The following is a 144,179-nucleotide window of genomic DNA, read 5'->3' on the forward strand; positions in this document are numbered from 1 at the left end:
CAGATCCCAAAATGCTTTGCTCCATCCTGACCAACCATAAACAACATCTTAAAAATGAGGCAGATGCAATATGATCCATTCTGCGCAACTTGCGGGGCCCTCATGATCCTGGCAAACTGCCAGTGTGGCCCTCAGTTGACTAGCCTCATGGGAATATTATCCTTTCACTTAGGGGTAAGCTAGTATGTATTGAAGTGCTTGTCTGCTCATATCTACTCACCATCACATAATACAAGCAAAATTGGTTTCAGTTATATTTGATCTACATTGAGGCTAACTTTCCAGCTATTCTCTGTATTATAAAAATATGATAGTGCATGGAAGCTATTTATCTCCTTATTTTAGGGAAAAGATATTATGAACATCAATATGGACAAGTTCCTGAAGATCAGACTCCAATTTGTCAGTCTGCTCACACATTTCACAGTCCATCTGTTTTCTTTCGATGATAGCTATGCAAAGCACCAGAGAAATTTACTTCAGAGACACGATGGTTGCTGATGTTTATTTTGATACTTCTGGTGAGTTTCAATATTTTCCATCTTTCACTGTATCCCAACATTGCCTTTAATTGCTTCTTGTCAGCAGATTTTCAAGTTATCCCTCCTGGCTGTTTTCTCCCAGCTCCTTCATTATTTGACAACATTCCAGTCATGATATACTGCAGAAAGGAGGTATCAAAATGGGAAAGCAGTTGATGAAATTCAAAATAAAAGTCAGGTAGGGCTGTTATAGTACATGGCCAATGGCTAACTGAACAGTTTAATGACACGTTTCAGAGTAGCAGCCGTGTTAGTCTGTATCCGCAAAAAGAAGAACAGGAGTACTTGTGGCACCTTAGAGACTAACAGAAGTGGGCTGTAGTCCACGAAAGCTTATGCTCTAATAAATTTGTTAGTCTCTAAGGTGCCACAAGTACTCCTGTTCTTCTTTTTGCGGATACAGACTAACACGGCTGCTACTCTGAAACCTGTCATTATGCAAGGCAGTGCATTTAGCCGTATGGAATGGAAATCCATCAACCTCAGCTATATGCATCCGAAGAAGTGGGCTGTAGTCCACAAAAGCTTATGCTCTAATAAATTTGTTAGTCTCTAAGGTGCCACAAGTACTCCCGTTCTTCTTTTTGTGAATAGTTTAAAAATCATTGCAGAAAGAGGGTAAGAATATATCTCAAGAATGAATCTCTTTTCTCTGCTAAGACATCTCATTTTATATACATCCCCAACAAAAGGACTCAACAATTTCACAAAGCTTATCAAGTTTCAGTCCAAATCTTTGAACTGTTCAAATTCTATTATATGCCATTACTCCCAGGGAGTAAAAGTTGAAAGAGAACTACAAAAGGTCAAAAAACAACAACAAAAATATGTTCTCACAAGAACTGTCCCCACAGTACTGACACTCACCAAGCCTGGGGGAGAAAGAAGTTTCCTTAGATTATTGAAGATGCTCCAAGATACCAAACAACACAGGCCCTGAGTGACTCAGCAAGTAGGTAACCATGTGTCTTACTAAGGATGCGAATAACACCCCCATTGACTTGTATTGTACTATCCACATGGTGAAAGTTAGGCACATGCCTTGCTGAATTAGGATGACAGGTTGCTGCCTCCTTCATCTCTGTTAACGGGGCACAGTCCAGAAAATAGCATTATTCCATCTTAACCAGAATGAGCTTTGTTATTGCCTGGTAGAAGCCTAAGGATTCAGCTGAAACCATGTGATACACATGGGGAGGGGTTATGCTCACCTCCCTTGGACACACGTGAAGCCTTCAGGCTCCTGAGAGCTTGCCAACATAAACCCAGCTCTGGAGCACACTAGCTGGAGTGGGAAATAGTACAGTCCAGATGCAGATCAGTAAAACAAACTTTTTTTTTTTAAATTGTTTATTTAGCTTACGGAGATTGTTGAAAGGAAATGCCTTTCCAGAAATTCTAACCTAGAAATGCTAGGAAAGCCAGTGTAGCCAGAACAATGAGGAATATTTGTGGCACCTTAGAGACTAACAAATTTATTTGGGCAGAAGTTGTCGTGGGCTAAAACCCACTTAATCAGATGCATGGAGTGGAAAATACAGTAGGAAGACATATATACATAGTCCATGAAAAGATGGGGGTTGCCTTACCAATTCTAACGAGGCAATTCAATTAAAGTGGGCTATTATCAGCAGGAGGAAAAATCACTTTTGTAGTGGTAATCAGGGTGGCCCATTTCAAACAGTTGACAAGAAGGTGTGAGTAACACTAGTGGGAAAAATTAGTTTTTAGCTTGTGTAATGAGCAGGGCCGGCTCCAGGCACCAGCCCAGCAAGCAGGTGCTTGGTGCAGCCAAGGGGAAGGGGCGGCACGTCGGGCTGTTTGGTGGTGGGTCCCTCTCGGAGGGAAGCACCTGCCGCTGAATTCCCACCGAAGAAGAAAGCGGCGCGATAGAGCTGCTGACAGAGTGCCGCCGATCGCAATTGCGATCGCGGGTTTTTTGTTTGTTTTTCCTGCCGCTTGGGGCAGCAAAAACCCTGGAGCTGGTCCTGGTAATGACCCATCCACTCCCAGTCTTTATTCAGGCCTAATTTGACGGTGTCCAGTTTGCAAATTAATTCCAGTTCTGCAGTTTCTCGGAGTCTGTTTTTGAAGTTTTTTTGTTGAAAAATTGCCACTTTTAAGTCTGTTACTGAATGTCCAGGGAGGTTGAAGTGTTCTCTGACTGGTTTTTGAATGTTATAATTCTTGACGTCTGATATGTCCATTTATTCTTTTGCGTAGAGACTGTCCGGTTTGGCCAATGTACTATGCACCTGTGAATCATCATCTCCTTTGCTTTCAGCTTCTGTGATGAAAGCCTAATTACAGTATTGGTCTTCCTCAAAAGAAGAGCTAGGCCGTGATTGTGGCTGAAGAACTTTTTCCCCCAGACACCACAACCCAACCACTAACTGTTCAATGAGCTAAAACAGCACAGTGCTCATCTAGAAGGGATCCAGCCAATAACGGATAAGCAGCTAGCAGAGACAGCTTTTTAGTTAGCTAACTATGGCCCCTATCACAATAGCATGCAAGCAGCTCCTGATCATTGGTTAATTTAACCTGACATTACCCCGGTGAAATAGGAGAATATTACAATCCCCATTTTTCAGAAAGGGAATTAAGGTACTGAAGGATTTGCCCAAGGTTACACAAAGAAACTGACAGAACCAGGATCTGAACCCCATGTCTCCTGAATTCCAGCCCACTACCTGCACTGAGAAGAATTTGGACTCAAGGGAGGGGCAAAGGGAAGAGAGGTCTAATTATCAACATCAGCAGAACCCTTTCCTTTCCACTGGGGAAGGGATAGGTCCAATGAAGGGAAGGAGATAAATATTGGGATGGAGGAATAGGGAGGAAGCTGGGGGGAAAGCTAAAGGTCACAGTGCAGAGATACAGGGGAAGGGAAAGTGGGGTATAGGGACAGGGTTAAGTTAGAGGAGGAGAATGCAGAATTAAAATGAACACAGGAAGGGATTAAAACCCAGGAGTAAATAGACTGGTATTGGTGAAACAAAAACAAAATACATCAACATTAATCCTTGTGTGTTTTACTTAAAAACACATCTGATAAGTCTGGGTACAGCTTTACATAAATAAAGGCAAATGATAAACATTTTAAAATGAGAGATTAAAAACATCTCATGCAACTGCCTTTCTTTCACCCACTGCTATGTGCATGCATGTTGTCTATTTAGAGTATAAACTCTTAAGGGCAATGTCCAGCACATTCTAGGGACAATGGACATTTTGGTTACACTATTTATAAATTCCAACCCCTCTCCTCTCCCTTCCTTGCCATGATGAAGGAAAAAGAAACCCAGAGTGTCTCAGTAGCACATTTCACATCTCTGTTGCCCCAATTGCTGTGAAAAACAGAAGGATGTCATGGGTACTGACAAGACCAAACACTGTTGGAAGCAGCATGTCACCTGCTTATAGAGTGCTGGGCTCATCTTTGGATAGAACTGATTTTCCATAAACAGGAAAATCATATTTACAAATAAACTAATTAAGAAAGCTATACAAACCAAGAAAAACAGAATTAGGATGTCAATGAGGTCAGTTCTCCCACAAGGCATCAATGCACAGCAATGGGAATCTGTTTGCTAGGGACCTCCACTCCATCTACAGTGTAGTCACAGCCTGCTTGTTTTCCAACTAGGCCCTTTATAGCTGGTGCAGAGCTACCACGTTCTTGTATTTAGATAACCCTGCCCCTAGTGAGACATCCAGACAGCTTCCTAATCACAGTTTGGCAGCCCTCTTATTTCGGGGCCAACCCCATCTTTCTCTCAGCTCCGGGATTCTATAAATCTTATGTTCCCCTGGGGAAAAGGCACACTGAAGGAAATGAAAAATGGGAGAATTCCCTCTTTCCTGGAGGTTTGTGTGGTGGAGGGGGAGGGAGGGGAGTTGAGAATGACGAGAAAGAAGGTGCTGGGGGAGGAAAAGAGACAGACAGCTGAGGTTAGGGTATCCGTTTCTTCCAAAAGGACATTCATTCCATTTTTTGCCGACATGACTGCATAAGCATTTCTCCTTCACCTTCCTTTCCCTTTCTCACTTCCAAGAATGCCAAAGATTCAGTTGTGGTCAAGGAAACCCATTAGGAGAGCATAAAAGGGAGAAAATACCTGGCCAGCCATAAAGAAAATACCCCCATACCTTCACATGAAGCCAGATAATTCTAGCAATTGTGAAAGAAATCTAAGTTTGCACGTAAGTACAGTGAGCAGAGACCCAGAAGAGACTAGTGTACACAGTGCTTCTAACTTCTCTCCAACATCTCTGCTGTACTCTAGGATTTGTCTGCCACATTTACAAGGTGGGAGGACAGAGGGGTTCTCAACTCCGCATGGATCTCCTACAAACAGGAGGGACACAAGTGGACCTAGAATTGTAGTAGATACTTAAATTCTAAGCATCATTCTGATTAGTCTAAGAACTAGCTCCTCATTTCTACTGAGAATTTCTTGCAATAAGACCTTCAAAGGGTCTTTCCTGTGGCACTAAGGTATTTAAATCCCTATCATACAGAGGTTGCCAAAATCTAGATTACTCTCCCCAAATACAAGTACTATCACTACCACGGTTACAGGCACCTTCGAAAATACTGGTATGACCAGACTGGGGACCATGCCCTAAACTACATCCCTCCTAGTTTAAAGCTTGCAACACACTACATAATTTGATTGCCTTATTCCCTAAGAGGTGCCCCTTACACAGAATGTAGCCAACCTGTGATATTCACTGCTAGACTCAAATACTGTGGCAGGATTTTGATGTTTTTAAATGAAGTCTACATTTTATTACCAACAATTAAAGCTATGCATGTTAATTGAGGGCGTGCCAAACCCCACGATTCAGGTACTAGAGTGATCACCAGAGTCAGGCAGAAATTCACCCCACTCTCAAAAGCATCTGCTACCAGGCACAGCAATCCCAATAGGCCCATGCGTTGGAAATCCTAGTTTTCCTATATAGTATTAAGGGTTGTCATTCAGCAGGAAATGATTGGTGAAGTTACAAGATTTACTAAAGCATCTTCTTCCAGAGTTATAGTCCCTAAGAATGACACGATACTATAGCAGCTTATGGGAGTGGACAGAACGTTATTTATAACGGAAATATCCTCAGTTAAAGAATATCCTTTTACTGGAAGAAATCCAATCAATATACTTTGATAGTGTCCAGCATCTGGCAACGATACTTTCATCCTGGAAATAAAATGCAACAAGTCTTCATGTACAATAAGCACCTTTATTGAGCATCTCACCATTCAATATAGATTCCATTTGACATCTTAAATTGCTGAATTATAATCCACTTTAATCTTTCATTAAGAAAGAAAGAGAAAGACTTCAATTTTGCTTGCATAAAAAAATTATTAAATCTGTGTGGTGTATAATTATGTTACTATTAAAAAAAAATGGCCAGGGCTGTAGTCAAATAATCGCGACCTGTAAGGCTGATGTCACACACATTTCAAAGCCAAAAACATTATCTTTTCTATGGACTTATCCATGTAAAAGGAACAACAAAAGTCAGTTTGTTCTGAAGGCTGAAGGGCTAGAAAAAGTATTTTCTATTTCCTAGTTTTACATAAGCTGAACATTCACAAAAGCTATTAAGCAGCAAAATATTTTACATTTCAATCATGGAAAAAAACTGAAAATTTAGCTTGTTTAGGTTTAAAATTTCAGAGTATTGTTTGCATACAATCTAAATACAGTAGCCTCAATACAGCAAAAGAGTTTCTTCTAGACATTCTGTATGTACACACAAAGTCGTAGGCCATGATCCTGCACTGAGTACCATGCAGGGAGACCTGTGTGCCCAGGCAGAGCCCCAATGATTTCAGTCAGACTCAGCCTGTGCAGTTCCCAGTGCAAGAACAGGGCCTTAGAGCCTACATCTTGGCTGCCCTCGATTACTTAGTGCAGTTTTGGTTCAATGCTCAAGAACAGTTTTATAGGTACAATGTATTACAAACCAATGGCCAGATCTATTTTTTTTAAAAGAAGGCTGCTTATTGTCAAATCTATGCTCAGACAGATAAAAATTCTGAATAATCGGAATACCCCTAACCTCATTTAAAGAAATAAATCTTCCTACAAGGGAGCCTGTCTTACTTTATAAAGATGCCTGCATAGAAGTTTTTGCAACCTTATTTTGATAGAACACTAACTGCCACTCAAGCCAATAAACGGTGCCTAGTCTACAGTATTACCAGTAAAAAGAACAAGGAGTACTTGCGGCACCTTAGAGACTAACTATGTATTTGGGCATAAGCTTTCATGGGCTAAAACCCACTTCATCAGATACATGCAGTGGGAAATACAGTAGGAAGATATATATACGCACACACAGAGAACATGAAAAAAAATGGGTGTTGCCATACCAGCTATAACGAGACTAATCAATTAAGGTGGGCTATTATCAGCAGGAGAAAAAAACGTTTGTAGTGATAATCAGGATGGCCCATTTCCAACAGTTGACAAGAAGGTGTAAGTAATAGTAGAGGAAAAAATAGTTTTACTTTGTGTAATAACCCCTCCACTCCCAGTCTTTATTCAAGCCTAATTTAATGATGTCCAGTTTGCAAATTAATTCCAATTCAGCAGTTTCTCGTTGGAGTCTGTTTTTGAAGTTCTGCTGTAAAGAAAGGCTAACAGGCACACTTAAGCAGAATAGTTGGTTGAACTGGCACTCACGGATAAGCTTGCAGAATCATTTTTAAAAAGCTTAGGCCAACATGAAAGGGTAAGTTTCTCAATGGTATCTGACAGAAAGATGAAATGGTATTTTAGACAGGATCTAAAAGACTAGTTACAGAAATTAACCCTTCAGCAGCATGGGAAGGCAGAAATTTCTAGGAAAGAAAAAAAGTCAGTTTTTCAGTTATTTCCTCTTTTTGTAAAATAGTTTTTAGTCAGCAAGAGTTTCATCACTGTATTACAAAACACAGCATTGCTCTCTCACATTGTTAACGTTTATGTTCTTTAGCGGCAGACAGTGTAAAGTATTTTCTATGAAAGCTAGGACAGGAGTTCAGGTTGCAGTCGATTTTAGTTTATGCTTAAACACAACTCTCATCCACACAAAAGAGCCCTAATGTGGAAAGCAACCCTTTAAAAAACGGGACCCTAGATGTAAGTAGAGCAGGAAGCCTGTAAACAATGAGGAAATAGCAGATGTCACCAACTGGCAACGGTGAATGGGGTAAAGAGATGAGAAATTAGGCCTTTGTAGAACTCCCACGTACTTCTGAGTTCTGGTTTGAAATGTGTAATGATCAAAATGTTCTAAAAGCCAAAGTAGATTCCTTATAGCAAAGGTCTCCCCCAAGGACACAAGCAGCTTTTAGTAAGGCTGATAAAACTACATTATTAAAAAAAAGTCCTGTTTTAAGAAGAAATAGAATTTATTTCACAAAATAAATTATGTCAGAAAGCATCCAAGTTAAACTAACAGATCTATTGCCATCACTGTTCATATCCAAGCCCCATCTTCCTCTCATTTTTCAATATACATGAACACATAGCTGGATCTTCTAGCTACATTTCTTCTCCATTAGCTACAACTCAATGGAGAAAACTATTCAGCCTGCACGCTGATTACCAAGGTCTTGCTTTAGGAAAAAGTCTAGTTGCGGGGTAAGCATATACACGTGAAGGCAGATTTCAAATACGTTAACAGTGTTACTAACTGGTAGTGGAATTTTCCACAAATTTTTAAACTCGGGATAGAATACATATACACACAGCTTGGGCGCATAAAAGAAAGATGCCTCTGTCAATCAGCACTGTGTTCTGGAAGTTCTATAGTAAGAAGACAAAAACCTCCCTCTCTCCTCCCCACATTTTTTTCTGATGAGTACTTAAATAAGCCATCAAAGGTAGGCAGGACAAACATTTGAATCTTCCTGCCTCTCTCATGCTTTCAGCTTTTTACAAGTTAATGATATCTGTTACTTCCTAAATAAATGCCTTAACATTAAGAAGAGACAGCTAATCACTCATGAATATCCTGGCAATAGGGGAAAAGCACTAGTAATGGTATGTATACACAAGGGCAGAAGACGTGTAGGTAGTAACAGGCTTTTTCAAAACTTCCAAATGGGAGATAAAAATAAAATTAAAGGTAATGAAAGATATATGGCAGAATATTCTTATAATTGGCACCTGTATGTTTCCAGCTGGTGGCAGCCACTTTCTTTGCAAAGTGATATTTGTGACACCAGCAGGGCAGGGTGCAGCATAAACTAGTTTTCAAATGGTTTCACATCAGAGAAATGTAATTACCAGGAGAACTAGAGGAGTTCTTTTCCAGTAACATTGCCCCCAATAGCAAGGAAGTTCAGATGGTTTAATGATTTACTTTCCTCCACAGACTGTATAGAACAAGAGGGTTGAAAATTCTCTAAGTCCTTTATGCGCTAGAGGGAGTATGTTCACACCAAGGCAGAAGATGGGATTTTTAAGTGTTTGAACAAGTCTTTTTTTAAAAGGGAAAAATGTGTGAATTTAGTGATTATGAAAGGTACTGAATCAACAGACCTGGAAAACTTTGGTTTTCCATTTATCAACACAACATGAAGCACAGGCAACTATATACAAAGCAAGTTTCTTCACAGGGTCAATCGATATGCCATGACAACCTGGAGGGACCAGGTGCAGCGAACGGGGTTTTAATTTGCTGGCCTCTCTGCTGGGACTGCCAACCAGGTTCTTACTGTCAAATGTGGTGGTGAATTTTGCGATATGGACACTTGTCCAGTAAGATCTGAATCGATATTATCTGCTCATTTTAGAGACGTCACCAATCAGGCAGATAGATGATGATCATTTGGTTGTTACCTTCCCACGGCTGTAGAATTAAAATGATTTTTGTTTAACAGTGTTATTTACAAAGGCATAAGGGGAAAAAAAACCCAGCAGGTGGATTCCAATTTGGATTTGGAAAACTGGAAGTAATTAAAACATTGGTCATCTGTAGGAACTAAAAACTGCAAAGCCAGAGAGCTGGAGAGCATGTAGGTATATGTGCAAGTTTAATTTCTCAACAATGGTGATGGGGGTGGAAGAAATAGTCATCACATAAGACTATGGCATGAGCTCCCCCACTCCACCTTTCCTATTTCAAAACATTAAAAATTTTAAAAATTGAATTACTAGTCCAAATTTCCATTTTTAAGAGAGATGCTGCTGTTCAAATAGCCACTTACTCAGTAGGCTGGTGAAAAGCAGCACATAAAGGACAACCACCACCATCAGTGGAGAATTTTTGAGAGCGCAGAATCACTTCCCCCTAGGCACAGTGTTGGCACAGTGTTAGTACCAGCATCACTGCATGTCACATTTGACAACTATTCCAGTTGTTTGGAGACCTCTGAGATTCCTCAGGAACAAACACAGAAATGCTAGGGGACATCATTCAGAATTATTTTTACAGCTGGTAATATGTATGTTTACATATAGCTATTTTTAAATTCTTAAACAATTCCTTGCAAAACAGGTGCAAAATTTAGTTATTTTCTTTGCCACAGTTCTAAGTGTAAGGGCATTGAAACATGTAGACTGAAAATTCCTATATGCACATGGCACATCATAATACAAATGAGCAGGTATCCAGAGTGAAGGATTGCAACCAGATGCAGAAAGATGTGCTGTCCAATGTACACATATGTATATATTAAGAAGTGTTTTAAGATCTTATGTTGCACTCAAAATTCTGCAATTTTAATGATAGCTAAGCCACTGAAAGTAAGAAATGGATATTGCCCAAGATTTAAAACAAAAAAACAAAGAAAACCCCCAGCAAGATAAACATCCAAGAAGATCTTACACTGTAGGAAAGAATTTCTGAGAAGTCTTTAAAGTTGTCGGATTTTTCTTTCAGTGCTTGTAATACTGACATCCAGTTTGTCTACTTTTCCAGTTAGCCGATCAAGAATGTCATCCTGCTCATCAATTTCTGTCTGCAGACCCAAAGCCAGGTTTTTCAGACGGCCCAGCCCAGAGGACATGTCATCTGCCAATGGAGAGAGGGAGTATGAAGGTTCAAACAGCAGGAATTACAAGATATAGGGCGCCATTTAAATGGGTGCTGTCAAAATTCCCCCCCATTTCCCCCAAAACCTTTAATTAAACCAAGTGTCAGTGAAAGCTGCTTAACTATTCCCCTACAATATTTGCAACACAAATGTTACAACAATGGTAGTGCATTGGTACCTGAAAAGGGACTCATCTATTTTCATTGCTCAAAGTGAGTACATTGTAAACTAAAAGACACAATAAATGGTGAAAACTAAATTTGATCTTTATAAACCAAGGTATTTGTCGTGTCTAAAATACATTTAAACATGTTAACTTTCTCCCTTTACTTTAAGGATGGATATATTTTTTCCTTGCCTCTGTACATTTGACACCCTAACATGAGCAGTCTCTCAACACAGTCAGTTCTTTAAACTGATATTTACTGTCAAGAAAGATCAAAATATACAGGTGTAAAAATGGTTAATTCTATAAATCCCCAATCCTTGCAGTACACCCACTTTCTGTACACGGATTTTTAGAGCATTTCCTTCCATAAGGTACACGTTTGTTTAATGTGGAGGAGCAGGTTTACTTGTTCCCATATCCTAGAATGCGTTCTTTGAAGTACTTAGCTGCAGAAAAGCCGTTTATTGCACAACTGGCTGGCAGAAATGTTTTGGAAACTAACAAATTCAGAATGAGGTGGGAGTAGAACAGTTGTTATATCTATCCTAACATTTCTGGCTCAGCTTCCTGATTCTTCATGTATTTGTTTTCTTCCACATCACTCTTTCCAGGTCAGACAGAGCAGACAACTACAGAGGCATTTTATACAGAATAAAACAGATTACGATTGTACTTTCTTCAGAGATATATGCAGAAAGATAATAAAATCCACACATTAAGGATTTCATTCCTTCCAATTTGTTCCATTTTCTCCAGAATTTTAAGCTCATTAAAATAAAGTTTTAAGTATTTGCTTATGAAGGCTTCAGAATCCAAATTGATGCACTACTGACATTCATATAAATTCAATCATTCTATGCAAAATAAACGGTACAGTCTACATTACAGGAGACTATGGTATTCATATTTTTGGTATTTAAATGCTAACATGGGTATTTCCTCACTGGTATTCTTATCAGTAATACCCAGCTAATGTGCTTTTTCAGCATAGCCGGATGAACCTGCTTGGCCCTGTTCCATTCATTTGAAGAGATGTTGCATAGGAATATCTGCACAGCAATTGGTTAAACATACAGCAGATATTAATTTGATGTAGTCAAAGGCAAGATATTTAAATTACGCAAAGTAGCAACTGGTATCAGGTTAAAGTTTTGGGATGACTGTGGTGCGGCTTTCTTTAAAAAATAAATTGTTCAGCAGTTCAGTAACCAAACATCTTTGAATAATTGTTTTTGTCTTAGTGAAGTCCAATACTGAAAGAAAAGCCATAAGAGCACAGGGAACAGAAAATGCTGAGACCCCAGCAGGGATACCCCATTGCAGATGTTAGTTTCCATACAGATTTATATTATTGAAACTGGCTAGGATTATTGCAATCTATAGCTGGTTTTACATTAAAAGCATTTTTAACTCAGATCTATTACTAACCTGTGTCATCTGTCCTACAACAGTCTGCCATCTGGTCAAAATCCATTTTGGACAAGAAGTGGACCACTAAAATTCATAGTATGTGGACTTAATCCTGAAGACTGGCCTAAAGCATGTAGCAGATCTACCAGGCAGAAGCTTTTGAAATAGAAACTGCATACACAGAGAATCTTTTATGATCAAAGGTCTGTGTGTGAACTACAAGTTAAGGACAGAGCTAGCCGGGAATAGACTGCTCTGAATTCTCTCAGGCTTTAAACAGCAAGATATGGAAATCATGTGAAGTCACAGAACTTCCATTTCTAACTCACCTAAGTTGGTGTCAATTTTCTGGTGGTAAGCTCGGAGATGTTGATTCTTTGGATAAACATCGGGTTGGACAGAAGATTCTGAATTGGTTCCACTGAAATCATCGTCTGTTAACAACATAAGACATTTCTAGTCCACATAAATAAACAAAGGAATGGTTCAGAACTATTAAGAATTGCTCTAGCTGACTGACAGCTGGCTTTCTGTCATCTGACTCTGTCAGTGAGACCTAATAGATTCAATCCAACATCACTATCAGTAGGTCTAGCTTTATGATATGCAGAGATACAAGTTTGCAAGTGGATTTCCTGGTTGTAAATTAAAGCAGTAACTAAAGTCTGTGTGTTGCTTTCTGTAGTTCTGTTACTTAGCTGGGAAAAAAACTGGACCACAAAAGCCAAACAGTGCCCCTTAAGGGCAAGTCGCTAGGAAGCTCTTGTACCCTCTAGTGGTCAGCTTTCATATGTTGGAGATCTATTTAGATGTTTTAAACGCAAGAAATCCCAAATGTTGTGTTTGCTTTTTAACTGAAAGGCTTCTAGCCTTCTGTTGTAAATTAATGCTTTGCTATCTTCAGAGTGAAGCTCTCTAATCTGTTGGCAGACAAACAAGAGCGAGCCAGAAGTGTCATTTCTGCACCCCATATAACAAGGTAAATGCTAAGTGGTGAAATTAACCATTTAAGTGCCAAACACCAAGTTCACACAATTATACTCAATTGTTATGTTTTCAGCGTGCATTAGATCAGTAAGGTACAGCGTGTTGCTTTATTTATAGATCTAGTTCAAAGACTTCAGTATTTTCTAACCCTCACAAATATAAATGAAAACTAGTTATAAAATGGGCCCTTATTTAAAGCAGGCTATGGCCATTCAGCACCAGACAACATTAGCTGAAGTTTGCTTAGTATAAGAGCAAGGGACAGAACAAAAGCCTACATGCTATTTTGTATGAATAAGATGCGTCTCCTGGACCAGGGTCAGCTACGTCTGTACTGATAAGGGAATCAGCCACATTTGAAAGCTGTGGTAAGACAGGGTTCAAATATGCTCCTTCTGAACCATTTTTAGTCATTTGACAGAGACAGGATATGGCTATACTTGAACACACTAGGTAGGTTCTTGTACACTGCTTAGGCTGCATCTGCAGGAGGAAGGAACGGTGCTGAATTTTGCAAGCTTCTAACCCTCTTTATTGTTAGCATCTAATGTGATGATATTCTTTCCAGGAAGGCTAAATAGACACAGCTCTAAGCTATGTAAAGTATACCCAAAGTGACGGGCAACATCAAATAAATTAACAAACCAGAATTACGCAGCTTCCTTAAATTTGGATGACTCTCCTGGTACTTTGACTCTTGTTCTTTACTAAAGACCATGGCTTCTTTTAATCTGGTGAGAGAAAAAAATAAAGAAGAAATATTCTTGGTGCCCACTGGTTGAATTCTGTACCGACTGAACAGAATTAGGCCCCATATTCCTTTAAGAATAGCTAACTGCTTCTTTCTTAGAACCAGTTCCCCTTCTCTTGACATTCGTTTTTAACCTTACATGGCTCAATCATGCCCCCTCTGAAGTCAACAGCAAAATTCCTATAAACTTCTGTGGGAACAGAATCAAGCCCTCAGTCTTTACCAGTAGAGGCACTCGCCAAGACATATAGCCAAATACCATACACTAACCTGTCCTCTCTCCCCCCGAAACAACAATACACGTACAATGTTGCTGTGTTATTCACACATTGCTGCTTCTTTGAAAGTGAATGTCACATGGTTCTGCTCTAAGAAGTCAGTTAGCTTAACTTTTGTTTGTTTTTATTCAGAGTTGTTAGTAAATTGGGAAGAGAAATAGTTCAAGACCACATGATATTTAAGAGGGAGTTTTTCAGAATGCTTGATTAAGGCAGGGGTCCAGCTCTGGATTCCCCCCCCCCCGCCTTTTTTTTTTTTAATAAAAAAAGCTGGTACGCAAATTTACAAGGCTGTACAGCTACAAACCTCTACACAGTTCCCATTAAAGGAACTTTCTAGATAATATGAAATTATTCTTACCACAAGTACCAAAAAAAAAAAAAAAAAAAAAACCCACAGAACTTTTTAGCAAAAGCATCAGAAAAGAAAATATAGTCACCATCTTGCTAATTTACAACGTACAACTGAAAAAACCTGCTTTCCCATTACAAGTCATTGGAGAACTGGAACATTTCAGAACTACTGTAAGGCAAATTCTATAACAACTAAAATTAAAATGATTCAGTTTTAGATCAGCCAAATTTAATATAGTTTCTTACCATCCTGTGATGATACTGATTCTCTAGAGATCATGAAAAACACTTAGCACACATACAGCACTTTTGTCTTCAAATGCTTTAAATATTCAATTTTCTTATTACCCCATGAAATATATCTGCATGTACCAGTACAAACTCGCAGCAATACGATTTCCACGACTAAGGCTTAAAAACATTTTCATTCTTCCAAATTTTAAAATCAAGTTAGAAAATTAAAGATTTAGCTGCCTTTTACATATAATGAACAAGTTATTTTGCAAATATTTTTTGCAATATTTGACTGATTGTCCATTTAAGTATTGAAGACTTTTCATGTTTAGTGGGCAGAAACGCATGCTCGTTTGATCAAAATTCCAGAGGCTTATATTTATTAGTATAGAGTACTGAAGTATGTGCTAGGAGATCACAATACAGATGAAATACTTGGTCATTGACCTGAAGAGCTTACAAACTAAAGCCTCAACACTGCAGTCTGGTCCCTATGCAGACTCCAGCGCAGAATTGGGGTTCAATATCCGACACAGCACAACAGAGTAGAAGTCAGTAAGATGACCATTACTCAGGCTAGTACACAGCATGGAATAAAGGAGAATGGAGGTTATGTTATTTAAACTAAAATGTGTTGGCTTCTTCTAAATTGTGCAAGAAGTAGGTTTTAAGAAGGAATCGGAATAGAGAAGGGGATAGTGGCCTTGCAGATCATCTCAAGAAAGCTATTGCTGCCATAGGGGTGGCATGATGGAGTAGTATTCTATTTGTCTACACCTTGCAGTGCACGGAATCAGTTTGCAAGACTTCTCTGCTAAGAGGCAGGTCTTCCTGCCAACCATAGATGACTCATGCCTCCCCATACTGGGAGGTGGAAGGGGCACAATCTAAAGAGGAGGACACATGACCATCCCACGTGTTTCTTCTGCCCAGTGACACCCCCCTCCGCCCCGCAACCAGCCTGGGTGCTCTCCCCGTCCCATGTCACATGTGGGGGCTGCTTGGGACTGGGGCCAAGCATGCTAGGGGGCAGGTGCAGTGGCAGAACAGAGCCCTTCTCCCTCTTCCACAGGCCAATCTAGGGCAATGGCAATTGTGAAAAAGGATGAATAAAACCCCACATGCCCCACCTATGCCCCGCCTCTGCTGCCAACTCCAGCTGACCACTACTACTCTTAAAATTCTCATCGTACTCACCGGCTGTTTCCTTGGTACTCAGGGGCTCCATTCTGCTCAGGCTTGGTCTCTGGAGGTTTCGATTTGAAGTAGTTTACAAAACCACCGAAGACACTCTTAATGTTGTTTATGTGTCTCTGACTAATCTTTAAATCCTGGTCCATTTTATCCACCATTCGTTCAGTGCGCTTTAATGCCTCACCCTGACGTACAAGTTCCTAAAGGGAAATTAACAGAAAAACGGAAGTCAGTCAAGTCAAGGGATTGTGATGTCAATGGTTTTAACATTTAGGAATAAGATTTCAAAAGCTGCATTTCCCCTTTTCAGTCTGTAGTGGGCTGTGTTTTATGGATAATTATATAGAATTGCTATACGTCTCCTTAGCATATAAGAGATCCTCTTTGTTTATCACACATGCATTTAAAGTGTCACAGCTTTAAGATACTGCTCTTACTCAGGAGAGCCAGTTAGATGGAAACAGGAAGCCAGAATAATGAATCCTTCCTGAAGTTTGAGTTAAGCCCTCCTTGCTTACATATGTCTAGACTACTGAACAAGTTATATTCACCCCCCTCCATGACATGCTACTTCCAACATTTTGTAACTTTTTTTCCTCTAATTTATATTATATATGTGGAAATTTTATATAAAATTTCAATTTCCTGGCCCATCAACTACTATTACGATATACCACAGCTTTGTGAAATACATGTAAATTTAAGAAGCTATTTTATTCTCATTCTACCTGCAGAATTTTCATTAATGTTAATGGGAGATTTTCACAAGAATCAAGGATAAATATAGTGTAAATTTTCTTACATTTTAAACCCATTGTTCTCCAGGCTCTAACTTTCCTTTATGCAATTGTTATTTATATTATGCTGGTGCCTAGAGGCCTCAACTGACCTTTGGGCCCACTGCACAAGGCACTGTTTGAAGTCCCTGAAGCGTTTATAGTCTAAAGAGACAGACAAACGGTGGATGGGAAAGAGAGGCACAAAAAGAAGGGACTTGGGCAAGATCACACAGCAGGTCACTGGCAGAGTCAAGAACAGAACATGGCTCTCCTAGGTCCCAGCCTAGTGCTATATCCACTAGACCATGCTGCCTCATACCATATTTAATTATGTATGCAGCAATTCCTAATGTGGATGATGAAAGTGACAAATAGAAACGGTCCAGATTTGAACCACTCTACCTGCTAGTACAAATGTTGCAGTTGTAAGCAGGCTATGATCAGGAATCAAACCAGCATCTCTCTAAGCTCTCTGGCCCGCCACCCAAAGGGACTGCTTCTTACTGCTCCATGAAAATGGAGAAGCAGAATTAGTTTCACTTTCCTATTCCTTAGTACAAGCTCAGTAGAAAAGTGGAAACAACAGGATTCCTTATTAATTTAATGTTGTCTTCAGCATTAGATGCATGCAAACAAAAGTGACAAGAACTTGACGATTACATTTCAGGGTGGTGGCAATTGTGAAAAAGGATGACTAAAAGCTTCCAGGAAGAGGAGGAGAACCAAAAAAAGAGAAAGCAAAAAATGCAAAGAGACAGAGGAAAACAGACATGCTTGAACAAAAAAGTGCCTCTTTCTCCCTGAAGTATTTCTAAGGCCTCCAGCCCTGTGGCACTAAAATCAAGAACTGCCAACTCCAGCTCAAGGCAACTGTAGCCTTCATTAGCTCCACAATTCTTATTAAGACATGCCAACTTCCTGCCACCTACTGTGAACAACATCTAGAAACTTGTTATAGTCACAATTTTTATCAGGTCCTAACACCTTTATCTGCCCTTGCTAAGGTATGTTACATTGTACCATGGAAGTACAGAGCTGAAAAGAGATTACCAATGTAGAATCTACGCTAGTGAGGCAAGTAATGCTGTTAGAATTATTTCAATTCCTGGTTGACATTTTCACTAACAAAGGGTATCATTTTCACACTAAGAGTCTGCACTAGGTCATTCAGAAAGGATCCATTGATAGAAAAATGTTAGTGTTATTTTCTTATAAGAGTCTTTTCTGCATTAACTGATTCCTACAGCCTATGGTTTTAAAATTCTAAAGCACACAGGTATGCAGTTTGATATTTCAATGGCTTAAAGATACGCAGCCAGAATTCATCTGCTTGCAGTTGCATTAATGAAAAACAGAACTGCTGTCCATATTCTCTCCTAGATTTACGGAATTTTAGATGAGTAGTCTTGCAGTGTCTTTTTATTTTACGTTTCCCCACTCAAGCAACCAGTTCTGTGACATTCAGACTCTACCATTAACACTAAATCAGGCTTACATTGCAAATTTCTTTCAGATTTTCGGTAACAGACCAAATTGTTTGGTGATAAGGGTTGGATTTTTCCTTTCACTACTAGAGGATTTTTATTATCTCTCAAAGTGTGTATATTGAAGAGTTCACCATCTAAATCAAGTTACTCACGCAATTTATTATAGACAATTATATGACTTGTGTATATGCATTCCCTCAGAATAGTATATGTAAACAAATTACTATCATTTGAGCAAACATCCTCCCTCAACAGATGATGCAGCCCAGAAGACCAAATTAATGACTCTAAATACTTGGAACAAGTATCATCACCACTTATTCTGAAACATCTCCATCAGACTAAGGGAAATGATTAACAGGGATGAGTCTAAGCACATTGCATCAAGTGCTGTATTAGTTTCAGGCCACAACTTACCAGGAAAAAGAAGGTCTATCAGACTTTACACAGGTAGAACAATCATTTTCATTAAACAATTGTGGTAACAGAATACCTGCATAGGTTTTGCTAATTTTTAACTGGCATTTTTATCAAAATACATATCAGACTAATGTTATCAGAGTCTTAATCAGACTCTATAAAGGAAAGCTTTATTGTGAGAACTCAGGTATGCTCTCCTCAAGACTTTAAAGAAGCCAAGGAAGCTGCAACTTGGATTTAAAAAAACAAAAACAAAAAAACTAATTAACAGCTTCTTTGTCATTATCACCTCCCAGCCCCGGCAACAATGAACAGTTTCTACAGACTACCAAGAGAAACTAATAGAAGTGTTTGATAAAAGACCTATAATGTTTTCACTTTAAACCCCCTTAAATACAGTTTATAAAGCAGTTCACCATGACAGCAGGGAAAATATTGGCAGGCACTTTTATTTAAGGCTTTTTAAGGTATTGAACTAGATTTTTTCCTGGTTTCAGGTGTTTTTGAAGTTTGTGTAGACTACTCAGACATTTAATAAGACCAGTAGGCCACTATGGACCCTTTTGATAGGGTTAGTTAAAAACAGAAGCCACTCAGCATGAAAATATTGTCACAATCAAACTTGTCTCCTGAGCCTGCACTCATTTAGACCCATGTTACTCTACTGAGAAAAGTTACACACATGCTTAAATGTTTACAAGATCTGGTCCTTACCGATCTCTATGTTTAGTGTTAATATTGGTGAGTCAGTCTAATAGGTGACTAAATAAACCAAAAGGACACTTATGTAAAGTTTTGATTATATCTGGTATAAAAATCAATATTACTGTTATTAAGAACTTACCTCTGATGTGGCTACTCCAATTTGCTCAGATTCATAAATGAGGGAAAGAGATCTATTAGTGCTGGCCTCTGTGGCCTGAGCCCGCCTCAGAACTTCCTGCTGTAGATACCTCTGTTTATCTGTAGCCTCCCTATGTTGCCTTTCAGTAGGGTCATCAAAGATGTCATTTCCATTGTTCCACTTTACTGGCTTCAAACCTTCATCATCATCATCATCATCATCAAAGGGATTATAGTTTTTCGTGTAAGATGACATAATGCCAATTCCTGTTTTCTCCCTTTGCTATAGTGCGAGTGAAACTAGAGATAAGTGAGGTTGGAGTCACACTGGTATTCCCAGGGCCTACAGCAATTGCTTAGTTTCAGAGGAATTGAACCTCAACAGGATGAAAGATTTTTACCTGTAAAGGAAACAGTTTTTACTTATCTTTAGAACACTGAGTTAAGAAAAACTTCAGAGTGGTAGCTGTATTATTATATATCAGCAAAAAGAACGAGGAGTACTTGTGGCACCTTAGAGATTAACAAATTTATTTGGGCATAAACTTTTGTGGGCTAAAACCCACTTCATCGGCTGCATGCAGTGGAAAATACAGTGGGAAGATATATATACACACACAGAGAACATACCATATGTACCAACTCTAACGAGACTAATCAATTAAGGTGGGCTATTATCAGGAGGAAAAAAAAAAACTTTTGTAGTAATAATCAGGATGGCGCATTTAATAATAAATAAATTTGTTCGTCTCTAAGGTGCCACAAGTACTCCTCGTTCTTTTTAAGAAAAACTGTTCACTAAGGTATACAAATATAAGCTGTGATATGAGCCACAGAAGATACATAAGGGAGAGAGGAGCACATACATTATATATCTGGGTGGGAAATGGCATCTTGGTATTTCAGTCACATACACGGATCCTCTGCACATAATCCTGCAGGGCCCTTCCTCCCACCAGTAGAACAAACGCCTCTTCTGGGACACAATGGATCTCTCCATTGTAAGGTAAAACATCTGTGCAGGCAACTGGAAATTCTCAGGGGCTGGTTCAAGACTGTGGAACAGACTCCCACAGGATCTGCACACCATCATAGATCGCACCACCTTCTGTTTCACGCACAACAGGTACTTATTTAACATTACTTTTGCTAACACTTACAGCACAGTGTACACAGAATTTATAACACAAAACATTACACTGCACATTCAATTTTCCCCTGCGGAAGAGGATGAGAGAAAGAATGAGGCACACGTGACAGATATTAGTCACGTTGCTTAATACACTACTAGAAGGGGCTCAGATACTACGGTGAGGAGGCTGTTCTCTACAGGTTCTTATCCTGACGAAACAAATCACAGTAGATGTCTCTCCCCTTTGCTATTTAAAACGGGGAGGGGGAGCGGCGGGGAAAGGAGTCGGCATTACCCTTTGACAAGCAAAGTAATTCCAGACACAAAGCTACTGCAGTTGCCCTGGCATTCAGCTTGTTTTAATAGACACCACGAGACAGCTAAAGCCTCTCTCTCCTGGAGCCTCCCGCTAGCGAGCTCTCGCCTTCTCCTCGCGGACCTGTCCCGCGGCAGACGGGAGAGCCTTCTCCTCGGCAGCTCCGCCGGGGACGGGGCTCTTCCCGGTCTCGGCCCCGATCCCCAGCTCGGCCCCGCTGTGGGCCGCTCCCCGGGAAGCGCTCGGGAATCACTCCGCCAGCACCACCCCGGGGTACGTGTGTATCCTCGGCCCACACAGCTGGTCCGGGGGTGGGGGGGTCTGAACCCCGGACAGACGCGGCGCGGTCCCCTCTCCCCAGCCCCCACCTTATACCGCCCCCCCGCCGCCCATCGGGGGCCCCCCACGCCCCTTCCGTCTCCGAGACGCCCCCACTCCCGGCGCTCCGGGCCCCAACCCCTCGGAGCCGGGACCGCCCCCCGCAGGGGCCAGGGAGCCGCTTCCCCCGAGGGGCCCTGCGACCGAGATCACCTCTGGCCTCGCTCCCGCGGTGAGGGGCCGAGCCGGTCCGGGCCGCCGGTCCTCACTCACCCGCTGCCACCTCCAACGACCCCGACTCCCGCCCGAGCGGTGCCAGCACCCGCCGGGCTCCTCCACCCCGTGACTACTGGCTTAAACCATCGCTGCCCCTGCGCAGGGGAAGCGGCTGGAATAAACTATCACTACCCGCGGGCGGGGGTGTGCGTGCAACCATTCTAGGCTGGGGAAACGGGAACCTTCAGGCTGGGGCTCGGATAATCCATTGCTAGTACTGGAGTGGGGGGTGTGGTTTGAGAGTTGGGATAATCCATTGCCCGTGAGTGGATGGGTTTCGAGTCCGGAAGTGAAGTCAACGTAGGCGCCGCCATATGTGTTATCTGATTGGAGCCCGGAGCTCCCGCGGGGAGTGGGGGATGCTCGCGAGAGGATGGTGAGGGGGCTAGGGAGAGGATAACAGCGTAGGGTGCGCTGCGCCCTGCGGCTGGCCCGCAATATGTCGGCCTTGGCGGTGGCGGCTGCTGCCGGGTTTGCGTGGAGGGGAAGCGGCTCCGGATCTGGCTCCGGTTCCGGCTCCTCACGGGGCTTTTACTTCAACACGGTGCTGTCGCTGTCCCGCTCGCTGGCCGTGCAGAGACCCGCTCCCCTGGAGAAGGTAACAGGGGTGGGGCTCCTCCCATTGCTCCTCCCACCCCTCTTGGGGCGGCAGGTGTCATGTATGTGGGGCGTCAGGGCGTGTCACGTATGTGAGTTGTACGTCATGTATGTGGAGCAGCGTGTGTCCCGGGGGGGACGTGTCCTGCATGGAGGGCGGTGCGCGCTCTGTGGTAGGTGTCATACATGGAGGGAACAGGGTTTCATGCCTGGGGGTGCTCCGTGCGTCATACATGTTGGGAGGGTGGGGGGACGTGTCATGTGAGGCAGCGTGTGTGTCTCCTGTGACAAGCTGGGTGTTACGCCTGGGGATGGAGTCAGTGTGTGGTGAAGGCGGTGTGTCAGAGTTTATATGTCTCTATGTGGATGCTGGATCTATGCATGATGTTTGTGTGGCTCACCTATAGGGCAACCAAGCTAAGAAGAGCTTGACAGAAATTGGTTTCAGGTTACGAACGTTGATGAAAGTTCAGGAAGGTTTTCAAAATATCCCGGTGGTTTTGTTTTTGAAGAGCACTTGTCCTAACAGCCTGCTGAGAGAAAGTTTTCCCCAGATACCTAAGGAACCTAGTTTTTTAAGGGGAATTAGCACAGGAGTTCTCAAACTGGGGGTTGGGACCCCTCAGGCGTCATGAGGTTCTTACATGGGGGGTCACAAGCTGTCAGCCTCCAGTCCAAACCACGCTTTGCTTCCAGCATTTATAATGGTGTTAAATTTATAAAAAAGTGTTTTTAATTTATAACGGGGGGTTGCACTCAGAGGCTTGCTATGTGAAAGGGATCACCAGTACAAAAGTTTGAGAACCACTGAATTAGCATAACAATAATTAGATCTGTTTTTATGGTATGTATAAGAAATCAAGTTATTTTTTCCTGTGTCATGTCAAGTTAAAGCAACATTCTTTAATGCCTCAAAGCAACATTCTTTAATGCCTCGTATTGGTATGTAGTGGAGCTAGGAATGTATAAGGCTAGGTTGATGGCAAGTGTGCTGTTGTAACAGGTTTTTTTAGCATAGTTAGACTAGGCATAGGAAGTCTCCCAAGGGTGCTGAGTAGGACATGGTACCTGCGGAGCATCAGTTTGGTCTAGGACTTTAGACCTATGGGTATGTCTTTGTTATGCTTCTTACCTTGAGTTAATTGGCAATCAGTTTAAAAACATCTAGTGAAAGCAAGCCTACGAGAGCAAAGCCTAAATATGTGAACATTAGGCCTGGAATAAGTCCTTAACGTAGGTGTTTAATGCTCACAAAGAACAGTTGGCTTGTAGGAGCAATTTTTGTTTTGTAGTACATAACAATGATAAAATGATAAGTTATAATTTACTAGATTATTATTGCATATAAAATTGTTTGAACTAAAACATAAATGAATGGGTAGTTGAGTTTTCCAAAATGAAAATTCTGCATTAATGTAAACAACAGTATCTGACTTGTCCCTAGCCAATTCTTGTACATTTTTAGAATTAATTTTGTTTGATGGACCACCAAGACGTCTATCTCTGATGTGGTGGTCAACTAAAAATAAAGTCCTCTCATTACAGATTCACCCGTATTTAGAGTATTTTATGCGAACCTGGGTTAGGGTTATTATTTGATTTTAAGGGATGCGGTCAGATTATTTATCGGTAAATAAATTTGTTGTGTTGTTAACTACCTGAGATTATTAAAAATAAAGGAAAGTAACTACATTTATTTTTTTACTATTTGAGCAATTTTATGTGATGCAGAAGATTAACTGTCAGTATGCTATGAATAATGTAGTTAGGAGATAGGGATGTGTTTTTAGGATCAATGGCAGTACTGTGATGGTTAAGGTTCCCAGAATTAGATCAGTTTGTGCAGGATAGGTCCATTAATGGCTATTAGACAAGATGGTCAGGGATGCAACCTCATGCTTTGAGTTTCCCTAAATCTCTGACTGGCCAGAAACTGGGACTGGATGACAGGGGATGGATCACTGGAGAATTGCCATGTTCTGTTCATTCCCTCTGAAGAAATTTGTCATTGGCCACTGTCGGAAGACAGGATACTGGGGTAGATGGACCATTAATTAGCCTGCCCCAGTATGGCCGTTCTTATTTTGATACAATGAACAACAAGTCCCAGGTGGCAGTCATAAGATACAATGTCTAATTTAAAAAAAAACAACTATTTAAAATGCAGGCACTTTGTTAATATAACAAAAATTTACATTTATGCCCACTTTCTATACAACCATCCACTTCTGACATGCACATTCAGAAACTATGGCCCTATCAATGACTATGAAGTCTTAAGATAAATCGGAGCCCCAGCATACAATATAGTTCTGTGCAGAAGACCAAACACACTGAGGCCTGGTCTACACTACGGGTTTAGGTCGACTTTAGCAGCGTTAAACCGAATTAAGCCTGGACACGTCCACACAACGAGGCCCTTTCTTTCGAATTAAAGGGCCCTTTAAACCGGTTTCTTTACACCACCTCCGACGAGGGGATTAGCGATAAAACCGGCCTTTGCGGGTCGGAATTGGGGTAGTGTGGACGGAATTCGATGTTATTGGCCTCCGGGAGCTATCCCACAGTGCTTCATTGTGACCGCTCTGGACAGCGCTCTCAACTCAGATGCACTGACCAGGTAGACAGGAAAAGACCCGCGAAGGTTTGAATTTCATTTCCTGTTTGCCCAGCGTGGAGAGCACAGGTGACCACGCAGAGCTCATCAGCACAGGTAACCGTCATGGAGTCCTCCCAGGACCGCAAAAGAGCTCCAGCATGGACCGAACGGGAGGTACGAGATCTGCTCGCCATATGGGGAGATGAAGCAGTGATAGCTGAACTCCGTAGCAGTAAAAGAAATGGAAAAGTATTAGAAAAGATCTCCAAGGCCATGAAGGACCGAGGCCATAACAGGGACACACAGCAGTGCCGCGTGAAAATTAAGGAGCTAAGGCAAGCCTACCACAAAGCCAGAGAAGCAAACGGAAGGTCCGGGGCAGAGCCGCAAACTTGCCGCTACTACGCGGAGCTGCATGCGATCCTAGGGGGTGCAGCCACCACTACCCCAACCGTGTGCTATGACTCTCTCACTGGAGAAACACACAGGGAAGACGGTTCGGGGAACGAGGAAGATGACGATGGAGGTACTGTAGGTAGCTCACAGCAGCAAGGAAGCGGAGAAACCGGTTTCCCCAACAGCCAGGATATGTTTGTGACCCTGGACCTGGAACCAGTAACCCCCGAACTCACCCAAGACCCTCAGGGCACACAGGAGACCTCTGGTGAGTGTAACTTTGTAAATATTTGTAAACATTACAAAAAAAAAGCAAGCAAGTCTGTTAACGTGTATGGGGATGGGGCGGAAATCCTCCAGGGACATCTCCAGAAAGCTCTCCTGGTTGAAATGGGGTGATTTTATTAAGGGGGACATTCAGAGGCGCCCGTTCCTGCTCTTCTGACCAGAAATGTTCCCCGCTGTTAACCACGCGGTGGGGGGGAGGGGTGAAGTGATCATCCCAGAGAATCGTGTGTGTGTGTGTGTGGGGGGGTGGTTTACTTGTGTTTGTGCCGCATGTTAACCGGGAAACCGCAGCCCCCTCCTTTTACATTGAAACCCCATTTTAAATGGACAACCCAATTCATCCTTGATATGGGAAATGCGCTGCTGTTTGCAACCTTTCCCGCATGTTAAGAAGGTTAAAAAAGCCAAAACACTGTGGCCTACGATGGCTGCCTGCAAGCCGAAATATGCGACCTTGTAATGAAAGAGTGTACCCATTGTTCCCTAAAATGTGTCCTTTTTAACCACCTCTCCCTTCTCCTCCACCAGCTGCAAATGTTTCTCCTTCGCAGAGGCTCGTGAACATTAGAAAGAGAAAACGTAAGACGAGGGACGAGATGTTCACGGAGCTGCAGATGTCCGCCCAGGCTGATAGAGCACAGCAGAATGCGTGGAGGCAGTCAATGACGGAGATGAGAAAAGCCCAATATGAACGAGAGGAGAGGTGGCGGGCTGAATCGCGGGAAGAACAGAGCAAGTGGCGGGCTGAAGACGATAGGTGGCGTCAGCTTGCAGACAGACGGCAAGAGGCAATGCTCCGTCTGCTGGAGCATCAAAGTGATATGCTCGAGCGTATGGTTGAGTTGCAGGAAAGGCAGCAGGAGCAGAGACCGCCGCTACAGCCCCTGTGTAACCAACAGCCCTCCTCCCCAAGTTCCATAGCCTCCTCACCCAGACGCCCAAGAACACGGTGGGGGGGCCTCCGTCCACCCAGTCACTCCACCCCAGATGATCGCCAAAGCATCAGAAGGCTGGCCTTCAATAAGAGTTAAAGTTTTAAAATGCAGTGTGTCCTTTTCCATCCCTCCTCCCCCACCCATCCCAGGCTACCTTGGCAATTATCCCCCTACCTCTGTAAGGAACTAATAAAGAATGCATGAATGTGAAAAAACAATTACTTTATTGCCTCTGCAAGGGGGAGGGGAGGGTGGGGTGGGGTGGTTGGTTTACAGGGAAGTAGAGTGAACCGGGTCGGGGGGGGGGGTTGGAGGGTTCATCAAGGAGAAACAAACAGAAGTTTCACACAGTAGCCTGGCCAGTCACAAAACTCGTTTTCAAAGCTTCTCTGATGCGCACCGCGCCCTGCTGTGCTCCTCTAACCGCCCTGGTGTCTGGCTGCGCGTAATCAGCGGCCAGGCGAGTTGCCTCAACCTCCCACCCCGCCATAAAGGTCTCCCCCTTACTCTCACAGATATTGTGGAGCGCACAGCAAGCAGCAATAACAATAGGGATATTCTTTTCGCTGAGGTCTGAGCGAGTCAGTAAGCTGCGCCAGCGCGCTTTTAAACGTCCAAATGCACATTCCACCACCATTCGGCACTTGCTCAGCCTGTAGTTGAACAGGTCCTGACTCCTGTCCAGGCTGCCTGTGTACGGCTTCATGAGCCATGGCATTAAGGGGTAGGCTGGGTCCCCAAGGATCACGATAGGCATTTCAACATCCCCAATGGTCACTTTCTGGTCCGGGAAGAAAGTCCCTTCCTCCAGCTTTCGAAACAGAGCAGAGTTCCTGAAGACGCGAGCATCATGTACCTTTCCCGGCCATCCCACGTTGATGTTGGTGAAACGTCCCTTGTGATCCACCAGGGCTTGCAGCAGCATTGAAAAGTACCCCTTGCGGTTTACGTAGTCGGTGGCTTGGTGCTCCGGTGACAAGATAGGGATATGGGTTCCGTCTATGGCCCCGCCACAGTTTGGGAATCCCATTTCAGCAAAACCATCCACTATTGACTGCACGTTGCCCAGAGTCACTACCCTTGCTATCACCAGGTCTTTCATTGCCCTGGCAAATTGGATCACAGCAGCCCCCACCGTAGATTTGCCCACTCCAAATTGATTCCCGACTGACCGGTAGCTGTCTGGCGTTGCAAGCTTCCACAGGGCTATCGCCACTCGCTTCTCAACTGTGAGGGCTGCTCTCATCTTGGTATTCTGGCGCTTCAGGGCAGGGGAAAGCAAGTCACAAAGTTCCATGAAAGTGGCCTTACGCATGCGAAAGTTTCGCAGCCACTGGGAATCGTCCCATACCTGCAGCACGATGCGATCCCACCAGTCTGTGCTTGTTTCCCGGGCCCAGAATCGGCGTTCCACGGTATCAACCTGCCCCAGTGACACCATGATTTCCACATTGCTGGGGCCTGTGCCTTGTGAGAGGTCTATGGCCATGTCAATTTCCTCATCACTCTCGTCGCCGTGCTGCAATCGCCTCCTCGCCTGGTCCGGGTTTCGCCTTGGCATGTTCTGGCTCTGCATATACTCCAGGACAATGCGCGTGGTGTTCATAGTGCTCATAATTGCCGCGGTGATCTGAGCGGGCTCCATGATCCCAGTGCTAGCTATGGCGCCTGGTCAGAAAAAAGGCGCGAAAGTAGTATCTGATGGACCAGGAGAAGGAGGGCGGGAGGGAGGGAGGGAGGGCCAAGTGACGACATGGCGTACAGGTACAGGAACAGGGAGAAACACAAACAACTGTCACACAGAATGGTCCCCCCAAAGATTAAACTGGAAACCCTGGGCTTAGCAGGCCGTTGATTTCACGGAGGAAGGGGAAGCAAATGAACACAGAATAAATCTATTTTTTACATCTTAAGGTGGCAGCCGACGCTGCAGCATGAGTGACAGCCATACCAGTATGATGATGATGGGTACCAATCATAATATACCATCATCTGCCAAAAGGCAAGGGGCTGCTGCTGTGTAGCAATGCAGCCCCATGTCTGCCAGCCCCACGTCCGCCAGCACCCAGCATCGCCCTCGGCCTCTTCTGGGTGCTTAGCAGACAATATTGGGCAATTGGCAGAAAATAGTACATTATGACTGGTAACCGTCATCATCGAGACAGTAGCATGTCTGCCCAGGTGGCCATGATTGACAGCCACTCCAGTACGACGACGACGGGTACCAGTCATAATATACCATCGCCTGGAAGGGGCTGGTGCAATGCAGCCCTACGGCTGCCAGCCCCACGGCTATTACTCATGCTACACCGTCTACTGCCAAAAGGCAGTTAGCAGCTGCTGCTGTGTAGCAATGCAGTCCCACGTCTGCCGGCACCCAGAGGACATATGGTGACGGTGAGCTCAGCTGTGCTGAGCGGGCTCCATGTTGTCTGCACAGGTAACCCAGGTAACCCAGGTAAAAAGGCGCGAATCTATTGTCTGCCGTTGCTGTGACGGGGGAGGGAGGGGCCTGACGACATGTACCCAGAACCGCCCGCGACACTGTTTTGCATCATCCGGGCATTGGGATCTCAACCCAGAATTCAAAGAAAAGGCGTGAACCGCTTCGCGGCTCGAGCTGTGGCGCGAACGTAGTATCTGACGGCCTAGGGGAAGGAGGGAGGGGGGCCGAGTGACGACATGGCGTACAGGCACAGGGAATTAAAATAAAGAACGGTGGCTGTGCATCAGGGAGAGACACAAACAACTGTCACAGACTGGTCCCCCCCAAAGATTAAACTGAAAACCCTGGGTTTAGCAGGCCGTTGATTTGACGGAGGGAGGGGGAAGCAAATGAATACAGAGAAAATCTATTTTTTACATCTTAAGACGACGGTGCAGCGTGACTGATAGCCCTCGGCATCTTTCTGGGTGCTTGGCAGCAAATACGGGGCGGTGTATGACGATGGTCTTCAGGCCTATTGCACGAGCTGCTGCTCAGGGAAGACTCTGCTAATGTGCGATGACCCGACTTGTAATAGGCCGGCTAACAGTCATAATACACCATTTACTGCCAAAAGGCAAGCCCCACGGCTGCCAGCACCCAGATCGCCGATGAAGGCTACCAGTCTACTGCACCGTCTACCGCCAAAAGGCAGTTAGCAGCTGCTGCTGTGTAGCAATGCAGTCCCACGTCTGCCGGCACCAAGAGGATATATGGTGACGGTGAGCTCAGCTGTGCTGAGCGGGCTCCATGTTGTCTGCACAGGTAACCCAGGTAACCCAGATAAAAAGGCGCGAATCTATTGTCTGCCGTTGCTGTGACGGGGGAGGGAGGGGCCTGACGACATGTACCCAGAACCGCCCGCGACACTGTTTTGCATCATCCGGGCATTGGGATCTCAACCCAGAATTCCAAGGGGCGGCGGAGACTGCGGGAACTGTGGGATAGCTGTGGGATAGCTACCCATAGTGCAATGCTCCGGAAGTCGACGCTAGCCTCGTACTGTGGACGCGGTCTGCCGACTAGAGCACCTAGAGCATTTTATTGTGTGGACATACACAATCGGCTGTATACAACCGATTTCAATAAAACCGGCTTCTATAAATTCGAACTAATTTCGTAGTGTAGACATACCCTCAGACTACCAGGCACAGAGCTTACTAATGTGAATGCTTACTTCTCATTTAAGTAATCTACTCAGAATATTAAGCAGTATGCCTGGTATTAACTGTTGGTAGGGACAGGCTCTTAGACTGCAAACCCAGTGGAGTAAATTCCAAGCCTCCGCAGTTTTCTTTACACTGATGGTGCTTACCAGACAATGTCACCTTCAATTTTGACCCAAAATAAATTTCATCAAAATAAATATTTCCCAAAGTGCTTAAGAACAGAACTATAACTACTAAAGAACCTGAAAGTGAAATCTGGGGGAGGGGGAAGAAGGGAGAGTGAAACTGATTTATTTTCTGCTGTCCTTAAATTGTGGGAAATGCAAAAAGTAAACAAAGAGCATTAAAATAAACTGGATTTTTATTTCACATAACCACCCATGGTGTTATTTTACATCAGTCAAAACAATGTCATTTGTGTGGTATGATAAAATATTTTAACAGTAAGCAATGCTCAACCTTAACCATCACACCTGAATGGTGTGGAGACAGCTTTTTTGGTGGCCACTGCACATTGAGCAGATGTTACCAGTGAACTATCAATGATGACTCCAAGATATTTCTGGATTGATAACAGCTAATTTAGACCCCATCATTTTATATGTATAGTTGGGATTGTGTTTTCCAGTGTGCATTTCTTTGCACTTATCAACACTGAATTTCATTTGCTATTTTGTCACCCAGTCAACCAGTTTTGTGAGATCCCTTTGTAAGTCTTACCTAAATCCAAAGTGGACTGCGATCTTGAGTAATTTTATATCGTCTGCAAATTTGCCACCTCACTGTTCATCCCTTTTTCCAGCTTTTTTTATCAATATGTTGAACAACATAGGATGCTGGGGGGGACATTGCTTTTATGCTTCTGTACTATAAATTAATGCATATTGTTTGGAAACCTTTTTTAAAACTGTTCAGTGTTAGAGAAGTTTGGATGAGAGAACCATGAAATACAGTGATTTGAAAATCTGAATTGCAAATGAAATGACACTTATCCAGTAAGACATATTGAGTACTCTTATATAATAGTTCATAATAAAAATAACTGTTTTCCTTTCTGGTCTTACAGTAGAAAATACTCCTTTTCGGATATTAAAATACTTGGTTAACATTTTTTCAACCTGACTGCCTAAAGTTAGGCACTTAAGTAAGAAGTGACCTGACAGACAAAGGTACTGAGCACCTCTTTTCAACATCAGTAGGATCTGTGGGTACTCAACACCTTTGAAAGTCAGGGCATTTTGATGACTTGTCTTTACAGGTTTCTCCTTTTAAATAATGTCCGCTTTCTGTATGTAAAGCAGACATCTGTGAGATTTGATATATTCTGTGCTTGTGTATTCAGTAAATATGAAAGCAGATACTACAGTAGTAGATAAGGTAATGGTAGAATAATACTTAGCTCTGGCAACTTATTCTGTTAGGTGGTTACAAGGATTTGAACAATCTGTCCCACCCAGCTAGGCAATACTGTTTGCTTTAGCAATACTGTGTATGAAGAAAGCATCGCTGTGGCAATGACAACATCTACTTCCATCCACGGTTAAGAAAAGGTTTCCGTATTCAAGGGAGATGAGCAAATATAATGGTATATAGCCCTATTGTGAATTTCTTGCACATCCAGAAACCCAGTGAATTCAGTGGAAGGGAGTTTTCAGTGCACAAGGAATGCAGGATCGGGCCCTGTCATATACTATATGATATTTATGCAAAGTTTCAAGATTTCCAGAAAGACTTCTTGGAGATCTAAAGACTATACAATTGTAGAAGAAAATTGTTAAATGACCCTAAGTATAAAAGTGGACAGTTGGCATCCATTCTTTTCTTTCTTTAAATATCATTCTTCACTTCCACTGGGGGTTATTTTCATTAAAAGGCTGAATAATAAAGGACATTTGGTGTGGAATTGACTCTTTGAATTGACTTGATGCAGTAAACTCAGTGTTCTTCCCTGAAAAACATTAGTGATGGCACTGGGGGCTACCCAGAGGAAATTGTGGAAGCCCCATTGCCTGGTATCTTTAAAAAACTAGAGAATGTACTGTATGGAAGAACCCTGTTTTGGCAGGGGAATGGCACAATGACCTTTTAGGTCTCTTCCATCTCTGATTTCTAAGAATGAAAAGCCAAGGCTTTTAATTTGGTTTTCTTAGGCTATATCTACATTACAAACGAGGGGTGTCATTCCTGTGCTTGTGTGCACACACTCAAAGTAGTTCAATGAGAGCTAGCCGAAATATAACTAGTAGTGTAGCTTCAGTAGCATGGACAGTGGCAATGGAGGCAGTTTCAGGTGGGTTTGTACTTTGCACAGCTCAGCCATGCCTCTGCTGTTGCTGTCCATACTACCGCCGCTCTGCTTTCTCATTGAACGAGGGCGAGTATGTGTATGTGAGCTAGTTCATAGTGTAGACCAGGGATCGGCAACCTTTGGCCCCTGGCGCGCCAGTGGGGGCTGTGGGAAGCAGCGCGGGAGGAGGGATGTGCTGGCCGCCACTTCCATTGGCCTGGAGCGGCGAACTGCGGCCAGTGGGAGCCAGGATCGTCCGAAACAGCCTATGCGGCAGGTAAACCGGCCCGGCCCGCCAGGGTGCTTACCCTGGAGAGCCGCGTGCCAAAGGTTGCCGATCCCTGGTGTAGACCTAGCCATAGGGTCACTTGTGGGTATTGGCAGTCAGAGTTTTAATGTGTGCGTTATGTGTTCCTCAATGCAGTGTTCTAACATTCCTTTTTTTTCTTTTTCTTTCTGCAGGTACAGAAGCTGCTATGTATGTGCCCGGTGGATTTCCATGGGATTTTCCAGCTAGATGAGCGCCGCAGAGATGCTGTGATTGCTTTGGGAATTTTTCTCATTGAGTCTGACCTTCAGGTACAACTTTCTCCCTCATTTTGACTTTCTTTAGCTGAAATACTTTCGAATAAATCTCTAAATGGGGTTGGTTGGTGAATGAAATGTAGGTATGGCAGTTCCTTGCTTGAAATAAGACATGGCAAAGTATGGAAGTGAACGTAGCCTCTATCTAGACTCGATATTTAGAACGGTTTGCACAAAAATGTAATGTGCAATTGCTTGCTTAAATTTTCACACACATTATGTTTGAACATATACCTACACCTGGAAATCAGGCCCATAATTTCCTTTTTATGCATGGGAGGGATTAAGATGAAAACCTATACATATAAGGCTGTTCATGTTGTTCACTAACATTCATCTTAAACGTCTGGCCTCTCTGGGACAGGCAGCCATGATGTTTCTGTGAGCTGATGCGAAGGCTTCAGTCTGCCCAAAGGTGGTGTCATCTCTAGAAGGAGAGAGATGTGATGCCTTAAGTGCCTGATCCAAAATCCATTAAACTCAATGTGAATCTTTTCATTGACTTCAGTCGGTTTTGGACCAGGCCATAAGCCACTTCTGTTTTAGCCTCCCCCTTGGTTGATCGATATTATTGCGATATTATTAACAGCTTTGCTGTTTTTTTGTTTTTTAATTTTGTGATGTGTTCATTACTAAGAACTGGGCAAACCACATCACTTGTAATGGAACTTGGCATTTATATGATGCTTTATGTATTCAAAGCATTGAACAAGTGTTAATCCACCCCTGTGAGGGAAGTTAGTACTGTCCCCAATTTATACATTAGGAAACTGAGCGCATGTACTGAGAGGTTAAGTGATTTGCTCAAGGCTATGGAATGCAACAGAGGAAGGGCTGGCATTAGAATTTGGGAGTTTCCACTGTTTTAGCAATATAGCAAAATGATTTTCTGCTTCTTGTTAGACTCAAGTCAACATACTAGAGACAAAAGATCAAGACATATAATCAGCCCCAAATTGCATGATAGACCAACAGTGTCCTGTCTCATTTAGCAATTGGCAGGATGGAACAATTTTATCTATAGCATTGGACTAGTTACATGATTTACCTTATCTGTATTAAGTCTGTTATGCGATATTTAGGTAGCCTGTAAATAATCATTAGATGACTTGAGTTCTATATATATAGTCACTTTACCCTTCCTCTGCATGACTAATGTGTATTGAAACTGTTACTCAATTTTTATCCTCCATTTCAAACAAATGTTTTCTCTTTCAGCACAAAGACAGTGTGGTTCCTTATCTTCTCCGGCTTTTGAGGGGTCTTCCCAAAGTGCAATGGATAGAAGAAAGCACTGCACGAAAAGGCAGAGGTTGTTTTAAGTTTTACTCTTCAGAGAATGTGCTTGGGAAATTGAACTCAGTCCAGAACTTAGTTCTAAGGGAAGTGATCAGCTCCCTTGTGCTTTTAGCTGTTGACATAACTGCCTGTGTTGGAAAGATACAGCAGTAAAACTGATTCTTCTTGAGAGGCCAGAAAGGAAGTTGAATAGCTCACACCTTTCCTGATGTCAGCTTAGCTGCTTTCCAAATAATTCGATACCAGTCAGTCACATCTTCAGGGTTAAGTTGTTAGGAGATAGTATAATGACTAGAGTGGAGAGTGATAGTCAAGATTCTTGGGTGCTATTCCCAGCTTTGCCACTGGTTTGTTGTTCAAACTTGGGTAAAACACTTAACTACTTGGAGTCTTAATTTACCTATCGTTAAAATGGTAGAGAGAATACTTCTCTACCATGTAGGGGTATGTAAGGTTTAGTTTGCTAATGTTTGTAAAAGTATTTTGAAATCCCAAAAAGCTCCTAATTAGAGTGCATGCTGCTGCTGTTCGTTTATTTATTTATTTTTATTAAATTATGCGCGACATATTTAGGATTTTCCCTTTTCACAGCAAGGCTATAGAAACTGGAAACTCCTATTTTTCCCTTCTTTAGGAAAGACTAAGCCCACCTGTCTGATATGTTTTTCTTAGGGCATTTCTCTCTCCTCTCAAATCTCACTTTCCTACCAGGGAACAACTCTGAACTTCATAGTTTGCAACTTTCTGACATCAGCTGGTTTTTGTACTTTCCTCTCCTACTGAGAATGTCCAGCCTTCTGTGCTTAAAACCTCTTAGAATGAGTTACTCAGGTTCTTTTCAGATTCAACTTAGTTTCAGCAAGGATTGGTAGGGGTGCTTTATTAAAATCTTTGCCACCTGAAAGGCACATTTACTCAAACACTGTTAGCTTTTTTTTTTTTGTCCAAGAGATTCAAATGATCATAGAATCATAGAATGTCAGGGTTGGAAGGGACCTCAGGAGGTCCTCTAGTCCAACCCCTTGCTCAAAGCAGGACCAATCCCCAACTAAATCATCCCAGCCAGGGCTTTGTCAAGCTGGGCCTTAAAAACCTCTAAGTAAGGAAATTTCACCACCTCCCTAGGTAACCCATTCCAGTGCTTCACCACCCTCCTAGTGAAAAAGTTTTTCCTAATATCTAATCTAAACCTCCCCCTCTGCAATTTGAGACCATTACTTCTTGTTCTGTCATCCGGTACCACTGAGAACAGTTTAGGTCCATCCTCTTTGGAACCTCCTTTCAGGTAGTTGAAAGCAGCTATCAAATCCCCCCTCATTCTTCTCTTCTGCAGCCTCTTCTCATGAGTCATGTGCTCCAGACCCCTAATCATTTTTGTTGCACTCCGCTGGACCCTTTGCAATTTTTCCATATCCTTCTTGTAGTGTGGAGCCCAAAACTGGACACAGTACTCCAGATGAGGCCTCACCAATGCTGAATAGAGGGGAATGATCACGTCCCTCGAACTGCTGGCAATGCTCCTATTTATACAGCCCAAAATGCTGTTAGCCTTCTTGGCAACAAGGGGACGCTGTTGACTCATAGCGAGCTTCTCGTCCACTGTAACCCCTAGGTCCTTTTCTGCAGAACCTCTGCCCAGCCACTTTGTCTCTAGTCTGTAGCAGTGCATGGGATTCTTCCGTCCTAAGTGCAGGACTCGGCACTTGTCCTTGTTGAACCTCATCAGATTTCTTTTGGCCCAATCCTCTAATTTGTCTAGGTCCCTCTGTATCCTATCCCTACCCTCAGTGTATCTACCACTCCTCCCAGTTTAGTGTCATCTGCAAACTTGCTGAGGTACAATCCACGCCATCTTCCAGATCATTAATGAAGGTATTGAACAAAACCGGCCCCAGGACTGACCCTTGGGGCACTCCGCTTAATACCAGCTGCCAACTAGACATGGAGCCATTGATGACTATCCGTTGAGCCCGACGATCTAGCCAGCTTTCTATCCACTTTATAGTCCATTCATCCAGCCCATACTTCTTTAACTTGCTGGCAAGAATACTGTGGGAGACCGTATCAAAAGCTTTGCTAAAGTCCAGGAATAACACATCCACTGCTTTCCCCTCATCCACAGAGCCAGATATCTCATCATAGAAGGCAGTTAGACAGGCATGACTTGCCCTTGGTGAATCCATGCTGACTGTTCCTGATCACTTTCCTCTCCTCAAAGTGCTTCAAAAGTGATTCCTTGATTTTTCAAGGGACTGAGGTGAGGCTGACTGGCCTGTAGTTCCCCGGATCCTCCTCCTTCCCTTTTTTAAAGATGGGCACTACATTAGCCTTTTTCTGGTCATCTGGGACCTCCCCTGATCGCCACGAGTTTTCAGAGATAATGGCCAATGGCTCTGCAATCACATCCACCAACTCCTTTAGCACCCTCAGATGCAGTGCATCCAACCCCATGGACTTGTGCTTGTCCAGCTTTTCTAAATAGTCCTGAACCACTTCTTTCTCCACAGAGGGTTGGTCACCTCCTCCCCATACTGTGCTGCCCAGTGCAGTAGGCCTGGGAGCTGACCTCGTTCGTGAAGACAGAGGCAAAAAAAGCATTGAGTACATTAGCTTTTTCCACACCTTCTTCACTAGGTTGCCTCCCTCATTCAGTATGGGGCCCACACTTTCCCTGACCACCTACTTGTTGCTAATGTACCTGTAGAAACCCTTCTTGTTACTCTTAACATCCCTAGCTGGCTGCAACTCCAATTGTGATTTGGCCTTCCTGATTTCACTCCTGCATGCCTGAGCAATATTTTTATACTCCTCCCTGGTCATTTGTCCAAGCTTCCACTTCCTGTAAGCTGCTTTTTTGTGTTTAAGAGCAGCAAGGATTTCACTTTTAAGCCAAGGTGGTCGCCTGCCATATTTACTATTCTGTCTACACATCGGGATGGTTTGTTCCTGCAACCTCAATAAGGATTCTTTAAAATACAGCCAGCTCTCTTGGACAATGATGCTATTGTCTTGTCTGCACTCCAGTCCATTATTGTCACCAGTGGATAACCTGTCAGGGTATAATGTGGTAGTAAAGTTGTTACTCATCAGCATATCCTGCCTTGCAGCCTATGTCAGTCCTGTCCTGTGGCCTGATCCTGCGGCCCTTATGATTATTAAACAGTAGGATTTCTCCTGCATGTTGGGAAGACACTGGCTTTTCTGAAACAGATATGCTAGCTTTATAGGTTGTTGCAATAATGACTATTCCATATTAGCAAATCTTTCTGCTTCTTTTGCGCTTACTCCTTTTCCTTTATTGCATCTTTCATTAGTTCTCAGACTTGGAATCAGTATGCCTTTCTTTCTCGCTTTCTTTCAACACTGGAATTTGTTCATTGTCTGAATGTTAATGCCAAATGACTACTTTATTTTAATCTTTGTCTTCTGCCATGGCTTATATATGAAACAAGGAATATTTATTATTCCCTCTAAAGCAACATATTTCTCTTGTTTTTCACTAATTACTGGCTAAAGCGTATGATTTAAATCTTCATGTATATGTGAGTTACTCATAAACTGACTTGGTTGATTTAGCTGTGCCATGGGGCATTATTGAAAGGATGCCTTATGGCTTCTTGTGACAATAATAAAATATTACTTCTTATTTTCAAATGGCTGACCCAAGTCCTATTGTAATGTTGTCTCTCCTTTCTCCACCCTTTCCCTCCCCGCTTCTGCAGGCATGCTTCCAGTTGCAGAAAATTTCAGCTTCTGCTTGGTGACTTTGTTGTCAGATGTTGCCTATAGGGATGCCACTCTTAGAGAACAGGTAGAGTTCACTGAAATTTTTCAATGTGCACTCTTAGACGTCTGTTGCTTAAATAACTATCTCAAAAAGGTGCAAAAAGGGTTTAAAATAAAGAATACCATGGCTGCTTTTCTTCACAAAGGACGCGATCACATAAACACTGCAGTTGAATAACTTTACTTCTGTGAATAGTCCTGTGGTGCTCAAAAGTTACTCACACATGTCTTTTGAGGTTTAAGCCCAAAAACATTGCCCATAATAAAGCCAAGTGACTCAGAATTATTGTGTTTATACCAGAGTTGGAGATATTGCTTTCTCAAAATGCTAATGCTTATGAGTTTGTTTAGGCTATTACTTTAGCTAAGGAGGTTTCTTTAGTTAAATGAGTTAGAGAGAAACATATCTTTCTTTCATACAGTATCAAAAACCCATTCAATTTAAAATATGTGATGTTTGTTTGCAAGTTTCATTTGACTTAATGTAATGATCTGGCATGTGCTAGCTTTAAAGTGTTCACTGAAGAATGTTTTTGTACGTCTTCCTTGGTTGTTGTAGGTTTTAGAGGCAATTCTGCAAGTGATGCAGTTCCTGCTGGGAATGTGCCAGTCCCCACAAAACCAGGAGAAAGGTATTGGAACAGTTCTTTAAATTGGTGTTGCATCTTTATTTTAGCATCATCTGAACTTCACTTGCTCTCTCACCTTCACCACCATGCTTTTTAAAAGGTGTATTATATAACTAGCATTAATCATTTGGGCTGTAATTGATGACAAAATGTCCATAATTGGTGAGTGCATTCTGTCTTTTGTTTGTATGCTGATTGGTAAATTTTGAGCTAAGCTGAAAATACATATTTACTTATATGATGTAAATTTGCCGTTCTTCCTCTAATAATGCAAGTCTGGCTTTGTGATGTATATTGTGCTGCAATGCTTTTAGTGAGCTTGTAGCAAAGCTGGCAAGAAGAAGTCATAAGCTGCTAGTAGTATACTGTAGTAAGAAAGATACATGACTTAATTTTGTTTTCTAGAGTACTTGTGCAAATATGCAGTCCCGTGCCTGATTGGAATTTCACGAGCATTTGGTCGCTACAGCAATTCAGAAGAGTCTCTCCTCTCAAAGCTTTTCCCTAAAGCTCTTCCACATTCCCTGAGAGTCCCGGAAGAACTTGAAGGAATTCGCAGACGTTCTTTTAATGATTTTAGATCAATTCTTCCCAGCTCTCTTCTCACTGTCTGTCAAGAAGGAACCTTAAAGAGAAAGACCAGCAGTGTGTCCAGCATCTCACAGGTTTGTGTGGCCACCTTTACAATGAAGACCGCGCTTAAGTCCTTTTCTGTTCTTTGGTGGAATTAAGAGATGCTCAAAATTATGTCTACTGACAGTCATTCAGTGCTGTACTTGAACGGATTCAAAGCTTTCTCTCTTTTTCAGTTGTTCAGCTCTCCCTGAACCACAGAATAATTGATGACAGTTAAGCTAGCTACCACCATATTAATAGTTTTTACTTAAAAGATCTCCAAGGATTTGCAATCATTAAGCCTTGCACTATCCCTGTGTAGCAGGTATAATAATGCATACCTGTTTAGCAGATGGGAAAGTTAGACAGAGAAGTTAACAGTTTGAGTTTTCAGAGGTGATGACCACCGACAATGCCCTTTGGCTTCAGGAGGAGCTGTAAGCGTGCACCCCCTTTGGAAAATCAGACTTCAGATGACCTGCCCAGAATCACAGAATGAGGTATTAGCAGAGTTGGGCATATACCCCAGGAATCCTGATGACTACTGCATTCCGTTAACCAGGACACTCACTCCCTTCTTCATCAGTGCCTCTTTGTGTTTGAAGTTGTGGCCTGACTCAAGCCTGATCCTGAGAGTTACTAAACACTCAAAACTCCCATTGACTTCAGTAGGCATTGTGGGCTCATCAGCACCTTTCTGGATATATTAATGATAATATGCATTGTTAAAAGAGAAAATATATTTGAGGCCATATCATCTTAGATTTCTCAAGGCTTCACTGGCCTTTAATGATAAAATGCAACTATTATCTTGTGTTTCAGGTCAGTCCTGAACGTGGAATTCCCCCTCCCAGCTCCCCTGGAGGATCTGCCATTCATTACTTTGAAGGTAAAGCTTCAGCTTCCAGTCTTTACTATTTTGCCAAAGAGCAGTGTGGTTTTTGTCACTCTTTACCAATAGGAAGGCTAGGGAACCCAAACCTCCGTGCATTCTCTTTGCCTTCAGGGTTGCTGGTAGTAATTCTTTGGCATGTATGTGGTAGAGTTCTGATACGTTTTGCATTAACAAGTTATTGGATAATCTTTATTTCCAGCAATAGTGGTTTCCAACAACAATGTTTTTTTGTCTAGCTTCCAAGAGAGACATTTTCTGACTGCTAAGCAGTCTATGCCTAGTCCTAGAGAGCTTAATCACACTGGGGCAAAACATAGTTTAGAAGATTAGGCAGAATAACTTTAAATAACAAATGTTTTATATTGTACTTCACTGTACAGCTAAAATGGCAGACTGAGGATTGAAATCTTGAATCCTGTTTGATGGCAAGTTGTATAAGCCCAAAGTAACGCACCTTACTAGAAATAAATTTGATATGTGTAGGTTATAGGAACTCTTACTTTGGCGTGCCAAAATTGTGAACTGTCATGGAAAAGTCAAAGTTAAAACTCACAAAAGGGAGATCTTGAAAGACTATACTGACTATGTATGTACTCATTGCTATGGATACAATACTAAAATCAAGTGGTAGAATTCCAGTTGTGAATGAGATGAGCCTGTCACCTTTCAGTGGGACACTTGCAGAGCTGAAAAAATAAATTGATACTCTTGATGAAGTGGGAGGAGAGTGAGCTCTGTACTTATTGGGTCTTTTGTTATTTTTTGGCTTTGTTTAGCCCTTTTGGGCGCCTTATTGCTTGGGCTGTTCCCAGCCTTTGACTGAATAGTGCTCTCCCTCTTCTGGGCAACTCTGGCTTAAGTTTGTCTTCTCCCTTTTATTTCCTATCTGTCCTTCCTATTAATTATTTCTGGAGGACTCTCCCTTCAGGATCAATAGTTTGAACAGGGATTTCAGAGTAAGGCTCGCCTAATTAACTGGTCACAGGGCAGTTCATTTAATTCCTTCCTGTCTTAGGTCAGTCTGTACAACCCGTCATACCCACCTACACCTCTTCAGCTCAGGTATTCATGTTTGGATTAAAAAAAAAAAGGAAAGGGGGAGTTAGAGAATTCTTCTCTTATGCTGTTAATGAAAAATGTAGATGAATGGGGCATACTGTGGATTGGGCTATATGTATGTGGAATTTCTTAGGGGCTCCCTTTTTGAACCATAGGAACTACAGTACTGGAACAGACTAATAGTCCCTCTACTTCGGGATTTTGCTTTCAGCACTAGCTTCTATCAAACGCTTAAAAGGCAGATAAACCTTGCATTATCCCCCATAATGCACCTGGACAATTACACACTTGTTTGTTTTTCCTGACCCGGGTTTGTAATAGTCTTACTTTCTGATGCAAGAGAATTGATGGCCTTTGTTGTTTTTATTCTATCCAAGACACAGGAGTTGGACAAAATATATATATTTTTTTTAGTTCTTCAGTAAATAATACATTTTGAAAGTCTGTTAATCACAAGAAAAACACTGTATTAACTCACGCAGCTGAGGAGTTACAAAAAGCAAGATGGTGATGCCAGAAAGGGAATGGAGTGCCAAAAGTTCATACGTGGCTTCTTGATGACCAGTGTACTCTAGTATTAAAATTATATATTGATTTCTCTTGTACCTTCAAATTGTAACAGTATCTTGATTTCTATTTAAGATGGAAGGTGTAATATGACTTTAAACTTACGTAGTTTTGCAAGATTTTCTCATTAATTTGTTAGCCAGTATTTCTATATTTCCATCCAAAATCATGTGCACAGAGGGTTTTTTGAAGTAAACATACTGCAGAAATTGAGCAAAAGTCCTACCAAATGCTGATTACAAAATGAATGCAAATATTTTTAACGGAATTTCTTCTCTAAGCTTGTATGTATCAAATGGCTGAATCTGTAGTTCTAGTTTACATTAGATTATAGATGGATGTCCATTATTATAGTTGTTATAGATTAAGCCCTTCATGGTTTATCAGGGATAGACCATTACCGTATTGAAATTTAAGATCAAAGTATCTTAGTTTGCCCGAGTCTTCCTTCACATTTAACAAAGAACACAATAAACATTTTGAATAACCTAATGTTATTGTGTTCTTGTCTGTTCTTGTCTGCAGGGTCCTACCTACCTGATGGGAGTGCATTGGACCCTGATTATTACTTCTCTACAATCAGCTCTAGCTTCTCAGTTTCTCCTCTCTTTAATGGTATTAGTAACAAGGAATTTGATATTCCACTGGAAATGCTCCGGCAGCTGCTGCTCATGGTACAGTATGAGCTGATTTTAAGGTCTGGGTTTTATGTGCTCATTTTAGACACCGCAGTTGAGGGTATTTTGTGTAAGCTGCAGAGTGAGCAGCTTTCAGGTGTACAAGAGGAGGTGCCTTGTGTAATTAGGCAATGTAAGGGGTGTGTGTGTGTGTATGAACATATGTAGGTTGTGTCCATGCTGTGTTTACCTTAACATATAAATAGAAGGATATTTTTTCTATGCTATTATTAACATCAGGCCTTACTGATTAATATTGTTGATTAATATTGCTCATGAAATGTTAGTAATTTAAAGTAATAAAGTTAGTATTGAAATGTTTGTATTGGCAAAGCCATCTTGTTTGCACCTGACAGGCAAATTAATCTGATGTAACTTGAGAACAGTGCCGTTTTCTAGTGGGGGATGGTTTATTGGACTACATCTGATGGCAGAGCCTGGTGGCTCTTCTAGACACATCCTGTGTAATTGCTCAGGGCCTTTGTGCACCATGGTAATACAAAGGGTGATAATAGGAATTACTATATAACTTTTTGCTGCCTTAATTTAGTCTGATGTTTAATATTCAAATGATTGAATGCTTTCTTTGACCAGCCTAAATTGTGACTGTAAAACAAACTATCAACCAAGATAATGCCAATGATAAAACCAAACTTCTATTTTCTGTGTAGGTGAAACAGATTGTTGGGGATTCTGTTCTCAAAAGCTTAGATGCAGTTGTAGATGAAGTTGCAGAGGTATGTCTTAGTTTAATTTACCATTTGAAATGTTTAAAAAGAATCCCACATGGTTTTTAAAGTCCTAACTATTGTGAAATCAAAGGTAAGAGATGACTAAAAATAAAATGAATAAAAATAAGGGACGTGATTAGGGACACTCAACTAATGTTTGCTTTATGCTTTTGATTCATAAGAATTTAGTTTTTTCAAAGCCTAAGACCAGTAGAAATATTTCCATTAACTTATGAGAAATCTGTGGAAATATTTGTTTTTAAACACACATTCCCCTGCAGCATTGGCATCCTAAGCACTTCAGCAGGGAGAATTTGAAACTAGTTATTAAAATTCTTTGGAAAGAGATTTTATGCATATGTGGTGGACTTGTCCAATCATTAGAGAGTATTGAGATGCATTTTGTAACCACATATCACAAATTGTTGGATATATATTACCAAATGATCCCTTGGTAATCCTCCTGGGGCTTCCCAGTGGAAGTGGTCACACAAAAGAAAACAAATTATTATTCTCCCATCTGCTAATAGCTACTAGCCTACTCATAGCTTCTCATGGGAAAAAGAAAAGTAGTACACCTGTAGAAGAATGGTTAACAAATACGGGAGATGGTAGTAATGGAATAATTAATGCAACAATTATGTACCCAGCAAAACAGACTAGATATTTGGGTACCATTTATTCAATACCCAGACAAAGTATGTTCATCTGAAAATAAAAAAAAATCCCGCACACCTGTCCATTTTTTTTTATTATTATTAACAACATTTGGTAGACGTTAAATATACATAATCAGATATTTCACTCAAGTTTAATAAAATCACTAGAAATTACATGTCATAGTTGTTGCGATCATGCTCATTCTGTAATATGGTAATACCCTGTTAAATAGAGAGCGCTGATGATTATAATACTTTATAACGTCTCTTTAAAAAAAAACTCACCATTGTAATTATTGCTTTGTTTCCGATATTTACATGGCAAGGATGGGTAAGCCTGTTAATACTTCCTAAATGGAGTAAACCAAAAGATTATTATTATTATTATTATTTTTTAAAGGTATAACTTTGGTAAAGGCCTTTAATTTAATTCCCATTCATTCTCACTTCCTGAACAAAACAAAAATGTGTTGACCTTCGTTTGCTTTTCACTGTTTTTGGCTTGGAAGTTCTTGATACTGTTGTATTTTCAAGATGTCCTCCAAGTTTAGCTGCTTCTGACCCAATGAATGACTACTTTCAATGAACATATTTTGCATGGAAAATAAGTCTTTCTGGGGCTAAATGATTGCTCACACTGTTTACAATTGCTCAGCATCCTCTATCAACGTCACCTCTAGTGATCTCAGAAATTTTAGACATAGAGCTGTTCTGAGCTGAGTGTATGTTCAGAGCTATAGCAAACCCATATATTTTCATCTGTGGAAAAGAACTATGCTCTTGTCTACAGCCTTTCTTGCTAGTGCAAAACGTAGGTTTTGATGGAAACAACTGTCGTCTCTGTTCCTGCTTTTCCAATTAAAATGATTTTGGATTCTCAGACAGAGAATTTTGTTACAGTTTGTGGTGTTTAAATAGATGGGATAGTTAAGTACTATTTAATGCATTGAACAGGTATAGTTGGCATCTTGGTTAACTGTGAAGACAAAAAAAACCCAAACCCTTTCCGTGTGTGATTATAATGTAAACAGTACCAGTTATCACAATTACATCTCTAATATAGAAAATGAGTTACCTGATCTGAATAAGGGGTTTTATTTGTTCTTCAGTTTTCTATTTCATAGGAAAATGTTGTTTCGTTTCCTTTTGAAACTTACAGCTGTTTTTTACTTTTACAGATAAGTCCTAATGCAGATCTCTATTATAAAACATTCAGTGACCCGCTTTACCTTGCCCAGTTTAAAATGTTAAGAGACACATTATACTACATGAAAGGTACGGTACTTATAGTAATATGACTTTCTACTAAGTAATGGGGGGAGGGAGAGCTCAGTGGTTTGAGCATTGGCCTGCTAAACCCAGGGTTGTGAGTTCAATCCTTGAGGGGGCCACTTAGAGATCTGGGGCAAAATCAGTACTTGGTCCTGCTAGTGAAGGCAGGGGGCTGGACTCGATGACCTTTCAAGGTCCCTTCCGGTTCTATGAGATTGGTATATCTCCATATATTAGTAGTAGTAGTAGTATTAATATGACGGGGGAGAATATAAAGCACTGTGTGCATTGAATGCTGTGCTCCAAGTGGTTGGAAGGGGTGCAGTGCTTCATGGGTGCTGTATGTATGCTATACAGTTTGTGAAGCACTTGGGTATAAAAGTTGCCCTATAAAATGTAATTATTTAATCTGTTGTGGTCATCTGCCGGGGGGGGGACAATCAGCATCCAATTTGTTAATTTCCCAGTGGTCTTTGCTATGAAATTATTTTACTTCTCATTTGGAAAGAAATCTTTTTATGAATAATGTTTTATATTTAATATAAAAATGGATTGATCTCATGTATATGCTATCTGGGGAACAGTTACTTTCTTTGTGCTAGAATACATTTTCCCTCTTATTCCTGCAGATCTTCCAAACTCATTTGTTAAGGAAATCCATGATTTTGTGCTGGAACAATTCAACAGCAGCCAGTCAGAGCTTCAGAAAATCCTGCATGATGTAGATCGGCTACACAATGAACTGAGCCCTCTGAAATTGCGTTGCCAGGCTAATGCAGCCTGTGTGGATCTCATGGTGTGGGCTGTGAAAGATGAGCAAGGTGAAAAATACATGCTTCTGTCTCATCAGAATGTCTTTTCGTCTTGCCAGAAGTGTTTTGTACAACTCATTCTCCATTGTCAGTAGTTGATGAAGGATCATTTCTATTACATGATGCTTGCCATAAAATACATTTAATGATAAACTTCAGGAATTTTTTTGCTAGAGAAAGCCAAAGAAAGTCAACCTTGCCAGAAAAATACAAGGGTCATTTTAAAATGCTTGTAACTCATAAGCTGGTTAACTGACCTAAAGGATTTTCTGAGAACTTTCTGAATTCAGAGAATAAGTTGTGTAAGTTTGGAGAGAATGCACTATGTTATTGCACCATGAAGTGCAAATCTAAATTCATCCTTGCCTACAGAGAGGGTTTGACATCTCCATAATGCAGAATCTGTTAACTCTAGTTGCTATAAATCATTCTGAATATCTTTTTAATATAGACCTGATCCAGTAAAGCACCTAATCGCGTGCTTTTAAAGTAAGAAAGTGCTTTTCTGAATAGGGATGTTTTCCTGACTTAGGGTCATACTATGTTTGTGTTATGTGGGATACTCTGACTTGAGTGGAAAGATCCCCCTAAAAGTGATATTTGCATTAAATCTCATACATACTGCATATATTGCCGTTAAAGATAACTTTACAGTATCAGAAATATAGGCATGGACATGCAAGATCTTCTAAAAATCTTGCAAAATTACTGATAGAAATAATGTGGAAAAGGCCCATTAGTTCATCCAGATGACGAATGTCTCAACAAGATGCTTCCACTTTTTCGTAGATATTGTTGGGAAGCTTTCCTGATATTTACCTACATTTTCCTCCTTTCTTTAAATTTAAACTTCTACCCACTGATCTATTAAACATTTGTTTAAATACCTGTGGATGGCTATCCAATTAAACAAACAAACCCAAGCTGTCTTTGAGACCTGTAGCTATCTCAGTTCAGAATATTTGAAAGAACTGTTTATTGCAGATATTAATAAGATTCCCAAACTTTTTACCAAAATATTACCAACAAAGTTTTAAAGACTCCTAAACCATTCAAGCCAAATCAAAACGCCATGGATAACATTCTGTAAAACTGAAATTATTCGTAAAAGGCAACGAGGGTCCTGTGGCACCTTTAAGACTAACAGATGTATTGGAGCATAAGCTTTCGTGGGTGAATGCCCACTTCGTTAGACGCGTCTTTTTTACAGATCCAGACTAACACGGCTACCCCTCTGATATTTGAAATTATTCGGAGTTTCTGCACTCTGGAGTAGGTGGATCCAGCAAATTCCCTACCTGTTTTATGGTCTTCAGTAAGCACATAGTACTAGCTAGGCTAATAAATTCACATACATTCTTCAGATCTATTATTGATTTCCTTCTTTTGGAACAAAGGTGCAGAAAACCTGTGCATCAAGCTGTCGGAAAAGCTGCAGTCCAAGACCTCCAGCAAAGTCATCATTGCTCACTTGCCGCTGCTGATCTGCTGCTTGCAGGTCTGTCATTAAAGGATTGAAAAGGAGTATTTTGATTTCAGCAATCATTTAGTAAAATTGCTTGGGTGTTTACAGACTAATTTAACAGTTTTCTCATCTTCTGGTTATATTACTACTTGCCAGTGTCCTCTGCATGTTAGGGGCTCGAAACCACAGTGAGGTGGTGCTTCCCAGAATCTACTTAGCTCAGATTTTCTTTGTGGGACGCAATCAACAGGTTATTGTATCAGCCATGTATTTCTGTCAACCCTAGGTTCATATTTGCTTTACCTGACCAATTTAAAAAAGTTAAGTGAGACTAGGTGGCTCCTGGGATTAGTTGAGATATGAAACCTTTCACCTCTTGTTCACCAGTTTAAATCCAACAGAGGTTGGTAGTGGTCAAAACCTGAGACCATCTGATGATGCCTCAGTAGCCTGTGTGAAATTAATTAAATAGGACGCAAACCAGCCTAGAAAGTGAGGTGTCCCATTCATAAAGGCCCTACCATATTTAGAACTAATTAACCTCTTTGTTGACAGTCTGTAGAGGGCAATGTGGAAAAAGTCCTGGAGATTGACCTGCCTTTCTCATTGCTATGGTGGTCTCTTTTCAGGTCAGGGTTGATTCATATTGGCAGGTTAGTGTGCAGAAACGTGCCCATACTGCACATGATCTGTCGATAAATGTACGTGATCCTTTAGGATTATCAATGTGGTGTTATCCAGGAGTAGAAAATTCATTTTTAAAAGGGAAAAAGGAGTATGGTGTTATCAGCCTCATTCTAGTTGGAAACTGATCCACTTTGCAAAACCAGTCCACAGTTGTCATTCTGTAATCAAGACCGGAATAGCAAAGACATGTTACTCCTCAGGGCTCTTTAAAATGTGTTTATTCCATAACTTTGCTTCCAGGGAAGCCTGTTCATTTGATATATTGGATGCTATCTTCTGAGAAACCCCTGGGAAGAAAAGGGCAAGAAATTGCTTACTTGTCATGCTGTCAGAGGGATCTTTAGATCAGAGGTTTGAAACATTCTTTCACTGGAGTACAAATCCCTCAGCAGTGATTTTTTGTTTTGTTTTTAAAGCCATGAGCACACAGTTAAAATAAAAATAGGTCTGCTTATACAGCAAGAAAGTTAGAAGTTTTAATGCGTCAATTCTTTTCTTCTAGGGTCTAGGTCGTTTGTGTGAGAGGTTCCCTGTTGTGGTTCATTCTGTCACTCCGTCTTTGAGGGACTTCCTCGTTATTCCTTCCCCAGTGCTAGTGAAACTTTACAAGTACCACAGCCAGTATCATACAGGTAAATGAAAGCAATATTAGCTCCATCTATGGTCCAGTCATGTGGTGTACCACAAACAACACTAATTTGCTCTTAAATTTCCTTTTATTATTACAACTTACTTAAAGGTTTTTTCATTTTCTACCAAGTTATTTATTTGTGGGTTGGGTTTATTTGTTTTGTTTTGGAGGAAGAGAGGGAATGCAAAAAAAATTCATGCAAAAATACACCCTGATGTCTCAGGGCTAGCAATAACCATACAGAAATACAAGTCCATTGCATCCTACTCTCTCAACCCTGCAAAGTCAGTTTTGCCTAATACTGTCATATATTTTATAATTTTGGTAACTTTCATTCTCTTAAACAGTTAGTGTCCCCTCTGACCCACAGTGGTATCAAGGTGTTAAATTTGTTGTGTGTGTGTGTGTGTGTGTGTGTGTGTGTGTGTGTGTGTGTGTGTGAGAGAGAGAGTGTATATATATCTATGAACAAATATATCAGCAGAAAATTATGACTTTTGAAATAGCAAGATTGTAATAGAAGGTACAACAAATGTGTGTTCATGTTGGTCAAATAACCTAGTTTCTGTAAATTTTTTTGGTTGGTTCTAAATGGTCTATTTTTTGTGTCATGTCTAAAGATGTTAAGCCTGTTTTTTAAAATTACTGTGACATCTTGGTTACGCTTAGAATTTCATCTGTTAGTGCATAGATTGAAGTGTAACTAAAGAATTGTGTTCATCCATCCATCCATCCTCTGTTTCATACCCAGGAAGATTAAGTGCCCCCCCCCCCAGCAAATCCCACCACTTCTTATGTGCAGCATGAGTTGCCAGCCAGTTGCCTTGGGCTGCTTTCAGTCTGTGTTAGGTGGATGAAACAGACCAATTAGTTGGGGATGGTTTGGGAGGATGAGAACCACAAATCAAACAGTTTAGATGGAAAGCAGAAGTGTATGCTCATTGCTGCATGCTAGTCTATTTAAAGACACGCTTTGACTGTTTGGTGTATAGACGAGTGAGCCAATGTTATGACTCGTAAGTTCCCTGACCACCAAAAATGTAATCATAAACTTTTTTTTTTTACATATTGGATATTGCTATGATTACTTTCGGAAAAGCGACTCACTGACAACGTGGAGTTCCATTTTTATTTGTTCTCCAGGATTTTCATATCAAAGTTTTCAATTACAAATTGAATGTTGATTTTTTTTTTTTCCCCCCTAACTGCCAGTCCTGCAGAATATCCCTGGATTTGAATGTGAATCTGTACTCCTTCTGCCTCTTACAGTACCACAACTAGTAAAGAGTCTCCAGCTAAAATTTAGATGGCAATTTTGTTAATGATGCCCAAGGTAGAACCACGCTTTAAAACACTCGAAGGGAAATTAATCCCTCCTGTAGCTTTGTTTACTTCAGCATGCACCAGGAATGAATCTGGCTCAAGGTATTTCAGAGTGTTAGAGATACGAAGGTAGATGCAAATATTAAAAGTAAGGCAATGTAAAATCAGTTTAATAAATTGTTTACTGATTATTCACATCCAGCAGATTTGATTTGAAAAATCCTAATGTTAAGTTTGAGTATTCTGCTTTGAGCCGGCCAATTAAATGATTTTAGCTAATACTAAAGCAATATTCAAAACCATGGAAAGTGAGAAGGGTAGAGAGTTCTGAAAGTGAATTGAGTAATGAAATAAATTTATAGCTCATGTTGGTAGCCATGCTTCACATGGTACCAAAGTTCTTCAGAGCACCTGTCTCTCTCTCACCTGTGTCCTAGTCTGTTTTGCATTCACTTGCCAGGTATTTCTCTACTTACGTATACATAACTCAAGGAAAGATATAGCAAAAGACACTGTCTCTTATGCTCCATCTCTGTTCTTAGTAGGTGGCAATGACATCAAAATCAGCGTAACAAATGAGCATTCAGAGTCCACTCTAAATGTAATGCCCGGCAAGAAAAGTCAACCATCCATGTATGAACAGCTTCGAGACATTGCCATAGACAACATCTGCAGGTAAGAATTGTGCTTAGAAACACTGAAGGACTAACTTATATCAGTTTGAAGACACAGGTGCTTCTCTCACTGAAGTGGACAAACATTACGATCAATTAAACGGAGAAGCTGTGTAACACAGAGTGTTTTAGATGGTCCCTGCTACCTTTTGTACAGCTGAAAAGTATTTGTCTAGCCACTGGGCCACTTGCTTTATATACCCTTAACTCCACCTAGTGACCTCCAGAGTGCTCAGTAGGCTTCTGGTGCCTCCTGAGGTTGGCACAATAAGCTCTCCTGGAGCAGATGCGCTGGTAAACCCTTGTAACCTCAGGCAATGGAAAGTCACCACCTTCCCATTTTTCTAAACCATCACACTAGACCCTCTGCCCCTGCTGTCTGGAGTAGCTGCTGATTGGATGGATGGAGAGAGGGAGGCTCCAGCTGGAGCAGGACAGCCTAATCCCATTCTCTTCCTAAAAGATACTTCTCCTGAACCCTGTTGGGTGCTTATAAAAGACCTTGTTTACCTCCCTCCACATCCACCATCTGGTGCTTGGGAGGATGGTGAGCTGGGCCAACTTGTCAAGGATATTTAAAATGCCATGGAAGGTACACTGCATACAGCCTCCCTCAGTCCTTTTGTCTCCATCTGGAAGAAAGAGGGTTGAGGTAATTCCAGCTCTGCAGATACAAACACTGGAGGGCAGGGAATCAGATGCAAAATACACGAGTGTCTGAGAAGTGTTCATTGTCACTTGTATTTTAAACATGATTTAAAGTGGCAATTAGGAAAGCTTGATTGAAATAACTGGTTTCAGTTTTGTTCTGCATTTGTACTTTTTGTACTTTTTTCTTTTCCTTTTAAAAAGGTTTTACTTTGGCATACAATGTCTATTCAAATTTATTTAAGCAATTATGTATCTTAACATACATTTATTCAGCTTCTTAGTGTTTACATTTTTTATTTTGTTAGAAAATGATGAATGACACCTTATTTACTAGAAGATGATTAGTTTTTACTCATGATTTATATTAATAAATATGTGTTTGGATGGAAATTGCACAAAATGAACAAAAACACCATTTTAAAGTTTTATTTTTTATTAGTTAAATAAAATTACCTCAGACATGCTGGATAAACTAATCTTTTTCTTATGTATCAAAACATGCTTTACATGTAAAACTAATTGACAAAGGAAGTGTTATCTGTAGTTAATGAATTGAGCTAATTGTTTCTGGTCACCATGTCCTTCAAGATTTTAATATTAGTAGATCTTACCCTCTTACATCTTGTTTTTATTTATAGCTTGGAACAGGAAAACAAGCTTTCTTGCTTTTTCAACTTCCAGTTGGTTTCTTAACTTTGAATGAACTAGTCATTGAACTGAACTAGCTGAATAAACTGAAAATATTTTCTTCGTACCTGCCAAAGAGGCTACCGCTGTCAAAAACTGCTTTAGCATTTCAGCCAACTGTTGTTCCAGGTGCTTAGCCGCCAGTTCAGCCGTTCGATTTTCTTTAAAACTTTGGCAGCAAACGTACTGGTTAAATATTATTTTTTATTTAAATGATTTTAATAGATAATATTAAATTTAGGCTTTAATGTAGCTTGTCATAATTTTAATTGTAATTTTAAATAGGTTTATTTTAAAAATAAAAATGTATTTAATTTAAATTAAAAAATCAATTTTAATTTTTAAAAAAATCATCTGTTTGTTCATTCTGCTTATATTTCATATGTAAATAAGCATGAACGTGTAAAGAATCCTGAACTCGTGAAATAATTGAACAGCATCTTCTGAATGCCAGGCTCTCATGAATGTTTTAGGGGATGCCAAATATGTGCTAATGTGAATATATTCTTTCATAAGAATAATTTTCTGACTGAACCATTCAGAGTGTATCAGTTTTATGTGTAGCGGTTTTGGTATTGGATCCTTACTCTCACCTAAAGTGAGATGTGAAAATATAACTCTTTCTGTTTGGCTGTCCTGACAAGTTTTGTGTTTAATGTTCTGTAGGTGCTTGAAAGCTGGCCTGACTATAGACCCGGTGATTGTTGAGGCTTTCCTAGCCAGTTTGTCTAACCGTCTGTACATCTCACAGGAGAGTGACAAGTAAGTTGTTAGGCATAATGCCAATCTTTTTCTGTCTTCAGTCAATTTAACTTAAGACCCACTCCTGTTAAGACATCTAAGCATGAGGAGCTTTTCTCCTGTGTGAAATGCCACAGACATCAGGAAGATTACATGTGGGAATATGGATCAGCTTGTGTAGATTTCTTTGTGGGATTGGGCCTTTATTTTAATACTGACGGGCCTACGTACTTGACTGGATAAAAATACTGTTTTCATGTCTGCAGTGAGTATTAGTTTATTTGAAGTACTAAGTGAAATTAGGTTGTCTCTGCTAAGTCTTCAGTGGGCTGTACAAGCCAATCACTTAATGTTTGGCACAATTGATTACTGCTTGTGGAGTCTGAATTGCCCCTCTCCTACTGAGAGGTTGGTCTGCCAAGTCTGGGCTAAGATAGTTGACAAGGCCTCTCCAAGGGAAACTCCCACTACGTTTACCCCACTGTACCACAACTGTTCTTTTTAAAAAAAAAAAAAAAAATTGTCAGTCATTCCAGACAAGCCTTTTATCTTTTTCTACTGATTCTACTATAGTGAATTGTTAACCGATCAGTGTTGGTACTATAAAAGCAATTGTTTTGTTTCCTGTACTAAGTATACTTTGGATTATAATGAAAGGGAAAAACAGCATTAAGGGGTTAAAATGAAATTAAGTGATATTACAGTTTATTGGGTGCATCAGTGTACATTGTTTCTCAGGCAGATTGTAGTTCAACTTGTAGAGCTAGATGTGTAATTGTTTCTGGATGTTTATATGAATGTGGCTTGTTCGTTTGGTTTTTGTTAGGGAAGCCCATTTGATTCCTGACCACACAATTCGAGCTCTGGGGCACATTGCAGTGGCACTTAGGGACACTCCCAAAGTGATGGAACCGATCCTGCAGATCCTGCAGCAGAAGTTCTGCCAACCACCATCTCCACTTGACGTGCTCATCATTGACCAGCTGGGCTGCTTAGTTATCACTGGAAACGTAAGGAGAGAAGAGCTGGCCAAGAGAACAAACCAGACTATAGACCCCTAAATTACAGTTGTCTATTTATTTCCTTCAGTTAAAGTAATGCTGTGAACTTTGTTCAAGCCCGAAAAGTGTTTCCTTAAACGCAGCATTGCAGCATTTGTCCTGTCTTCGTAACATACACACACTTCTACAATCATTTGTTTGCATGTACCTTTTTGTACAGTGTCACTAGTAACTAGCAAAGCCAAGCCTCTCCAGCAAACCTTAGTTCCCACAGATATATACTAAAACAATTAATGTCGAGGAAAAAATATGAAGGTAACACTTTCAAAAGCTCCTCAGTGACTTAGGACACCCAGGTCCTATTTAGGCCTGAGGAACTTAAATCCTTTTTGAAAATGGGATTTAGGCTCCTAAGTCACTTAGGCCCAGATTTTTAAAGATACTTAAGCATTCTATATAAGACGTTTATTTGGTTGGATAGAATTTATTTTTACAGGTTTATTCCTTTAACAGGTATTGTATTCAATGTACTCCACTTAGTTTGTTTTCTTACAGCAATATATTTACCAGGAGGTATGGAATCTATTCCAGCAAATCAGTGTAAAAGCAAGCTCAGTTGTTTACTCTGCCACTAAAGATCACAAGGATCATGGATACAGGTAACAGATATAACTGCCTCCTTAGAATTCATGACTATTTAAATCAAACATCTTCCTTTATGCACTGTTATGCACTTTCACTTTTTTCAACAGACATTACAGCTTTATTTCTTTGTTGTATTCCAGAGGTTTGTTAATGTTAATTGTCCATTTCTGAGAGGGTGGGTGTTTTGAATATATGCAGATCTCATGTAGTCTCCTATTCCTGTATTGTTTAAAGTAACATTTTTAATATTTAAAAACGACTGGTGTGTATATTTCACTTCCATTAGCTGGATTTAAGAATGAACAATGTGCTTGTGATTTTATTTTTCTCTTGTTGAGCAGCTGGCAATTATTTCTTCAGTGATGCAATGATGCCTTAGTCCAAAGGTGCTAGAAGTTGACACTGAAAGATAATGGAGATTCCTAGATCTCTTTCAGAAACTGTTAGCATCAGGCAGTACCAACTTCTGTCTCAAAAGATTCTGTAGCCTTATCAGTCCCAGGATATTAGAGAGACAAGGTGAGTAAGGTAATATCTTTTATTGGACCAGCTTCTGTTGGTGACAAAGACAAACTTTTATGCTTACACAGAGCTCTTCTTCAGATGTGAGAAATTTAATCAGAGTGTCAGAGCTAAATCCAAGATGGAACAAATTGTTTAGCATGAGTAGTTAACGCATATATTAAGCACCATTCCAAGGAAAAAGTCAGGATATACACCTTAACACACTCAAAACCACCTTCACCAAACAAGGACATTCCACCAGAGAAGTGGATCACATCATGGAACAGCCCGTGAGAAAACCTGCTTCAATACAAAAATACCCCCCGACACACACACTGCACATCCCTAGTTGTCACCCCACTTTCAAAAGATGAGCCTGGGAGCTTAACATCATAACACTTTTTTAGACACTAAAAATCATGGACTGAACAGAGACACTGAATTTATCGTTTATTACAAGAATCTGTAATCCACTAACAAACCTCCCACAGCAGCTTCCTCCCCACTTCCCCATCCTTTCTTCCCTATAACTGAATAGGTGTGAAGGGGCCATTTCACCTCGAATAATTCCTTTAAATATATGTTAACTGCTTATGCTAAACAATCTGTACCATCTTGTATTTAGCTGTGACACTCTGAGTAAGTATCCCAGACTGAAGACGAGCTCTCTGTAAGCTTGGAAGCTTGTAAAAGATATTACCCCTCCCCCTTGTCTCTCTAAAAGATTGATTGATTGGTAAATTCTAGTTGGTGTCAAAAACTTGGTTTGAGCATTGGCCTGCTAAACCCAGGGTTGTGAGTTCAATCCTTGAGGGGGCCACTTGGGGATCTGGGGCAAAATCAGTACTTGGTCCTGCTAGTGAAGGCAGGGGGCTGGACTCGATGACCTTTCAAGGTCCCTTCCAGTTCTAGGAGATGGGATATCTCCATTAATTTATTTATTTATTTATAACTTCTAATGCATTAGCTGTAGTTGCAAGCTATCCTCTTAATAGACCTGATCCACATCCCAACGAAGTCAACAATTTGCATTGGCTTCATTAGGTTTTGGATTGGGCCCAGTACTCTTAAGGGGTATTGAATTCCTTAAGAATAATTTATCAAAGAATGCTTAATAACTAGGCATGCCTTCCAATTCCTGTTACAACTAATAGAAAATATTCCAGTGACTTCACTGGGAGTTGGATCAAGCCCTATTTGAATAAGATATTGAAGTATAAAACTGCATAGCACAGAATTCCTGCTGTATTCATCATGTCATATGAGGAGTTAATTTTTTTGAAGTATTCAGGAATGTGAAATGGTCATTTGTATCAGAGTTATGTTGCATTATTTTAACCTTTAAAAATACTTGAATTCAATTCTAATGAGGGTAAGGGATTGACAATAACTACAAACGAGCTTACTGGCACATGCTCATTATACAGGCTTTCACACGCTGTCCTGCCCAGTGGATCCCAGTAATTAATTGCAGCTGTTAATTTGAATCTCTCTGACACCCTACAATGTTTCCAATCCAGAAATACAATATCTTTCTGCTGTTTTAGGTTTAGGTTTCCCATACCAAACATGGTCAGTCCTGGTGAATTGGTGATGGTGGCAGCACAGACAAAACATTCCCTAGAGATGAAATTGAGACCACCAATTACATTACATTTCATTCTTTACACACCAGTGTTGGCGCACAGGGAGGAAACTAGCTTATTCCATTCCTCTCTGTCTTTGGTGCTCCTTCCGTCTGCTCTTTGTTGTTGAGACCACTAAATGCATTTTAGTTATGATTCAAGCAATATTTAATTGGCTTTTTGAATTGGAACGCTAATGCATTAACCCAGTGTGCCATCCATTCTCACTAAATCCTCGATGTACAAAATGTGCCCGCCACTCCCAATATTATGCAGATTTGCTGTTGAACAGTGTTAGTGAGAAACTGTTATAAAATAAATACAAACCTTTTCATCAAAGAGTTGGTTGTTTCTAATTTCTCTCTTTCTTTCTTGTCAGACACTGTTCCTTAGCTGTCATTAATGCCTTGGCTAACATAGCTGCTAACATTCAGGGAGAACACCTTGTGGATGAATTACTAATGAATTTGCTGGAACTGTTTGTACAGCTTGGACTGGAAGGAAAGAGAGCCAGTGAGAGAGCAAGTGAAAAGGGGCCAGCACTAAAGGTGAGGAATGGTATAAAATGTGTGGGGTTTAGTTCAGTACCTCTTTGCATTGATATGGCTAATGGAAACTTCTTATTCTGATCTCCTCTGAACCAAGTGTATATACTTAAAAATTGCACGTTTAACTACTGAAACAAATGAGAAATGGATGTGTGTGTTTTGGTGCCTATTAATAATATAGAGCCTACATAACCTTACACATATCAATTAAACTTCACATAGTATCTGTAAGCGTAGGTAATTAGTAGCGGTATACCCATTTTCCAGATAGGCTAATTGAGCCCTGGTCTACACTTGGAGGGCATCGGGGGGGATCGATCTAAGTTACGCAACTTCAGCTACGTGAATAACATAGCTGAAGTTGACGTACTTAGCTCGACTTACCGTGGGGTCTTCACCTCGATGAGTTGACTGCTGCCGCTCCTCCATCGACTCTGCCTGCGCCTCTCGCCAAGCTGGAGTACAGGAGTCGAAGGGAGAGCGCTCGAGGGTCGATTTATCGCGTCTAGACTAGATGCGATAAATCGATCCCTGCTGGATCGATCGCTGCCCGCCGATCCGGCAGGTAGTGAAGACATACCCATAGACATGGTAGATGTTAAGTGAATTGTCTAAGGCACACAGTAGACTGGTGACAGAGCTGGAAACAGAAACAGGAAGTCCTGACTTCTAGGCTCCTGCTATTACCACTTCCTAAGAAATAGTGAAGTGTTATAAACTTGCAGTTCTAATCTCAGCTACCTCATATGTTGACTTTTCCTGAATAACTACTGTTGTGATTACACATGTGGATTTTCCAATATTAGAGTCGACAGAGGCCTACATAACTAAATTTACAATAGACTACATAGAATGGAACAGCATGGTGTGAATTACAGATGCAGTGAGATCAGTTCGGGTTACCCTGACTGGATAAGCATGAATTGGAATTGGTTGTTAAAGAGAAACTTACAGGGATGTTCTCACATGAATGATAGATTTCAGAGTAGCATCTGTGTTAGTCTGTATCCGCGAAAAGAACAGGAGTACTTGTGGCACCTTAGAGACTAACAAATTTATTTGAGCATAAGCTTTCGTGGGCTACAGCCCACTTCTTCGGATGATAGAGAAACCATAATGCTTTGCTGATTAGAAGTGCAATCTCATATGCATTGCAAGTGTAAGAACTGCAGAACAAAACTGAGCAGTTCTGACATGTGCAGTACAAATTCTTACCTTGTTAAATGTAATCTCCAACTGTATGTGTTCATATCTACAAATCCTTGTGATCATTGTATTCTCTCTAATGGTATGGGAATTACACTGGTATGTTACCCTACTGTGTGTGGGGCCTGGTGTGTGTGTGTGTGTGTGTGTGGGGGGGGGTGAATAGGGGGAATCAGCACACCTGATTTACATTCTGAGAGTGCAAGGTGACACAGGAAAAGAAGTGTTGGACATTGTTGGGAAATCAGAAATGTTAATTGACTGGTGGTGTCAGTGATCTCTAACAGAAAAGTAGAGTGGGAGTGCTGGTTTTCTTTGGTGTTGGGAATGAATGTGAAAAAATTCAGTGAGCTGTCTTCCAGGGGGCATTGTATTGCTAATAAAATTAAAATGAGAGGTTAATGCTTATGTTAGAATCCAGCTCTCCAGCTTTCAAGTAAGTGCTCTGTTGTATTTTAAGATCTTGTCTATGCACAAACTACCTGTTATCCTCAAACCGGTTAAGTTAAATTGGTGCAAACCCCTGTGCGGACACTCTTTTATTTTGGTTTAAGAGCAGCTTGTTTACGGATAGGAACAAGTTTAAGCTAAGTGATTTAAGCTAAATTACTCCTGGGGGAGTTCTGCACCACTGTGCATGTGCAGAATTTGTCTCTCGCTGATTTCTTTGCTTTCTCGCAGAAAAATGACTTTCTGATGAGGAAGCAAAGGGAAGCCACAAGAGCAGTCATGCAACCTTCATGCACCCTTCACTCCTCAGCTGCAGACGGAGGGATTCCCGTACAGGGAGCTGCTCCCCCATCTGCCCAACCACCATGCATCCAGATCCTCCTGCTGAGCCTCATCCTCCCACATTCAGAACTGCCCCAATGAGCCCTACTCCCCCTGCACCTAGACCACCCTGATGAGCCACCTGCACCCGGATCCCCACCCCACTGAGCCCCAACCAGCTGCACCTGGATTCCCACCCCACTGAGCCCCACTCCCTCAGCATTTGGGCCCCGCGCTGCGCCCCCCAGACCCCCTTGCTGAGCTCTCTTCCCCTGAAACCCAGACATACACCCCTGCTGAGCCCCAACCACTTTCACCGTCACCCATTACCGTTGCACCCCTTCCCCTCCCCCTCCCCCTCCCCCCCCAACAAGCCCCTGTGCATCCAGATCCCCCTCACACCCGGATCTCCCACTGAGCCACCTGCACCCAGATTGCTCCACACAGAACCCTCTCAACCCAAACCTGGATCCCCCCACACTAAGCCCCTCCATACTTGGATCCTGCCTTGCTGAGCCTGCCTGCCCATGCTTGGTGCACCTCACATGGAGGGTCAGGGCCCTAGGGTGTTTCTGGGACAGGCCTGGTCCTTGTGCTATATCAGCGTTGGGTGCAGCCTCACCACTGAGTCGTGTCCTGCGGGGGAGCTGCACAGTGATCTCCTACCTCTGTGCAGCCAGTGGCCTGTGCTCCCCAGTGCCAGGTTGGAACCTCCACATTTATTTGACAAATAATATTTGCAGAATTTTAAAATGTTGTGCACAGAATTTTTATTTTTTTGGCACAGAATGCCCTCACAAGTAGCTAAATCAAAATAAGCCTGGATTAAATTGAAATTAAAGTGTGTACACAGACTTTTGCACTGATCTAACTGAATTGGTTTAAAATCATACCTTAAGTAAACTACTGCAAGCCTGCATGTGGACTGCTTCCAGGTCTTTATGATCAATTGCCTGTAAAATGTAAACTAATACTTAAAAAATACGTGCAAAGGTCTAGAAATGGAGTCCGTTAAATAAGTGCTAACTAAATGTGCGTGAATGGTTATTATAGTACCCCTTGCACAGTAGAGTTGGGCTATTTTTTTTCCCCCTATAAGCTGTCGTGCTTTTGTAGTTCTCCAGTTTATTCTTGTAATTGTGCTTTTCTTTTGCTTTATTTTCATATTATTAGCATTTTTCCTGTGGCTTTATAAATGTCTTCCGTATTTGCTGTACTTAAACACTTTTTAAAAACAACAAACCTTTTCCCACAATCCCTCCCTTCCTCTAAAACATTCAGAGACACGTTGTTAGCCTTGGCCTGTGTGCAGTCTAAATCTGTTTTATCACTTGGAATCATATTTTGCTTTCATTCCTAAAGCACTAGAAATTTGAGTCTTCCTTTAGTTCTGTTCTTCTCAATGTTAATATTCCCTAATTTCTTAATTTTCAATTTCTAGTGGATTCGCTTCCTTTTAGTCCAGCTGGACAATTTTCCACCCTGAAAAATGTACATTTTCCTGAGAAGAGGAACCCAATAAGCCATTTGAATTACCTTTCCCTGCTGTATGCTATTTTCTTTGACATTTTTCTGCTGTAGCAACCCATAGTCTGTGTTTTATTGCTCCAGGACTCCCATTTACTTCAGTGAGTTCTCGTAGTGCAAGGAATACAAGATTCGGCCTATAATTTATTAAATCTGTGTTTATGATATGAAAGGATTGTAGACCGTAAGTCAGTTCAGCAACTGACTCTTATTAAATAGCTGCAATATTTTAATTTAGGTGTAGTTCCTAAAGACCTTTAAAATAAGTATTTTTAAACATATGTAATTTTCAATTTTTTTTTAATACTCTACCATAACAAGACTTCTTTCCTGATTGTTTTACAATCTTATCTAGTATTTACAGGATAGATTTCCAAAGGTGAGGTGAATACAATTTACATCACTTATGGCCTGTTCCTAAAGTGCTGTGCTCCAGTAAGTCCCACTGAAATCAAACTGATACCACTCGGGATCAGGCACTTATTGACATATTAAGAGTTTATTGACATGACAGCTAGGTACTATTTACAGTGTTAACTTACACCTCTAAGGCCTGGTCCACACTAACCCCCCACTTTGAACTAAGGTACGCAAATTCAGCTATGTTAATAACGTAGCTGAATTTGAAGTACCTTAGTTTGAACTTACCGCGGGTCCAGACGCAGCAGGCAGGCTCCCCCGTCGATGCCGCGTACTCCTCTCGCCAAGCTGGAGTACCGGCATCGACGGCGAGCACTTCCGGGATCGATCCCAGAAGATCGATTGCTTACCGCCGGACCCGGAGGTAAGTGTAGACCTACCCTAAGTGTGAAAACAAGGAACAATAAATGAGAACAGTGTTTCTCTTCAAATGAATGGAAGGATATACAAATATATTACAAGTTGTAAATTTGGTTTGGCTCTGAACTGAATTGCAACACCTTCATTTTGGGGGCGGGAGGGGAAGGAGGGGGAAATCCTGCTTTTGATTATAGACAATCACATTCACTGCTCAAGAATGAAGAGTGAAGTTAATTGAACATATTGCTTATTGGGGATGAACTAACACTTCACCATTTGTGATTTTATATGGCTATTCCAGACACTCAAACCTCCCAGATGTTTTGTAATTAAAAAAAAGGAAAAATTACTGTGAAAAGTTGAATTTCTTTCCATACCGTGTGTGTGTGTGTCTATATTCCATTTAAATTAGTGCAATGTTAGTGACTAAAATTATACCTAAAGCTGTGCTAGCAGTACAATAAGAGTTGTTTTTCTCTTTTTAACATCCCCAACACAACGCACACCCACCTCCCACACACACGCTTCAAATTTTAATAGTGCAAAGTTCCTTTTTTATCCAGGTATGGGATTGGTGAACTCTCTTGGCAAATCTCTTTGAAATGAATAGAAGCTCTGTTTGCTTTGAAGATAAACTGCATCTGTAACCAGTAAATGCCTTTTATGTCACTGACCAACTCAGTAAAGCTGCTGGGTTACTTGTTTCATAAGGATAAGAGTCCCTAATCTGGGGTGCCACTCAGCTCTTATGAGGGAAACAAGTTCAATTCACAGTTTGTTTATTGTTTCAGCAAACCCAGTGAATGCCATCATGGAAAATCCTGCCTATGTCCAGGATTTTTAGATTCTGGTCTCAAAGATAAGTGACTGTGATGCTTATAAATATAACTCTGTTCTAAAACAACACCTTTATACTGGATTTCATCATCCCCATCTCAGTGATAACCCAGCAATTTCTGTCTCTCTCCCATGTTCCACCTCCCAGGAACTAATATCTGAGCTGAATTCACACCCCTGGCAAATCCTCTTTAAGCTTCATCTGTGCTAGAAAACAACATTCCTTTATTTTAAAAATATTAAATGGTTTGGGTTCCAGTACAATCTTGACCCCAGTGTTCAGGGAATAATCTGCTCAAAATGATTCTGAAAATCATTCTTAAGACTGTAACTTCTTACCCTTGAATGTTTTAAAAAGTAATTTATACTAAATTAGGCCCTGTCCATGCTGGGTCCAAACTGTGTTGCTTAACCATTTCTATATTTAGCAATGGTTGTAAAAGCAGAATTCTCACTTTTTGTATAGCATTGTCAGGGCTTTAATGTTTTGTTGTTTGTCAAGTCTCCTGTGCTTCTTTACAGGCCTGTTATTATTCCAGATCTGTTTACCTGTCTGTTAAACCACTTTGCATTGATTCTTTTTGCTTAATTTCAAAATTAACTAGTTGTCAGCAGATTTTGCAGCCAGGCAAAATTGTTTGTTTGTTTGTTTGTTTTTTTTGTTAGAAAAGGAAATTAACTTGTTATGATTAAGTTGGATGGGCAGTATTTTCTGTTGGAGTGAGTCCCCTAAATTCCTTATCCCTTACAGATTCATAATCTTGGCTTTAGTTCAAAAGTAAAATCTGATTTCTGCAAATATTTGACAGCTAGCTTCAGGCGTGTAGAGTAATAGGAGACTTTTCAGTTTCTGGATGTTTCGGAATAGAGATGATGATTAATGTATGTTTTTCTCCCGAACTGAAAGCGTGATGTTTGATTTGTAATTATAACAGTGCTGTGTCTATGGAAGAAGGCCCCTCAGCTCATCCATTTGATTAAAAATAGTGTGTTCCTTAACAACAGTAACCCCCTGAGGGGAAAAAGTGGTGCATATTGTTACATTCTAGAGCCTGATCCTGCTGCTGGCTCCACGTGGGCAGACGTTGTCCCTGTTTGGAACCCCAAGTGATTCATGTAGACTTGAGCCCTGTGCCTATGCACGGCCCACTGGTTTCAGTGGTGCTCGGGTTGGATGACCCAGTGGTTTTGTAGGCTCAGGGCTGTGGTCTGCGATGTACAGATGCATCAATACGGATACAAATAGCTAAAGAACGTAAGCCATTGGAAGTGAGCTTTGTAGTAAATATCACTTCATATTGCTTTGTGTTTCTTTGACATTTTCACATCTTTTAAAACCTCTCTTCTTTTTTAGGCCTCCAGTAGCGCAGGGAACCTGGGAGTGCTTATTCCTGTTATTGCTGTGGTGAGTGTTCATCGTGTTCGTTTGCAAGCTGAATGATCATTTCCCCAAAAGCTCAAGTATCTGTGTGGGGGCGGGGAGGGGACGGGTGGCAGATGGGACTGATAAGTAGCCATGAAAGACAAATACATGTTATAACTTCTTACTTGCTAGAAGTTAAAAACAAATGGGCATTTGTTTGATCATGACGTCTCTCTTAAAGCCGCTAATCTTGTCTTATTCAGAAAGAGGCTCTATTGTTAGTCATGAGTGCAAGAGATTTGTGATCCAAATAATACCACAGGGGATATTATACTGACTAATACTTGGCAGCCAATGTAGTAAGAGGTACGTAACTGAAAAAAACAGTGCCTAGGGAGAGGACTGAAAAACAAAAGTTATTAGAAAAATTAGTTAAAAATAAATTCCAGAAGGCAGCATAACCGAGAGTCTGTAAAGCAGATTAATTATAATAAAGGCGAGAGGAAAGACTCCATATCTTCTGTGGATATTAATTAGCTTTTGTGATATACACATTTTATGAAATGTTCAAGTGTGCTGAGGTTTGAAGACAATTATAAACAAAAGACTAAACTAGTGCAAAATAGGGATGCGTATATATAGTTTGCCCTTTTAGACGGAGAGGATTTTCCGAGCCAGAACAACTTCTAAACCAAGTCCAACAAGTAGTCCAGCCAAAGACAGAATTGATTCATGGCTTTTCTAGGTGAACAGCAGCAAATTTGATTTAGTTGGGGATTAGGTCCTGCTTTGAGTAGGGGTTTGGACTAGATGACCTCCTGAGGTCTCTTCCAACCCTGGTATTCTATGATTCTATGACATTTAATAGTCTAGGCTGGGATTAAATAGCAGTGGGAGGAGTTGGGTGCCTAACTCGAAATCTGAGCCTTAATATGCTGATGGACAGGTTCAAGCGAGTACCGGAAATGGCTGTGATTGCCTTTCCCTCTCCTGTTGTTGAATTCTCTGTGGAAAGTTTATTTTATACAGTTAGTGAGCAAAAAGGGGAACCGTGTCAAATACACCTCTACCTCGATATAACACTGTCCTCGTCAGGGCCGGTGCAAGGATATTTTGCGCCCTAGGTGAAACTTCCACCTTGCGCCTCCCAACTCCACCCGTCCCCCCCGGAGCATTGCTTATTATAAACTTTCAAAAATGAATACTGCATAATATGGCATTGTTCATTAGAATTAATACATATTTGTCTTGAAAATTTATTAATTTCATTATTTAGACTACATATTTAATGAAAATAAATGAATAACCTGACAGGGTGTGGGGCTGGCTGGCTTGGGGCAGGGGGTGCGGCAGGGGTTGGCTGGCTTCGGGCAGGCCAGGGGATGCGGAGCTGGTTGGAGATGGGGTGGGGCTGGCTGGCTTCGGGCACGGGGGTGTGGCGGCATTGGCTGGAGACGGGGGGTGGGGCTGGCTGGCTTCGGGCACGGGGGTACGGCAGGGGTTGGCTGGAGACGGGGGTGTGGGGCTGCTGGCTTCGGGCAGGGCAGGGGATGCAGAGCTGGTTGGAGATGGGGTGCGGGATTGGCTGGAGATGGGGGTGTGGGGCTGGCTGGCTTCGGGTACAGGAGTGCTGCAGGGGCTGGCTGGAGGCAGGGCAGGGGGTGTGGGCTGTCTGAGGACAGGATGGCGGGTACCAGGGCCGTCCCTAGATATTCTGGGGCCCTACGCAGGGGGAGGCGGGAGCAGGGGGAGGCCCCGGCTTCCGTGGGGTCGGGGCTGGCTTGGGGGAAAGGGGAGAACCACCCCCCAGCACTCACCGGCAGCACGGCTGGGGCCGGGTCTCTGCACTTTCCGCTGCCGGTGAGTGCAGCCCCAGCCCTGCTGCAGTGCTCAGGGAGTGGGGGCGGGGCCCTGGGCAAGAGCTGGAGCAGCACAGTGCCCCCTCGCACAGCGGCGGGAAGAGGGTTACACATTTAGCCGGCGCAAGGTGAGCTTCCCTGACATTTTGGACACTGCTTTTTGGCGCCCAGGCGGCTGCCTAGTGGATGCACCGGCCCTGGTCCTCAGGAGCCAAAAAATCTTACCACGTTATAGGTGAAACCGTGTTATATTGAACTTGCTTTGATCCACTGGACTATGCAGCCTCTCCCCACCTCCCCACCCCCCTCCCACAGAGGACTGCTTTACCACATTATATCCGAATTCGTGTTATATCGGGTCGCGTTATATCGAGGTAGAGGTGTATTTGGAGAACGGTGCTGCTACGACTAGTTGTTGCAGCTCTAACACATGACGACACATTTGCTATTGTCCTGGCATTAGGGTTGCCAACTTTCTAATCACACAAAACCGAACACCCCTGCCCTGCCCTTCTCCGAGATCCCATCCCCCCTCCCTCCGTCGCTCACTCTCTCCCACCCTCACCCATTTTCACTGGGCTGGGGTAGGGGGTTGGAGTGCAGGGCGGTGAAGTCTCTGGGCTGGGGGTGCAGACTCCGGGTGGAGCCAGAAATGAGGGGTTCGGGGTGTGGGAGAGGGCTCCTGGCTGTGGCAGGGGGTTGGGGTGCAGGCTCCGGCTGGGGGTGTGGGCTCTGGGGTGGGGCCAGGGATGAGGGGTTTGGGGTGCAGGAGGGGACTCCGTGCTGGGGCAGTGGGTTCGGGTGAGGGAGGGGGTTCAGGGTGTGGGATCCCGGTGGCGTTTACCACGGCTCACAGGAAGTGGCCATGAGGTCCTTTCTGCCCTAGGCATGTGGGCAGTCAGAGACTCGACGCACTGCCATCGCGCCCGCAGGTGCTGCCTCCACAGGCGCTGCCCCCACAGCTCCTATTGGTTGCGGTCCCTGGCCAATGGGAGCTGTGGAGCCAACACTCGCGGTGGAGACAGTGTGTGGAGCCTCCCTGGCCGCCGTGGCCACCAATGTGCCGAGGGGCTGCAGGGACCTGGCAGACGCTTCCGGGAACTGCATGGAGCCAGGGCAGGCAGGGAACCTGCCTTAGTCCCAGGCTCCCACTGCACCACTGACCGGAGCGGCCATGGTCCCTTTTCGACTGGGCGTTCTGGTTGAAGACTGGATGCCTGGCAACCCTACCTAGCTTTACAAACTTCTTGGCTCAGATTTCCAAAAACAAGAGCCTAAAGTTAGGCTCCTAAATCTGTCTTTCAGCACCTGCCTGACTTTCAAAAGTGCTGAGCACCCAACATCAGCTCCCACTGAATTCATCCGTAATTATAAAGGCTAGATCTAGAGGTTACTGGAACATTTACAGAAATATCTTGGGCCCCTACTAGTTTGGAAGCTATTGCTACAAAAGGTAGCTTGCTCAAAAACAGAGCAACTTTTAAATGACTAATTGTAGTCCTATTTGAGGCCTGTAATCCAGTGGTGACTGCTGTGTTGCTTTGCCCTTTCAGGTCCTGCTCCATCTCCTATTGAAATCAATGGGAATTTTGGCATTGACTTCAAAGGGAGTAAGATCAGGCCTTTAAAAATGTACAAAAATGGTCTCTTTCATTTGTGACATACTGCAAGGGACTATTTTCTGTTTCACATGTTGGTTGATAAAATGCATTTGATTTGAATACTTGATGTATACTGCGTATTTCTTAACCAATGTGACCTTTATATGGAGTAAAATAAATTAGTGTCAGAAGCTGTAGCAAGAGTTAATGGTTACATTATGGGTGCAGAAGCAAATATTTGATTTTCTTGCACAATGCATAAAGATCATGAGTTCTGAGCTGCAGCTACATTTGCTTTTCTGTTTGTCCTCTTTCCCTGGTTACAGGAATTGGTCTTGGCCTCAAAAATAACTTTTAGAACTTTTTTTTTTCCAACTAACGTAGTCTTTGACAGCCTCATTCTTGATTGCCAAAGGTTTCTTTTAGCTTCTTGATTTGATTATATTCTTTAATATGTGTTCCACATTTGTGAAGAATAAGATAACCTTCCCATACTTGCATTTATTCTTTGATGTTTTCTGTGGCAAAGCTTTTTAACACTCAGAAAGTATGTGTGCGCAAAAAACTTCTTGAACAAGGACTGTATATGAAGTAGGAATATTGAAAGGGGGAAAAACTATTTATTGAGTTGAATAATTATTTGAGATCAGTTCTTCACCATGCTATTTCCTATACAATAGGTATTTTTCATTTACTTGAATGTTTAAACAGCTTCATTTATGGTTGGGCACAAAATTCAAAATGACACATATTGAATAAAAGCAAAGCAGGATCAACTACAAATTGCATTTTAAAGACTTCATTAAAGACTTGTAAATCCATAAAGGTACTATTGTTTGTTTTCTCTTATGCTACCAAAGAAAATATGCAAAGGAAAGTTTAATATTGAAAACATTTAGATTTTGTATAACATTAGATATCCTGAATAATACAGTAAACTTGTGAGACTACAATATGAATTCTTTAAAAGGCACAGAGAAAAGGGAACTTTTGAAATGTGAATATATGTGTTGTCAGTGTACTTATCTTGACAATTCATCGAAAAAGTGTAAATTTGTTCCTCCTGTCAAGGGGTAGCATTTTAGAATGGAAGTACGTTGCATCTACGTGGATGATGAGAATAATTACACAGTGTTTATGTTCCTACTATAAAGTCTGAAAAGGTCACCAGTAGTTTATTATTTTTTATCAGGTTTTTCCCACTAAATTTCATTAGATTGAGCCTGAGGTGAGCTTTAGAGCCCCTATTTTCTGGCTAGATGCTTTGTTTATATAAATGTTTTCTGTAAAGAAATGGAGAAAATAAAATGTGATAGAAAATGTAGGACTTCAGGTATTGAGGGTATGGGGGGGAGGGAGATTTTCTCTGTCTACTTCATTTATATAAAATGCCTTTTTGTATATAAGCTGTGTTATGGAGCTTATGCTCCCCACAGGTGTGTGTCTATACACAATAGGCTAAATTTGGTGACAGTTTACAGTGGTATAAATTACCCATTTGGCCTGACTCTGATTTCACACTACTGGAAATCAGGAGTAACTGTATTGAAATCATTGGCGTCATGCCAATGTAGAACTGGTATGAAATCAAAACCAGACCTAATGGTACCTTACTTTTCCTACTGTAAGTGGTTTTTCCTACAATCCCTCTTCTGCCTCATTGGTTTGTAAGTTTCATGTTTTATAAACCTGTTGAATGTGAAATCAGTACAAGTTTCTCTACTTCACTATTTATACCTCCATTTAGATTGCTCCTGGGTTTGGCTGGGACTTCCCTGGGAATTGTGCCAGTTTCCCCTAGGCTGAATTTGGCCTACGGGATATCAGAGGGCAGAATCAGGCTCTGAGGGCAAGATTTTCAAAAACGGGCACCTAACGTTGGGTCCCTAATTCTGTATTTAGGTACCTGAAAAGATAACCCCAGAACTGCAAGGGGTTCAGCAGTTCCTTAGGCCTGCCTGTTTGTAAGTGTCTAAATACAGATTTAAGAAATTAACTTTAGATATCCACTTTTAAAAATCCTGGTCTAAGGTTTTATTTGCTGGTTAAGTTCAATACATTGAATATAACACTGTGTAAGTTATTTAATGAGATTTTAATACAGATATATCTGTGCCTGTCATTAATCTTTATAAATTGCAGTCAAATCATCTACTGCTGTGAATCCATTCGTATATATATTGATATATATATATACACATGAATGGTCTCGTATATATTGCATTTTCCACTGATAAATGGTGAGTCATGTGTAATGACAGTAACCTCTGACTAATGTGATAAGTAAAAACTTCCTTTCAAAAACAGCTATACTAAAATGTAACCATACAACCTGGATATGAGAGCACTCCTCTGTTTTTTAAAACTTGCTGGGGTTGGCGACTCTGCCCATGAACAGTAGGCAGCTGGTGCGATGCTCGTAGATGAGAAACAGAAAGGGGCGGTCAACGACGAAGCGAATCTGAGTGGAAAGGGGCATGAACCCTACCGTTGTCACAGCTGCAGCCTCTGTGCCTTCCTCGTTCACAGTAATCGTGCCTTGGTGATTGAACTGTAAAAAATGGGACAGAAAATGCAGAATCCTTTTGGTTAGACTTTGAAGTCTTAGTATTTTGTCTTTCGGTGAATTGCACTAGAATTAATTTGCTGAAAGAATGGTGAACTTTAATTACAACATCACATCTTTTCTATCCTGCACATGGCTTTCTTGTGTTTTCACTGGTAGTTCCTATATGGCATCAGTCCTCTGGCTTTGGCAAAAACCCTTTCCTGACTGGTCATGACCTAACCCCTCTCAGAGATTTAAAGGCATAACCTTCATGATGTATATAGTCTACCACCACTGGTTCTCAACCAAGGGCACGTTTACCCCTGGGGATACACACAGGTCTTCCAGGGGCTACATCAACTCCTCTAGATATTTGTCTAGTTTTACTACAGGCTACATAAAAAGCACTATTGAAGTCAGTACAAACTAAAATTTCACACAGACTGACTTGTTTATACTGCTCTATATACTATACACTGAAATGTAAGTATAATATTTATATTCCAATTGATTTATTTTATAATTATATGGTAAAAATGAGAAAGTAAGAATTTTTTCAGTAATAGTGTGCTGTGATACATGTATTTTTATGTCTGATTTGTAAGCAAGTAGTTTTTAAGTGAGCTGAAACTTGGGGGTACGCAAGACAAATCAGACTCCTGAAAGGGGTACAATAGTCTGGAAAGATTGAGAGCCACTGGTCTTCCACTATGTATGGAAAAACAGACCCCTTATGTTCCAGGAGAGGCAGGGATATTGTGTTACTTGCTTAGCTAAACTGTGAATTATTGTGCTTTGTTGCCACACTTCAGATGACAGGAATTAATAAGTAGGAAGAATGAGTGTAGAAGGGGAAAAATTACCACATCAATGATGACTTTCTCAGTTGATACTCCAGAATAGTCGCCATTGTTGTCAAACAGTGTTTCTATTCCCATGGATTTCAGATAATCAGTCAGGTCATAGCTCTTCTCCAGCTTAAATTTAGGCAGAACTACCTCTCTTGTTCTAGTAAGAAGCAGAAACATTAAAGGTCTTAGAGAAATATATATCACCTCCCTTAACTATGCATGTCAGTTCCATTCTTATCAAGCAGGCATGACGCTGACATATACAGGAGTCCTGCTCTCTGTTCTCCCAGGCTTAACTTTCTAAAAGGTAGGACCTGGTCTGTCTAAGCAGTTTTTCTAAATCTAAGGTAAAAAAACTATTAATGTAGTACATGCTTATAATACTTAAAAGGTTTAACATCAGTTGTATTTCTACAGTACATAGTCCTGTTCAGATGACATAGGTATTATCAGCTTATGGAACTCCCTGCCACAATAGGTTAGAGGTTTACCAAGTACATACAACAGCGGTATTTGTTTTTTAAAAGAGAATTCATTGTTTATTCATAGATTATAAGGCCAGAAGGAACCATTATGATCATCTAGTCTGACCTTCCACATAACACAAACATAGAGTTTTGCCAAGTTATTCCTGCATCAAGCCCATAACTTCTGGATGACCTAGACTAGCGGTTCTCAAACTGTGGGTTGGGACCCCAAAGTTGGAGGACTGGCTTAGACTTGCTGGGGCCCCAGGCCAAAGCCCGAGCCCCTGCATCTGAGGCCAAAGCCAGAGAGCAGTGGGGCTTGGGCTTTGCCCCCCCTCCCTGGAGCAGCGAGGCTCTGGCAGGCTCAGGCTTCAGTCGCTCCTCTTGGGGTCATGTCATCATTTTTGTTGTCAGAAGAGGGTCATGGTGAAGTTTGAGAACCCCTGAGCTAGACAATATTTTTTAGAAAGACATCCAGTCTTGTTTTAAAGACTTCAAGTGATGTAGAATCCACCACATCTCTAAGTAGGTTGTTCCAATGATTAATTACCCTCACTGTGGAAAAAATGTGCCCCTCTTTTCTACTCTGAACTTGTCCAGTTTCAGCTCTCCACCATTGGATCTCATTTATGCCTTTGTCCACTAGATTGAAGAGTCCTCTGTGATCAGAAATCTCTCCATATAGGTAGCTATAAACTGCAATCAGATCACTTCTTAACCTTCTCTTTAAGCTAAATAGATTGAGTTTCTTGTAGGGCAGGTCATTCTTGTGTCCCTTCCGAACGCTTTCCATTTTGTCAACATCTTTATGAAGTGTCAACACCAAAAATGGACACAATGTTCTGGTAATGGTCGCACTAATGCTTTATATGGTGGTAACACACTGTACAAGCTCTGCTCTACTCTACTGTACATTCCCCTGCTTATACATCTAAGTATCACACTTGCTTTCCTACCCACCACAAAGCACTACGAGTTTATGTTCAGTGGGTTATCTGTTATGACTCCCAAGTCCTTTTCTAGGTCACTGATTTCTAAAATAGTTGCCCCTTCCTATAACTATGACCTATATTGTTGGTTGCTAGATGTATAACCTTGTATGTAACTATATTAAAATGCATATTGTTCAAGTGAACCCAGCTTAGCATGTGATCTAGATAATTCTGTAGAATACACCTGTCGGTATTATTTATCACACACCAATTCTTATGTAATTTGTAAACTCTACCACCTACTATTTTGTTTTCTTCCAGATCATTGATAAAGAGATTGAATAGCATTGGGTCAAGAACAGATCCTTGTGGGATCCCACTGGGAATTCTCCCACTGGATGATTTCCCCCTTACAATTACTCTTTGAGATCTATCATTTCACCAGGTTTTAATCTATTTAATATAGACTGCATTGATTTTGTATAGTGCTAAGTTTTTTAAATCAGAATGTAGTGCAGTACTAAGTTAAATATCTTCCAGAAGTCTATTATGTCAACACTCTTACTTTTGTCAATTTAAACTTATATCATCAGGAAACTATATCAAGCTTGTTTGACAAGATTCATTTTACCTGTTTGTCATGCTCTTTTGCCATTTCTCCACCACCTGAGGGGTCAGTTGCTTCTCCAGTGCTTTCATGCCAGATAGTTTGTTTGGCAGCACAATCAGCATGCTGATGTTCCCCACATATGGCAGCTGGAGCACACCACAGTCTAGCTCATGGTCTGCAGCAGCCAGGAAGTTTCCTTTGGTCTGCATCATAGGAACCTTTATTGTTTCTTTCTCATTTAGTCGGAAGGTCCGTTTGTTTGTCATTTCCACTGGAAACTTGTTTTCCCAAGTTCCTGGTAATATAGCAGAAAACCTCATCCTTATTTCTATATATAATTATAGTTTGTAAATGAAAGATGTTAACATATAATTTTAGTGAGGAAGACTTATTTGCAAATATCATTGCAAAATGTAGCCTGGCTGATGGTTTTAAGTTGTGGCTGGAATAAGAGGGAATTCATTGTGGCATCTTAAAAGTAAAGGGCTAGTTTTCAAAACATGAATACATGTAAAAATGTAAGCACATGATTTGCAAGTGTGTGTAGATGACCAATTAGATGTTTGTCTGACTTTGCTGTACACATTTAAAGGAGTTCTAATGCACAGGCTGGTCTCAAAAATCACTCTAAAATATAAAGTGGAAATCATTTAAAAGATACCTGAGAGAAAACATAATTCTTTGAGTTGTTTGTGCAGATTACAAGCTTTAAAAGATTTGATGTTGATGTTTGCAGATCAGTGTAATTCTGCTCAAAATTAGAATTCATCTTGTATTATACTGTCTCATCAACATTAACTAAATACAGCTAAATTTTAATTTCCATGTGGAACAAAACATTTACATTTTGTATATCAAAGCTTTGACTTCATTAAACTGAACACATTTAAACAAATATGCTTCTTCCTGGACCATCGTGGGGTAGATTACCCAGTTTTTTTTATAGAATTGGAAGGGACCCTGAAAGGTCATCAAGTCCAGCCCCCTGCCTTCACTAGCAGGACCAAGTACTGATTTTTGCCCCAGATCCCTAAGTGGCCCCCTCAAGGTTTGAACTCACAAGCCCCTGGGTTTAGCAGGCCAATGCTTATACCACTGAGCTATCCCTCTGTGAGGTGCTGCTCACTCTTGACTCCAGTGAAGCTGAGGAAGTTCAGCACTGACAGAATCAGACCCAAAGGACCTGATCCAGTTCCTGTTAAAGTCAGAGGAAGTCTTCCTATTGAGGTCCATGGGATTTGGATCAGGGCTGCGTGAAGACACTCTGAGGGTCCCAAGTATGCATTAGTAGTCCAGTGAAGATACTACATTAAAAGAATGTAGTTGATGATCTGCTTCTTTAATGTAATGTATTCATAATGATGGCTCTGGAAGGAATTAGCCTTGTTTCTTTGTAGATGGACAGGCACAGTTAGAATTTTATATATTACATTTATTTTATTTTGGCTGTTGGTATCTCCTTTTAAAATCAGGGGTATTAGATGTAAGTGAGCAAATAAGTGTAGAGCACAACAGTAAGTGCATGGAGGAGCTAATACTGGGGAAGTATTGAGCCAGTAATAGTTAGATTTAAAATAAAAAATCACCTTTTGGGAGGATGAAGTTTTTTTTTCCAGATTGTTTTTTTTTTTAAAGGACGGGGGGATGTCAAAGGGAAGCAGTGTGCTAACCCTAGGACTCATTCTAGCAAAGGCATGATAACTTGCTGACCTAATACGGGATGGTGGGTTCGCTAAAGGACCGGGGTGTGAATGCACAAACTTCAGGATAGGGCTTAAGAAAGAAGTCTCAAAAATAGTCCCAGACTTCTGTTACACCTTTTAAAGGGGTTTAAAAACCAGCTATGTAGCAACTTAGTCAGTTTCCCACTATATAGGCACCCAATGTAAAGAGGGTAGGGTGGGTATGATGAATCCTGTCTGTCTCCACTGACTCCTTGCCCCATTCCTGTCTTTCTCCACTGGCCATTTGCCCCAGTCTCTTCCTCCCTTCCCCCCACCCCATCTAATCTTAGTCTTTCCCACCCATTCCCCACCCCATCTAATCTTAGTCTTTCCCACCCATTCCAAGACCCTCTCCCCAGGTTCTTCATACCATTCTCTTCCCTCTCTGCCCCTCCCCTGCACCAGTCCCAGTATTTTTACATGGCCAAAAAAGCATATTTGCCAAACTTTAACTGTTTGGGCTGAAAGTTATAAGAAACTGAAAACAGTGTCTTATAATGTGATGTTTTTGGGCAGTTTAACTCCAGGCAGCACTACCAGCTCTACCCATAATTAAAAACCTTACAAGAGACCACCTTACAAAACCACCACCACCCACTTGTTCGCCCAAAGTATCCCAATCAAGCGAATGCTGTTCTGCTCTACCTTTTATTAGAAGACCACTTTTGTTAAGCTAATAACTTTTGTCAGGCCCTTGAGTAGACTGAGTACGGATCACACTGTGTATACATTAAGCTCAGAGTCTTTGTCCCTGGCTGATTCTCTGGACTCTGAATACTTTAAACCTCTTTATAAATGCGTTGGACTGAATTCAACCCCGCTGTATCTCCCCTGAAGTCAGTGGAGTTGCACCTGCTTAAGGTAGGACTTAATTTGACCATTTACTTATAACACACACTGCAGTGATTCTTCCTGCAAGAATAATTTTGCATAGAGTCCCTCAGCTGTGACTGTTTTTCTTGAGGTTATGGATTGTATCCATCAATTGCCTCCTTGTATTATATTTGGATTGTAAGCTCCTTGGGGCAGGGACTGCCTTTTTGTTCTGTGTTTGTAGAGTGCCTAACGCAGTGGGGTCATGATCCATTGTAGTAGCAGTAGTAATAATAATAATAATAATAGATACAAATTCTTAATACCCAGTGGGACTATGAAATAAAAACAATTGTTGTGACCTAAGTTGTAGTCTAGGGCAGTGCTTCTCAAAGCTGGTCCGTCGCTTGTTCAGGGAAAGCCCCTGGCGGTCTGGGCTGGTTTGAAAGCCCCTGGCGGTCTGGGCTGGTTTGTTTACCTGCCACATCTGCAGGTTCGGCCGATCGCGGCTCCCACTGGCCGCGGTTTGCCGCTCCAGGCCAATGGGGGCCGTGGGAAGCGGCGGCCAGCACGTCCCTCAGCCTGCGCCGCTTCCCGCAGCTCCCATTGGCCTGGGGGCCGCGATTGGCCGAACTTGCGGACATGGCAGGTAAACAAACTGGCCCAGACCGCCAGGGGCTTTTCCTGAACAAGCGGTGGATTGGCTTTGAGAATCATTGGTCTAGGGTTTTGATTCATTCTTGGTTCCTCAGATTGACGTGTGCTGTGAAACATAAATTAAAATGACTGAAAATTGAAATTTCGATTTTTTTTTTTTTTTTTTTTTTTTTTACCTTTAAAGTAAATACAGTTGAGAATCATCATCAATGTTGTGGGGTTGATGTTCACCAGAGCTTCTTTTATTAATCCTTTGGTCAGTTTCAGGATGCGCTCGTTGGTTTTAGTGATGAAGGCAGGGTCTGAGAAGTCAGATGATTGAGCCTCAGCAAAGTAATAATTTTTCATGTTGTTTCTGAAATCATCCATAATAGAAAATTGCTTCCGAATATAAAGATCATTGACCGATCGCAGCGTGTAACCGAAATTGCGTCTGAAGAGCCGGTGAGTTAGTTTACGGAAGAGGTTGTGAATTGTCATAATCTCATACTTGGAGCTGGCGTTAATGAAATCTCTGAAGCCTAGAACAGAGAGTACCTCCTGGTGTGTTTGTCCCTTCAGCCCTAATGAAATCATAGCCATTGCAGTGGAAATACCAACAGGAGCCATCAGAATGTTATCTGAAGAATTGGCTCTGTCCTTCAGACTCCGATAAAGGTTGAAGCCAAAGTTTGCATTGAGGATGTTGAGACGCTGGATTCTGGTTTTACCAGGGAATAGCTCAAGAATATTTCCTTGCTGAATTTCAGCAACCATATAGGGATATGGAGAAGCATCAATTATGTCACCATAATAATCCTCATCAAATATCTTTTCCAAATCTAGATAGTCTTCCTCTTCATCTTCCTCAGCAATCAAGTCATTGGTTATAGTATTTGCCTTATGGAACCCTGGTGGAAAATTAGGCATATTGTGGGTTTCATTTTCATGGGGCGAACGTGGATTTATAGCTTGATCAATGCTTTCAAAGTGCTTATTAAAGTCTTTGATCCCACAAAATGCAGATGTTATGACGAAAGAGAGAACGAACAAATGAAATAGGAGCTTCATTGTGACAGGTCAGAAGCTGGAAGACACAATATATCATCGTGAGAAACCATATAGTACCTGAGTTTTAAGAGGTTACCCTTTTCTTCAGTAGGTTGTTTAATTTAATGTTGAGTCCTACATTGGATAGTTGGCTGGCTCCTATAATGATTTTTTTGGTGTGTGATAGCCTTTCCATTTTAGTGGTGCCTAGTATAATTAATTCATGCTCATATAATATCTCAAGCCTGGACCTGTCCTGGTCTGAGACCTTCGAGTTAGTTAAACAGCAGTTGATTTCTGTCATTGGAGAAAGTGTCATTGCTTCCAGCTTGTTTTACACACAATTAGCCATCTACTAAAATACCCAGGTCTCTTGTATATTATAAAACTTTAAGCTGTAAGAGTATGTGTACTTTAAAAAAAATTAAAAAGGCTGAAGTCTGATGGACAAAAGTTTCCAAATGCTTGGATTTAGTAGGAAATCATTAGTTTAGAGCACATCAGAGATGCAAAGAAAACATGACAGACAAATGCTTTATATTTGTAAAACATACTTTAAACGTAACCCAAATGCAATTTTTATGGGCAGTTTCTTTGAAAGGATGGAATTGAATGAGGCTGGAATAAAGGAGATTTATGGATATAGCACAATCCCACAGGACATATGCACTTTATTTATGAGATTAGTATAATTGGGACATGCGTGCGACTTTGCCATATTGAGGTGCTTGGTTCCTTAATTGTATAGGTTTTCTGTTCCAATCCACTTCATCATTTACCTTTTTTTTGCCTAGATTTTTGAGGGAATTGTTTGGTTTTAATTTTTGGTTTTCTGAGCATTGTACCTATTATTTATTTGATTTTTGTGTAGGATTATACAATATATGGTACTCCTTTTCCAAAGGTGGGATCTCTATATAATTAAAACTAGAGCAGCAATAGCTTTTGTAATTATTAGAAATGCCAGTGTTTTTCTTAGAAAGAAGGGTTTAGGATCAAATTAAAATGAAAGTAGCCTCAGTTACTTCCTCAGGGAAAGTGCTTTGGTAGAACCTGTTTTTCTTATGGAAGATTGTTCCTCGGTTATATGCATGCAACTCCTGTTGATCCCACTGAGTAGCATGAATGTCTCAGAGGGTAGAATTTGGACTTATGGCTTTAAAATCAAGAGCTGGGCTTACATACATATTGTGTAAGAGACTAGAGACCTGGCTTGCCAAGAAGCTGGGTACCCACAGCTCCCAGAAACAGTCCCTAGATATTTAATTGATCATATTGATTGTCTTGGTTAGTGACCTAAAATACATGCAAAAACTGTAATTGGCTGCTGTGATATCAACTAAGGATGGAATGGAAGGATTTGATAATATGCCGTTCTATGACGGTAAGGGGTGAAAGCAGTTTGAAATAGTGGCATTCAATGGTACTATCCTACATTGCAGGTTCTAAACATTTACCTTTAGCTAAAATAAATCCTATCTGGAACAAGAGAAATAATTAATTTTAACAAAATCTGAGGTAATTTGTGTAGCCACGGGAAACTGGTTTAGAAATCCTGAATTTGACTTTCAAAGACCCTTATTTAAAACAGACAAAATGTTTAAAAAACAAAACAAGGAGTGGAGGAAAAAAAACCTTGGAAGAAGTTTTCTAAGAAGAGAATGTAAAGCTGTTCTTAAACAATGAAATAGAGAACCAAGAGGGAGATGGAAAGAGAAATATTTAAACATTTTTGTAGCATCCAGGTAATGTATCAGTCTCTCCTTTTCCCATCTGTTGATGTACATAAAGAATGAAAATGAATTATCTTCGCATTGGGAACCTTAAAACCATTTGAGATGAATATTCTAGATTGAAACCGAACATTATTTAATCCTTAAGGACTTGTAACAGAACAGTACTAAAATCTGTGCTAAATAGTAAGTGAAATATTGTAGTCTTAATAGCTCACCTTTTTTATTATCATTATTTTTAAAGTGACTGACTGCTACATTTTTGTTCCATACGGTTAGAGGTTAAGGTACTTCTCTGGCAAACCACTTCTGTGCAATAATCACTAATGAAAGACAATGCTGTCTGTGATTCCTAGTTTTATATTCTCACCTTTTCCATAGAATAATGTATTGTTTACCCTCATTTTATTGTGGGCAAAGCATTCTCCCCCGCTATTGGAATATATTTTTCTTTAAGATTTTAAATCCAGTTCAAACGATAGTAATGTTCCTTACCTCCAAGCCACTGTGTAGAGAGGAATACGTTGAATAGCTAGAATAAAGTGAATTGCTGGGTTTAAATCTGAACTTTGATGCTAGTAAATTGTATATCTCCCAAAGTAAACAGGCTCTAAATCAAACACTGCTAAATTTGCCTTGTCAGCCAAAACCCCTCTACTTGCTTAGTAGTCTCTGCCAAGTGATTTGTTGCTTCTTCCGTGGATGTTTTGTTGAGGTTTTTATGATTTTGTGGAGTGCCTACTTTCTTTTGCTCTGTGTCTGTGGGCTTGCAGGATGTGAAAGATTTTCCTCAAAAATTGCGTGCAAGAATGTGTATACTTTTGGATGATGTAACTCGCTAGCTCTTTCTGTAGCTGTGCGCTGTATATATACATATGACACACACAAAACAAAGTTAAAATAACATGATTAAGGTTTCAAAGTCAGTCACTCAAAAGTGACTGCTGTTCATTACACTGGTCATAATTGTTTCACAGTGACTTTCTTCTCTCTGTTTGTTGTATATACCTGTTGGTCTTGTCTCTTCTTAGATTGTAAGTTCCCTGAGGCAGGGACTGTTTTTTTGGGACTGTGGGAATGTGTGTGGATGTGTGTAGTGCTTGAGCCCTGATTGGGTCGTCTAGGTACTACTACAAAACAAATAATAATAAACAATTCTAGTAATACTTTGATAGATGAATAGAAATCGCTGCTTGTTCGAGTTCATCAGCAATAAAGTAAGTTGAACAGCATTGTCCTCACCTTACAGATTGCAGGAGGTGGTGATCAGAATCTGCATTTAATCCTCAAGCCACATGTTCTGCAATGCTAAATTATCTTTTGTCTTATAGTTAGTCTATAGCTCTACAGTATTTCATCTGTAGCAGAAAGTAAGATACTGTTTAATCAGCTTTGAAAACTATTATTGCTAAGGCGGTGCAACACAATTAAATGACTATTCTTACAATATGAGTAATTTTAACAGTAACTACATGATTTTTATTAATATATTGAAACAGATGGAGAAACTAAATTCTGAAATGCTAGAACAACATCAGAATATAAGGCTATATTGACTGATTCTTAACAAGTGATTAAATATTGAAATCCCCTAATTATTTTCTCCTTTTCATGTTAGCTCACCAGACGTTTGCCACCCATCAAGGAGGCCAAACCCAGGTTACAGAAGCTCTTCCGTGACTTTTGGCTGTATTCGGTGCTTATGGGATTTGCTGTGGAGGGATCAGGTAGTAAAACTTCCAGTGGGAAAAGATGCATTGATGTTCCGGTAGACTTAGGTTTATCTAGTTTGCAAATCAGCTGTTTAGCAGAGATTGTGGAGATCTAGAAGGACTAGGGGTAACTGGGAATGGACCACAAGGCAGGTGTCTTACCTCTGATGACAGACTGCATTGTGTCCAAAGTGCTGTACTTTGCTGTGGACTAGACTACAGAAGTGTACAATTTATTATTGTTTACATCCTCAGTTCACAAGTGGCATGGCTAGTTGGACTCTGTGAAAATATAAGTGTGTGATGGCTGTGAACTAGCATGGAAGGGTCAGGGATGAGACACAGGCAAATTAGAAACTGCTTATTCATTGAGAGGTTTCACCTGCAGCCATCTGAACAGGTCTATTACGTGCTTGGAAAGTGGGCCATTAGTTTGAATGTACATACCTGAATGTGTGAAAAGATGGTTTAAAGAGGTAGCACAAAACTTGGTGATACTTATTTTCGCAGTTTGAATCTTAATATAGGTTGGCGATAACCAACTGAGGATCAGTAGAAAAATCACTAAACTAATTTTAGGTTTCTATAGTAGCCAGATCAGTTGACACAATATAATGGAAGTATATTAGGATGTTTCTCCTAGACATGGTTTGTCTTTCTCTCCCCTTCCTGCCCCTCCAAATTTCTACTACAGGTCTTTGGCCAGAAGAATGGTATGAAGGGGTATGTGAGATAGCCACTAAGTCTCCACTACTTACATTTCCCAGCAAAGAACCTCTTCGATCTGTCCTTCAGTACAACTCTGCCATGAAAAATGATACAGTGACTTCTGTAAGAAACAGTTTCTTCCATTATGCTCCTTCAGACTTTTAATAATATATTGGATAGTAACAAGTAGATGCTGCTTAGAACAGCAATATAATGTTTTCACTGACTCCCTTCATTAAATAACAGCAGCTTTCCAAATGCACTGCTGCATCCTGTAAGCTGTGCATGACTTAACAGAACAAAAAGCAAGAGTATTAAGTAGTACAAGTGTGTTTTTGTTAGCGGCAACAATCCTCTATTGGCTAACTACAGAAATCAGGCCTTTGTGGGAAGGGAAACCTAATGATGTTTTTGTGTTTTCTCCTTGTGTGTCTGGCAGATGAAATCTGCAGAACAGTGATGGGATGAATTTGGTTTTGGAATAAAATGTCGTTCTGTAGTTCTCTTTATTAAAGTGGCTCCTAGCTGAGCCTTCATCTTTTGCCATTGCCTATGGCTTGGTATTTGTCCACTTTTCTCTCCCTATCTTTTCATGATAGACTGTAACAGAAAAATGTGTGTTATTGTTTACAACAGGAGTTGGCAACCTTTCAGAAGTGGTGTGCCAAGTCTTCATTTATTCGTGGTAATTTAAGGTTTCACGTGCCAGTCACACATTTTACATTTACAGGGGCCGGCGGATGGAACCCCAGACTGGCAGCGGGCTGAGCGGACTGGCGGCTGGAACCCCAGACCGACAGCGGGCTGAGCGGCTCAGCCCACTGCCGGTCTGCGGTTCCAGCTGCCAGTCCCGGCCACCGGCCCCGCTGCAGGCCCGGGATTCCGTCCATCCAGGCCGGCAGCAGGCTGAGCGGGGCCGGCGGCAGGGACCCAGGTTTACAATGTAAGATGAAAAAAGTCAAGGATGAATGACAAGTGTAAAACTGAGAGCCAAATTCTTTGCTAGTATAACTTCATTCGGTACTCCAGCAGACAGTTTGTCCCTCACTTTTAATGAACTGTGTTGAGCTGTATTTCTTGAGCTTGACCTCTTCTGAGTAAGAGCATTGATGTTTCCTGATGCCGCACTAATGCATCATATGCACTATTCCAGTACTTCACTGTGTGTCACCAATAAGTGTTATGTGCCTTTTTATCTCTTCTTTACTTGGATGCAAATGACAGTGTGAAGGTTTTTTCTTTTTAAAGGCATGGTATAATCAGTGTGTAACCTAAATTAAACCTTTTCAGAATGCAAATAAAGATATTGCCACCACGTTGGCTATCTCTTCTTATTCTGAAGTTGCTTACGTTTAGGCTGAACTGAATGAGTTACGGAGCACCATCATAAATCTCTTGGATCCTCCTCCAGAAGTGTCTGCTCTGATCAATAAGCTGGACTTTGCCATGTCTACCTATCTACTGTCTGTTTACCGTCTAGAGTACATGAGGTATATATTTATTATTACAGGTTGGTTTTGTAATCTTTGGTTTCTGGCATTTCATGAACCCTTCAGCCAGACTTGGACAACATAGGGTGAAATTCTGATTCTGTTTGAGTCAATGGGAATTTTGTCATTGACCTCAGTGGGGCCAGGATTTCACCCATGGAGTGAAATCTTCATCTCTGCCCAGGCCCCTTTATGGCAGGCAAAAGGGCTGCTGTGACATAAAGTGATCCCAAAAGCCCCAAACTCCTGGTGCAGGCACAATGAAGACAGCCATAATGCTGCTTTTCGAGGAACCTCTTCTAAGTTTAAAACATCCTCAACTCTCTCGCCCCTGGACTACGAGTCCTGTGCTAAACCTCTTGGAGGCATAGCACAGAATCTCATCCATGATGCTTCATAGTTATCATGGTTATGGAATCAGTAGATGCAATATACAATTGTTGCTTTTGACTGGTGCATTTCGGCATTGCAAATAAAAATACACAGGAATGGACACTGGCAAGTCAGTACATTAAATTGATACAAAATTCCTAATGACTGCTATCAAAGAATGTCTGTGGGTGAGAGCTGAAGAGGGCTCTTACTGGAGAAGATGGGAACAACTGCTAAGCTGTATGCCTGTTTGGCATTAAACAATAAGGACAAATATTTTTATTCACAAAAGCCTTTCAAACATATTGTAAGTACAGTCTTTTAAATACTGGTAGGCATTGCCATATTGAGCAAATGCAGCATGTAAAGAAGAGTGGGGTCTCTGTAGAAATACACCAGAAACAACCCACTAAATTGGTGAACTTTGTGCAAGTTTTTCCACTTCTAACAGCAATGCGAATTTTTTGCCTAGTAGCAAAATATGTTTTCCCTAAACCTTTAACTGAAAACAGACCCAAAGGCTCAGGTGTTAAATCTTCCTGTATTTTAGTTTCTTGATGTGTGGGTATGTACTATAGCAATGTTTCTTAAACTGGGGTCCCCAAGGGTATCCCAGGGTGTCTGTGGCCCCTGCTGATTGACTCCTCCCCCTCCCTCCCTCAATTCCTCCCCCTTCCTCCCAGTACCTCCTGAACACTAAAAATTTGGCGGCTCAGCAGGGCTAAGGCAGGCATCCTAATTGCCCTGGCTCCGCACCGCTCCCGGAAGCCGCTGACATCCCTGCAGCCATGGGTGGGGGCAGGGGATCTCCACGTGCTGCCCCACCCTGAGCTCCGACTCCATGGCTCCCATTGGCTGGGGACACCCCACACCCCAACCCTCTGCCTCAGCCCAGAGCCCACACCAAATTCCCTCCTCCACCCAAACTCCCTCTCAGAGCCCACACTCAAACTCCCTCTAGAGCCTGCATCCCCTCCCACACCCAAACTCCCTGCCCAAGCGTGGTGAAAGTGAGTGAGGGTGTGGGAGAGCGAGCAATGGAGGGAGGGGGAATGGAGTGAGCAGGGATGGGGCCTCAGAGAAAGGGCGGGGATGGAGTGGGGACTCGGCGAAGGGAGCAGGGCAAGGGCTGAGCAGGGAGGCTTGGGGGTCCCTGACAAATTTTAAATCAAAATGGGGGTCCTTGGGTTGCTAAAGTTTGAGAATCGCTGCACTGTAGGGATGAGGCATGGTTTCCATGTTTAGTTTTGTGTGAATGTGTTAAATTATTATCCTCCTAGGGTATTGCGTTCAACAGACCAAGATCGCTTCCAAGTGATGTTTTGCTATTTTGAGGATAAAGCTATTCAAAAAGACAAATCTGGTAAGATTACCTAGGCTATATGCTACCTGAGAAAGTAGCCTTTGTCTGGCTAGTATCTTTTAGAACAAAATTAATGGAATTAGGTCAATTTTAAGAACCTGCATTATCATTCAGTTGCCAGTATAGACAAAGCCTTAGAGAATTGCAAGTCACCTTTATGTTTAGAGTAGTTTGGTCATTATTAAGTTTTTACTTGAGTCAGTGCAGTATGTGCGTACCCAGGGAGATAAGTCCTGATAAATATAGCCGTATCTAGTAGGTATACTCAGTGTTTCAGTCAAATTTCCTACAAATTGTGTGGGATATTTTTTATTTGCTTAAAGTTTATGCTAGCAGCTGATACTAGCTGAAAACCATGAGGGGAAGAGGACTAAATCAGACAGGACAGTCTTCTCCATGAAAATTTCACTGATGAAACAGCATTATGGTCACTTGGCACTATATGCATAAAGAGGTTTGATTGCAGTTTATGGAACTACTCTCTGGTTCTCAACATGTTTTGGATAGCCCATTGGCTCAAAACCATTGCCAAAGATTTGTATTCAGAGTGAGGTTTTGCGCAACTCCTGCCCAAGTGCTTTTTTCTGAAACTCCTGAAGTTGATACTTGGTCCCATCAACACTTTGTTGTTGGATTATTAATAGCTCTAATTTAGTCTGCAAATGTGATTGGAATTACGCTTCCTCCCCATTCCCCACTGAGAAATGTACCTGTTTATCTCTTGTCATTTCATCTGGATTATATAGAACTGCAGCAAGTGTAAGGTAGTAAAGATGTAGGAAGGGTCCCTTGAGTATAAATACCCCCTATTAAAATACAGTATAACCTGTAGAAACCACTCTTACCAATTCGCTAAACTATTCATGTTTTAATTTGAGATATTCTATTGATAAACAAAGTGACTATTCTGCAGAGCTATGGCATATAAGAGCCGGAGGATACTACTAAATGCTACTTTCAACTGGTGGTGGCTTATTTTCAACTTAAAAAAAAAAATTGTTCTTGCTGGAATGGACACTATTTAAAATAAGTGGTTCTCCACTTGTGAGGTAACTCCCTTCTCTCCATGTGTCAGTATATAATGCCTGCATCTGTAATTTTCACTCCATGCATCTGAAGAAGTGGTTTTTTACCCACGAAAGCTTATGCCCAAATAAATCTGTTAGTCTTTAAGGTGCCATCGGACTCCTTGTTGTTTTTGTGAAATCAGACTAATACGGCTGCCTCCTGATACTATTTAGAATTGTAAAGCAGCTTGATTCAGTGTTGGCTGAGTACAAATAAACATGTTTAACTGTTAATGGTGCAGTATCCAAGGAAAATTTAATTCTTATAACAAAGCACAACGTTTTTCTTGATTCTTCTCCAGGTATGATGCAGTGTGTGATAGCTGTTGCAGATAAGGTGTTTGAAGCTTTCCTTACAATGATGGCTGATAAAGTAAGCTATGTGGGAAGGAGAACTACAGTGTAAAGTGTGTGTGTGTGTGTGTGTGTGTGTGTGTGTGTGTGTTCATTTTGTGAAAGTCTTTTTAAAAACACAAAAGTGTCATGCTTCTCTTTGGAATATCTAGGCTAAAACTAAAGGGAATGAAGAGGAGCTGGAGAGACATGCTCACTTTCTACTAGTGAATTTTAACCACATTCACAAGAGGATCAGGAGGGTTGCAGACAAATACTTATCTGGTCTTGTAGATAAGTGAGTATAGACATCCCTGCTATATTACCTTTTTCACACGGATTACTTGGTTATCAAGAAGAAGAATGCAATTGAATAGGGCATTCATTTAGATTTCGTGACTGCCAGTTCTTGTTGAACAGTCATTTTGTATGTAGCAAAGATGAAAATTTCTGATGATTAAAAGAAGGCCTATAGGACTACTAAAATGTTATCCTGGTTCTGAAATCCTTGCTTAGTTACTATTGCAATCCTCTTTCTAGTATCCACACAAGATGATCACATCACAGAATTTTAAATAAATGCAAAAATATACTCTGCTTTATCATGCTGTGTGCAATTCTACAAAGCCGTCAGTGCCCTCTGCTGGCCAGTAGTTTATAGTGCATTTAGTATGTGTGGTGACAGAAAATACCGAAAATCAAGAACAAAACAAAATGTAGGTTAAAATGGTAATCTGCTCTTTAGTTCCCTTTCCTTTCCTCCTTGGCACACTTGGGTGATACGGAGCTGAAGTAGTCTAGCCTGATGTTATTGCCTTGACTTTCAATGGGAGATGTGTACCCGATTGCCTCTGTGCCCTTGGAAATCTCCCCTCTTAGAGTCTGCCTTCAAAAAGAGCTTTTGACAACTCCAATCTGTTGTGAGCCATGATCAGCTTAATCCCTTATGTTTGGTATAGGTTTACACATAGCTACATTGCTCTTTGTGTATATTCTGCGCCTTTTGGTGAAGGCATAATTTTTTTCACCTCTGTCTATTCAGTGTGAACTTGTTTTATTTTAGGTTCCCTCATTTACTGTGGAGTGGAACTGTTCTGAAGACCATGTTAGATATCCTCCAGACTCTGTCACTCTCTCTTAGTGCGGTGAGTACTTTTTAATTAACCCTTTTATTGCTGATAGAAAGTGCATATATATTGACCGAAGTTTTCATAACAGTGGAACAGAGATACCAGATAATACTGAAGGTGCATGTTTGCAAAACATATCTTATACATCATTCAGCAATGAAGTGGCTAAGTGGTGTAGTGTTCCCCCTTTTTTTTTTTTCTTTGAGTTAAATTATTCATTTCACAGTGATAACGATTTTGCCTGAAGATCTGCTTATTTGGAGTTTTAAGTTGCTCGATAATATCCAAGAAAAGACACCTTTCATAATAACTTACATTTCTGAAATCACCTTAAATCCAAAGATCATAAATTGTTACAAACATTATTAATCAGTTAAAACTCAGAATTCCTGTGTGAGGTGAGAAGTGTGCAGTCTTGTTTGATTATTTTAATTTAGGATTAATCCATTATTGTATGTAAAGTGTTTTGAAGAAGGAAAAGTGCTATAGAAGTACTATTTTGTTTATTTTCTAATGTTTCTTTTTAAACCATAACATAGTTTATAGTTATGATCATGTTGAAAACAAAACCAAAATGCAAGAGTCTGATATGTGGGATGGATAGTGTCATTAGCAAACTGACTTAACAAAGCAAAAAGTGTAGCCTGTAGTGAACAAGTCAATCAGACCTGGGTGAATTGCTTTTTATTGAGACTTTAACATACTTTATTTTAGGACATTCACAAGGACCAACCATACTATGACATTCCAGACACCCCATATAGAATCACTGTCCCTGATACGTATGAATCCAGAGAGGTAAGTGGTGTCTCTTGATTTGGTGGCAAAAAGTAGTTTAATTGATTTGTCTCAGTCAGCCACTCTGAACAGTCTTGTTTTGAAGGTGCCTTCTAAGGTAAGGCTTGTGTGCTGTAATTTAGCTACCAGACATTTGAAGTTCATTCTGAATTTCCCTATTTCAGAATTGCACCTTACCAAAGCGTAACAGTTCTCTGCCTCCCAGAACACACTTTGTAAATAGCCTTCAATATCCTAATGTCATTAAAAGTCTCTTCAGCTGTCTCTTGCTGGTGCCCTTAATGTTGCTTACTATGCCAGTAAGCATAATGCTGTTTGTGAATTATTGGCTGGCTGACTCGTGTATCAATGCACTTTTCCTAGAGTATAGTGAAGGACTTTGCTGCACGCTGCGGGATGATTCTTCAAGAAGCAATGAAATGGGCTCCTTCTGTCACAAAGTCCCACCTTCAGGTAACTAACTTGAATTTGTGAAGAAATAATTTATGATCCTCAGCAAAGTACAAAGTTCACATCCCTTGAAATAACAGTATAATTCGACTAAATGCATTTATACTTATTTTGTATCTTTTTGGCTATTCTGATTCCTATTCCTCGTCCACCCCCCAATAATGGAAGCATCACTAAAATCAGTATCCTTTTAATTTTGTTTTTGAAGGTATCTTCAAACAATATCTTTGCTAAGTTATTCAAATTAATGTTGAGTACTTCAACCATTCTGTTCACCTTTGATTCTATGTTAAGAATGCAGAATGTTGTGGAGGTTTAATTACTCTCTGATTCGGTGTTATGAGAGTGATAAATTCTGACTAACGTGCATAAAAATTCATGCATTTTAAAATTCTCAGCAGGTGATCAGAACACAAGATCTTTGCTGCTTTGCTATTAGAGAGAAGGTTTTCTCAGACTTTTAATTCTCTTTCAAATACAGTAGAACCATGCTAACTTACAAGACTATGGTAAACTACTGAATTTTGTGACTGTTAGCAAGTAAGGACTTTATCCTGCTGCTAATACCTTTTGCTGAGCCCAGCAGAATGTGTTTGCACAAACACGAATCAGAGAATGTGTCACGAAATGTACTTTAATTTATTTACTCAATTACAGCTTCGTTTTAATTATTTATCATTTGTAAGGTACCAGTAAATGTGCTGTTGTATATTTGATAAAATCAAAAAGAAGTCGTGGTAGTATGGGAGCAGAATAACATGTCTGTGAACCCTGTGCTGGGAGGTGGGGGTTAAGCTTTAGTGCAGGTTAGAGTTTCTAGAGTATCCTGCTTTCTGTTACCTCTCTTTCCCCCCTCAGCACTGATGTGGCAGTTTCTGGAGAGGCTCAAGAATAGTCTATAGTACTTCAGATCTACCTGTGACATTTGTATTCCCTCCTGTAAAAGAAGAGTGAACACTAGTTTTTCAGTCTTTATTTCTAGCAGATCAAGACAGTTAGTGTTTCCACCTCACTTCATCTTACATGGAGTCTAAAATGCCTCTTTTTGTAGAACATTTGTGCTTGGTTTTCAAAATCATGATCTTTGCTTCAAACTTTAGATCCCTATTAGGTTTGCTTTATCCCCTGTACAAAAGAAAGAAAAGTCCCTTTTTATTTTAGGCTTCTAGGATGAGATTTTTCAAAAGGTCTAATGTCTTGGGAACGAAAGTCCTGCTTTCCTAGTGCTGAGGGAGCAATATTTGGAAAGGAAAACAAGGACTAAACCTAACTAAATAGATTGTCAGATGTGTGTATAATAAATCTTTTGGTAATTAAGTATGGGTAATACTTGAAATGAGCTAGCTGCTCTTGAAAATTACAGTGCTCTTCAAAAGAATCTAATTCCTTGTCTCTTAGGAATACCTAAACAAACATCAGAATTGGGTGTCAGGCTTGTCTCAGCACACCGGGCTGGCTATGGCTACAGAAAGCATTCTCCACTTTGCAGGCTACAACAGACAAAACATCACCCTGGGGGTGAGTATCAGGCATCAACAAAGTAATCCTATATGCTGTAAGTCAAGCATATCACAACTAACATACCAGGTGTCCTCTCTGGAGCATCCCTTGATTTGAAATGAAGGGAAATGTGTCTTTTAACCATGTTCTTCCTCATTTGAATGGTTGGGAGGTAAGAGATACAACAAGTTAAACTGTAAATCTTGTGTCTTTAAGCACAAAACTTTATATTAAAGTCTTTGATGTACTTTTAGCAAGGGTTTAGTATTACGTATGTCATTTTTAAATGATAGAGTATTTCCATTTATATAACTACTTCTTGTAGTTGTATGTCTGAAAAGGCAAATGATAATGCTTCCCAGAATAACAGCGCAAGGTTGGCCAAGTGCCATTGAATGAATGTTGTTACATTTCCACCCCAAAACATGTCTTTTCACTGCATGTTTTCCATTGATGGCAGTGACTGCCCATGTGCATATACGTATGTGGACTTCGTTACATTACACTATTTCATATGTACTGTTAAGCTGCATTAGATGTTTATACTCTGACGATATACTTTCTCAAATCAATACATGAAATTCTTCCTTTAATGATGATCTGAGTGACTAAGGCCCTGCATATCAACATGAAAATAAAACTCTTTCATTGTTAATCAAAGAGGCTCACGGTCTTTTCCTCATCTCTTGTTTTATTATTTTGAACCTTGGTTTGCTGCTTGGTTATTACACGAGCATGACATTCGAAGCATGTAATAGTTGTCACAAATTTATCTACCTGCCAGTGAACCGAGCAAGCCACTAGGCAGGACTGCAGAAGAGTGTTATTAGCTGAATGCTGGATTTTCAGTGTTCTTGCTGAGACATGTGGATTTTCTGTTAAGACTCAATATCAGGATGGTGATTTTAAAATAGAAATTAAATGATCCTTGCCTGATTGCATTTAGCTAATCACACTGATTTGTAATCCGTAGGAATTTTGGCCCTTTTGAGAAGGGGAATATAGAGACGTAATTATATTTTTGCTTATTTGTTTTGAAATTTCAATACAAGTACTGTAGTTCTGAAATGTTGGCTGTATCAAGACTTGTTGTCCTGAGTTTAGGGCATAAATGTGCTCCCCCAGGAGATCCCAAACAGAGTAGTGACTCGGAGTCATGTTTCTCAGGAGCCTTTGTGTTATGCAAAGGGGTAGGGGGATGATGAGTGCATGACAGTCTATTGTCAGAGGCAGAATGCTCCCTCCTTTGCACCTAGACAGCTCTGCAAGCTGGCACATGAGGAGGGCTGAGCCATGGTTCTGCATGCTCCTTGCCCCTTTCCCCCTCTTCCGCGCTATTCTTCAGAAGAGGAGTCACAGCCTCATGAATGCTGCTCTTCCCTATACCTAGGGCCCTGCCAAATTCATAGTCCATTTTGGTCTATTTCACGGTCATAGGATTTTAAAAATGGTAAATTTCATGATTTTAGCGATTTAAATCTGAAATTTCACGGTGGTGTAATTGTAGGGGTCCTGACCCCAAAAGGAGTTGTGGGAGATGTCACACGGTTATGGTAGGGGGGTTCTGGTACTGCTACCCTTACTTCTACACTGCTGGTGGTGGTGGCGCTGCCTTCAGAGCAGGGCAGCTGGAGTGTGGCAGCTGCTGCATGCAGAGCTGGGCCCTCAGTCAGCAGCCACCACTCTCTGGCCATGCAGCTCTGAAGGCAGCAGCGCAGAAGTAAGGGTGGCATGGTATGGTATTGTCACCCTTACTTCTGCACTGCTACTGGTGGGGCGCTGCCTTCAGAGCTGGGCACCCGGCCAACAGCCGCTGCTCTCCAGCCCCCCAGCTCTGAAGGCACCACAGAAGTAGGGTGGCATGGTATGAAATCTGAATAGTATAGGGTAAAAGCATACAAAAGACCAGATTTCATGTTCCGTGATGTGTTTTTCACGGCTGTGAATTTGGTAGGGCCCTACCTATACCTGAACTCTTGATCCAGCAAAGCCCTACGGGGCTGCACGTGTTGGGGAAGGAGCTTTGTCACCACTGATTCCTTTATTTGTTCATTAACACCAGCATAACGCAGTATTAGGGAGATCAACCTATATGCTCTTTGATAGTGTTCTGGTAGCCATGGTAATATTTCAGTTGTTAGTGTTCTCAGTTTTTGACACTGAATGGATGATCTGTTTAAAAGTCCAGACAGTTTATATGGATAAAACAATTTTTGAATATTAACAGTTGATAACAATTACAACTGTTGTTTATAGGCAACACAGCTAACTGAGAGACCAGCCTGTGTGAAGAAAGATTACTCCAACTTTATGTCTTCTCTTAACTTGCGCAATCGCTATGCAGGAGAGGTAATTATAGAATTTTTCCTGAACTCATGGAGTTCCCCAAGTGGTCGTGTTGCTTTTCTAACTTGTACTTGCTTTCAAATGGAGGATTAAGTAGAATGCAGCTATAATGGCAAAGAGGCATCATCCTGTATATCTAAACAAGGACTGTAATGAACATTCTCTTTTCTAGTTTTAGGGAATAATACACACCGTTCATTGAGGAGATCATTTCACTTCTGGTCTTGTAAAGATTTTTTGATATTTCAATTGCAAATAAAGCCCTCGTTCCTCTTTGGGTATACTTGGTAATGTTAGCAAAATGTAGCATCAAGGCCTGCATTGGATCTCCATGCTGAGCTGTGAATACACCTAGACTCCAGCATGTACCAGACAGTTGGGGTGGGGGGGGGAGAGTCAGCCATGTAGAGATTTTTCTCATCACCATTGACCAAAGAAATATGTTTTACAGGTGGCTGGAATGATTCATTTCTCAAATGCTACAGGTCGGGCATCTGACCTGAATAAACTGATGATCAAGCAGCTAAATGATGCACTAGAACCAGGCCAGCCTGAACTCTACACCCAGGCCATGTTTATGTTGACTGCAATGCTAATAAGTAGCAAAGGTAATAAAACAAATGGAACTTTATTTTCTACTTCTGAGTGCTGATGCTCTTAGCACTAAATTACAATTATAGATGCAATATACACAAACCCAGTGAGTATAAACTGAAGCAGAACAGTGTTCTATCCTGTAAATTTAATTCAGGGGAAACCTCTTGAAGTCACAGCTAGACGGTATTTGTTTGGAGTTGATTGTCACAAATTGTGCAGACCAATTTCCTGCTGACTTGAAAACTTTCCTATTTTCTCTGTCAAAGAAATCTGTATGAATGTTTGTTTTCAGACTGTGACCCTCAGCTCCTGCATCACTTGTGCTGGGGCCCCCTGCGAATGTTTACTGAACATGGCATGGAAACAGCAATTGCTTGCTGGGAGTGGTTACTTGCTGCTAAGAATGGAATAGAAGTACCGGTAAGGAGCTTCATTCAATGATTTAGGGTTTTTTTCAAGAAAAAAGAGAGGAGTAAAATCTCATTTAAAATAAATCCGTGCAAAATAGGCATGTTAAATACAACTGTTGATTTCTTGAGTCAAGATTTCCCAGTATGCTAATGAGTTGATGTTATCATGTGGATAATCTCACTCTCTGGATGTACTGCTGGAGGTGGATTTATTTACACATCGCCTGCTGTACCTTCAGCCAGTTCAGTTGAGAAGCTTTTTCGCTTTCAGAATACATGGATGATTAAGCTAGATGTGCTGGCAATTTTCCCTTATATAGCATTAATTACAGACTCTAGATATGTACCTTCAGGCTCATGTCTTATCTGCACACAGAAGTTGCACCAGTTTAACTTAATTAGGTTTTTAAACCAATGTAATTAAACTGTTGCAAACTCCAGCATGAACACTCCTATTTTGGTTTCAAAGTATCTGATTTCAGTTTACCTTAAATAAATCTTGTTTAAACTGAAATAAGAGTGTCTGTACAACCGTTTTGCACTGATTTAAGAAACTGATACAACTTTTGTACATAGACCAGACCTGAGTTTTCCTTTCTCTTGCTTTGCCATAACACCTCTTTTGAGGAGTGAAAGGAACTTGGCTTGCAATGCCATTTTGTTTCTGGCATTAATACCCTGAATTACAAGATACGTTTTTTAGAGCTATTATTTTCCTGTAACGGGCGAAACAGTTGTACTTCTTGAAATGTGAGTAAATCTAGCAGTAATGGCGTGGTAACTCCTCGGTGTAGTGGCAGCCAGTGAAATGCTGAAACCACTGCATGTCGAAACAGCTACAATGATTGAGAACCAGCACTTTCTCTCAGGTAATTTAGGGAGAAGTTCCCAATATGTGCAGGGAGCTATGCTGCAATGGAGAAGTAGGCTTAGTCACGGCGATGATTAGCCCCATACCTTTCTAATGAGTTTCAAAGTTTCAGATGTTGTGGGGTGTTCAGAACTAGTGTGCTCCTTGCTAATGCAAAGTCCTGCAAACAAGTAAACGCCCTCAGAGCAACAAACACTCATCTTTGTTTTCACAGTTCATGCGAGAAATGGCAGGAGCCTGGCAAATGACAGTGGAGCAGAAATTCGGCCTGTTTTCTGCTGAGCAGAAAGAAGCAGATCCATTAGCTGCTTCAGAAGAGAGTCAGCCACGGCCTTGCCCTCCAGAGGTCACACCACATTACATCTGGATAGATGCAAGTACCCCCTTTCTGCAGTGTTCCACTTCGGATAATGATGGGATGGGAGGATGCAGGCAACAGGCACCAAGAATGAGATGCTCTGTGCCTTTGGACCAGTAGCACTGTTCATGGCTGCAGTACTTTTGTGCCTAGTGTGGGGCGACATTTTCATGTTTGCAGAGGTGCATAAGAATGGGAGAAATGCAAGGGGGGTTCTGGTTTTATTGAGCTACATTTTTCCTTTGGTTTTCGTTTCCTCAGTTTCTGGTGCAGAGATTTGAAATAGCCAAGTACTGCAGTTCTGATCAGGTTGAGATCTTCTCCAGCCTATTGCAACGATCCCTGTCTCTGAATATTGGAGGGGCAAAGAGCAGTTTGAACCGACACGTGGCAGCTATTGGACCCCGTTTCAAGTGAGTGATGCTTATCCTCTTAGAAGGAGCATGGGGTAGGAGGACAAAGAGCTAAATGCCGAGTACAGGACTTGTTCTTTATCTCAAAGGATAAAACTTTCTGAAGTGCCTAGAATGATATAATAGGCTATGTCCCATTTTCAAAAGTGACTCAAGCACGTAGGAGGCTAAGTCCATTAAAAGTCAGTGTGACTTAGCTTTTAAGTTATTCTAGGCCCTTCTGAAAGTTTTTTTTTACCCCAAATACCAGGAGTTTTGCATTAGTCTCTGGTGTAATTCATGCATCACCCCAGAGATTTGGCAGAAACATTGTATCCATTTTTCTGGATTACTAGCTTGGAGATTTTCATGTCCCATTGTTTTCCAGACGTAGTTTCAGGAACAGGTTGATGGTGAAGGATATGCAGTTTGCCCAGAGTGTCTGAATGAGAGAGATCTGGCTCCCTTGAATCTCTTCAGATAATTCATCCTGCGTCAATGCCAGTGAAACATGAAAACGGACCACCACATTCCAATTATGAGAGAATAAAAAGATGACGCAATAAAGCACTGTTTTTGACTAGTGCTGCCTTCGTTCCAACAAAACAAATCGGCATCCTTTATGTAATATGTATGTCACATGCCTTGGCCATGAAGTGCGATACTAGGCAAACATTGCAGGGTAAAAATGTTTCATGATTTTGTTTTCTGCTTTTTTAAATAAAGATTTTTTCCCCTCTTTTAGTTCAAGTTTGCATTGCTCCGAAGTGCTCAACACACAAAGCCAAATTCAGACATTACATATTTAACTATCCCTAGACCTGGTAGAAGCAACTCAACTCTGAAGAGAATTGAGTTGCACCCACATACACCAGATTTCTGTTCAGTCCATGATATTACTTTGTGTCTTGACATAGTTCATCTTTTGCTTAAAGAAATCTGTTCATGCTTGGCTTGGACAGTGCCATAGTTATTAGTATGGTCTGACATCCACTCAATGTACAGCAGCAGTCAAAAAAGCAAACAGAATGTTGGGAATCATTAAGAAAGGGATAAATAATAAGACAGAAAATATCATATTGCCTCTATATAAATCCATGGTACGCCCACATCTTGAATACAGCATGCAGATTTGGTTGCCCCATCTCAGAAAAGATGTATTGGAATTGAAAAAGGTTCAGAAAAGGGCAACAAAAATAATAGGGGTATGGAATGGCTGCCATATGAGGAGAGATTAATAAGACTGGGACTTTTGAGCTTAGAAAAGAGATGACTAAGGGGTAAGGCCGTCTCCAGCATTTCTGCCGCCCCAAGCAAAAAAAAAAAAAAAAAAAAAGTCGCGATCTGTGGAGGCAATTGGGGGAGGAAAAAAAAAAAAAAGCCGCAATCGGCGGCAGCAGTTCAGCGGCGGGGCCTTCGCTCCTAGAGGGAGTGAGGGACCTGCCGCCCCCGAATTGCCGCAGGTGCCGCCCCTCTCCCTTGGCCGCCCCAAGCACCTGCTTGTTAATGATTGGTATGGAGAAAGTAAATAAGGAAGTGTTTTTTACTCCTCATAACACAAGAACCAGCAGTCACCAAATGAAGTTAATAGGCAGCAGATTTAAAACAAACAAAAGGAAGTATTTTTTTCACACAGCACACAGTCAACCTATGGAACTCCTTGCCAGAGGATATTGTGAAGGCCAAGACTATAACAGGATTTTAAAAAGAACTAGATACATTCATGGAAGATAGGTCCATGGAGGCTATTAGCCAGAATGGCCAGAGATGGTGTCCCTAGCCTCTGTTTGCCAGAAGCTGGGAATGGGCGACGGGATGGCTCTCTTGATGATTACCTGTTCAGTTCATTCCCTTTGGGGCACCTGGCATTGGCCACTGTCGGAACACAGGGTACTGGGCTAGATGGGCCTTTGGTCTGACCCAGTATGGCCGTTCTTACGTTCTTAGCAATTTAGAGTGCAAGGGTTGTCTTCACATGCTCTGTATATATTGAACTTTAGGTTGCTGACACTCGGGTTGTTTCTGCTGCATGCTGATGTCGTTCCAAATGCAACCATTCGCAATGTCTTGAGAGAGAAGATTTATTCTACTGCCTTTGATTACTTCAGGTACTATTTATTTTCTTTTCACCAATTCCCCAAGAAAAGCCGTTTTCCATGTCACCTGTGCTTCTACGCTGTTCATTATGTATACTCAAGAAGTCAAAAAGGAATTAATAGTTTGATGTGCTTTGTACCTTCTTACTAGGGGAAATCCAAATTTCTTTTAATCTATTTGGTTTTGAAGATTACAGACCCTACTGAGATAAATTTTTCAGTGTTTCAAAGGATTTTAGACATGGAATTCCTGTGAAAGCCATTGAGAGTGTGCGGCTGAAATTTATACTCCGATTTGAAAATGTACCCCTATGCAATATGTGGACAAATGTTCCTTTTTAGTATCTGGCATGGGTGCAATCTAAAGTAATATAAGTGACAGCACCATATGACAGTGTTAGGATGGTGAGAAGTATGTCAGTTTTTAATTCCACATTATTCATAGACACCAAGAGGCTGCTTTTTCACCCTTCAGAAGTTGATAGGAAGGCTGCACATCCCAGTGCAATAGATTCAAGGTGTAAGGATAAAACACAATGAGACTTAATCTGTGCTCACTCATTGCCCCTGGTCTGAAGAAAAAACATAGTTTTTTTTAGACTCTTGCATTATAATCATTTGCATATCTATTTTTAAGTTATCCCCCAAAGTTCCCCACACAAGGGGAGAAGAGGCTACGTGAGGATATCAGCATATTGATCAAGTTTTGGACTGCCATGTTCTCTGATAAGAAGTATTTAACAGCCAGCCAGTTGGTGCCTCCTGGTGAGTTCCTGATGTGCGGTTCAAAAACCCTTTTTGTTTCTTTGATTATTTGGGTCTGTGTGTAAACATTTTGTTTTATTTTAGATAATCAAGACAACCGGAGTAACCTGGATATCACCGTTGGATCTCGGCAACAGGCCACACAGGGATGGATAAATACTTACCCGTTGTCCAGTGGCATGTCAACCATCTCCAAAAAATCAGGTCTCTTTCTTTTATTGTCACTAGCTACTCATGTAACCATAGAGTACACTTCCATTCAATGTCCTTTAAGGCCAATATTTGCATTAACATTTTGGCTCAGGTTTTACTGATGTTACACTTGAGTCAAGTGACTTGACTGTTGTTGCAAAAAGCTGAGGAAAGGTGTGCCTCACTGGGAGCAAAGAGCAAGGTTTTGAAACTAGCAATTTTTTTTCTCCATATCATTTCGTTGTATAATGCAGATAATGTAAGACCAGAGGCTACGGTAGCTTAAATTCCTGAGAGGAAATTGCTTATTGTTCATCAGTGTGCCAGAGCTCTTGGACAGCAAAGTGGACGTGAGCTTGTCAGGTGCCTGAATGTACATTTGTACAGTTGCAAGCTGCAGGTTATTGTTTTTATAAGTTATTAAAGTGGACGTAATGCTGGTGAAGGTGCCAGATTGATAGCCCTGTAGATTTAAGTCCTTGGCATATTCATAGAACAAGAACACTACATGCAGCTGAAGTGCAGGCTTCCTCCCATCACCCTGCCAGTGTACTCAGTCCCATCTTAGGAGCATTCCATGCCATTTCAGTCCTCCTCCTGTCTGCTGAGACGGCCGGTAAGGGACAATTTGAAAGCTGCATTCAGTGTATTTGTAGAAAAGCGACTGAATGCATTTTTTCCCTCTTTTCTCAAGGGATGTCTAAGAAGACTAACAGAGGTACCCAGCTACACAAATACTACATGAAACGGAGGACACTGCTGCTCTCGTTGCTGGTAGGTCATCCTTTGTTTCACAAGAGCATGGGTGTGAAATGGATTTCTAACATTTTGTAGTTGTTGTAGCACAAATAGACTAAACTAGCATTTGAGAAAAACCTGGAATGTTTTATCTACATCCAGAAAGCAATTTGTTTTTGTGTTGTCCTCAGGCTACTGAGATTGAGCGTTTGATCACCTGGTACAACCCACTCTCCTCCCCTGAACTGGAGTTGGATCAAACTGCAGAGAACACAGTGGCAAACTGGAGATCTAAGTACATCACTCTAACTGAGAAACAGTGGAAGGATAATGTGAATTTGGCTTGGAGCATTTCCCCTCATCTTGCTGTGCAGCTGCCTACCAGGTGAGATGCAACTCAAAAAAAAAAAAGAAAAAAAGAACCAATATAATTCCCTCTGCTGCATAGGAAATACTCAAGGCAAGCATTCACATTTACCACCTCCTTACCCCTCTTGCATCCCTGCACTGCTGGCTGAGACCATTAGACAATAAGAATTAGTCTACTGAAGATCCTAGCCCATTTCAATAAATTGGAGCCTGAGTTCAATTCTTTTACCATAAAGCCCAGATGTGATGTTTGAAGACCATTCCAACTAAACCAACTTCACACTGTTTCATCAGCCAGTGGGTACAGAGTTAAAACTGAATTAGAAACCTCTTTGAAAAGAGTGTTCTAGCCTTAAATTGATTTGAGCCTTAAAACAAGTAAGACAACAGAAGTAGCTTGCTTAGCCCCTGAAGGGAAAGGAAGTACTTTGCCTCTTGCAACACAAGCAGAGTTGTGGAGGCAGGCTTCCATAGGGTTCCACAGAGAATTCTTCAGCCAGGAAGTTTGCGACTGGCTGAGCCAACTAGTGGTGTGAAGAGAAACACTAGCAAAATGAGGTTAGATATTTCTGACCAACTTGTAAGTTTTTGCCAGCATGTTTGTCCCTTATTGTACGTGGATTTTATGTGGGGTATTTCTGTTGTTAAAGCATGTGTGTTCCTGGGTCTAACTGTTCTCTTCACAAAAGTAGAAGTGAGAATTGAAGCTCACCTTGACCTACTAACACATACACATTCCTGGTTACATTCAGATTTAAAAACACTGAAGCTATTGGAACCGAAGTGACCCGCCTAGTTCGGTTGGACCCAGGAGCTGTTAGTGATGTACCTGAAGCAATAAAGGTAATTAATTTTAACAGTAATTTATATTATAACAGTGCCCAAATTCTGCTAAGAGCTGCACAGACATACAGAACTCCACAGTCCTTACTCTGAAAAACTCACATTGTAATTGTAAATGTGACTCGGTAAGTGAGAGCTGCAGCCATAGATAGGGAAATAGGATGTGCAGATGAGGGTTACACAAACAAAGTTATGTGGTTGCTGAGTTGTGCTCACATCTTGTTACAAAGTATGTTCCCCAAAGTATATGAAACTTCCCACAATACACTAAAACTCATTCATAAGTAATATAGCCAGTGGACCAGCTATGGGGGAGGGGGGATGATTTGATTAAACAGCTATATCCCTGTTTTGGTTGACCTGAACTCCAGTTCAATATGTGTAAATTACTGCACCTGGCGATTTTCAACCTGAGACCAGTTAGCGGTTAAATGGTACTATGTTTGTGCCTGAAAATTAAATGCCTTTTACTATTTAATACAGCACCTAAAGATGCAGCACATTTAATTTGCAAAAATCGATTCATGCGTCACTTTTTTCTCTATTGTAGCAGCATAGGTTATGGTTTTATAATTAGACATTGTGAGCCAAATTTATCCCTGGTGTGTGTTGCACCAGAAATTATTTTGGGCCTGTAAATTCATACTGTTCTGTGTTCTGCTTACAGTACCTGGTTACATGGCACACAATTGATGCAGATGCCCCTGAGCTCAGCCATGTTCTATGCTGGGCACCAACAGATCCACCTACTGGCCTTTCATATTTTTCAAGCATGTACCCACCTCATCCTCTAACAGCTCAGTATGGAGTTAAAGTCCTGCGGTCCTTCCCTCCGGTAAGAGACTATGTTCCAGGAGAGATCGAGAGAGAACCTACTCATGCTCAATTAGGACTTTGGGTTTTTGTGCCCACGTGTCTTAATTTCATTTGTATTAAGAAATTAACAAATTTCTTTTAATTGATTCATTATATTGGGAAGATAAAGTAGATGAAGCTGCATTTGGAAATCAACATTGATTGTCCTATATAATCTTGGTTCAGTTGTTTTGCAGTGTGTTTGCTGTCAGTCATTGTTCTGTGCTGTAGTACTTGGTCTATTTCTTTAAAGACCGCGTGTGTCTCAAACTGCTTCTATGAGTAAAACTGCTTTCCTTCAGTGAAAGGTGTTCTTTCTGGAACTGTGTAAAGCTGGGGGTTTTGAATACTTGTCAGAATAGTTACAAGGGTCTGTAAAATACTAAGTGTTCATCAGCCCTGTTAATAGCGTTTCTGCCGGGGCAGTGTGGGCAGAGGGAAATGGGCATGCACTTTCAGTTGAATGAAGAATGAAATTCCTGATGCCCATGCGTTTTTAAAAAAAACATTTTTCCTTGATACTAGCAAAAAACTAACTGATTTCTGTTTTTTTTTTTTTTTTTTTAGGATGCCATTTTATTCTACATTCCACAGATTGTGCAAGCCCTTCGCTACGATAAGGTGAGAGCGTATAAATACTGCATGATGCAGACATTTTGTTCAGAGCGTTTTCAAAAGACGTTTTATTAGCTCTGAATTAAGAGAAGCAGAATAGCCACAATTTAGGATTCGAATGATGCTGCTTCATATCCAGTATTTATAAGAAAAGTGATGGTCTTTAGAGACAGGTGTGTTTTTTAGAGGCACTTGTTTACTCTGCATAGCCCATGTATATTAAACTTATAAGTAGCCTTCAATAGATGTGAGGTTCTTTGTATCGCTAACCCATCATAGAATTGGAGGAGTCTGCATGAACAAACTTTCTGTACCCCGGCATGTAGTTGGCAATAGCTGTTACTAACAACAGAGAGGAGCTAGAGTGCAAAGTGATACGTACACAGATGTACTACATAGATACCAGGTCATATCCTGTTCATGTTGAAGCCTTGGGCAAAACTGGCTCCATGGTAGACCCAGGAATTGGCTCCCAGATATGCAAGCATTCCCATCCACCCACAGACTATTTATATTTTGGTCCGGGCAATGTCCTTAAACCTGTAGTATAGGTCACCATGTGTAGTTTTTCTCCAAGTTTAGTGCCAGTGGGTCCAGATGTCCTATTGTCGTTGATTGTGCTGTGCATTGCATTAATACATCATATCAGGAAATCTTGCCCCCTGGAGTCATAAGACTCAAGCCACAGAAAGCACTTTAGAAAGGACTGAGTTGTCCTGAACATGTTAACCCCTTTCTTGAACGAAGGAAGGGAAACAGGCACAGAGATTGAAGTGATTCTTCCAAAAACAAACAAACAAAAAAAAAACAGGTCAGTGACAGAGCCGAGAGTAGACTCTAGGCCTCCTGACTCCTAGTGCAGTGCCTTGTCCACCAGATCATGGTGCCACCTTCATGTTCCTAGAAAAGCACTCAGACATTGCCATTGTCTTCTCTTTCCAGTCTTTAAATAGATTCAGATGTGAAGGTTAGATGGTGCTGATGGGATTAAGTTGGGGCACTTGTCTCTGAGTGACTGTGAATTTGTACTGTCGCAGATGGGCTATGTTAGGGAATACATCCTGTGGGCGGCTGCCAAATCCCAGCTTTTGGCCCACCAGTTTATCTGGAACATGAAAACCAATATCTTCCTGGATGAAGAGGGACACCAGAAAGATCGTGAGTACTGCATGCTTGGGCCTAATCTCTCCTATTCCTTATTTCATGGATTGAATCCCCCCATCTTTTTTTCCTTCGGAGTTATGAATCTTCTGTTTGTGCAGATAAGACCCATTTTGTTGAGGGTTTTTTTCTTGTGGAATTCAATGAAGTAGGTGCATGCATGCTTGTGTTCGTGATTCAAAGGAAAATCTCCCTTTTTCCCTCTTATTAGTTATGTCTTTCTGGGTAGGTGTCCAAGATTTTACTCAGGCTTGCTTCTTTTGGTTACATATGCAGCTGACATCGGGGAACTGCTGGAGCAGCTAGTAGAAGAGATAACCAGTTCATTATCTGGGCCAGCCAAGGAGTTCTACCAACGGGAATTTGATTTCTTTAATAAAATCACCAATGTTTCAGCCATCATCAAGTAAGTGTGGGAGTTCGGGAGATTGAGCTGTTGTATAGCTCCCTATTCTGCAAATAACTGTTGTCCTGAATAGGAAGCTTTGCTTTGGATGGGATCTGAGACCATGAATTCCCAGAAAGATTAAAAAAAAAAAAAAAAAAATGGTGTATCAAAAATTAAATAAATTTTCCCAGCAGCTTATGGATCTGTGCTAGTAAGATACAAAAGCTTGTTTTGCTTTATATTTCTATCGATTAGTATCTGGTCAGACCTGGGTAAACTATAAGTAAGCAATGACTATTTTAGTAGCCCCACCATCTGAAATACGCATTGCAGTTTGGGCCATAAAGAAATGGTCATAGATTGAACTTTGGTTTTAAATTAATCTGATTTATCTTTGTTTTGCAAGCAAGCATTGGGAGTTCAGTGTTGGTGGAATGACATTGAGTAGGAAAGTGCAGCTCGGCAGGAATGAAAATTGTAAAACAACCGATGCTTTTGCGCCAGTAGAACAAATCCCACAGGCCTAGTTAGTGTCACCTGCCTCATTAAAATGGGCATTTGGATAGGTTAGAGGCATTCTCCTGGAAAGTTAGCAAAGCTTGCTTCACGCAGGAAAAGCAGCACTGAAGTATGTAGGTATGTCAGGGTTTTCCATTATTTTCTGCAAATTACAACTTGCTGGAAACGTTTTGTTTTGGATTTAAAGAACCACAGATGTGCTCCAGCAAAGGATACACGTTATATTTTACTAAAATCTCCATGAAAATGTCTCTCTTCACAAAGGCATTTCTGTGTGTACTGTAAATAGAAGATTTATCCTGCATATGTAGCAGTGTTCTGTCTTATTCATAAAGTGCTGTTATAATTCGTTGTTTCTGGAGCAGCAGACCAGCTTTAATGGAGATAGATTGTGATGTCTCACACTGGATTTTGTTATCACTTAATGAACATGAAGCTTCTGTACAACAGTCATAATAGAAAGGAAGGGCAGTGAAAGTACATCAAGTAACTTTTTTTAAAGTTTGCCAGAGGATGGCAGTGGCTTAGCACACAAGCTCATAACCTAAGCGTGTGCTTTTGTTAAACACTTTAAAACATTCTCTGACATAGAAAGTAGCTGAAAGTATTGCAGCATATCTTCCCTATAAAACAAATTTGGTTTTACTTTTTAAAATGAAATTTTGCTACTTGTTAATTAACATTAACATTTTGTTAATCCAGGAAGATCAGGCCAAGTGGTACAGCTGTCACAGGAGTCACCAGACCTTAAGAGACTTTTTTTATGTATGTTGAAAGGTTGGATACATTAGGATGGGCTTAAAGGGGCCATTTCTGTCTTAGCTCCTGAAAGCATTGGTGCCTGAGTGAATGTCCCACTCATTTTTATTTATTTAAGGTTATGAATAAATAGCTTAATAGCACTGGCTTTAACCACGTAGGCGTTTTGCAGGCATTTCCGTCTTCTACTCCATTCCAGGCACCTCTTAAGCAAAGAGTTCAGATAATGTGATGGATCGTGTGGGGGGTTTGTAAAGGGCACAAATGTGAATGAAGATGTGACCTAGCATGATTGAATGTCCTAAGTGCTATACTCTGGTCTCCAGAAATGAAAAGCTGGTGCAGTAACCCACTGTACCACCTAGCTGTATACCATAAAGAACGCCTTTCAGGTACTTGACTTCTACATCCTTGGAAGTTTACAATTGCATGCCTAATGCCCACAGACATTTGCCATGACTGCATGTGCAAATTGGGAAATGTACATGTTAATTTATAATTATGTTTCCAGTTATCCAATTTTCACCTGCAGGGGTGGTAAGTGCATGAACAAATTAGGAATGTAATTGCACAGACATTTTGCCTGTCTGTCACTTTGAAAGTGGTCTAACCTAAACCAGGAAAAGGTGCTCTTATTCTGGAATAAATGCCCATAAGGGGAGTTATAGTGGTTGAACTATCAGAGGTATAATTATACTGGTAAATTTCCCTGTATAGACAAGCCTGAACTTGTTTACTTCAGGCCTTTGATGCTATTTTGCTGTTTACATGGCTTACGACCTGTCAACACACAGGTTTTGTATCACTTTAATGATCTTGGTTTAGACACCAATATAGATAAAGCACTGCAATCCCCTAGTGCAGATGCAGTTATTCTGGTAAGAAGGTGCTTATGCTGGGTATCTTATTCTAGTACGTTTATAGAGTAAGCTATGCCAATAAAACACCTTTTTCTCCTTCAAGTGGTTGCGCACATATGCCTTCCACTGCAGGTGTATCTACGCCTAGTGCACTTGAGTCAGAGACTTTTGCCAGCAGGTCACAGCCATGATCATCCTTGGCTGAACAGAACTCTGGAGCTTATAAATTAATTGTTTAATCAACCAGAGTTGCTGTTAAGTGCTGCAAAGCACTTGCTTCCCTTTGTGCTGAATGGGAGCCTGGATTGAGAATTCAAGGATCTTGGTTTAGAGCAGTGGGTCTCAAACTTTTGTATTAATGACCCCTTTCACATAGCAAGACTCTGAGTGCGACCCTCCCCCGCTCCCCCATAAATTAAAAACATTTTTTAATATATTTAATATTATAAATGCTGGAGGCAAAGCAGGGTTTGGGGTCGAGGCTGACAGCTCGTGACCCCCCATGTAATAACCTCATGACCTCCTGAGGGGTCCTGACCCCCAGTTTGAGAACCCCTGGTTTAGTGTGTAGGTATAATTTGTCATACAGGCAAATTTCCTATTTTGTCTGGGCAGCTTCACGTTACTCATGTTATGTTGTTCTATAGAGCTTTTCTATGACTGCCAGGGAAAGGCCATTTATAATTGCACACAGTTTGGTACTGTATAAACTACAAGCACTGAGAAGGGCTGCAGGCCTTTGAGAGGGCTTTGAATCCAAGGATTTCCTGGCCAGTTCTGAAAAGGACTTGGAGCCTGCGCATATGAGAAACTGTTCCTCCTGCGATCATGTATTGTGAGCATGTAGCTCAGCCCTTTAAGGATCTGTTTTATATCTTATGCTTGGAAAACATGCAGTGCATTTGCCACCAGATCGCTAGGGTGCTAGCTTCACCCGCCCCCACACACTTGGAAAATAAAATTATACTCCAGGTGGCCTTTCAACTGAGGAGAGAAGGGAAATAGACTACTAAGGCTTGTTGCCAGCTACCATACAGTATGTGACTACCTTTCCTATCCAGTGTTCTGCACAGAGGTAAGAAAAGAGTTTTTAAAAATGAAAAGGCTTTAATCAGTATTAGTATAGGAAAAGGTTCAGAATCGACACTGAATTAGTGTGTATAAAGCTGCAGCAGTGCAGTAAGAGATTGTTTCACATTTAAACAAACAAAACAAATGTTTCTTCCTAGAATAACAACAGACTTCAGTAAGTAAAATAAATTGTCTTTCTTCCCAGGCCATTCCCTAAAGGAGATGAAAGAAAGAAAGCTTGTTTGAGTGCTCTGTCTGAGGTGAAAGTGCAGCCTGGTAAGAAGTGGTCTAATCATATTGTATGTTCCTTTCGCATTTAGCATGAATACTGTACTTTGTAGGAGTGATTCATGGGAATTTCAGAACAGTTGGTCTCTTCTCTGCCTCTTTTAATATTTTTGCTGCCTGGGGCTAAGAAGTGACTTGTTCTATTGTTCCTTGTCAAGCTAAGCATGAACATGGTAGCACAAATATTTGTATAGTACCAACAGTGTGAATGGCATGTCACAATCCAAATATGAAGATCCCTGCCCCAAAGAGCATGAAGGACAGACATGAAGGGAGCAGTGCAATTGAAGAGCGAGGTTAAGAAAACCTTTTGCTTTGTGTCATATATTGTTAGTAGATGATGGGCAGGCAGGCTACGCACGTGAAGAAATAAGTTTTCAGGGATGAGAAACATCCATCTAACTGCCCTTCCCTCTCCCTGCCCTCTATCCCTTCTATACATGTCCCGTACTTTGAAAGTCTCTACTGCTCCAAGACAATTTTTTTCCCTCTGAATCTCACCTTTAAAATGTTTAGAAGGAAACCTTTCTAGGCCTTGCCCTAACCCATCCTTATTTCTGTACCATGTGTCCATTACAAGGGGCCCTCACCATATCAGTACTTATGAGGGATTTTTGAGGGATAAGTTTTATCTGTCAATTAATGACCAATCTAAAAGCTATCCTGTGTCCTTTACAGACTGCAGGCTACAGCCTATAGACTATCCTATGATGGTAGACAGTAACGTATCCATTTCTAACTTCAATATAAATTTTAAAATTACATGAATCAATGTATTATCAAACTTCTAGAACTTTACTCTGTCACGGTAGCTGGTGAATTCACTTCATGTCTATCAAGTTCTCTTCTCCCCTTTTGTAGGCTGTTACTTGCCCAGCAATCCTGAAGCGATTGTTTTGGATATTGACTACAAGTCCGGAACTCCTATGCAGAGGTAATATGTAGTGTTGTTGTAGCCTTGTTGGTCCCAAGATATGAAAGAGACAAGGTATGTGAGGGAATATCTTTTATTGGACCAACTTTTTTGCTGGTGGAGGGTACAAGCTTTCAAGCTACACAGAGATCTTCTTCTGGTCTGGGAAAGGAAGCAGTGTGTCAGAGGAGTAGCTCTTGCTTGTACCTACCACCAACAGAAGTTGTCCAATAAAAGATACTACCTCACCTACCTTGTCTCTTTCCTGTGCAGAGGCAACATCGTGTTGTTTTGTCCCTCAGATAATCTTAGTTACAATATTTAGGTCTTTTCTAGGACATTTTGTTGGTTGGATACATGAAACTCAACTTCCTTATGTGTGTGTTTGTGCTTTCAGTGCTGCAAAAGCACCATACTTGGCCAAGTTCAAGGTTAAATGGTGTGGAGTCAGTGAACTTGAAAAAGAAGGTCAGTAATATAGTTCTTAACCATTTGTACTACTAGTTAACAGTCAGTGACTCATTGAAATTTCATGCTTTTGGTGGATGGTATCATTCCAGTAAAATTGGGTTCAAATTTTAACATAAGGCACAATAATTCAACTGAATTCTGTAAATTGTGAGGGGAAAATAAGCTTGTTGCTTGAGTTTCAAGAGGCAAACCAGATCTTGTGAAAACAGGGCAGATATTTGTGTACTAAAGAAATTTTGCCAATAACTTTAAGTCCAGCATGTAAATTAAGTGTCTTTGGGTAGTTTAGAAAACAGGGAAACTCAGGTTAATGCGGCTGTGCAATCCTTTTTTAAATCAGAAATTTCAGAAGGATTTTTAGCTCCTGGGCTTAACTTGTACATGCACTTTTCAGGTGGACCATGAGGGCTATTTTGGAATATAATTTGTATGTATAAATTCCACCTGTACTGCAGGAAACATAACGTCTTCAGGAATTCAGTGTTACTCAGTACAATTCACCCTGCAATGCAGAAAATCTCCTGTAGACAAGTGAAGTGTTAAGTTTCTAGTACTGTCATTTATTGTGATTCAAGGCTGCTAATTAAGCTCCATGTTCAGGTTTTGCTTCGTGCTCTATTTGCAGGTCTGCGTTGTCGCTCTGACTCCATAGACGAAAGTGGAGAAGAAGGGGTTGACAGTAAGAAAATCTGTTGGCAGGCAGCTATCTTTAAAGTGGGCGATGACTGCAGACAGGTAAAAAGCTTCTATAGTAATCGAAAATTGATTGACAGCAGTTGTGTTTTAAAAGGGAGTAAGAATCACACTTCTCCGTGCGGCTCTTAGAGTCAATGTTCAGCTTATTACAGAGACAGAGTGAAGAGGGAGAACTATATTACCCCATCCTGGAAAAATGGTGGAAAGAAAATTTCATATGTTCAAGACACAGCTTTACCCAGTGCCAAAAATGCCTGTTTAAGCCTCACACTCCAAACAGCAAACTTTATTTAAAAGTGTAGATAATGGTAGTGCAGCGGTGGCTTCCAAAGTGATGTGTGCTATGTATTCAAACCTGTTTCTTTTTAACTGAGAGGGGGAATATTGGCTACTATGTTGGAGTTACTCCTACTCCTGTTCTCAAGGAATGCCAGGGATTTTAATATCCATCCGAGGCAAGCAGATAAGTCTTCAGTGTTAACACCTTATCTGAATGACATCTGTGTACATTGACTTCCTGCTCACCCAAACTGCATTTTCCTCCCTTGCTTTTTTCCTCTACAGATACAGTGAGTGCAGCACTAAGTACACATCTGCTAACTTTCTGTGGAGTGTTTGTTTGCTCTGTTGTTCTTCAGACCACTTTCATAACCAGTTGGATCTTGTTGCATGATCTCTCTAATGTTTATGTCTCCTTTTGTTTGTAAACAGGACATGTTAGCTTTACAAATCATTGATCTCTTCAAGAATATATTTCAGCTGGTAGGCTTGGACCTGTTTGTGTTCCCCTATAGAGTGGTGGCCACAGCCCCAGGGGTAAGTGGACGATTAACTATTCTGAACACAATTAAGCACTGTTAAAAGGGGCATCTGTCTTTCAGCCCATATTCCTCTAGAGCAGGGAATTTTTATCCCCAGATCACCTTCCCCTAAGCTTCTGACTGGGCTCTTGGTGCTTGAGATACTCCTACCCCCCCTCCCTTGAGAATATGTTGTGCGAGCAGCAGAAAGCACCAGAGAGAAGTACCTCTGGGAAGCAGTCATGAATCTCCTCGTCAGTTGGTTATAGGAAAGGTGGAAAGTTCGGGACATTCTTTTTTATGAATAAATGGGAAATGTATATTCAGTGTTCTATAAATTTTTACCCATGTGTCCCATGGGATCTGTATAGCTGCCATCAGCCATGAGAAATGTATGTTGGGAACGTGCTTTGCAGTCTTGTTTGTCTTCCCCTTCAGTGTGGTGTTATTGAATGCATTCCTGACTGCACCTCCCGTGACCAGCTGGGCCGGCAGACAGACTTCGGAATGTATGATTACTTTACAAGGCAATATGGAGACGAGTCAAGCCTCGCTTTCCAAAAGGTAACATACCAACTGGCCAGACATAGCAAAATATTGACTCGAGAAGCATTCTGGCTATAAGAAATACCATGACACTATATTGTATAATTATTACCATAATACTGTACATGGTGTCAGATGCAGATAATCCACTTCTCAGCTGTGAGCAGGCTATGCACAGAAGCTGTTGCAGAACTGGAGAATGTCATTCATTTAAAATAGTGTAACCATAAATGGAAGAAATTCTTTATCGGATTATATCTGCTCTTGGGATGGTGTAGCACATTAGCTCTCCTCTTCTGAATTTGTTCTAATTTCTCATTTATGCAGGCTCGATATAATTTCATCCGCAGTATGGCTGCCTATAGCCTCCTGTTGTTTCTGCTCCAGATTAAAGACAGACACAATGGCAACATCATGCTGGACAAAAAGGGGCACATCATTCATATTGGTCAGTTGTGTCCCCTTGGCCCTCTGTATGTCTCTGCCTTTTCATTCTGCTGCAAGATATTGTTTAAAAAAAGAATTCTCCTCCTTTGAAGTCATTCTCTGTTCAGTGATTTCATGATTATCAAAAGGATGGGAAGATTTCCTGATTTCTGAAAGAAGTGTGCATTTCTGTACCGTATGTGTGATTGTCTGCTGCTTTGTAATGCAGACTTGCAAATTTCTACCAGCCTTAAGCAAGTACTTGTTTGGTTTTTAAATTTTAGATATGCTAGTGAAGTATCATTTGATTTCTTTCATCACTGTATGGGTGATTTTTAGATTTTGTGCTTTAGCTGGTAAGTTTACATAACCAAGGCTGTGTAACCTCTGCACAGAATTTGCGTTTATGGAACTCCGCTAATGTGTCAATGAGAAATTTACTTATGTACTGAGTTGTGAAACACCTCACATTAAGTTTTATCTTTACTTTTGTATTCATGCACTCCAAGTTCATCTGCAAACACACTTCAGAGGAGGGCAATAGGAATGCGTACAACATGTAGTCATAATGTGAGGTCTTGGGCCCACCTCTGTTATCCCTTTCAGCTGTTACCCCCACTTTTAGGAGAGCCAGATTGGAACAGCTCCATGACTGGTATCCTCATGGGCAGAGAAACCATGGATTTTTATGCCATACTTTGGGGACAGTACCAGGAAGGATAAAGAGTATTTCTGGGAGAGGTGGGATACTGAGGGGAATTTTGCACTAATTAGATATTCTGGGAGATCTTGAAGGTAGCCCTTAGAGGTGTGCAGTACATATTCTAGTCTGGAGTTCACACAGGGATGGAAGTGATTTGAGGTCTGCATGGGAGAGGAATGGTCACAGTCTCTGGTCAAATATGGCTAATGAAAGGGACACTAACTGTCACCACGAGCTAGGCTGTTGTCACATAAGGCTTGAAACCACAGAGAAATTCCAGCCTGTACAGAAGACTGACGGCCCTTCTTTAGGGGGTGAGCCAAGATAGGCTGACTCCGTTTACGCTCAAGTCTCCACATGGATTCCTGGTTCTCTTTGGATGTAATTAAGCATTTAGTTTCTACAGCGATCAGTGCCCTGTTAACCTATATAATACATTCACTGGTTTATTATGTGTGTTTGTGTGTGTGCAGATTTTGGTTTCATGTTTGAAAGTTCACCTGGTGGAAATCTGGGCTGGGAACCAGACATCAAGCTGACAGATGAGATGGTGATGATAATGGGAGGAAAAATGGAGGCCACCCCTTTCAAGTGGTTCATGGAGATGTGTGTCAGGGGGTACCTAGCAGTCAGGTGAGAAGGCTTTGCATCTCTCCTCATTTGCTCACAGCCAGAAGCGCTTCCACATCTAATTCAGTGGATAAGCAGCAATGAGCTTTCTTTACTGCTTAGTGCATTTGAATCTCATGCTTATCTGAAAGCCAGGTCCTGTGCAGATGGAATCATTGCTCCCCAAAACAGTGATAATCTTCCCTTAGATAATAGACATGACTCCAGAATCTAGACCTTGCTTTGAACTATGAAGAACTGTGAAAACTCTGCCCTTGCCGTAAGGAATCAGCCTGTATTCAGCAGATAATGGATATGATCTAAAATCTGGGAAGGGAAGAGTACTCTGTCATGGGCCTGAGCCTATCCCAACATGCATTCCTCTTCTCTAACAATGCCAGAGTGTGTGGCAAGGTGGCTTCTTACAAAGTTTGCATTGACTTCTCATTCTGATTGAGCTTCCTGGTTTCTTGTTCATTTCATACTTGTACGTCACATGGGGGAATTCCTGCCATGCTGATCTTTCAGTGTAGCCCTTTCCTTGCTTCGCGGTACTTGGTGTGAATGGTGTTAATAATCTGGGGTATGGAGAAATCTTTTGAATTCCTTTGGAACCTCTGCCATCAGCACTAATAGGACAACCACATTTAACTCCAGCTGATGTGATGTTTATCAGGTGGGCCATAGGAGGTGGGACCAGAACTTCCATTGTAAAAAGCACATAACATTTTGGTGAGTCCAGTTGTCCAACTTGCAGCCAGCTAGTCCCAATGAAGATTTCTTAAATCTTTACTTTGGTGTTAGCACCAGTCCAGCACCATCTAACTTGAGCAAGGGAGGCAGTGTTGCCTACTGAATAGGGCATGGGGCACTGGCGGTTAAGAGAACTAGATTCTGTTCCCCCTTCTGCCACTATCTCAGGGCTTGTCTGTACTTACAGCTAAATCGGCACTGCTGCGATTGATGCAGCAGTGTCGATTTAATGGGTCTGGTGAAGACAAGCTACATCAATGGCAGAGCACTATCCCATCGATGTCTGTACTCGCCTTCCACTTCTTGGGGAGGTGAAGTCGGCGGGAGAGTGTCTCCTAAGTTACGTTGACTTCAGTTATGTAACGTAGGTAACTGAAGTAGCATAACTTAGGTTGACTTACAGCTTTATTGTAGACCAGCCCTCATTGTGAATCTTTTGGGTAAATCATTAAAAGTATATTTTCAGACAGGTTGAGGGCCGCCCTTATGAAAATTTACCCTTTAATCTCTCTCTGTCAGATTTTTTCTGTCTAAAATGTGGCTGATATTTCCCACCTTTTATAGAACGCGTTTGAGATGCTTCTGTGGGAAGCCCTCTGTGGATATGTCTTCGATGTTGAGTTTACTCAGGGGATTGGCACCTGGTTAGCCTACCCCAGGTCTGAGCTGCACTGCAAAGCCCTTGCCAAGTTACTGTGTCCTCACGGGCACTGCACTCACTCGTGTGTTGCTAGGATTTCTGACGGCATATCCTGTTGTTTTCTGTGCTGCACTAAGTGGAGCCAATTCTTATTCATTGAATTGTGAGAACTTGTCTGCCTTCTAGGCACATTAGAGGAATTGGGGGAAGGAACTGGAGGATCATCAGCACTTGAGTGATTTAACCTGTGTCCTAATTGAAAAGTGGGAAGATTACCTGCCAAAGTGAAAGCCAACCCGAGCATTAGTCTGTAGTCCCAGGGGAGCCAGCTAGCCTGGTTTGAAAGCACAACCCCACTTGGGTGAGAGTGTTTCATGTGTGGACAGGAGAAGGGTTAGGGGCAACACCCAAGTAAAATAGCCCAAGCTAACTGTGCAGTGAAGATGTACTCTATAAGTGCTAACTATTATTGATGCTAACTTAAAAAATCAAAGCTTCCTCAGTTAGCCCAACCTGTGTCCATCTGGGAGCAATCGTCATATCAGCAGAGTTCAATGTGTTAATTTTGGCAGGCCTGGGAAGGGTCTTAAATTGAGGCAAAAATATCATCTGAATGTTGGGAGTATTCACATAGTGGATGGTGGGTAGGGTTGCCAACCCTCCAGGATTGTCCTGGAGTCTCCAGGAATTAAAGATTAATCTTTAATTAAAGATTGTCATATGATGAAACCTCCAGGAATACGTCCAACCAAAATTGGCAAACCTAATGGTGGGGGATAAGTAATGGAGGGCTACATAGAGGCATTAGGAAATAGTACCATGCTAATGGATTTCCCATGCTATTGGCTTAAGAGCAGTGTGCTGTTGGATCCAGCTGATTACATTTTTACTATTGCTAAAGAATGTTACTTTACCCAAATACTGTTTAGTACCATTCTCCCCGAGGTTGTTATCCATCTCACACCATTCTGCTTATCTGGCTGCCAAACACAGGGGAACGAAATTGCCTTTGTCGCAGTAATTTAATTAGGGTGACAGACTGTGAACAGCAGTACAGCTCCATCAGCAAACATAAAAGGATTAAACTGTGTAGATTTAATTACAGTAAAAGGTGTGATCCAGTTCCCAGCTGAATTCCTCAGCTTATGCTCTGTACCCAGCAAAGGCAGGAAAAGTTTGAGAACTCTAATTGTTTTTTGCCGTCTCTCTCTCTCTCTAGACCCTACATGGATGCTGTGGTCTCTCTGGTTACCTTGATGTTGGATACAGGGCTCCCCTGTTTCCGAGGGCAGACAATCAAGTTGTTGAAGTAAGTCATGCAGATATCCGTTAACCCTTTCATTATTTTTTCACCATAGGAGCATTGCCTCTACTGTTTGTTTTAACATAGCAGCAGATGTAGTTTTACCCTAGCCAAGTATGGCCTAATAAATGTTTTGAAGGAGAACTTGATTGTTTTATAGCATCTCTCATGCAATAGGGATTTCAAAGCACTGTGCACAAACTGAGTTAAATTCAACTAGTGCTGTGATTGTGCAGGTAAATAGAGTCGTTTTTAACTGCTCAGCATAGGCGCCGACTCCGTGGGTACTCCGGGGCTGGAGCACCCATGGGGAAAAAAAATAGTGAGAGCGCAGCACCCATTGGTGGCCCTGCTGATCAGCACCTCCCCCACCCCCACCGCAGTTCTTCCTGCCCGCTGGCGGACCCCAGCGATCAGCTATTCCCCTCCCCTCTAGCACCTCCTGCCTGCTGGTGATCAGCTGTTCGGATGTGTGCAGGAGGCCGGGGGCGGGGTTGGGGAAGGGGCAGGGGCAGGAAGAGGCAGAGTGAGAGTGGGACGTGCTTGGGGGAGGGGGTGGAAAGAGGCAGGGGTGGGTCCTTGGGGGAAGGTGTGGAGTGGCGGTGGGACCTGGGGTGGAGCCGGGGTTGAGCGCCCCTAGGGAAACTAGAAAGTCCACGCTTCCACTGTTCAGCATTAGCAAACACATAACCATAGAGGAGAGAACCTGTTTGAGGAAGGGGGATGTTGTCCAGAATCTAAGATGATCCCCTGCACTCTTCTCAAATGTCATTGAGATCTTTAACGTTCACCAGGACAGGCACCAAGGATCTAAATGTGTTATTCTTACAGTACAGCACTCCCCTAATACTGCATTACAACATCAGTAGTTTGGTGTACGTCCAGCTCCTAGCGTGGCACTTAAATCAAACCCACAACCTTCTGACTCTAGCGTTAGCTCTGCAGTCACCATTTCCTACAGACATTCATTCATTCCATATGATGGGGAGGAGACCATCTGAGCCCCAACTTACGGTCTCCAAAGTATAGATGTTTGAAGGGCAGGAGCTGCAAGAGAAAAGGAGCGTGGTTAGGTCTCTCCTCTTCCTAGAGTTCTCGCTGGAAATCCAGCCACAGTTTTACAGTATTGATCTCTTCTCTTATGAGTACCAACACTTAGGTGATTCTTCGAGTGTCCGTGTCTGTGGAATACACTGGGTGCTAATAATTACTACAGGAGAAAAGCTGTACAGAACTAATACCCAACTGTTTTTTTTTTCCCCACTGTAAGAACCAGAGGAGCACAGCTAATGTGTGCTTTTTCCCCCCCATACAGGCATAGGTTCAGCCCCAACATGACGGAGCGGGAGGCAGCAAACTTCATCATTAAGATCATTCAGAGCTGCTTCCTCAGTAACAGGTCTGGCATCTTCTGTCTGTCTTCTCCCGGTCTCTTCCCTAGACTGGACACTAGTTGGTTAGCCTCTGAGGGGGTTAAAGATTTTGTTGAACTACTGAACCATAGGGGGCATAAAGCTCGGTAGTTGACCTCATGGTAATGCAAGATAGCGGCCCTAGCTTGTGACCATACTGTACCTTACCATATATTCCCTAGTGTGAGAGTAGAGTAGTGCTAAGCTGAGGCTGGTCTGCAGCAGTTTTTGTTGGCTGGTCTAAAGAACATGGGATTTTCTGTGCTATAGCAGACAATGGCCTAATCAAGTTCAGCAGTTTGCCTCCAGCAGTGACTTATGCCTGATGGCTTCACAAGGCAGCCAAGCACCCCAGCCCTAATATTGCACCTAGCTAATTGTGCCATGCTGTTTGGGGGTTGGGAATCCTTTCTGATTTATGCAGGGATAACGTTGCCAAAGAATGGTATTGGCTGGCCACAGGGATCTCTTGCCTACTTTTCTGAATGAAGAGAGATTGTGAGCTTCGTGCTCGTTGCCTTTTAGAAAGCTGGGAGTATATATGCAGAGGAAGCAGCATGTACAGCCGACTGGACTGAGCATCAGGCTTAGAGACAGGAATGCTGGGATTTAAAATAATTTTTGCAACCAATTTGCTGTGTTGCCTTGCCCAGTTACTTCAGCTCTGTAAAACAGGGAGAGTAGTACCTGCTGTCGGTGCAGCAATTTGAAGATGTAAAGCACTATGTAAGTGCTAAATTATTATTTGTGGAGAAAAGTATAACCTACCCTTCTCTGTGATAACCGTTCCTGGCTTTCCAATCAAACTTCTCTTCATACCTGTGTATCACACTGATGCATTAGTCATCCGACTACTCGACATGACGTTGCATAATGCCCAATGGTTCAAAATGAGAACAGCACCTTGGGGAGCAAAGACAACGGTTTGGCAGATTGGCTCGCCCAAGCCAGTCTGGGTGGGATATGGTATTTAGTGTACTGAATAGAATAAAGCACCACGTTGGCTTCACAATAAACCCCAAAAGCCTTGTTAACTCATTACCCAGTGGTAACTGTGTTCATGCCCCCGGTACATAAATAGTTTTACGCTATTCTATGAAAGATTTAAAGAGAAAATGAAATTAAATGCAAAATATATATTTTAAATATTAGGTTTAGCTCCTCTTTTGTAAAAGCTGACATTGGCTGCCTCAACTCCTACTATGGCATAAGATACAAGATCATGTCAGATTCATCGGTGTCAAACATAAAAGTAATATTTAGGTTTGCTTGTTAATATCTCCGCTATTGCTACTCCGATTACTTCTATTTCCATTGTTGTTCCTGGTCTATTTTAGGTTACTTGGATTTTTATGTGACCCTGCCCCTGTGCAGTACTCTGAATACTACTTAAGTGAATTATGTATTTCTTTCCCCTAAATAGAAGAGTTGAGTCTATCTAAGCTGCCTAAGGTGCCTCTTGCAAGTCTAAGCACTGAAAGCTTGTTTGCTGCTATTGCATAAAATAGTAAAACAACTGCAACTTTGTCCCTTTTTTCTCACCTTAGTAAAGTGCAAAGAAGTTATTCTCTTTGGTCCCGCAATGGTGGAAGGCTAGTCAGAGCCATGCTTAGCCAGTTCAGTTAGTGAGGATGTAACTCTGACTATGTTATAAGTCAGTCTCTCCTTTTGATGTTGCTGCCCCAGTCCTTGTGTCAGTGACACAGCATCTCTCAGGTTAGCCTTGTAGTCACTAACATGCTCAACTGTAATGTTGTACTGTAGCACAGTTTCCACTTAATGGGATTCAGCTCAGGATTAAGAAGTAGAGAGGGAAGTAGTATGATTTTTTTTTAAAAAACAAAGGACCTGCTGATTTAATCATGAAATTATGGAATGATTTCTCTATGTACTTTCAGCTGACTGGCGTCAGTGCCAAATGAGCTCTGCTAGTCTAAACTGGAGCAGACTGTTATGAGTTACTCATCATGACACTGCTTTCACAGTGCCTTCAATGTGGAGGTCTAAGTTTAATTAGAGGTTATCATCCATGTATCGTGCATTTCTTTGGGATTTCATTTTTGCAGTTGATCTGCTGATGCATTTCTATAGCCTCTCATTCACCCATGATTCTTCTATTGTTTTGTAGGAGTAGGACATATGACATGATCCAGTACTACCAGAATGATATTCCATACTGAGAGACGAGGAGAATTAGTCTGGGGAAAATGATGCTCGTCACATCCCAATGCCTTTTCTCCAGACTAGTAATAGGAACTGTTCAATCACGCTTCACTGTCTCCAGTCTCTCGTGTGCATGTACACATTTTACTGGACCCTGCAACAATCAACAAATCCAATTAGTTCCTCTCTCTAGTGGGGATGTATATTTTTTTCTGTGGTTTTCTTGGAGTTGGCTGCAATCATAAATGAACATCCCCCTCTGGTTATGAATGTGTAAATCCTCAGAGGTAAAACTTGGAAGTATGGGAGTTTTTGTGCAATGCAAAGATTTTATAGTGAGTTTAAAAACCCTTAACACTCCACCCAGTAGAATCCCCTGAAAGTGAAGGGTTTGAAGTTCTCTTTGGAGCAATGAAGAAGTGTTGATTTGCTCTAATTATACTGTAGAAAAGTAATGATAATCGTCCAAGGTGGTGATGTCTTTGCATCTGTGTTAAGACTTTGCACTGTCTATGGTCCCTGCTACATGGTCAGTATTTCATATGTACATGAAGAATGTATTTTTTTCCCTTTTGTGTGTTTTAAAATAAAACTCTACTGAAGATATATTTAATCTATAAAATGTAATAAAGATCTTAGACTTAATTGTGCCTGTATTACAAATCCTTTGAAATCTACTCCTCTTTCACCCAAGGGTTATAAGCTGCTTGGGTTTGGTCCAGCACATCATTCTGCAAGTTCACACAGTGACTACTATTCATGTTCATTGTGGGTTTTTTCCCCAACTTACCTACAAGAGGAATCTCAACCCTTCTTCAGCCTTGGGCATATTCACTTTTAAATGGTAGATTATTATTCCTATAAAGGTATTTTCTGTGCAGGGTTCTCGCACCTGGATTCAACTCCCTAACATGACTTAAGCAGAGCTCCTGATATGCTTAAGGATTTTTGGTCCTCGAGGGCAGCAGTAGTATGTGTCATGAACCAGGACATAAGAACGGCTATACTGGGTCAGAGCAAAGGTCCATCTAGCCCAGTATCCTGTCTGCCGACAGTGGCCAATGCCAGGTGCTTCAGAGGGAATGAACAGAACAGGTAATCATCAAATGATCCATCAAGGATATGGGCGGTCAGGCTTAGTAGTCAGAGAAGAGGCAGTCAGGCCAGGAACAATGCTTGAAGGTCAGAGCAAGAGTCCGGTACCAAAAGTCAGAGCCAAGGGTCACAACCGGAATCAGGAACTGAGCAGGATGGATGGGACGGTAGCATGGCTGAGAACAAGGCCTGAAGCAAGACTAGGAACAGGCAGGCACTGGCGAGATTGTAGCTGCGGGAAAGAGCATTGAGCAGCCAGAGATCAGTTATTACTGTTGGACTTAAGTGCGGGGTTGCTGACTTCCTCAGCCAGTCAAGCAGAGTGGTCAATCAAGTGGCCCTGTTGTGGCTCAACTGTGCTCATGGGCTGCCCGGAGACTGGGCAGTTGCAGCATCAAGTCCTCATTCTGACAGTATCTACGTTCACCAATCACCCCTTTTTCCGCTATGGCTACCACAGAACTTAACTGTGACCTTGGAAACTTCCAGTAGGTCAATTCTTTACTTGCCCTTTGAGTTCAGCAAAACAGCTCCCATCTCAGCTTGCTCAGGGTCAGTCCTGCCTTGAGTAGCTGATCAACCTGAGTCCCTTCCTGCTTCCCAGTCAGGTCTGGGTGGTAGTTAAGGCCTACCCTCAGAAGCTGACAGTGCTTGTAGTCCTCCGTTCCCCTAGGTGAATGATTGGCTGATCAAGAACACTGCTCTGCAGGGTGTCAGAAGCACAATCCACCTTCTTACCAGCGTGTTGGCATTACCAGACTTTGTGGTAATATACCCAGAGTCCCAACAGACAACAAGGGTACACAGGAGCCCAGCTACATGTAACTCAATTAAAACCTTGAGGTCAGGTTGCAGGTCATCACTAGTCTGACAGAAAGAGGATGCAAGGGCCAACAGTGAAAGCTGAAACCATGCTGCAGCCATGTTTGTACCCATGGTGTTTTGTAGAGCTCTCATCTTCCCCTGTTTAAAAACAAAAAAGCGTGTTCACATTTTTGGCATGGGCCTTGTTCTTTCCACTAGCGGCAGTTTTATTTTTGTTCTTTTTTTGTCTGAGGAGATCCTTGAATGACCAGCTTTGCAGCAGTGAGAAACCTGCACAGATGGTACCTATCGAGAAGAGATAATTATTTACCTGTTATCCTACTTCACTGAAGATACTGAGCCGAATCCTCTAGTCCTGCCAAGCACATCTCACCCAGAAGGCCACAATTGGCTTTCAGCCATCTGTACGCTCCCCTGATCCAGACCCCGTTTCAAATTGAACACTGCTCTCATGTATGTGTTATTATCCAGAGCCTCATTCCAACAGCCAGAGGTTGCTGTGGGCTAGGGGCACCCTGCCGCTCACTTCACTGTGAATGGTATCAATGATGCTGCAGTAGCCCATGAGTCTTCAGGGGACCAGATTTGCTTGCTTTATGGCCTCTTTGCACCACTGGAGTAGGGCTCACAATTTGGCCATCATATTTTAGGATTCGCACTCCCTTCCCCATACATCTCCCCTCAGAGTTTGCAGGGGAACTTTAATAAAGATGAACAGCACTTGATACTTTTTCTAATCTATCTTTTTGAGGCATTGTCTCTTTCAAGCATTTTGGCTTACTTTCCCTTGGGGAGCCTTCACTTTCTGCTATGTCAGGAAGGATCCAACGGCTGTGGTTACACTCTGTGGTGGCGTGTGGAGGTGGCTCATGCCCTGACTTGCTAATGCTGTCCTTAAGGATCAAGTTATGTTAACTGAGTTGCGCTTGTCTCACATGAAGGAGACATATTAGGGACATTGCTCATAATGATCAGTAGTACTACCCACTCCAGCAGAAGAACGCTGTAACAGTTCTAGGGCAAACCCCTAAGATTGTCAGGGGCTAGGATTTCTGACCGATTCAAAACTGCAGTCGTGACCGAGCCGATGCAGGTGGTGTTAGTATTGAGCAACATCTTGTCCTCCCTTTGTGTGCTCACACCTTTTAAGGATGAGAGCAATGTGCTGTTTGCTGATGTTCTGGTAGGGCCCAAGGAGCTTAGATCTTGGACCTACACTCTGGCTGATAAATTCTTATGGTGGGGAGGGGGAAGCACTGGTTGGTAGAGCTGGCCTTTGCCTCCCTTGATGAGGGCTAGTGCCAGCATCACACTGATGACTGGTAGGCTGTCTCTTGATGGGGACAATCTGCCCAATTACTGCCCTGTCCCTGCCACATTCTCCTTCACGAAAGGAAGATCAACCAGTCCTAAGATCTAATTCAGTCAGTTGTTGGACTTGGGTGTGGCACAGGCAGTACTAATTTAGCTGGTGTTGAGTAAAAGCTCTGTTCACATGCCAGCCGTCCATCACCATTGCTCTGATCTGCACGGTGTGGTTGCTTGGCTTTCCCGGTGCCTGGCCACAATCCAATCTTGGATGGGAGCCAAGACACATGCTATGGTCATTCCAGCTAGGCAGAAAGAAGGAGGTATCTGATCCTTTGACTGAAGTCACACTCGCTTACTTTTGGGATCCTGGAGCTTCAGGATACCCCAGATAGCAATTGTTGTTCAGATTTTTTTTTTTCATTTGCCTCCATCTCTACTTGGCTAGGACGCTTGCTGCTGCTATTGGAAATGAAGACTTTGACACAGTGACCTTTGCTACCTACCATGAATTGCTGCAACACACTCCATGTGGAGTGGCTGTTGAAGACCATGTAGAAGCTGTAGTTCATGCAAAATGAGGCTACATCGTGGTGTCTGTGGCGCGAGAACACTAAGTCTGTGCTCTATAGCTTGCAATTTAAGGTGCTGGCTTGAATCTGCAAAGGGCTTCGTGGGATGGGTATTTTAAAATACACACGTCTACCTGGCTTAGCTCAACAGTAAATTCAGTTGGGCCGTGACAGGCCTTAGATCAGCATACCCTGGAGCTGAGGCAGGGCATTCCCATTGACATCCCTAGCCTCTACAGTTTGTTTCCCCTGATTGAGTAGGAGTTGTTTGACCTTTGCAGCAAAATCGGTTTGTTCAGGCTTTTTCTGAGGTGCTGGAATGACAAGGGAAAGACTTGGATTTCCTTTTTTTAGGGGATCAGGGAGTTCTGTGATTGAGCTAATTTTGGTTTTATTTTTATGGCTTATGTGTGCGCACTTTGGGTGATTAAGAAATGCACTGTATAAACTGAAAGCCTAAATAAAAATGCCTCAAGCGAGGATATAAAGTGGGAGGAGCAACTACTGTTAGCTGTAAATGGAGATGACCCAAGAAGCAACTGTTTTAAAAGAATGCAAGGAAAGTTTAGGCTAATGAAGAAGAAAAAGCCCTGACTGAAGACAATTTGACAATAGAAGAAGCTATCCTAAACTAGTGGAATTATTATTAGAGAGATTTAAAGCTAGACACAACAAACAACTACTGGGAATTCAGTCAGGAATAATGAATACAGTCTTGCCATGTAGAAGGTGGATTAGCTTAAAAGGTCACTTCCAATCACGTAGTTGAACCCAAAGATGTGAGAATGCAAGTAGAGCATTTAGTGGTGCTGTTTAGAAAGAAAATGAGCAATTAATTTTACTAATTTTGGTAATACTAGCAAGTAAATCTGTCCTGAAATCTGGCAGGCTCCTGTTGTGTTGTTTTTGTTTTTTTGTTTTGTTTTGTTTTTGTTTGTTTTTGTGTCAAACGTGCACAGAAAAATAAAATCTATCGGAACACAATGCATTCTCAAGGACAGCTGTTGTCTTCACATGAGGTCAGTTCACTCATATTTGCACTATATTTAAAACAGAAAAGGACCTGTGCTTAGGATCACGCCGACGTAATGTATTTGCTGGCATGAAATCTGGTGAACACGATGAACTCCTCTTTAATAAGAAAAAACACTCCTGCAACTTCCTTTCTTCCCACCCCCATTTTCCAAGCTACAGTGCGTTCCAGGGGCACTTGTGCTCTCACAGCTGCAGATCTCATTTTAATAAGTCAAGTGTGCATCCCTCTGAAAGGGTAACTGCCCAAAGCAGTGTCTTCAGTCATTTCTCTGGCTTAAACTGACAGCACTGAGATGTGAAATGGAGAGGATTGCTCCGAACTGAATCCCCTCCAAGAAGTGGACAGGATTAACGACTTTGCATTTGATCATGCAAATCAGTACACTAGTGCCAAATCTTTCTAACTGTGTCACATTCTGTACCTTCACTTTCAGACTGTGCTAGGCTGAGGAGAGAAGGAGAGAAAATGGGGAGATGCCTAAGACTATTCCAGACACTTTCGAGGCATTGAATCAGTAGTTGGACGGGACATTTTCTGAGTGCATCTACCTGCCCCGGCAGGATATAGCAGCCCAAGGGACTATGTGGGGGAAATTTTCAAAAGTGCTTACATCCTGTTTTCAAAAGGGACTAAGGTGGTGAAGTCCCAGTGACTTTGTCTCCTAAGTGCCTAAATCAGTTTTGAAAAAGAGACTTAGTTTAATTTGTGGGTAAAATTTTCAAAAGTGCTTATGTTCTAGTGCTTCAGCTGTGTGGGGATTGAGGTATTAAAATTATATATATATTCCATCCAGGCAAAGATGCCCCTCCCCAGCCCTCAGGAATTCTGGGTCCCAGTGAGACCTGAGTTTCAGGGTCAGAGTCAGTCGCGGTTCAGTTTGTGTTTGCAGTGCAGGAGAAAGGAACAAAATTTATAGCCACTCATTTGCATCTGCTGGACCCAGGGTTCTGTGCTGCTGGTAACTTGATGGGCACTATTTAAATGCTAATTGTGTGTGTGTGTGTGTGTGTGTGTGTGTGTGTGTGTGTGTGTAGCAGAGCAATCTGGCTGTGAGATGTTGTGGCTGGTATGCGGTGTCTGAGTACCCCCTACGGATAATCAGCACAGGCTGCAGCTTGTCCGGAAAATGCCTGGAGCCAGCTGAGGTTGATACGCTAGGAGAATAAGGATCCATGGGTCATTGAAGAAGCTGAGGAGAAAAGTAAATACGGGAACAGGAGCTGGATTCCACTTTGTAAAGTGTTCAGAGGAAATTCTGGCTATGTTGCTGCCAGTGTGGTTTGGATTACATCCCGAGTAAGTTGGTGCTGCTGTGTGCGCGGGGGAAGGTGTTTCACCACAGATTTACACACACACTTTTACTCCCCCCAACCCCCCCCCCTTATAAAATCACCATTGTCAAAGTGGGTCAAAACAAGTGTAACAAAAGGATGTTCCTAACTGTAGGCTGCGTTTGGAAGCATTTATAATAATGAGGTTTGACTCGTAAAGGAAAGTGTGCAGCCCCGGGTTCTGATCTCAGGCTGCACTATCTCCATGTACACTGGTATACTAGAGCTCCAAATCTGCCCTATGCTGCATTTCATTCCAAGCTATCCACAACACCACTGGGAGCGGGAGGGTAGAACTTAGCAACGGACCAGAACAAGGCTCATGGCCAAAGGCCCTGGAGCAAACCCATGTTGTTCAAAGGGTCATAAGATCTTTAATGTCTGTGTATAACAGACAACCTGTTTCCAAGGTGTCATCTGAAAAAGCCCCACCCCAAAACTATTCGCTTGCTGTATTGTAGCAGTGCTGGCACGACTTTCTAGTGCCGACGGTCACTTTCCCTGAATGCTGCATTTTCATGGTGAGGTTGAGAGCTTTGCATAGTAGTCTTTGAAGGATACCCAAAAAGCATCCTACATTCCATTCATTTGAATCTCTCCCCTCTTTTCGAGCTGCAGTTCCAGTATTGCCAACTTCAAGCTTTCAAATATTATGAGTCGGGCCCCAAAATCATGAGATGGCTATAAAATGTATGACATTTTTTAAAAAATAAAGAATACATTTGGGTTCTTTTTATTCACTTTTCCTGCATTCTGAGCCTTTAGGTTACACTTACTCCACATTTTCGTGGGTTAGAAACATTTGTTTTTTTTAAATGAAAGCAAAGGTTCTCATACAGTCTCCAGATTCCAGAAGCTGAGGCTTTAAGAAAAACAACCGACTTGTTATAAAATTGCAAGAGTTGGCAACACAGCAGGTGGCTGCCAAGACAAATGCATGGCCAGGCAGCAGGGAAGGAGCAATGGGATGAGAAGACTCCAAAGCAAAATCTCACGCCTTCAGCTTGACTGACAAGCAAAGACAGGTATGAAATGGGAGTCCCAGTGCTTTGCCACAGCGTCGCCCGCTTACCATCCAACTGAGCGCTGGCTGGAGTATTTCATCAACGACATTCAAATCAGGCATCTTCAGAGCCTGTGTGTTTCCAGGTGATGAGTCATGAACAGGAATTAGGGGGTGGTACTGTTGTGAACAAAAATCCAACTGGGCCACAATGCCCAAGTGAAAGTGTGTGCCACAATGCCCACACACATTGCAAAGCAGTTTCCAGCCCATGGCTGTGCTGTGCATGCATGGCAGCCAGGTGTAAATTAACAAGTGATCTAAGTACATGATGGTATTTATGGGTGTTCTCTTAGAAGTATTTTTATTACTTTAATTAAGTAACAAATTTACAAGAACAGCTTGTGCTCTGAGCAGAGGCTTCAGGAGCCCTGATCTCCTGAGTTCTGATCTTAGTTTTAATTAACACGGGCTGTCCGTGCCAGTCTCTCGGGCAAATCACTTAACCTTTTGGCCTCGTTTTGCCTAGGTGTTAAACGGGGATAATACTTGCCTGTCTGACAATGGCGAGGAAGAGGAGTCTTGGAGGTGGGAGATGATTTGGCTGTAAATGGCAGGTTAGTGGTCGTAAGATTATGGAAGGTTCCTGTGTTTTCTGATATACCACCACACAGGTGGAAACTGTGTCTAGCTGTTTGAGCCCCCTGCAAGGGATTCCTGACTCCCGCTCCCCTCTGAGGAATAGGGGTTACTGGTATGGCTCCTCCACAGTACAAAGGCAGGAGAGAGAAGAAAACAAACCTCACGAGAGGAAGTGCAGCGGCCTCAGGGAAATAGCAACTGGATGCCCATCTCCTACCAGGCCAAAAAGGGGCACAAGGAAACTAACATGCTGAGGAGCTGCCGGGGGCCTGGAGGCGACCGTCCGATCAAATTGCTTGTTTGATCTGCTGCTTGAAGAAGGCTCCCACTATGCCACCTGTGACTCAGCCTGGCAGGATTCCCAGGCTGGCTGGAAATCAGGGTAAAGCTGGCACTTGCAGCCACGGTGGAAGTGCCTTTGCGCAGGGATGACCCTGCTGTCTAGAATTCCAACAGGAGAATTGAGAGGAACTGGGCGAGGCTTAGGAGGCCATGCCTCAGGCTATTGTTCCTCCAGGGATACGAAGAGGAGAGATGGAGACCAATCATCCCCCAACAGGTGGCCAAGCTCCCCAGAGCTACAAGGGTTTGGAGAATTGAATTTGGGTCTCCTACCTCGCAGCACAGAGCCTGTGGGCTGACGTGTGAAATCATTGCTTGTGATTTAATTGCTGCCTGGCTTGATATGGATCTAGCAAATTTCCTCAGCCTTGTTGATTGTAACCTCATAGCAGCTCCACAAAGCTGCCAGCAGAGGACACTCCACAACAAGCTATAAGGGAGGCGAAGGAAAGCTGTTAGGGGCGGGGGGAAAGAATCTCTGGCTTCACTCTCAGAGTTAGTAAGACAACTCCCACCTGTTTATGCTCTCTGTATGTGTGTATATATATCTCCTCATTATATGTTCCATTCTATATGCATCCGAAGAAGTGGGCTGTAGTCCACGAAAGCTTATGCTCTAATAAATTTGTTAGTCTCTAAGGTGCCACAAGTACTCCTGTTCTTCTTCTGGCTTCACTGGGACCAGTGGTGGAGCCTGTGACTTTCAGCACAACACATCTGCCAGAGAGGGCATCAAGCTGGTGGTGCTTAGACCCCTACACTGTCCCCAAGGTTTGGAATCACTAGACGAGCTCACATCACAGAGTTCCTATCCTGGCATGGTCAGATGGGCTTGTTGACCTTCCAAGGTCGATCCATGCAGCAGCCTCTTGTGTTTTCTCAGAGAGACCTTTAAAAACATGGGTCCTGTCTGCCCTGTGTCAATAATAGAGTCAAAAGCACATTTACAAAGAGCGGGGTTGAACATAAGAATACAAGAATGGCCATACTGGGTCAGACCAAAAGTCCATCTAGCCCAGTATTGTCTTCCGACAGTGGCCGATGCCCTGAACATTGTGGCCCAAATTCCCTCTCACTATTGTGCTGTGTGCTGGTTGTCCATCTAGCAACTGCCCTTCCCCTCAAAGATGGCTGGATTTCAATGGTATTGTACATATGTATTTTGTAAGTGCCTTGGGATGAAAGGTGCTCTATAAATGTAAGGTGGCATTATGTAATAGCTATCTTGGTTAATATTCTTGGGCAGCTAATATGTTCTATAGTTACTTGGGAGATATTTGCTTCCTTTAATCCTGCTCCCTGTAATAAAACTGCTACCATTCTCAGCGGAGAAGGCATCTTCTCAATGCTATATCCAGGATAGTGACCCTTCTGTGGAAGGGGTGAGATCAGCTTATGAAATCCAGAACACCCTAGAGTAAATAGAGCAAAGGCTATAGGAGGGGGAGAAAACAACTCTATAGGTCACAGGAGAGATGGAAACCCTTTGAATGAACCAAGCTCTGAAGAGCTCGCAGACTCAATGCTGGGAGATTTCCCCATGTTGTAAAGAGTATATTAAAGGCACAGGACTACTTCAAATCCAGGCATGAAGGGGTTAAATCTCCCTCTCCAATTTTATATAGTATGGTTGAGATCAGATATTTGGAACTGCCTGACATGAACATGACACCTGATCTGTGCTATTATCATGCTTAATACCATCATCTAGGAATGGGCCCTAACAACAACCTTGGAGTTAGGCAGACTCTATACCCACCCCCAAAAGCTTTGGGCAAGTTTGGATTTAAATCAGAATTTTGTGCCTTGGGCCTGTCTCTGTTTTCATCATCAAGCCCTACACCTACATGGTGACAATGATTGATAAAGGGGAGGCAAGTACTATCGTAACCTGCCAGTTGTGTCTAGCTAGACAGCTAAGAGCTACAAGGAGAGGTTCATTGCAGAAAGTGTGTGGGAGCATGCAAAGGGTAGTCTGCCCCTTGGCAGGCAGATATGACTCGGAAGAGAATCAGACTGGATTAGAAGGGAAGATTAAGCCCCAGATAGGAAGACGGTTTCAGAAGGGTAGCCGTGTTAGTCTGTATCAGCAAAAATAACACAGTCCTTGTGGCACCTTAGAGACTAATAAATTTATCTGGGCATAAGATTTTGTGGGCTAGAACCCACTTCATCAGATGCATGGAGTGAAAAATTCACTAGGCAGGTATCAATATACAGCACATGAAAAGATGGGAGTTGCCTTACCACGTGGAGGGGGTGTCAGTGCTAACGAGGCCAATTCAATTAGGGTGGATGTGACCCATTCCTAACAGTTGACAAGAAGGGGTGAATATCAACAGAGGGAAAATTACTTTTTGCAGTGACCCAGCCACTCCCAGTCTTTATTCAGGCCTAATTTAATGGTGTCAAGTTTGCAAATTAATTTCAGTTCTGCAGTTTCTTGTTGAAGTCTGTTTCTGAAGGTTTTTTGAAGAATGGCCACTTTTAAGTCTGTTATTGAGTGTCCAGAGAGATTGAAGTGCTCTCCTATCCACTTGGTAAGGCAACTCCCATCTTTTCATGTGCTGTATATTTATACCTGCCTACTGAATTTTTCACTCCATGCATCTGATGAAGTGGGTTATAGCCCACGAAAGCTTATGCCCAAATAAATTTGTTAGAATCAGAAAAGAAACAACTAAGAGAGCTCCATGATGACACCTTAAAGGGACACCAGGACCCTGAAATCCTGGTCAGATTCAAATACCAAGCTGATCTTTCAGGTTCTCCCCCTGGTTCCCAGTCCCTCTGCCAATGTGGTGGCTTTCCAATCATGTTTTTCTGTCTTTCACTGCATTTTTCTTTCCACTGTTGCTGTGTGGGAGACCCATACCAACCACAGCGGAAAGTGTCTAAGGCCAATGTGTTCAGAAATGCCCAACGTGGGACACCTTGATTTTTCAGAAGAGCTGAGCTAAATTTGAAGTCAATTGGAACTGTGACTTTCAGTGCTTATGAAAATCGGGTCCAAAGTCCTCCAAAAATCAGCAACCACCTTTGAAAACTGGCACATGTGGTTGACTGCACTGGGGAAGCCATCAAAGTACAGAGTGCAAACAGAAAGATCAATTTTTCCTCTAATATCTCTGTTATAGGGCTTTTAGGTGTCACTTGTAACAACAGAAGTAAATACAAAAGTTTAAACAAGTTGTGACTTTAAAGCTGATGTTGACCCTTTAAAACGGATTTCAGATTGAGCTCGATGCAGGCTGCTTTCCTTCAAAGCTACTGTAGTTCGCTCTTTCCCCAGGAGCCCGTGTATGCTACATTCATGAAAATGACAGGGAAAGCAGAGTCTGCCCTGACTTTATTAGTGAGCACTGAATGATTTTCACAGGGACTGGAAAGCTGTGCCATCTCTCGAATAATTCGTGCACCGGTGGAGAGATTTATTGACTAAAGTGCAATTACAGGCCAGTCACGATTTACGCAGGGTGTGTAGGGGGCAGCATACATGTGGCATGTGTGCTTACACAAGCCAGTGTGGTCTGTCACCACTAGGTGACACCATGGGCCCATTAACCAGATCCATATTCAAGCCTTGTAAAGCACCCTAAACCCAACAAGGTTTTGCCTAGTTTGGGGTTTTGTTACAAACCCAGAAGGCCGGCTGCATTTACGAACCTTTCCGTGAACCTAGGTCAAGTTTCCCATGAACGCAGGCTGAGGTTTGGCCATGTTTGGGCTAAATTCCAGGTGACAGGGTGGGATTTATGATTTGGGGTGGAAGCCATGTGAACATTAGATTTGAAAGCAGGCTGATCGTGGCTGTGGTTTGCTCGCAGGGCCTGCATGCGGTTGAAACAAAATCTCATGCTGAGATTCAGGGAATATGAAGCCAGGAGCAAAAACCAGGGAAGGGTTTGTAGAACCCTACTGTGAAATGCAGCAAGGAGATGCCATGTGACTCTCCTATTAACAAAAGGTGGGCCTAGTCTTGAACCCAATCCCCTGATCCAAATGTGCAGTTTTGGGCCCCACTTTACTGTTAATCAATTTTCTAACACTCCTATTAATATCTTCTCTTTGCTACAGCTCCTCGGATTAAGGGGAGTTTTGTTCTCGTTGGAAAGAAAAAGTTATGGAGTTAGGGCCGATTCTGCCTCTCTACTCATGCTGAGTGTAGCTTCTTCTGTGAATAGTTCCATTAATTTCAATGAGGCTACGAGACAGCAACGTACACAAGTATAGGTCACAGAATGTGGTCCTTACCAATTAGAAGAAGAGGCCAGCAGAGTATCAAACATATTCTGCAGAATCTGTAAGGAGATAGAGGTATCAACCCTATATGAGCAGGTTGTCTAATTGAGTGTGGATGTACATAATCAAATTGCCTTATAAGGATATTTTAGAGAGAAGTAAAACTGGACAGACCCTCCCCTCCCTGACCAGAGATCAGATTCAACACCTCCAGTCCCCAGGAAAACACTGGGGAGCAAACAGACCGGCAGTGGGCAGGTCTGACTCCATTGATGTTGCACCCATTCTAAAGGTGGCCCTGGCTCTTTGCAGCCTTGTAGAGTAATAGCTGCAGTCTCAGAAAACTCACATGTGTCTCGAACACCCAAGCACATCTGTAAGATTGAGGGACGTCCTTTCCGTGGAGAGGTCTAGCTTCCTGCTGGCAGATAGCCATGCTCCCTTTCCTGAGAAAGATGTTCCTGCTATGAGAGCAAAACCACCTTGTTCTCGTGGATCCTTGCCAGCAACCTAAGCTGTATATATTATAAGGCTTGAGGGTCGGTGCAGAGAGGCATGCAGCTGGATGATGTGCCGTATATTGAGGCTGTTTTAGAATTTATACTGACAAGATTATCTGCTGACCCTAGCAGCCTTCCCTGGTCTTTACAGTAAATATGGAATAGCAAGTAGCAGGGGATAGGAAGGGCATTGCATCCATGCAGCTTTGCCAAGGGTGGGGAGGGATAGCTCAGTGGTTTGAGCATTGGCCTGCCAAACCCAGGGTTGGGAATTCAATCCTTGAGGGGGCCACCTAGGGATCTGGGGCAAAAACAGTACTTGGTCCTGCTAATGAAGGCAGGCGGCTGCACTCAATGACCTTTTGGGGTCCCTTCCAGCTCTATGAGATAGGTATATTTCCATATATTATTAATTATTTTAATTAAATGCATTACGAGAGGTCATCTTCCTGTGAAGTATCAGGTCTTAGTTACTGCCGCCACGCTTGATGAATTAGTTCTGTGATCCACTAAGAAATCATCCAGCCCCTCTTTGTCAACCAACCATAGCTGAGAGCACCACCTCTAACTGATCACACCACTGTGGCACAAAGATGGTTTATACAATGCAGGAGCAGCACCTTCCCCAGGAGCACTTTGCTTTGTAACTACCTGGTTCCTATCAGCTCTCCCCACTGTAGGAATGTTCCTCCCGCCCTGCCCCAACATGCCTTTCTGGGTTCTGGCCCTTTAAATTTGACAAAGGCAAGCAGTTGCAACCTAAAAATGCCCATTTGGTAGCTGGCTGCTGCTTGTTGCTGTGTCTTCCTCTTTTCTGGCTGCGTAAATGTTTTTAGCTGTTGTTGTTTGCCCTTTCTCATTCCTGGAGAGTGGCCTGTTCTCGCAGCTGCTCTGTATGTACAGATCATTTCTCTGCTATTTCACGTCCCCCACCTGTGTAACTTCTAGGATTCTCTTAATAGGAACATGCGACATGCTACGAGGACTGTTAGGAAAGTGAGCCATGACCATTCTTAGCGTTTGCAGAGTGGATTCCAGCTTCCAAGAGGTTTGCAAACACTGGCTGATGGCTAGGCTTCCTGGCAGGGCTGCATTGATAAGGATTCCCCAAGATAACCTTGCACTCCCTTTTCTCCTTCCTCTCATCTCAGAACCCATTTTCTCCCACCTTGTCCCCAACAACAGCTCTCATGCCCAAACCAGCATAATAAGGAGCCAGCGCCATGTATGTTGTTTGATGTAGGCATTTCCAAAATGCCTGCATTATGAGCCCCCCGCACAACTTGCTATCCATGTGTCTACCTAAACATGAGGCCGAGGGCTAACAGCAGCAGACTATAGAACTAGTTCTTCTCAGCAATAACCTATGAGCCAGCCTGCTGATGAGTGGCAAAGTGCTCTATGCTTTCAGTGTAATCTCTTACTTTCAGCCTTGATTCAGTGCCCTGCCCACTAAAGTCGATAGGAGTTTCAGGGGGCATTGGATCAGAGCCCACAAGAACAGGAAAGGCTGTTCCTTCCCCAAGTCCCCACACAGCTCTCTAGTTGCTATCTGTTCTGTACTTGTCTGTGACTTTTGAATGTAAGCTTTTGGGAGCAGAGATGTGGGTGAGGTTTTGTTTTTGTTATATCCCACCTGTTGTAAAGTCCTGTGGATGGTTACAGTGCTGTGCAAACAATAAATAATGGATGACTTACCACCTATGTGTGCCATATAGTTCATAGCAGGAAAAAGGGACACAAGTTCAGAAAGTGGCCCAAAATGTGCTCCCTGTTTATCTAAATTCTGGATCTAACCCATCACAAAGCTGTCTAGTTTTCATGACTCTTGTGAATTGTGTGTCCATTTTTCACAGTGTGCAGGATGCCCGATGAGTGTGACCTGGTGGAAGAATCTTGGATAGATCTGTGGCCTTTAGACCAGCTACATGAATATACTCACGTGTGACGGTGATGCTCTGATATTGCTGTCATAAATTTTGGCTTGGAAAGATAGCCAATCAGCAGGGTGCTCTTGTGAGTTAGGCACCAGATGAGGAGTCACATAGCCGCTCTATGCCTCAGTTTCCCCATCTGTAATATTGAGGATAGTGATAGTTACCCCCTTTTGTAAAGAGCATGGATGGAAGGTGACATGTAAGGGCTAAAGTTTATTACTATGTTCAGTGTTTGAACTGCTAATGGTTATGAATATTTCCAAAGTTCTTGCTCAGTGAGCGTGTGGGTAAAGGAGGATTTCCTTACAGCATGTACTCTCTGCACCCCCTCTTGCTGGGTGACATTGGAGCCCCTGTCCTTTTACACGCTCCTACTAACTGAGGCACACTGGGACATGCAACAATTAACATGAGGCCAATTCAGTCTCTAATAATGTACAACATCCTCATTAACCCCACGCAGCAAAACAACAATAACTGAAAACTAGGAAAGGGCGAGGAGCTGACAAAGCAGAGGGAAGTTGCAGCGTGACAGGCCCGCCGTGTCCCAGTTTGTCGACATGACACTTGTGAGAGATGAAGGCACCTCCCAGCTGTGGGGCCTGTGCTGGGCTCAGAATAACATCAGCAGAGAGTGAGTGCTCTGATGCTCAGCTGAGCACTTGGCTTGCCTCTGCCTTGATCCCATGGTGACAGAGGAGCGATCTCTCCACAAGGCTTTGCCTGGAAGGGGTTTGTACACTTAATTAAGCCCTGTGTAGCAAACCCTCCCCCCCCCCCCCCACACTGCTCCTTCTTTCTGGCACAGTCTCAGGTGGGATTCACTCGCCTGCCTTTGCCACTTCTCAATTCAGCAAGGCTGGTAAATTATTCAGCAAGCGCACAGCCAACAAACAGGCATGCAGGAATGCTGGCTGGAAAGGGAAATGGATGGTGGATAGGGAAGGAGAAAGATCAAGTGAAGAGGAATGGCCTTTGCAGGGGCTTCTTCTCCTCGTACGTGACTCCAGTGTTTCTCCAAACAAGAACCCGCTCTCGCCTAGTGCATCCCCTCCAGCAATACCCCATTCCACCTGTGTCCCAGGGACCAGCGCAGGTAACCCGCCTTAGCTGATCACTAGTTAAGAACTCTTTTCAAAGAGGTCCTCAGCCTTCTGCTGAGCCTTCAGTGAAGTGCGGATGTCCCCTGCTGCTTCAGAGCCCCTGCTGGAAGAGGCACTATGCGCTGTGGGCTAGAGGCTGCAGCAGGGCACTCAGATTCAGGAGAACTGGGTTCTGACCCTGCTCTGCCATGGATTTACTGGGGGCAAGTCTCTTTGTTTCCCTGTCTGTAAAAGGAGGGTGATAATTCCCTCCCCACCAGCATCTTACAGGGCATTGTGGGTGTTACTGTATGTCTAGTTCTCCCATATGAAATAACAGTAATTAACACCTATCACTGACACGGTGTTTTTTGTCTCTTATAAAGTGCTTTGTGAACACGGGTAGGCTAGTAACTTTATCCCCATTTTACAGCTGGGAAACTGAGACACAGAGGGTTTCAGAAACCGGCCCTAGGTCACACAGCAAGTCAGTGCCAGAGCTGGCGACAGAATCCATCTCTCATCTTCCAGCCTGGTCTCTGTTCCTTGAATACATCCTCTCTGGGGTACTTGCCACCAGCAGGGAACCTTCCTCTGGAAGATGGAAGCTCTATGATACTAAATTCACAGCTGTGAAAGAGGCACGGAGATGGTTAGAAGACTATGCCAAATCCTGATTTAACTGAATATAGCAGCACCCTCTTTGTCTCAATGGCAGATTTACTACTCTTGTGGATCCTTGAGTGCCAGGTTCCTATCCCACGTGTGGCTCAAGTTATGGTTAGGTACAGATGGCTGGAGGGATGTGCCAGAGTAGCCATAAGATTACAGTGATAATCAGACCACGACTACCTTAGGGCAGCTTTCCGGAGTCCGTGTCTTTCTCGTGTCTGCTAGAGGTTTGCTTGGTGCACATAGGTGCCATACACTGGTATGCGTTGTCATGACAATAGCAGGGTAAAAGGATGGCAGTGAACAGGGTAATGGCTCCTCGTTTAAATCTCTAGCCGCCCAAGTGAGTTTGCCTAGTTCGTTTTCCTACCACAACTATAGGGGGCTTAGAACTACCTAAGATAGAGAGTGAAGTGGCTGAAGGCACTAGTGTGCTGATGTGTCAATTCTCATGCTTGAGGTTCTCCATCTCCAACCAAGCAGAACGTAGTCAGATTCAGGACATGACAACTGGTGGAACAGCTCCAACTTGGCTTGCTGAAACGACATTTCACCTACTAGGCAGCACGGTTGGGGCTGCCTCCAGGACTCTCTGGGTAAGGGAAGTCTGTCCAAAGGAGCCCTAGAAACACTAAACCAGGCCTCTTACTAAAAGTCAGTCACCATGTGATTCTGAAATCCATGTTTGCAATGGCTGCTGGCTTTGCAGCAACGTTGTTTGTCCATCAGGGATTGCCAGTAAGTTTGTGGTAGCTGTGAGTCTGCGTTCAAAGCAAGATAAATCTCTCAGTTTGCAGCATCATTGAAGTGTACAGTGTCAGTGGAAGGGCCTGTCTGCTTCCAGACACTGGGTAAAGCTGGCTTAGCTGTCTGTGAACCTGAGAGATGTCTTTCCCTTTCTCCCTCGTGCTCTGTACTGTCTCTGAGACAGGGAAGGGCAAGAGAGGAGGAGGAGGAGGAGCTACACTTAACATTCACAGAGACCTCCTTGGCCCATTAATTCTGGAGCAGACAAAGCTGAGCAGAGCCCTTGAGGGTGCTTGTGGCTTCTTTATTGGGCTCCCTTCCCCTCCGTTCCAGAGGTATTGCAGGGGAAGTGCCTTGGGTTTGGCCCTCATCTTGTTGCACCCCCACCCTCTTTGCTCAAGGATTTCATAACTGTGCCAATTATAGTTAGAGACACAGCAGTGATGGGTGCTGGATGTAGCTCTAAGGGAGAGAGAGAGAGAGAGCAAGGATTCTTAGTGAGAGAGCACATAGCACGGGAAGTGGCTTCTGAGATAATAGGAAACTTTGCACAGGCTTTGTATGATAAACATCTCTGGTGCTGGTTTGGGAAGAGTCCAGATAGCTCAGTCTTTCATCAGGGGATGCACAATGCACTATTATTGCAGTCACTACCCTACTGCTAGGAGCTGTATGGCCTGAAACTGATAGAGACAAAGAACGAGAACAGGAACATGGGGAAAAAACTCATATGAAGAGTCACTGAAATGATTGGGACCATTTACCTTAAAGTGGAGACTAATAAGAAGAGGGACCCTCATAAAAGGATACAAAATAAGGAATGGTCTAGAAAACGTAGATCAGGAACTACTATTTCCCCATCTCATAATTAAAGAAAAAGGGGCCACTGAAAGGTGTTAAATTCTAAACAGATAAATACTTTTCATACAATGCACAGTTCACCTGTGGATCTCATTCTCACAGGATATGATTGAGGCAAAGAGCTGACAGGATTCAAAGGAAGGATTAGATATTGTTATAGATAACAAGACTATCCAGCTACAACAGGAAATATTTAAAAAAAACGAGAGTTTTGGAAGGGATATAGACCCTCAAGCTACGTGGCATAAGACAATCTTCATCAAAAGGGGGTTAGGTTAGGAATTATTGCATGCCTGCCTCCTGCATGGTTTTTTGACCCTTTTTCTGAAGTACCTGGTTCTGACCATGACCTGAGACAGGACACTGATGGATCTTGGGTCTGATCCACTATGGCAATTCCTATCTTCCTATGACCATGACACTCATTTCACGTCACCTGATTTGGGGCAAGGTTCACACAGGTATAAAATCCACCAAAATTACTTCTTGGTATTTCCTTCCACACATTGGTCCAATTGCTGCCCTGAATTCTCTAGGGCTGGCAAATTGCAAAAATGAAGACCACAAGCAATCATGAAAATCTTTACAAAAGACATACCACCTAAAAAAATTTCTCAAGTCCAGAAAAAACTTCATCCCACCTCCCAGGAACTCAGTCCTGGAGCAAAATCCCAGAATAACAGGCAAGTCTTACAGCATGCCCTAAAGGTCAGTCACTGAATTCAGACTCTGGCAAGCCAAAGGGAAAGTGAATTCAGAGAATTCACAGAGAACACCCTGGAACCTCCCTTCCCTATTTAAATCAAGGGACTGTTAGTTCAAGTCACTTGAATTATCACAACTATCATGGTATCATGCAGGGAGATAGATATCAATTGGTATCCAGTGCAGATCATGGGGCAAAAATCCTTAATGAGAGGGCATCAGCATTCCTGCACTACCTACAATTTCCAAGTGGGGGTGGGTGTGTGGGTGTGTGTGTGTGTGTGTGTGTGTGTGTGTGTGTAATATAGCTTTTGAGTTTCCAAATAAACTCTAGCCTTATTTTAAACACTTAAGTCAAGTCCAATGAAAATATATTCCACTCAAGATATCAAAACCCAGTGATGATCCAAGGTAAATACTCCACTGTTTAGTCTTAAAACACATAAATACTAAAACAAAACATTGGCACCCGGGACTTTTGCACTGTTAAACTTTCAAGAGTGATGAACCTCATCGGTGTTTTTTTGTAAAAGTTCCTACCCACGTGTTGTGGAAACAAATTAGCATAGGATAACTGTATTAATGTGACTGGTTTATTGTTTCAGCAAGTCTGCTGGTCACCTTGCATTCCTGACTCTGGGAAAGCACTAGACCATGGAGTTAATAAATCTGATAGCCTTGATGCAGCTATTAGCTTTACAAAATATCAATCCAATGAGAAATAACGCAGGGTCTACATGAAGCCATAAGTGAAGGCTGCTCCTCTGTTATGCCTGGGAATGGGTTGGAGGCTCAGGAGGGGGACGAATCTTCCATCCATGAAAGCAGCACTACTTAGGCACACAGGGCTTGATCCTGCAAGCTGCTGAGTGGGGCTAGGGGTCAATGGAAGATGAGTTGACAGCTCTCAGCTCCTCAGACTTGTGCCCACAATGAGGTGGTTTATAAATGAAAGTGGAACTTGGCAGCCCTAATTCTACAGGCAAGCCAGATGGTTACTAAAAACCTGAATCTGAGTGTGAAAGATTCCAGGCTGCTAAACTGTGCCCTGACAAGAGATAATCAGATGTTCTTCTGTGCCTGCTGGAGCAAGAGAGGACCATCACCGAAATATGCCCTTCAGAAAGATTCAGGTTTCCCAGACTCCTTGGTTCAACAGCAGAACATAAACCTGAATTGGAATATCTCTGGAAGCAACCACCTGTATTTAACCAAAGGTCACAGCTTTTGTGGGGTTAAGGCAGGTCCAATACAATGGGACCCTGGATGGATGAGTGCAGACAGCTTCATCACCTCCTTTCTCTGGCTTTAGGTGTGTATGAGTCACATGTCCTTTTTACTAGTTTACAAGTTTAGAACTTGTAGCCATGATAAGGATGGGGAGGGAGAGACGGAGTTGATAATTGAGAGCCTGATCTAACTCCCATTTAAGTTAATGGGAGTCACTCATTCCACTGACTTCAGTGGAAGTTGGTTTGAGTTCATTTATAAATTCTGACAGTGTCTTAGGGACTGTGCAAGCATTTGGAAGGCATTCCCTGCCCCAAGAAGCTTACACAGACAGTAGAGTTAAACCAGTGGTTCTCAATCCACGGCCGGCTTGCAGCCCAGTCAACACACATCTGTGGCCCATGTGACAGCCTCAGGGCCATACAGGTAGTATATATATTGTGTGACCCATATAACACATAGAGAGCTGCATATACGGCCCACAATGGTGAATGGGTTGAGAACCACTGAGTTGGATGCTTAATTGTAAGATGTCGGGTACTGGAACAAGTTCAAATGGGTGTAGGAATTTAAAAGTGCCTTTACAGGTCCACAGGGATTAGAACGATGCAGAACTGAACATGAGTGCACATATGTCTGCAGTTTTTGCAGCTAATTGAAATTCTTTCCCCACAGTCAAATTCTGCTTTGACAATTAAGCATGTTGCAAAATTTAATGCATTTTGTAAAAACAGTACAAAATTTCTGCATGACCTTCTGTTTCTCGTCCTGACTCATGGTTGGTTTGTGAACTTTGCATGTGTATAACAAATCGTGGAGGTGAGCTTGATGTTTTCTCCCTAGGAATCTTTACTTCTGGTGAACACTGATGAACTTGCCCCTGTGAGCTGGGGTATTTACTCTTGCCTTTATCTTGCAAAGCTGCAATTAAATCTATATTTCTGTGTCTCTGAGGTCATGCTCATCTCACCCTTCTGATCACATAGTGGTTTGTCATTTGTCGCTTCCATAGAGAATAATAATATACTTATTGCACTAATGAGTTACCCTTAACACTCTGAGATGTGGATGAGTAAGCATTATTATACCCATTTTGCAGATGGGGAAAACTGAGGGTGAGCGATTAAGTTTTCATCCAAGGTCAGACAGCAAGTCAGTGGTAGATGTCATGTTCAAGCTGACAGCCTCTTGATTCTCAGCCTGGTGCTTATTCTTTCAGACCACACTGCTGTTTGTCAGCTCCAGAGAAACCCTAGCACAGCAGTGGAGTGAATCTGAAGAGACCCCATGAAAGGCCTCTATTGGTATTATTGACAGGAAACACTTCTTCTCTTCATTATCACCTGTGATTACCTTCTCTGTGCATTGGAAGAGCCTTCCCAGGCTTTGTTACTCCCTCCTACAGCATTCAGCCTCCATGGGACAGCTCAGGAAATCTTGTTCCCTGCTTACCAGGGCTGACAGCGAGAGTGGCATGGGCCTAAGGAGCCTAATTTGCTGAGAGTTTGTAGTACAGGGAGTGTCCTTGTCACCTTGTGGTTTATTTTTATTTTGCTTCCCAGACTGCTGGGGGGATGAAGCAGAACTTAATTTCTCATTCCGTTTCCTGCCCCTTTGTTTGCCTTTTATCTCCTCTCCCTTCTTGGCAGGAGGTACACAGTGCTGCAGAGATCCCTGCATTCTCCAATCAAAAGCCACATTAACCTGCATTAAGCATTTCCAGCAGGGAGTTCCTTGATGACTGCAATGGGGGTAGGGTGCGTAAGTGTGCATGGCACACCCCCTGTGCTCTCTTTCACACTCACTCCTCTGCTTATTTTTGAAGTGCTAGGTGCTGTGCAGGCAACCTCTGTGCTGCGGAGTTTGTAGTCTAGTAGGCAGACAAGGAGCACAGGGGGACCCAGAGAAAGGAGTCACTTTGGATAATGTCTCCCCATAGGCAGTCCACATACACACCCCCTATATAACATAGTCCTGTTGCCTAGAGATGTGCACAGGAAATTGAGATTATTCTGCCATTCTGTAGCAGCTGGAGGAGCCCAGGATTGCAAAGCACTTTACAAACTCTAAGGGCTAGATTTTCAAAAGAGCCCCATGCATTCAGTGCTGGTCTCCAATGTAAGGGCTGAGCACATGAAAATCTGACCCTCGTTAGCTAAATTTCTCTGCATCTCTGTGAGGCAAGAAACTGTCATGATCACAGTCCATTGATGGGGAAGCAGACACTGAGGTTTAAGTTTCACACAGCAGAGCCAGACTCAGAACTCCTGGCTCAGTCCTGTCTGTTAGCTGCAAGACCTTCCTTTCCTCCCCTTACACCTATTTGAAATGAGAGGTGGTGAATCAGTTTGGGAAACTGCTCACCCTGTGATATAACATTGGTCTACAATCCCCAGAAAAAGCCTCTTCCTCTGTAACAGCCTGGCCCCTCCCCCACCATAGGGTTGCCTTCTTATAGAACCTTCTCTTGTCCCAGCATTCCTTTCTGGGGCTGGTTCTTTAAATAGGGCAGAGCCAAACCACAGCACCCCTGAGGTAGCCATTTTGTAGAACTTGCTACACCTCCCTTTCCTGGCCGGTGAGTCTCCTTACCTCCTCCCAGGTCTCCCTCCGGGTTTCTCCCTCTTTCCTGAGGCGCTGGCATGTTCTTACACTCCCCTTTGCCCTCCCCTAAGCCCATTTCTGGAAATGCTGGAAGATTCCAAATAGCTGAGGGAGGGTTATTTTCCCTCCATTTCCCCAGCTCCGGGGTCTAGTCAGGAGTGAAAGGGGAAGTGAGGGACCCCAACATGCTCCTACAGCCCCATCTCCTCTCCCTCATTACCTGATGGCCAGTAGGGAGCAGCACCAGCTGCGAGCCCATTCCTTGAGGCGGTCTCTTTCTATTGCAGTAGCCAGTCCAGGCTGACTGTTGGGTCTCTGCCTCCTACCGCCCATGCAATGATGGTTCATATGCAGCCAGTCCCTCGTGTTGGAGCTGATCTCATCTTCCTCTCATTAGTGTTATTCATTTCCAGTAGTGACTACAATGCACTGGGTATGTTGCTACCCCCAGGAGACAGACAGGGGGAAAGGGTACAACACAGGCCCAGAGAGGTTGAGGAGGCAATAGGGTTACATCACCACAACGGTGTCACCACCACCACATATTCAAAACTCATGAGATTGGATTAAAACTCAGCTTTTTAAAAAATCAGTAACAAATTTGGGGTTCTTTTTAGTGGCTGTTTTGTTTCTGAGCCTGTTAGGCTGTTCTCAGGCCACATTTTCAAGCTTTTCCCCCCAAACAAGGGATAGAAACTTCATTTCTTGATTTTTTTTTTCTTTTTTTTAAAGAAAGCTGAAATTTTCACTTAATCCCATGCCTCCAGAAGCTGGGGCTCTATGAAAACCCCTAAATAGTGCAAGGCTCATGATAAAAATCACAGGCGGTGTCAATGCTGTCACAATGGTTATGTTGTGTTTCAACAGTGTGCATCTAAACTATTCACAGTCGCCCCTTGCACTTGCTATTGTCGGCCACCTGATTTCTCATAGATATTGCACAGCAGTTGGTCTTTGGGGAGGTGGGACTTGAATGTGGAGAGAGCAGCAGTCTTGCAGAGGAGCATGGGAAGGGCATGCGGGCACTGGCAGGAGAGCTACACATGAGAAGAGCTGACAAACAAACGGCTGAGACCGAGATCAGCGGCAGAGGAGAAGGAGGCAAGACTGGATGAGCAGAGTGCAGTTGTGTAGGGTTTGGAAGGTGGTGACAAGAACTTGGTGCAGTGGGGGAGGAGGTGCCAGTATTGAGCCATTCGAAGTGTGTGTTTGTGTTGTGCTCTCTTGGCAGCAGAGGGAGATGTGGGTGTTGGGGAGGCTGAAGAGCAGTAAGTTGTTGTAATCGGAGGACATAATGAGGGCCTGGACAAGAGTTTTAGCTGCAGGGGTAGAAAGGAAAGGCTGGGTCATAGAGATGTAGGGAAGGAAGGAGTGAGCCTTGGACACAGCTTGGATGGGTGGGGTAGGGAGAGGGGAGTAGTCCTTTATTTAAACGTGTCTAGAAGAGACTAAATGCCATGGGCAAGTGTCAGGCAGGGCATGCAGCAAGAACTGTCTCCAAATTGCCCCTCACCACTGTTCCTCTGGGACACTTCAGTACAGAAATGCAGCACCCCTTTTTGTTCAGTCCTGGGCCCACACGTCTAGCTTTGCCAAAGCACATCCATTCCGACCTGCAGCATCCCAGTGGTGCCAGCCATGAAGCAGTTCCGTTGCTGCATCTCATGCCTCGCCAGCTGCATCTCATGCCTCGCCAGCAGCATCCCTATTGTCCCTATGCTAGTTCTGCACATGGCTCAGTCCTGGCTACATCCCCCTAATATTCCAGCCTTGAGTTTCTTCTAGACATGGGCTGTCCGCCTCCCTGAAGCTCTGGTGTGACAAACAGCCACAAGGAAGTTATGTAGAGCTTGCTAAACTCCTGTCATTTGTGACTTAAACCTTCCACTAACCCACTATACCACTTAAACCCACACGCTCTGTTTCCTTCCTCCCATTCCTTCTTCCCTAAAGTTCACAGCCTCTAGGGTTTGAATCTAAACCACCACCACCAAGCGAGCAATAAGCACGATACTTTCATTGAGCTATTTGTGACACTGGGACAATTCAGTTAAATGTTTCTACCACGGAGCCTCTTGGTTTGGAGTCAACTGGCTGAGAAGCAGAAGCCCCCTTCCACACAACAACAGAGGGAGTTTTAAATCCCAGCTTCACAATTCCTATCACCAGAGGATCCCTCTTTAATCTTCCCAAATTCTGATTTTTTCCCAGAGTTCAATTCACGACCTGAATATGGCATGTCAAAAAGGCAGCTGATGCTGAATAGTCATTATTCTCGACAGCATCAGTTTACCGGGCGGGGTAGAAAATCCGCTCTGGAAGCTGAATAGTGAACTGGAAGCAGCAAGACGCGAGAGGAGCTCTTTACGATCAAAAGCACACACCTCATGAATTTATCATGAATTAACTCTGTGAGACTCTTGCTACATAAATAACTGATAACACACAATGTAAAAAATCATGTACAGCAATTCATAATTTCCTCCCCATTTCTGCTGTTTCCCCATTTTGAAAGCATGCTTTCCAATCAAGGAAATGTGTACATCCATGCCGCTCAGCTGTGTATATATATGTTACATATCAAGGATATGGATTTTCTTGAATAACCAGAGCAAGGTGCTTGGTGTTTTGCATCAACAGACAGTGATTTCATGTAGCATAAGGCAGGGAATTTAAAGGAGTCATTGATCCCCTCTGGCTTTATTCCACATGGGGGTTTGGGCATTATGTTACCATCTTTGATTGTTTCCACTGCAGCCATTCCCCCTCTTTACATTGCAGTTAGTGCACAGAGCCAAACTTCCCCCAACAAAGGTCACTAAAAGCCAGCTTTTCCCTGGGCTTCCTTAACCGTCCCCGCACCATGTGCGAGTGCCTTCATTTTGCAGATATTATGAACATGGATGCACTGGGCTAGAAATTGTTGTTGGCACAAACTGAGGCTGGGACATTTCTAGGGCCCAAACCACAAATGTAGGGTCTGCATTTTCCCTGAATACAGGGTTGTTCAGATGCAGGGATCCAGTTTGTCCCATTAGAGAAGGACTGAACTGTCAAGTTTAGATTTGGATCAGAGCTTTCCCAAAGGCAGTGCGTGCAGGATCAGATCTGGAGTTCTGGTGGGGTTCATCTCTAATTGCTAGCTCAGATACCCTCTTGAGGAAGTACTCCTGGGACTAATGTCACACCTGCAGTGAGTTAGGATGACATAGTACACTGTGTGGATAAAGGATGGGGTGCAGGTATCATCAGCCCAGCACTTCTCTATTAAATACTTTTGCTTCTCTAAGGGCCTGTGAGTTTTAGTTCGGCCTGTAATCCTAATCCTCACCTAAAAAGTAAACTAGCACTTTAAAGTCATCCATGCAGGATGCCTTCAGCAGTCAGGCCTACAGGGAGGGGAGCACTCAGTTACCTTTGAACAAACTTTTTTTCTCTCCCTCTTTCGTCCTAGAACATTGTTCTTGCCTCGTGTAACCGGATCCACACACTGGAGATGGAGGCAGCCGAAAGATAAGGTGTCAGGTCAGAACCATTTAAAGAAATCTCTAGAGTGGTTGTGAAGCTACCGCAGGGATGGGTGTTTTACAAATACTTAGATGGGCAGCTGGAAAGATTTAAAAAAAAAAAAAAAAAAAATCTTTCTGCCTCCCCATGGTACCACATATACATTATTATATACATTAACACTTATATTGTATATTTTTAGGGACAAAGGCATTTTGATTTAACTGTAGATTATTGGATTATGTGATTATGGTGAAGGCTGCATTAAGAATATCTTTGTGAGCTCTGGGCTTCTTCAACAGACTTTGAATATCAATGGCTTTTGTTGTGTTTGTAAAGTCAGGGCACTCCTGCCCCTGCTTATTTTTACCCCTGCTTCTTTTCCTTGGTTCTTTAATTCTGGTTCTGTAGAGAATTCTCATGTACAGGACTCGATTATATGGGATGCTGTTATATGGGGACTTCTCTCTGGTTTAGATTTGCACTGGGCATAAACCATTCCCCCACCCCGAAGGCACTTAGTTGCTGGCTGTTTCTTTGAAGGTTTGTATTTGCTGATGTAGCAAACAAAGCTCTAAAGCAAGTTCAGCGCCGGTCCAGAGGAGAAATGTCTTTGTGAGTGGGGGTAAATAGATGGGATTATCGGGGCTTTGTGGATGTGGAAAATGAATGTGAGGTGAAGCCATGTGAGGCCCAGGGTTTCCAGTGGTGCAGAGAAGAGCA

At 42.1% G+C, this 144,179-nt stretch overlaps 3 protein-coding genes across 6 annotated transcripts; 1 reads left to right on the forward strand and 2 right to left on the reverse strand.

Moving 5' to 3' along the window:
- Positions 1-486: 486 nt before the first annotated feature.
- On the reverse strand, positions 487-21,650 carry SNAP29 (synaptosome associated protein 29). Of its 3 annotated transcripts, XM_054006193.1 has the most exons (7): positions 21,470-21,650; positions 19,492-19,891; positions 15,965-16,161; positions 13,796-13,881; positions 12,493-12,597; positions 10,377-10,562; positions 487-661 (listed from the first exon to the last, which is right to left on the reverse strand). In XM_054006193.1, exons 2-6 carry the CDS (start codon positions 19,744-19,746, stop codon positions 10,405-10,407), a joined length of 801 nt encoding a protein of 266 aa, XP_053862168.1. In that variant the 5' UTR covers positions 19,747-19,891; positions 21,470-21,650; the 3' UTR covers positions 487-661; positions 10,377-10,404. The 3 variants fall into 3 exon arrangements, with proteins under 3 accessions (XP_053862168.1, XP_053862169.1, XP_053862167.1); XM_054006194.1 differs by lacking the exon at positions 487-661 and having other exon boundaries at positions 5,776-10,562; positions 21,530-21,649; XM_054006192.1 differs by lacking the exon at positions 487-661 and having other exon boundaries at positions 5,776-10,562; positions 21,470-21,649.
- A 287-nt stretch (positions 21,651-21,937) lies between these two features.
- Positions 21,938-117,860, forward strand: PI4KA (phosphatidylinositol 4-kinase alpha). Of its 2 annotated transcripts, none has more exons than XM_054006108.1 (55): positions 21,938-22,130; positions 32,751-32,867; positions 34,092-34,185; positions 37,895-37,983; positions 38,518-38,590; positions 38,993-39,252; positions 40,025-40,091; positions 42,249-42,397; positions 43,072-43,137; positions 44,969-45,065; positions 45,692-45,883; positions 47,272-47,372; positions 48,529-48,658; positions 50,523-50,655; positions 52,659-52,754; positions 53,560-53,743; positions 54,290-54,393; positions 56,888-57,056; positions 63,532-63,582; positions 79,983-80,091; positions 80,771-80,907; positions 82,141-82,274; positions 83,927-84,009; positions 85,379-85,449; positions 85,583-85,707; positions 86,473-86,554; positions 87,254-87,337; positions 87,701-87,790; positions 89,186-89,305; positions 91,544-91,636; positions 92,085-92,241; positions 92,523-92,650; positions 93,726-93,884; positions 94,131-94,282; positions 96,262-96,369; positions 96,995-97,122; positions 97,207-97,326; positions 98,009-98,088; positions 98,244-98,437; positions 99,174-99,264; positions 99,932-100,099; positions 100,687-100,740; positions 101,772-101,892; positions 102,172-102,301; positions 105,698-105,768; positions 106,642-106,714; positions 107,091-107,161; positions 107,790-107,899; positions 108,572-108,676; positions 109,099-109,224; positions 109,534-109,654; positions 110,809-110,968; positions 113,557-113,646; positions 114,956-115,039; positions 117,181-117,860. In XM_054006108.1, the coding sequence occupies exons 1-55, from the start codon at positions 21,972-21,974 to the stop codon at positions 117,230-117,232; spliced, it is 6,312 nt and encodes a 2,103-aa protein (XP_053862083.1). In that variant the 5' UTR covers positions 21,938-21,971; the 3' UTR covers positions 117,233-117,860. The 2 variants fall into 2 exon arrangements, with proteins under 2 accessions (XP_053862083.1, XP_053862085.1); XM_054006110.1 differs by having other exon boundaries at positions 50,526-50,655.
- Positions 67,601-78,947, reverse strand: SERPIND1 (serpin family D member 1). Its single transcript, XM_054006111.1, has 5 exons — positions 78,860-78,947; positions 75,779-76,668; positions 72,430-72,703; positions 70,412-70,556; positions 67,601-69,551 (listed from the first exon to the last, which is right to left on the reverse strand). Exons 2-5 carry the CDS (start codon positions 76,650-76,652, stop codon positions 69,360-69,362), a joined length of 1,485 nt encoding a protein of 494 aa, XP_053862086.1. The 5' UTR covers positions 76,653-76,668; positions 78,860-78,947; the 3' UTR covers positions 67,601-69,359.
- Positions 117,861-144,179: the final 26,319 nt, after the last annotated feature.

The sequence above is a fragment of the Malaclemys terrapin genome, chromosome 16, assembly GCF_027887155.1.
Source record: "Malaclemys terrapin pileata isolate rMalTer1 chromosome 16, rMalTer1.hap1, whole genome shotgun sequence".
Taxonomy (NCBI): Eukaryota; Metazoa; Chordata; order Testudines; family Emydidae; genus Malaclemys; species Malaclemys terrapin.

Bases quoted from the DNA above. Each gene is read 5' to 3' on its own strand.
- SERPIND1 (XM_054006111.1), bottom strand. From the start codon at position 76,652: ATGAAGCTCCTATTTCATTTGTTCGTTCTCTCTTTCGTCATAACATCT. The intron at 72,704-75,778 runs GTAAAAAAAAAA...CTATATTACCAG, and splicing joins CAACTGTATTTACTTTAAAG to GAACTTGGGAAAACAAGTTT. The intron at 70,557-72,429 runs GTAAAATGAATC...GCTTCTTACTAG, and splicing joins CAAAAGAGCATGACAAACAG to AACAAGAGAGGTAGTTCTGC.
- PI4KA (XM_054006108.1), top strand. From the start codon at position 21,972: ATGTCGGCCTTGGCGGTGGCGGCTGCTGCCGGGTTTGCGTGGAGGGGA. The intron at 32,868-34,091 runs GTACAACTTTCT...TTTCTCTTTCAG, and splicing joins TCATTGAGTCTGACCTTCAG to CACAAAGACAGTGTGGTTCC. The intron at 34,186-37,894 runs GTTGTTTTAAGT...CCGCTTCTGCAG, and splicing joins CACTGCACGAAAAGGCAGAG to GCATGCTTCCAGTTGCAGAA.
- SNAP29 (XM_054006193.1), bottom strand. From the start codon at position 19,746: ATGTCATCTTACACGAAAAACTATAATCCCTTTGATGATGATGATGAT. The intron at 16,162-19,491 runs GTAAGTTCTTAA...ATTTCCCTTTAG, and splicing joins TTGGAGTAGCCACATCAGAG to GAACTTGTACGTCAGGGTGA. The intron at 10,563-12,492 runs GTGAGTTAGAAA...CTCCATTGGCAG, and splicing joins GAAAATTGACACCAACTTAG to ATGACATGTCCTCTGGGCTG.